Consider the following 121,069-nt stretch of genomic DNA (forward strand, 5'->3'; position numbering starts at 1 on the left):
TCATCTCAGAGGTCGACCGCGCGACCGTAATGAAAATCGACACGCCCGTTATCAGTGGCATAATGTACAAAAACTATAAGATCTAGTTCTTCGAACAATCTCATTATTAATAAAGTCTGCTAATGATAGGTAAAATCAAAAGCTTTTTTTATGAAAAACTAATGCTGCTTAAATGATATTTACTATTCACTCTGTGCATTATTCTAATGAGATATTTCAATATCGTTATTTTTGTTCATACATGTATGTATTTGTTATTACATTCCTGAGCATTTTTTTCTCAATGAACTATTTAGAATTGGCATCCTAATCAATGTCTGTCATGATAATATTCTGCATTTACAGACTGCTTCTTTATATATATATATATATATATATATATATATATATATATATATATATATATATATATATGGCGCTCTATATCTGTATCAATGTCAACATCTTTAAGAAGAGATGATGAGATGACAAGATCCCGGATCTCATCATGTCAACATCTTTTAGAAGAGATGATGAGATGACAAAATCCCGGATCTCATCATGTTGACATCTTTTAGAAGAGATGATGAGATGACAAGATCCAGGATCTCATCATGTCAACATCTTGTAGAAGAGATTATCAGATGACAATATCCAGGATCTCATCATGTCGACACATTTTAGAAGAGATGATCAGATGACAAGATCCCGGATCTCGTCATGTCGACATCTTTTAGAAGAAATGGTCAGATGACAAGATCTTCGATCCATGATCATGTCATCTAATCATCTCTTCTTAAAGATGTAGACATGACGAGTTACGAGACCATGACATCTGATCATCTCTTCCACTGGATGTAGACATGACGAGATCCAAGATCTTGTCATCTGATCATCTCTTCTACAAGATGTCAAAATGATGAGATCCGAGATCTTGTCATCTCATCATCTCTTCTAAAAGATGTTGACATGATGAGTTCCGGGATCTTGTCATCTCATCATCTCTTCTAAAAGATGTTGACATGATGAGTTCCGGGATCTTGTCATCTCATCATCTCTTCTACAAGATGTCAACATGATGAGATCCGGGATCTTGTCATCTCATCATCTCTTCTACAAGATGTCAACATGATGAGATCCGGGATCTTGTCATCTCATCATCTCTTCTAAAACATGTTGACATGATGAGATTCGGGATCTTGTCATCTCATTATCTCTTCTAAAAGATGTCGACATGATGAGATCTGGGATCTCGTCATCTTATCTTTTGCTATCAAGATGTCGACTTCCCGAGATAATTATCTCAACATCTCGGTGGCACTTTTAAGCTTCCATAGTCTCCCATACGTGTACTGTACCAAAGCAATGGCTTTGATCCAGCTGAAGCATGTTCAAAACTCAACTTCACCCGACAAAAGAAATTATAATTGGTGTGGTGTCGAAAATCTGTCTATCTGACGGTCAATCGGATCGGGGTCGCCCTAGCCACTAACCCGTCTCTGTGGTCTAGTGGTTAAAGCACCGGCGTTCAAAGCTGGGGGCCCGGGTTTGATTCCCGGCAGAGACATTTTTCGGCATCACCAATTTTTCCAAAAGGGTAGATAGCTCTGGGGAACCTTGATTTAAGCTACGCCTACCTTTGTTCTCTTCATCCATTTCTGTCACACAATATATATATGTATATATACCAATAAACAAAGACTAAATAGATAATAATGTACATCATGAACTGAAAGATTAGAAGAGGTGTAATTATTTGGTCTCAAGACTTCAAATTTGAATGGCATCGGAGAGCGAGATTGCACTTTTCGTTGAAATATATGAGGTCTACTTGGGCAATATTCACAAACACGTCTCACCTTCAGCATGAAATGCTAGCAGGAATACGACTAGGAAACCGAGAAGGGCAAACCATTTCGGTTGATTCGATTGTTCCCCAAAGATAAACATGGTGTACAGTCTTTGACCTAGACCGCGTGAAGTTGTGAGAGGTTTCCTGCAACCGAACTTCTCAGTCGGCTCTCTCTCCTGGAAGTATAGTAATCTAGCTAGAACATGTAGAAGAATCGAGGTTGATCAAATGTACTTCTGTCTATATTAGGGCTTAGATGGATTTTTGTGTCTGTACAATGTTTTCCTCGCATTCTAACCTTGCAGCAAATGCGCACGCATCCCATTACCCACGCACTACGTACACACACACGCGCGCACAACATCACCCTCTCCCGCTCACACAATTTTATCTACTAAACAGTCAATCCATTATGTTTCTTTTCCTTCTCTCCGTCTTTTTCTCTTTTTTTCCTTCTCTCTCATAAATAGGAAGAATAGGGTTGAAGGTCAAATGCAATGTTAATACAATAAGTGCAATGATTCCAGCAGATTTCGTTTTATTAAAAGCCAAGGAACTCGACAGGGCCGATAATTCTCGCTTGCTCCTGATTCTTCGTGTTCTGCAGTATCTTCACCCCGGCTCACACTATCCGATTCCTCGCGATCCGAATTTCAAAGAAATTGTAATAACAATTGATATGGACATTCCAACATATTAAATCTCTCCGACCAGATTTCAAAAAAGTGGTAAGACAACTGAAATCGAAACTCAGTTCTGAAATCGAAGTTCTAGTTATAGCCTCCCTTTAGGAAACTAATAAGCAAATTAAATCCATATCGTAATTAAGTCATCGTCGGCTGCGACTTGTCGCCGATTTGGACTTTACCCCGACCACAGCTAGGCGTTGGCGCAAAACTAAATTATGATTTTTAAATTCCTAATTTTATGCCGAACTTAAAGTATAATAATTTTCCTTTTTGGAACTTTCACATTTAAAGAAAAATGCGATTTATTAAGAAAAAATCGCGACTGATCTGATCGCAGAGAGTGCGCTGGGCTTTATCAATTGGCCGAAAAGTTAATAATATGGTGATAAAATTATTATACAGATATTGACTGATGGGCTGTGTACAATAAACATTCTTTGGACCGCCGGATTTACATTTTCACAAGGGGTTATATTTTGCCGCAGAGGAAAAATATAAATCCTTTAGGCGGTCCAAAGAATGTTATTCCACATACCCAATCAGTGAAATTTGTTATAGTAAATAGCCTTAAATGATACAAATTCTTTATCTCGACTCTAAGTTTTAGAAACAGTAGATCTAGGCCTAGATAAAACTAGAACTACATATAGGCCCTAGAACAATAAAAATATAGAAAATACTTACCAGATCAATTTCTTGCAAAAGATTCAACTCCCACAGAGATCAATCCAAAAGAAACAATAAGGAAAACAGTCTTAGGGGTAGTCTATATTCCAATAAAATTGCGACTTGTTCAACGTAAAATAATTAACAAACACGAATATAGAGTACGATCCAGTATTTTCTACTTGTTTACTGTTTTTACAGTACACTGATGGATGTGGTACTGTACGATCATTTTCTGGTTTTACATTCAATTTGTCTGACACAAAGTTCATTTGAGGTGAAGACTGTGAGTCCGGTCCAGGACACAGGGCAGACCTAGATCCATGTTGATTCTGAGCCGTAACATCAGACGCAATTTCGACACTGAATTGGGGATGAGATATAACAGGACTAGATGGCGGCCTTGTGATTGTAAAAAGTTTTCTTGAGGCTGATCTCTCTGTTGTCGAACCAGGACCTGGTCCAGGACCCAATGTGGATCGTTATAGATCCTGAGGCTGAACCATAACATCAGGTGCAGATTCTGGTGGACATGGTGGATGAGATGAAACAGGACTAAGTGGTTGCCTGCTGACTGTACGTGCTGGTCCTGATCTTTCTTTTGCCACAACAGATCCAGGACCAGGACCAAATCTAGCACTAACTTTAGACCTTGTACTACTGGACTAGAAAGCCTAACCTTCGACTGACATTTGCCTTCATATGCTCAGACAAGCATATAAAGCTCATTTGTCGTTTGTGTCCTTCGTCAACTCGAGAGTGGTGTTTAAGACTGCTCTTACTTTTATGTCCTGAAACCGTCATGATATGCCTGGCCTCAAATCCTTGCTCATATAACGTATAGATAGTTGTAGCTCTAATGCAATGGTTTTTGTAGGGCCTGCCTTTGACGTGTTAGCTTCAATGCTTATGCTTTTCATCTTGTTCCCTAATGCATTCTTATCAACAACCTGATGACACATACCATGGCACATTTTGTTAGTCTTGTTCTACCGTCCCTGGTCATGGACCGCTTCCAATTTTGACAATTTCTGGAGGCGCACTTGATTTTGGTCGTTACCCAAATACGGAAATTCACTATTCAGATGCGAAACATTTTCACAGAACGACTTGACGGAATAATTTTCATCCTCCGCCTCATACATCCGACCACATTGGCTCCTTGACTCATCACCTTTGTCTCTGTGATTTTTAGTCAGCTTATCCTTCGCTAGATGAACATAGCTCCTGTTGCTAGGATCTGTAGTAATAGTAAAGTCGTCTGTCCGTAAGTCCTCAAGATTCTTCTTGCCTCTGTTGTGATGTAACATTAGATGACAAATACAACATTTTGGAGACCTCTGGGAGACGAACGGTCAAACGCTCGCGAAGTCATTATTTTTTGGAAGTCGTCCTCCAAAAAAATCCTTGCGTGTTACTGAACCCTTCCCTGCAGCTTAAAATTTCACTACAGCGAATATATCGTTTGCATGTCTAAATTCAGCACTGTTCAAAACGTCCATTGCCTTTGTTTTCAGAAAGTGCTTCTGGAGACCATAGCGTATAGTGATGATAGAACTCTTTGTGTAACATTGGCCGTTTCCCCGGGTCACATCTGCGTAGAATGATCGAATGCAATCGCATAACTTGCTCCGAGTATTCTGTCTCCACATTTCCAAAGTCAAGAGACTTTGCCCTAAAAAAGCAACAAAATATATCTATCGCCTAGCTGTTTCACAACATTTTTAGTAGATTTAGAATCCTTATCCTCCAAAAGCTGATCTAATTCCTCATTGCTTATCAACACAGATCTAGGCTGAACTGGACCGGACTCACTACTGCACTACACCGCTTTTGAATTACGCGGTAGTCTGCCCGAAAATGTATTCTCATGTTTTTTTTTGTTTTTTTTTTTAAACAAGTGCACACCTAGTTACCAATAATGCATAGCATTTCCATTTATTTCAAAGCAAGATAAAAGAGCATTGCTTTGCTCACGGGCATACAGGTCCGCGGCCGGGATCAAACCCCGGATTTTCCATGTATAGCCAGGCGCCTTAGACCACTCGGCCACGGCCACTCGGCCACGGTATCTCTGTTTGTTGAGGGTTGATCGATTACAAACGATCGCTACTTCAGCCCCACATAATATTATGTTATTTCCGTGTAATTGATAAAATCTAATCCAAGAGAGGGCGCCATACACGTAGATCCATGGACATGATGGACTTGGAACGGATGGGAAAATACTCTGTGTATTTCGATCATATTAAGTGACGTGCTTAGGACCAATCGCTTTTGGCTATCTGCCTTGGCTACCTAATATTAAGTGTTGCGTAATGAGTCATGGACAAGGTTGATCACTGAAAAAAAATGCAAATAGATTGTAAAAATAAATGTTATGAATAACGAAACAAACAATAACAATATAATGATATTTATTCTAAATTACATTTTGGTTTTAGCATAATTATATTCAAAATTACAAATTCATATATGAATATAGGGCACAGTAAACATGGTAACTGGTGCGTTAAACTTAAATAATCTTATTTATTCCGTAAATTTGATGATCAAAGTTCTCACAAATTTCATCGCTAAAATATCCTAAAATTGGCAGTCAAATGATTTTACATACACTGTGCATATGTGAACTGGATTGTGCGTTATTTCATAAATGTCTTGATTAAACTATTAAAACTATTTTCATATAAGAATCGACTCATGTTACACTGCGGATTCAATAATATAACATTAGAGCAGAAAACTATTCTTCAGCCTGCACAAGTGGGGGTGGGTGGTAATTAAATCCACGATAAAGACTCCATTGCTGTATATTCATATCAGTTGTTCGTTTCTTAGCTTGGCCATTTGAAAATGAAATTTCCATTCTTTCTGTTTCTTGTAAAATTTAGGACGAAGAAGAAAAGCGAAAAAGAAAGAGAGAAGCGTGAAGTATGACATGGATAGTCAATCATAATTGTGACAAAAATCTCTGACATTAGAGGTTCATAGTATCAGCTCATTTGACTCTCAAATCATTCTTAAATGACTTGGAAAGATGAATGTAAGATCATGTCTTCACCAATTAAAAGTTAGGAAAGAGCACAGTAAACATAAGAGAATACCGTGTAAACAATTTTGACATGTTTTCCTTCCCATAATTTTAGCACAAAGTTAGATTACGGTCTGAATTGAAACATAGTTACAATGAATTACGATTGTCCAATCAACCCTATTGAAATCCATAATGTCAGATTTGATCTACAGGAAATTTGCACAATATAGAAGCGCACTGATTGTTAAAAAAAAACAATGAATGTATAAAATATACAGCATAGAAAATATTTTGACCAGTATGCACAAAGGATGTTGACGTTGCTGCACTCTAAGACATATCAGTCAAAAATAACAAATTAATGGGGTCAGCTGGGTGCAACTGTTATTCTAGTCATATTTGACTATTTTCTAGTCGTATCTTACTAGAAAATAGTAAATAGTAAAATCAGTGATTGCCATATCAGTTGCACCCAGCTGACTACTGGTCTAGTCAATTTGACTGATATGTTTTAAGAGTGTGGCTTCCCATAGTTAAGGTTGATTGTTTCACTCTTTCCAATAAGATTGCTCTTCTTATCATGCTTATTTGGTTTTAGATTCCTTTTATAAAAATCTTGAGAAAAACATAAATGCACCCCAGGTCCTCAAATCTTACTTTTTAACAGGTTAATTCCCTTCACTGTAAAAAAAAAATATTGGGTAAAATGAGGTTAATTATGTGTCCAACCAATTTGGGGCAGTATTTTACCCAATGCGGAAGCACATTGTCCAGTATGGTCAAAATATAAGCAGCAATTACTTTAGAATGGGCGAAATTTTCGTCACACTGGGTAAATAAAAATGCCCAAAAGAAATGCCAAATGTTGGTTGGACACATAATTATCCTCATGAATCATTTTTACCCGATATTTTTTAGAGTGTTCGAGTTCTCCACCCTTAATAAGTTAATGCTGTTTTTTTACATATACTCCAGCAATTTGCAAGAACTTTACATGGGAATCATCGTATGGACAAGTCCATTTTCTTGAAGGGGAGAACGGGGCGTGGGCAAACTCATCGGGAGCTCATTATTGCCCATTCAACCGGACGAACGGTAAGTTATGTTTGCGATCAAGCATTTCTTTTCTCATCCCTCACAACCTTTCTCAAGGTATAAAAAAATTAATTAGGATTACATTTAACTGTGTTTTGTTCCTAGTCTAAAAATATACGTTTTGGGATAACTTTTGATAATTGAGAGAACAAATATATTTTAAGGCTCCTTAAGACACAAATTGACGTATTTGACGTGGCTTCTGTATTTTCAATGATGACTCAGGGCTCAAACCATTCTCCAATATGCCTAGTACTCCAGATATTAACTTTATTCGGAAGGAATTTCATCCACATTGTGCTGCACTCAACCCAGGTTAGGTTGGTGGCGACCCGGCAGGAATTCGTTCCTTGAAACCGAAAAAGAAAATCAGCTGCCCTTTAAGAGCAAATGAGGATATGCTGTATTTTTGTAGAGATTTTTGCTTAAATAAATGGACTAAAAAAATGGGATATTAGAGGCGCTGTAATTACACCAAAGGATGTTAAACTAACACTACACCACTAAACACTGTATGTTTGGGGCTTGAGAAGCATAATCATTACTATTATTACGACTGATTTTAATTGATACACCAGCTGACGGACCGGTCGGGCTTGCCGAATGCGTCGGGGATCTGATTTCACAAAGTGAGTGGCTTCCCAGGGATAACTGCGGATCAATCAGGGACGTAAGCGATTTGCTCACGGATTTCGCTGAGGTAATTCAAAATGGAGATGAATATTTTATTTCAGAAGAATATTTATTCAGTGTTAGATGTATAATGCCCATGGTAATGATGATACTGATGAAGCTGTACATCTCAGTCCTCTTTCCCAAACATGATAAGTCTTTGTTTTCCTTAGATCCTATGCACGCCTTTTATACTCCTAAAGTATAGTTGGACAAAAAATGCCCATCTTTTAACCAACCCGGGCAACATATTGTCCACACAACTATTGGTTAAAATCTGCCCAAATTTGCTAATGGAAACTAATAATTGGGAAAAAATGTGCTAAATTTGATAATAATTGCCCAGAATATATACCAACATACATTGCCCAACACAGTGAACAGTATGTTGCCCTATATTTTAAGTGTGTATTTTAGTTATTGCCATTAATTTTATTTGTATTACTACTACTACTACTAAGACTACTGCTACTACATGTACTATTGTTATTATCATTATCAAATCGTCATCGTTGAATATTTTCATTAACTTATTATTGTCATATATTGAGTACCACTGAAGTTGATTTGAATGATATAACGCTTTATTAGATTTCTCCTTAAAATTTCAACATCCAAATCAGAAATAGAAAATGCAAAGCGGTAAAAACAACTAAAAAAATGAACAATGGTGAACTTACTGTTGTAAATGAATGAATATTGATACAAAGGAAATAATGTAAGCATTTCTCAAAATGACGAATTTGTCATTTTATATGTATGATAATTGTTATCTTTCCAATTTTACACCAGGCAAATGTTTCCGATGAGAATGTGATCGAGATTACCGAGGAAGTGGCAGTGGTGACGAGTAATACTGATGATATTGAGTCTGGTGATATATCCAAGATTGCCGAAATCATTACCATGATTACTAATATCAGTGGTGAAGCTCAAGAGAATTACAGTGAAAAGGTGTGTAATTTAATCCGTTATGCTGCATTCACATTTCCCCAACGGCAGCCGTATGGCAAGTCAAAAGCAGCCGTTTTATTCAGTTTTAAGCTAACCACCTATATGTAGCTTGTGCCAAAAATGTTATAACGGCTGTCTTCGTCTCGCAGCACAGCCGCCATGGCGGAAGTATGCCGGCGCCATTGATCGCAAGTTCGTCTACAAACGTTTTGCGCCATCTAACATGGTCTTGTACTAGTTCTTCCAAAACCAGTGTTTTACTAACGATTTGGTCTAATTGCCATTTTGCCCATATATCATTTCATCTATTTTTTACTTTCTACACTACAAAAACGTCGGTGTTTATTTAACATCATCCCGGTAACTGTATCGGTCCACACCAGGAGTTGTTGAAACAACACTGGTTCGGCGTTAGGCTAACTCCAATTTAGCATTTGAGCAACACCAATTACTGTTAAACCAATATTGGTTTGATTCTTAACTGGTGACGTTTCAATGCCTCCCTTGTGTGGTCCGATATAGATACCAGGGGCCTGTTGCATAAAACTTTTTACCTGAGAAAACTCTGGTAAAAACTGGAAACTAAGGTTAATCTTATTTCTGCCATTGACACAGGGCAAAAACTCCGGTAAAACAACCTGAGCTTTCTCAGGTAAAAAGTTTTATGCAACGGGCCCCAGGATGGTGTTAAATTAACACCGGCCTACTTGCAGTGTAAAATTTCAAGCTTCATACATACCTTATCACCACTTGGTCTAATCCCACTTAGTTAAATGTTCATTTGGCAAAATACAAAGTAAGAAGTACATGTAGTGGATCGCGATTTGACAGGCGTTTTTTACGACCGGGAACGGGGACATTTCTCACTGTATCCGCGTTTTATAATTGCGTTTTCAATCATGATTCAAATTGCGTTTTAAATTGAAAATAAACACTGAACACACCCTTTAAGTGAGTATTAGGTCAAGCTTTATTTGGACCAAACAGTAATTATACCAAATTAGCCACGATGGCGTTAGACGATCTACAGTGCATCCCCCAAAAAACTATACACTTTTGAAATGGCTGCCAAATAAAAAATGTAGCACTTTGGGGAAAAAGACTTACTTATATGGAAAGCCAATAAAGTCAACTTTTAAGAGACACCAAAAAGTTGGAAAACTATTCATTCTAGAGCGAGAACTGCCTACTGAAACAAAGGGTATGAAAATTAGGGTGGGCTGGAATTAGCCTTCCAACTTATGTCAGTTTTTGAGAGGCAAATCCTTTCGAACTCGCAAAGTTATGGGCGTTGTGATAAATTAATGATCAACCGTGACCAGTTTTGGTTGCTTAAGCAAACTTTTTAAATAATTAAATTTAACTTAATGCATAAGTGAACATAAATCACACTTTTGGGCAGCATTTCAACTATCATTTGGAGCTCTTTTTGGGGCATCATTTCAACTTTATCATGTGGATCTCAGCAATGAGTTCATGGGAGTCGGGAGAATAGGGGTGAGATCGGACTTCAGAAGGGAGAAGAAGGTTGATGGCATAAGGATCAACGGAACATTCACCCCCCCCCCCCCCTTTCCTGCCCTCCTCTCCTGTTGAGAGACTAATGACTATTGTCATGTACGCGTGAAGTCCAGAGCATAATGTTCATTTAATGATTATTAATGATTAATTCTGAATTGGGGCATCAATTTTTTCAAATTTTCAATCATCTAACAATATATCAGTAAATCAACTCTTTCAATGTGTAATGTGATCAATCAAACATTATTTTTTTTCAGTAAATTACTTCATTAATCATCATAATCATAAAATTTCTTGTTAATCATTCAATAAAAAAAACTGACCATCAGCCACCGGTCACTTGGCAGTTAAGTTTTGAATAGGCTACAATCCAGGAAGTGAGACAGAGAGAGAGGGGGCTGGGAAATGGAGGTGGAGAGGGGAGGTACATATGACTTTTAATTATTAAAAGGACAAAACAGAGAAGAGGAATGCCCAGTTTTAACCAAGTCTTAGCATATCTCGCCCTCTTGCTTGTAACGGGTACCATCACATTTAATACTCTGACTCTCACGAACACACTTCTGAGGTCCACAAGATGAATATGCTACACTAAAATTACAATTCCTGTTCACTCATGCGTTACATTTCAAATTATTAACTCAAGAAATTTGCCTAAGAAACCATAACTTATCTCACTTACAAATAGCTGACACCCTTAGCTTTGTAAGTTTCAAAGAACTAACCTCTCAAAAAAAACCGTAAGGCTAATTCCTGCCCAGCCTAGCCAAGCTTATTCTCTCAGGAGGAGAGAAGTGGGGGGGAGGGGATAGAGATGTAGGGATGGGTTGCAGGCGCGGATCCAGTAGGGGACCGAGCCGCCCCCCACCTATTTTTTGATAATCTGCAGAAAAAAGTGTACGCTTTATCTTGATAGAAACTACGAAAAATAAAAAGAAAAGTAAGAAAGAGGTATTATACCCATGATGTGTAATTTACAGCCTCGTAACGGCCGGTCCGACCCCGAAAGGAAACAAGAAAAGGTGAGGGGAAAAATTGCAAAATAGACTTTATATAAAAATTTTCGCTCGCATTGCCTGTGTAATGAATCCCATTCAAGACGATTAAATGACACTTCTGAAATCAAATTGCACGCAATATTTTAGCTCGCACATCAAGCTTTCATCATTTTGTTTGATTTACACAAATTGTTATATCAAAATTTTCAGCTCGCGCTCGCATTGTTTGAGATACCTGTCCTCTTTGGAAATTCTTTCCAAAATTTGTCAAAATGCTCCTTTATCATGTCATTATATCAAAAAATTAAGCCCGTGCTTCGCGTTCGCATTTCATTATTTGAGACACACAGCTTGTTCTTTATTTGAATAAACGCGCTTAGACTGTCCAGTTTTCAGGTCAGAATATCAAAAATTTTGAGCTCACGCTTTGCACTCTCATTATTTAATTGGTGATACTTGTATCCTCTTCATTAATCACAAAAAAAGTTCTAGTTGAGTCTCTTTTCACGTTACTATAATAAAATTTCGACTCGCGCTTCGCGCTTGCATTGTTTAGTTGGATACTTTTCTCTGTTCATGATTATAAAAACTGCTCAGAATCTTCAGCTCTAAGGACATAAAATATCAAAGAATTTTAGCTCGCGCTTAGCGCTCGCATTATAAGACCATTATGAGATACCTTATCTTGTTTATACATACATATACTTAAAACTTCAGTCTATAGCTAGGACTACCCCCTGAAAAACTAACAACAAAAAATCAGATTATAGCGGCCAATCGAGGAAAAATGGTGATGAAAATATTTTTCGCCCCCCCCCCCCCCTATTGGCGAAAGCTGGATCCGCCCCTGGGTTGGTAAATGTTCTGTTGACCTTTATCCCATCAACGTACTTCACCTACCTAAGTCATATTAACCCCTCTTCTCCTGAGTGTCATGAACACATTGTTGAGATCCACATGATAAAGACAAAATGCTGCACTAAAAATTACAATTCATGATCACTCACGCATTAACTTTTCACAAACAACAAACTGATCACAGCTGATCTTTAATTCACCAAATAACCCTCGGCTTTGCAAGTACCAAACATTAAAAACCTGAAAGATATTTGAAGGTTAATTCCAGCCCATCCTAATTTTCATACCCTTTGTTTCAGTGGGCAGTGCTTGCTCAAGCGTGAATAGTTTTCCAACTTGTTGGTGTCATTTGAAAGTTGACTTTATTGGCTTTCCATTTCTACAAGTCTTTCCCCCAAAGTGCTACCCATCTTTAATTTGGCAGCCATTTCAAACGTGTAAAGTTTTTTGGGAGGGACGCACTGTATATAGATACAGACTATTCGATCATCATTATGCGCTGTAAACAGCCTGTCGAGCCAAAGCCAGAGTTACAGTCACTTAGAGATGTTGATGGTTACAGCACTTGCATTTGCTAACTCTTTATAATGCCTTCCGTATTCATCTTCTGTTAGCAATAATATTTCGAGCAATGATAAGAGACACTAACAAATGAAAGAGGTTTGTACTACAAGAATATAACCACAGTTCCGATTATTAGACATGTTTTAGAGCTTCTAAATTGATCCATTTCAAAACATAAGGAAAAATAAACAATGATTTACAAAATTGGAAGATAGGATATTATATTCAGCAGGTTTGAAGAATACTTCAACACATTATAAAGATATCATTTTACAACCCCATAGATCATATGGACATTCAGTGGATATTTTTGAGATCACAGTGAGCATGGTGAGTGGAGAAAGTCAATTTTTAGGTCGGTTATGGTTGTCAAAAAAAAAGATGCGACAGTACGAAAATATTTAGGAGATAGCCTCTTTGTCAAGGAATTACAAGATTAATTGAGTGTCAGGATCAAAACGGAAAAGCACCAGATAATATCAAAGTAACATTCATTGTTGTCTTAAACAGTTGATTGCATTTGTTGTTGTTGTTGTTGTTGTAAAACTACCATTAATTCTACACTTGTCTTGCTTTGAACTGATGACGTGCAATCTATATTTTAAAGCAAAGATTTCAATTATTTCAACGTGTACTCATTTTGATTCCAACATCAGAAGAAATTATGCAGCTGCACAGACATTAATGTTCATGCTTTGTTTCAAATAATAGGTGACTGAGTCTGTGGTTGCCATTGTCAGCAATATTGTCGAGGTGGATAATGAAATATTGAGTTCATCCGAAGAGGGCACCCTTGATGACATTGTTGCAGCATTTGAGGAACAAATAAGCAATATACCGGTCCAAGCGGCCGGGGCCGATGAAAGTGTCAACATTCAACAACCGAAAGTTGCAGTCAAGGTATATACCTTGAGCATATTTACTCTAGCATGGTGGGTCAGTGGATTTAGTGTATGGAGTTTCAAACAGGGAGTTGTTGGTTCAAAACCCAGCGATATAATGTCGCGTAATTTCCTTTTGCAAGAAAATTATCTTATATCTCTTATCAAACACGCAGAATTATTTCCGCGAAATTGGGGATTTTGGTGACGTAACTGTCACTGTTTGGCCCGCCCGGTGTAGCTTTATTGTATAAGCTGCATGAGTTGGTAGCGAATCGGCATATGATCGTGTTGCAAGTTGAATTGTCCGACTCATCATCATCGGCGTAATTCCCCAAATTTACCTCCAACTACGTCACTTTGTTGTTCACTTCATCATCATTCTCTTCATCTTCAAAATCATCAATTTGAAAATCCAAATCTATATAAAATTCTGGGTTCTCTTTCATTTCTCGATCGAAGTATTCAGTGACAGTGTGGAGGAAACGTACCCACGCAACAGGTTTTACATGCAAGTGGAGCTTCACGTGGGAGAGCCAATCACGCCTCTCGTACAGACAGTGACGTCATCAAATTCGAGTCAATTCAGAGACCGATGCGAGGCATTTTTCGGAGAGGCATTTTAACGTTTTTTAATCGGAGATTTTCACCTAATATATTATATTCGTTACTTTTGCATGACCCTCTGAATCCCCACATCATTACCTTTCCATTGATATATAATAAGACCACAATCATAATATATTTCTCCTTTATCCATTGGATTAATGTCTTTAATGTACTGCGCTGATGATACTGCTCGAGCGAAAGCCAGGATAATGATGATTACCATTACGACTGTAAATGCCTATTATCAATTTTATATGGCGCTATAAAAATGCCTAGTAAAATGCGGGTTTTTCTGTTTTTCCTCTCGATGTAAAGTCAGCAATGATCTTCAAAGTAAAAAGGAAAAAGTTTTTTTTTGTGGAAAGTACCCAGACATTTTGTTAGCCACGGTAACCGTGCCATTGGTAAAACTTTCAGATTGTGCTTCCGTATAATATTGTTTCATGACTCTCCTTCCAATTAAATATCGAGCGCCATGTCAGGTTTACGGAAGGGGTTCCATTTTTTATGAATGAGCAGGAAATCGAATCAACGATATCCTATTCAGCTGTCTGGTGCTCTACCACACAGTCACCAGGCGTGCACCAACTGACAAAGCAGAACTTTCATTTCACTTCAAGTGCATTATTTGTTTTATGATATCATGACACAGAAACACAAGTCTTCAAACAAGTTTTTATGGTACAGTTTTCTGTGAGTTTCTTACTCCCTCCCGATAGCGTGCAGTATAAACTGCCTTACCACAGCGCTTTGCTTTACAGTACGACGCGCAAAAAGGTTTGAATATAGTGTTACGCGTTTTGACTAATCGCGATGCTTGAAAGATCACTCCTATTACTATCGCCTTCTTTTGTACTTTTCAGGTTCAAGGCGTACCGCGTAAAGAAATCCAACATGGCATTGTTCTGACGGTAAGGACTGACAGTGCGGATGATCTAAGCGAATCGGAAACAAAAATACAAACATCAAAAGATGACGATGATGATCAGGGTGATGATGACGATAAAGGTGATGGTGCTTCTCCTGATCGAGAGACTCTCGCTGTCGTTAACATACCGCCCGAGCTTTCCGAAAAAATCGCACCACAGCAGCTCAATGCTACCAATTATGTCAACGTGTTCTTTGTCGTATTCTCCGACCCATCCCTCTTCGTTTCAAAAACATTGAAGAATGAGAGTGTTGACAGTCCCCAGCCGAAGAGGGCAGCAAACACACCCGTGATATCGCTGAGCGTTGGGGAAGATAAAATTGATAATTTGACGAACCCTATCAATTTTACGTTTTCCCCGCTCGAGGTAGGATATGAAATAGTAATTGTTTTGATTAATAGCATGCAACTGCAATGACTATTGCTGTTATCAATAGTGTTATGACGAATATTGTGAGATTATTATTAACAGTTAATCTCCTATCATTCTATAAATTAGAAGTTGTGTAGTCTTAATCCAGCAAACATCTGATATAGCGTCTTTTCCTTTTGGTTACAAAGCAAATCACTCGACAAATTTAACAAGGATGCTAATTATAATAATAATAAGTAATCTTGATAACATTCGTTATAATAATTGTGATAATATGAATAATTATTTTATATTATTCAATCCATAATCAGTTATTGTTTTTTATCATTACTATTATTGTATCATTATGAGTATTAGTATTATCATCATCATTATCTCCATCATGATTGTCATCATCATAGTTATTAAGACTATCAATGTGTTGTTTGTTTCTAAAGCCAAAACAAACCAATCCTTCGTGCGTGTTCTGGAAGGTGAACGATGAGGGCGTCGGTGACTGGTCTAACGAGGGATGTCAGCTTCTTTCAGTCACTGGAATAAGAGATCCTGGTGTACATGCCAACTGTCATGACCCAACTAAGGAGAAGATCGTTTGCGGTTGTAACCATCTCACCAACTTTGCCGTCCTTATGGTAAATTATATCCGTCATAGTAATAATCTAACCAGGTAATTGGTCTAAATACCCATCGCGTGACCAAAAATATGAAAAATAGTTCCAACCAATGTAAAAAAAATACCAGCAAATGCCATGAATCCCGTCATCATGATCACCACAAGCCGGGTAGCCCCATCCGAGCCGCAAATAGTTTTAAAAGTATTTACGCCTTGAAGAGTGTCGCTTAAAGTCAATGGTATGGAGATATTCTAACAGACGTGCCCGAATACATGAGCAATCAACTTTATCACATTTCATTAATAATTTCAAACTCCAAGACCAAGATTCCTTATTATATTCAGGGGCCCGTTGCAGAAAGAGTTGCAATCGATTGCAACTCTAAAAATCACGCGCAACTTGATTTTCAACCAATCAACAGCGCGCATTTGGGACTTGCGTTTGATTTTTTGACTTGCGTTTAAACGCAACTCTTTCTGCAACAGGCCCCAGGTATATTTCCTATCTGTTATATTTAATGATAATACCTAGGACGGATATAAACCAAGCATATACGGCCTTCGATCAGAGGTCTAGTGAAACTTTGATTCTTACGACCATGTGATCACAGTCGCATTCCGGCGTCTCTTCGAAAACCAGATAGTTCAAACCCCCTCCTCTGGCGACCGTACATATTTGTTCATGAGGGACTTTACGATACTGTGTAGGGATGTTTTTTTAAACGCTTTAGCAAAGGTACAAAATGGGTTTTACAGCCAGAGTGATATTTCAATAAAGTTATTTTTTAAATCAAGCTTTCAACGTTTGCAATATATTCTCTGTAGATATCAGTGAAGTACGGAGGGCGCAATGCCATTACCACATCAAACATTTGTCAAATGGTCGCCAATCGTTTGAAAGGGCATACATTTCACAGAGCTCTAATACACAGTAAAATGCTATTTACATCATGGAATACTTTGTGAACTGATGAGGCATTGATCACAATTTAATCACAGTTTTATACAGCGTTGTTATTGTTTCATGATTATTAATTGCTTGAAATTGGAACACGGTTACTTAACCTATTTAAAACATTTGTTTGAACTCTCAAGAACAACTGTATTGTACTGATATAACCGAAAAGAAAAGGGGTCTTTGCAAAAGAATTGCAGGTCAACAAACGAAAATGTTATTGATTTGGCTTTATTTCTAGAATTCGTTTTACCTGATGACGTTTTACTTTTTGTATTTGTAGGATGTTTTTGCTTGTAACAGGTTTCATTTGTTTTTATTGGTAGGATGTTTACAGAGAGGATCGTTCGTCGGATCAAGCGTACAAAGTGTTAACCTTCGTAGGATGTGGCCTTTCCGTCATAAGTCTACTTATCACCCTGGCAACATATCTAACAAACAAGTGCGTATGACTGATTGCATTTCACCTATTGATATCAGTTGTATTAACCCTTAAAGGGGAAGTTCACCCAGACAAAAAGTTTACTGTAAAAATAGAAAAACAACTTCCTCTAAGCTAGATTATTTTAACTACTAGTACATAAGTGTTGTTTGTTCACAGTGTTGCACATTGTGTTCACAGTGTCACCAGTATGCTCAGTGTTGCAAATTGTGCTCAGTATCACAAAGTGTTTTTAGCGTGTTCAGTGTTGCGCATTGTGTTAAATGTCACAAAGTGTTTTCAACATGTCCACAGTGTTGCACATTGTGTTAAATTTCACAAAGTGTTTTCAGCGTGTTCACAGTGTTGCACATTGTGTTCAGTGTCACAAAGGTTTTCAGTGTGTCCACAGTGTTAAGTTGCACACTGTGTCAAACGTCACAAAGTGTTTTCAGCTTGTTCACAGTATTACATACTGTGTTCAGTGACGCAAAATGTGTTCACAGCATCACACAGTGTGTTCAGTGTGTCAAAAAGTGATGTCAGCATGTTCACTGTGTCGTACAGTGTATCCACAGATTGATCGCAGTTTCGCACAGTTTACATGATTATTTTAAATGTGAACACATTGTGGGAGAGTGAATTCAGATGGCAACACCGAACATTCTGTAGAGTCTGAACACACTGTGAATAAACACTGAACAAACTGCGAAAAAAAGTAAACTGTCAATACACTTTTCAACTGGGCTGTAAAATCATAACATTTGGCAAATTAAACGTATATTGGTGTAAACTACATATCATTTCATTCCTTTTTCCGAAAGGGTTCTGAGAGAGAAACAGACGAACAAGATCTTTATCTGTCTCTGTGCGACACTACTCTGTCTGTACATATCATTCATTGTTATGATGATGCTTGACACTGCAAGGCAGGAATGCCGCATTAAGGACATCGGATGCGGATTCATCGCCGGTCTCATCCACTACTTCGTACTGTCGTCAATGACCTGGATGGGAGTCGAAGGATACAACACGTACCTCATCATCGTCAAGATCTTCGATACTTACATCGAGAAATTCATGCTCAAGGCCTCTGTTGTCGCATGGGGTAAGCCTTCATGTCTTTTTTTTTATTAAAAGGTCAAGTCCACCCCAGAAAAATGTGGATTTGAATAAATAGAGAAAAATCAAACAAACATAACGCTGAAAATTTTATCAAAATCGGATTTAAAACGATAAGAGTTATGGCATTTTTAAGTTTCGCTCATTTTGCACAAAACAGTGATATGCAAATTGGCTAGTCGATGATGTCAATCACTCACTATTTCTTTTGTTTTTTTTTTATCGTTTGAATTATACAATATTTCATTTCACAATCAGGGCCATTTGACTGAAGCACATAGTATTAAATAATGTTAATTCCACATGTTCAGGGAGGCATTAATCGTTGTTTCCCTTGACAATGAGGAAAAAGCAGAATATTTCATATATCACATAATAAACTACAAAAGAAATGGTGAGTGGATGACGTCATCGGTCTCCTCATTTGCATACCGACCATGATGTGCATGTAACTGTTTTGTGAAATTAAGCGAAACTTTAAAACGTCATAACTTTTTTTTATTTTACATCCGATTTTGATTAAATTTTCAGTGTTATGCTTGTTGCATTTTTTTATCCAAATCAATTATTGTTGGGTGGACTTGTTCTTTGATGAACGTAGAGAGCGTCAACACTTATCCGTGACTCTGACCTTGACCATTCGACGTATTTATTTACTACAATAATTATTGAATTATCTTTATTTTGAATTCCGGATCACAGGCTTGCCTGCAGTTATCGTCATCGTGACTGGATTCAGTAGCCAAGAAAAATACATTCATAAGGATCTGTGAGTACCATACTTGATACCTTAAACCCATTATGCCATGGCGCCATCTCAATTCCCAAAAACCTCATGAAAACCCCTGATAACCAATCGGTATATCAAAGGAAAATATCGTACTTTCCTAACATAAGGTTTATTGTGAAAATAGCAAAAAAGTAATAAACAATATTTGTGAAGGTTTGAGGAAAATCCAATATTAAAAAAGTTAATAGATTTTTTAAAATTTTGACGTCATAGGCGACCAGCTTCCATATATATCGTCAATACTAAAAACCCATTGAAATCTATTTTTTAATTGGTTTTGTTCAATTTTCAATTTCAATTTGCAATTTTATTTATTTCACTTCCATCAAACAAAAACAAATTGTATACCATATATATAAAAAATAAGTATTTGTATCCATTGCAAAGAAACAAAAATAATAATACATATGTTGTGAAAAAAAAAACTTACACGATTTGGGCAACACATTGGAGGTTTTAAATAAGTATACTATTTTTCAATAGAAATTAAATTAAGATGGAAATGGAGGGACCCACTAAAAAGCAATGCTTGTACAATGTGGGCCCCTCAAAAATAGATAACAAAACCATTAACAGAGTACAAATACAGACATATGTAATCAAATGAGAAAAAAAAATAAATGAGAGAGAAATACTCACAAAATATAAAATACGAAGATATCAAAAAATATAGTTTGTATAGGACAAAACAAACCGTCCTAAAATAAATCCAAAAATATATCCACCCTTCCCACCCCCCCCCCAAAAAAAAGAGAAAGGGGAGAATGCCCTGAGAAGATGGATGGGTGCTGCTAAACGTAGGTAGAACACATGCCATCGTGGACTCAAGCAAACTGGATTCAATGTATATAAAAGGAGAAAAAAATAAATAAAATGACCTGGAAAGAATAAAATGCGCGAAAAATGTGATTGATGCCGTAAATAAATAAGCGGTAGGAAGGCGGATAAGCCTTCAGGAGTTTTACCTTCAGGAGTTCTACCTTCAGGAGTTCTATCTTCAGGAGTTCTACCTTCAGGAGTTCAACAGAAAAATTATTTTACACCCGTTCCTGAAAAAAACCCATTAAAATTGAAATTTATAAAAAAAAATTATGTTCCTAAACATAGGGCAGCTGTTTATATCAAAAATCAACAACTTGAAATTCTAAAAAAAAAATATTAATCTTTCGTGGATTTTCCTTAAACATTCACCGATAATCTTTATTATTTCATTTGGTATTTTTACGACAAACTTTTCCTCCAGCCAAACCTTCCCTTTAACGTGACGCTAGTAACCGTTATCATTCAATGTTTTGCTCATGCAGGCGTATGAAAATACTCATTACAAATGTTGAACCATCTCTTCTTTAACCTCATCAACTTTTAAAACTTAAAGCATGTCTCACATACTGTCCTATTAAAATGGAAACGTTCTGGAAAGAAGGAAACACACTTTCCAAAGTTTTTGATTATTATTGTTATTACTGCTTTTATTGTTGTTGTTATTATTATTTTTTGTTGCTGTTCATCACAATCGATATCATAATTATTATCGTCGTCGTCGTCATCATCATCAAGCACATACCAGTACATTTATCCTTTACAATTTAGTTTTATCATTCATTCATTCGATTTTTTATGTTATTGATCATCCATGAACCTACCTTGTAAACACATACGTTCAATTCTTCTCTCCCTGGCCGCTAGATGTTTCCTGGAAGTGACGTCTCAGATCGGAGGACTCCTCATACCCATCACCATCATCGTCCTCGTCAACGCCGTCATCTTTGCCCTGGTGGTGCGCCAGCTGATGAAATCCTCAAACGTTGCCGGTCGCGTTCGGGATGCTAAATCCGAACGGCGGGAAACCATTGAACGGGTTCAGAACGCCATCTGTATTCTTCTTCTGCTTGGCCTGACATGGATTAGTGGCTACTTTCTCTTGATCCCGCATTTCAGTCAGGTACAATTGAAAAATATGAAGAATATAACAAAAGATCAAGGGCGACAAATAGGGAAGGGGAAGGGTGTGACCTCCCCCCCCCAAAAAAAAAAAAAAACACTATGTAATAGAGCATATTCCACTAGAAATATTCCACTGTGATACACTGTGGACAAACTGTGAACACGTTGTGAACACACTGTGTGTCCACCGTATTACAAAGTGGGTAGACGCACAAAGAACACACTGTCAACACACTGGGTGATTTCAAGCATGGTGTTCGGTGTTGGTGTTGAGAGCGTAAAAAGTCCGCTGAACCGAGCTCCAACACCGAGCTGAGTTCAGAGGAACGATACCGGATGCGTTTATCGATAGCACATGACGTCACGCATCTGCGCTGCGCTGCTCAATCATTCAACTTCACGCGAGAAGTCTCGACGACTAAGAAATGCATCAAATTCTCATCGTACAGAGTACAAATGCTTTTATTAATTCAAGAATTCGAAAGAGTGAACATTATTCTTCATCAATATATATAAAGCTCAAATGATTTGAACTCATCTTAACGGTAAAAGCAAATTTTACAGGGATGTTTCATCGTGTTCGCCGCCTGTTCACGAGCTTGAGATTGCCAACACCAACACCGAACTTGAAATCATGATTTTCCCAATCCCTGGGGGTTGGTGTTGGTGAATTGGGAAATTGCACGTAGATCGTCAACACCAGCCGCAGTGCTGGGTTTAGCAGACGACATTCAACACCATTCTTCAACACGAACTGCCGGAAATACGTCATATTTTTCGAGGTCAATCCAAACACCAGCCTGATTTCAAGTACGGTGTTGTGGCTGATGTTGGTGTTGTCACAACACCAACACCAGCTTTCAACACCGTACTTGAAATCACCCATTGTGTAACCAAAGAGGTTCCACTGTGAACACACTTAGTGGTATACTTTCAAACACTGTGAACACATTGTGAACACACATTGTGTAATAGGGTTGACACACTTAAGAACACACTGCCAAAAACACTGTGTAACCAAAAACTTTCCACTATGAACACACTGCAGCACACTGCTAACACACTGTGATCACATTGTGAGCATACTAAGAACACACTGTGTAATAGCATCACCACACTAAGACCACATGGTCAACATAGTGTAACCAAAGACAAACTGTGAACACATTGTGAGCACTCAAAAACACAGTGTTTAATTGGGTGGACACACTATGAACACCCTGTCAACACACTGTGTAACCCAAAAGGATCAACTGTGAACACACCGAGAGACAGGCTGTGATCACATTGTGAACACAATGTGATCACCCAACGAACACGCTGTGTAATCGAGTAGACACACTAAGAACACACTGTAAACATAAACGTTCCACTGTGAACATACTGAGTGACACACTGTGATCACACTGCGAACACATTGTGAGCATACGTAGAACACGCTGTGTAATAGGATGACCACACTAAGAACACTCGGTCAACACACTAACAAAAAACATTCCACTATGAACACACTGTGAACACAATGTAACACGTACAGTGCAACCTAAGGGGTTCCACTGTGATCACACTGTGAACGTATAATGAGCACACTTAGAACAAACTGTGTCATAGCTAGGGTGGACAAACTAAGAAAACACTGACAATACACTGAGTAACCATGGCAAAAGGTTCCACCTTGAACACACTGTGAATACATTGTGAGAACACAAGGAAACACTGTGTAATCAAAGATGCTCCACGATGGATACACTGTGTAACACTGTGTTTGTTCCTGCAGGATGATAAGTGACTTACATGCAAGTCCAATTTCTAACTCCATTATCCATTTTTTTTTATTCACAGATAGCGGAACCCATCTTCATCATGCTGAACGCGTTCCAGGGCCTGTTCATCTTTCTTCTGTACTGTGTTCGTAAACCAATGGTTCGCAAGCAATGGGGACTGACCTGCCTTGGTCGCGGCCATAGGCAAGACACGACCCTATCCAGTAGTGGCATGCACAGCTCCAAGAACATTTCTGCAGCAAATACTTGTTCCAGCTCGATGATGAGCTCGATGTCGCACTCGATGCCGATGGAGAAGACCCCGATGCTGGAAGTCCTGGAGGAGAAGAACATTCAAATATCCAACTTCTAAGTAATCAGTGTCCTTACGTGACGTCAAATGGGTGGAGCCATGATCATCAAGTCATGGGCGAAGACATGTGGTTGGAGTCACAGGATAGCTTTTAGCCCAGCGCACACTATGCGATCCAATACAACGCAAATTTATAATAAAGTGCATTTTGCATTTAATATTAAAGTTCAAAGAAAAAAAATTACTTCATTTGAAGTTCGATATAAAGTTAGGAATAACAAAATCATAAATTTCCTTTGCCTATTGTGGAGTAAAATCAGCTTCAAGTCACGGCCAATGTTGACGTCATTGTGATTTTAAATTGCATCTGCTTTTACTCCTACAGGGAGGCTCGAATTAGACTGGATTTTGATTCCAGCTGTCGTACCATTATTTATATCTCTGATCGCTAAGATATCATTGGATGGAATGTTCATATCAAATGTTATTATAATTTCTTTGAAAATCAGATTGCAATGAGTCGCATAGTGTGCGACAGGCATAAAGGGATGTTCACCCTGACAAAAGAAAATTATTGTAAAAATAGCAGAAGACGGGATGAAGATATTGCCAAGGGTTTGAGAAAAATCCATCAAAGAATAAAACAGTTATTACAATTTAAATATTTGATTTGTGACGTCATATGCGAGCAGTATATCGTATAGAAAAAAAATCAATGAAATGTCATTTTCTCAGAAAATTGAAAATGGTACTGTACCTTCAGTATATCAATAGACAAATAATTTTATTTCTAAACAGAAAACACAAATAAGTCACCACGAGCCATGACAAATGAGAATGTAAGCACTTCATATTACATAACATATGGGGCAGCTGCTCGTTTATGACGTCAAAAATCAAACATTTTGAATTTTAATAATTTTCTCAATCTTTTATGGATTTTCCTCAAACCTTCACTAATATTTTTTCATTGTTTTTCTGCTGTTTGTGCGACAAATCTTTCTTCAGGGAAGTACTTCCCCTTCACGATTTGTGAAGCAACGTATATAACATTGGTATTTCACAAATTTGTTTTGTGCTTACGCAGAAGAAAGTACTCTATTTGGAACCCCCCCCCCACCACAAAAAAATAATAAATAATATATATATTTTTTTATTTATATATATATACATCATAAAATTCAATAAAAAAATGAATAAATAAAATAAATAATAAAATGAAAAAATAAGAAATAGATGATTAAGATAGTGAATAAATGAATAGATAAATAATAATTAAATGAATAACTAAATAATTAAGTAAATAAATAAAAGAAAATAAAATACAAAAAAGTGATTCTTTCAAAATTAACAAATAAACAAATCAATAATATTGACAAAGATGTTCGGAAAAATATATATCAAATTAATTTGATTAAGTGCTGTATTTTCCAGGTTGTGTTCATTGGCTTTGCCCTTTCAAAATACCCAAGGCTTCCCCAAAGTTTTAGGTCTTTTTTATAAACTTCTTCATTGCATTCAATTTCACTTTCCCCTCAAAAAACACATCACGTTTTCAGAAGTTAGAAAGAATTTGAGCTCGTTTTGAGTACCTTCTGAAAACATCTTTGCTGAAATGGTAACGAGTGAATGCAATAGAGAATCACATGGGAGCATTATGCCCACTGATATTGTATAGTCATGTACATAGTACAGAGTGAAATGTAATCAATTATTTCATTTATCTAGGATTGTTATAGCGCCATCTATAGGAACAAAAAATACCTTTGAACAAGAGAGCATGTATAACAACAGAAAAATCTTTAGTAAGATCGATAAAAGTTTGAATTATAACAATTGGACAAATAATCAGAAATTCATGAGCATTTGAATGCCGAAATCACTAATGCTTTGGAGATCCTCCTATTAACGTTGCGTCCAAGGTTTTTGATGTCGCACAAGTAAAAAAAAATGACATTGTTAAGACACACCTGGGCTCCGTAACACAAACGTTTGCAATCAATCGCTAAATACCAATGACCAATCAAGTTCGTTGTTGCACGCGCACTCTGTTTTAAATACTGACAAGGAACCAATCGGTGCGCTTCTTTCATACTTGCAACTCATCGCAAACCGTTTTAATTCCAAAAGAATGTATAGTACAATGTGGATGTGATATCGCGTCCAAACTTTCTTCTTTCTTTTTATTTCATTAAATGAAATTCTAATCATTAAAATATTTCTACAAATTTTCTCTTGTAAACAGAGATTGTATGCTTTTATTTGTTTCACCGATATTATGCAAAATTTGAACATTCCATTTTTAATATTTATGCGATTTTGGTGAAGTTTGATGCTATTTTATGTCAGTGATCAATTTATGTTAAACGCCACCCAGCTTGTCTAAGCATCCCTTCTCCTATATATTTATCCAAAACTGTTTTATTCCCGCTCTATGTTATGACATGTAGTTTGAAGTGTAATCCGGACTGAAAATTATATCCAAATAAAAAGAGTAAAACACATCAAGAAAAATACGGAAAATATCATTAAAAAATATGAAAAGAATTTGTCTTTTGAAATTAAGATATACAATTTGATATTAAGATATATAGGTTTATTGTGCTTTATTCACGTAGAGCAGTATTCAAATATTCCAATATATCTATGGTTATTTTGAAGAAAAAATATATATCCTCACCATGGTCATGATGGTGAAATAGCTAAAGGTAGGCTGATGATGTCCCAACTTTCCTTATTCTTATGTTACGACGTGATACGATTTTTCCAAGGGGGATCCACAATTTTACAAGCTTTGCTTTTAAGTGGATCCCCCTCATTTCCATATCCATTTATGCTCTATATTATACTGTTTTTTTTTACGAAGTAAGAATGCCCTTCTGTAAAATTGTATTTGATTTGTATTGTTTTATATTACTTTGTATTATGTTTTGAATGGAAATGAAATAAAAAAGAATTGAATTGAATTGAATTGAATTGATATCATAATTTAATACTTTCATACATATTATATATCGCCCTTGTAACAAAATAACCTGGAACAATAATTATCTTAAATATTAAATCAAAAGTAAATTCAATTTTTTCGAATCAATTTTACATTTAAGAAAATACAAAAGTATAAGCGGGACATATGATATGTTTAGTCTTTGCATGAGACACGCAGAGAACTGCTTCACAGAAATAATGCTGAACTTTGAATTGTCATAAATTTGTTTTTCTCTATCCTTCTCTTTTTGGGGCGGGTCTGATTTTGCTTTATCTGTTTAGATTATGTTATTTTCAGAGTCCCCCTCTAATACAGTTAGATTTCACAGATTTGCCAAGTTCGCTAATAGAGTTGATATAAAAATTTAATGTACCAGCATTATTGTGGAACTAGTTTAAGATGAAGGAATTGTTTAGCAGTGTTGCCATTTGCTGATCTCCGTCCCCAGATATCGGAATTTTGTTGATAAATTTCCAACAAGAGAGAAAAAAAATGATAGCTTGGTGATAAAATAAAATATTGAGATTTATTTAAAAAAAAATGATATTTGTTTCAATTATCAATGATAAAGGTTCTGTAAAAGCAATATGAAATTTTAAATTTTGATGATCTCTTGTGATTTCAAGGTTGGTTTAAATGATTTAATATTTTTAGGGTGGATCTGGCAACACCGGTGTGCAAGTGCGTATTGGCTTTATAACAAGTTATTACGCTTGCCTTTTATACTCGCTTCATTCTTATTACACAGTTTAACCTTTTTAGTCAGACCTTCACTCACCATGCTCACAATATCGTTGTACCGAGATTCGATATGATAACGCGATATGTAAGATTATATTGAAAGTTTGATAACTGCTTTTATAACGTTTCAGGTGACACAACACTTGCTCCGGCGACAACTGTTCTGGGCTTTAATAGTTTCGTCTGAGATGTCGGGTTAGAGTTGCAATAGGGTTTTAGGTTAGGTTTAGGGTTAGTTTTAGGGTATAGGGTATATAGTGTTGAAGTTGGTCATTCGATTGGTGTATGGAATTCAGAGCGGAGCAATTGTCGCCGGGGCAAATGTTATGGATCCGGATTTCGAAAATTCCGGTAATAATGATAGAAATTTTGTGATCTTTGTCTCTCCGAAATAATCTGGATATATTAAATCATGTACACAGTATTTTGAAGGAATTAATTTTTTTGTATATTATGGGATGGACATATTTCTGTGTTACTGTATTTCATCAAAATATCTATAGCAATTTACAATGTGATTTTGGTACAAATGCGTTGGAAATACCAAAGAATATCTATGTAAGGTAGGCTTATTGTAGTCCTGATTTAAAAAAAATCCAATATTTAACCATAGAGCTAATTAACTATCACTGGGCAACATACTGTCCACACAGCTATTGGTTAAAATCTCTCCAAATTGGGTAATAAAAACTAACAATTGGGCAGTATGTTGCCCAACAATATATGCGACCATTGCTGGTTAAAAATATATATTTATCAAATCAAAAGTAGTAGGACCCTATGTACATGTACATGTGTCATGTTATACCCAAACTCTGTGCGAAATGTTTATGTTCTATTCAAGAGAACTTTATCATGTTGTTGTAGATGTAGTAAATGGTAGTATATTCATCATCTATTCAACGCGATTCATTTGTTATTTTTATTTGTACAAAATATAAAAGTGGCTTCGAACATTTTTTTAATGAGGCGCTCTCTTGATAGAGAAAACAAACAAAGCTAATAGTATAACTCTAACAAGTTGATTTATACAAAGCACCTAACACACTGATAATCCTGATGAAAATAGTATCACAATATATAGCGGCCAATCAATAAAATGCATAAAACTAACTGTGTTTAATAGCGTTTAGGCGTATACGTTTCTATATGAAAATATAAAAAATCGGAATACATTTCTAAAGGTCGAGTCGACCCCAGAACATTTTTTATTTGAATCGATAGAGAAAAAGAAACAAGCATCACTGAAATAACAAAGTTAACACATTTTAAAGCTTCGCTTATTTTTCCACAAAACAGTTGTATGCACAACTCAGTGACATGCAAATGAGAGAGTCGATGATATCCCTCCCTCATCATCTCTTTTGTTTTTTATTGCTTGAATTATACAATATTTCAATTTTACAGATTTGACAATAAGGACTAACTTGACTTATCAGATACACTTTTCAAATAATGGTAATTCCACATGTTCAGGTAGGAATACAAATTTTGTTTCACATGACAATAAGGAGAAAATTTGAACTTTTCATCTTATATATATAATAAAATATTCTTTAAAAATAGTAAGCGATTTAGTTTGTGACATCAGTCTGCTCATTTGCATACCGACCAGGATGTTCATATAACTGTTTTGTAAAATTAAGCGAAACTTTATTTTGTCATAACTTTCCGATTTTGAAAGAACTTTCAGTGTTATAGTATGCTTGTTGAACTTTTCTCTTTTTATATATCTTTTTTGTTGGGGAGGACTTGTACTTTGAAAAATAACAACAGCAAGTCGTGCATGAGGAGAGATCGATGGAGGTAATTTTGTTACCACTGTTATTATAACTTTGCGATTACACTGATTTTTTTTGCCACTCTCTTTCGAGATTTTCAGAGATCATAAAATCCAATGTGGACGAGCTTATTCAGTTTGTCATGTTTATTCACAGTAAATCAGGTAATTGTTTTGATTGTGTTAAGAATTCTCTATAGGATCCAGTCCCACGACAGAATGCGATAGATTCGAATCACACTTAAATTGTGATTGATCTATATACATTTATCTAGTTAAAATATATGTCTTTGATTTGGGTTTGTTTTAAATTTATCGCTATATACTCTTCGGGTGTCAGTCGTGGCCTAGAAAGCATTGTTTTGCATTTTATGTATAAATTGTGAAAAGTTTTGTTTGCCTTTGAAATAAATATACCTTTATTCAGTAAGGTTGAATGTGTTCTGGATAAATACTCTGATCGTGTGATATCTATATCTGTCGGTTCTTTTGCTCTATCTAATGTTGAAGGGTGTATATTAGATCTTTGAAAATCGCATAGGTGCGATTCATGTATAGTATAAGAGTGCATTCAAACGATTTTTATCTATTTAATAAATCAACTTTATTTCATAATATCTTTCGACCATAGAAAAAAGATGACATACATGGGCCTAACCGACCGTATAATAAAGAACATAAACAATAACACATTAAATGTATAGTTTGAATCTAACATACACCTGCATGTGAATAAATCGACAGCAAAATCATATTTGTACATCTACTATCAAATGATACAAAATCGTTCTTCTTAACCCTAAAAGGACTGGGAGGACGCTTCGCGTGATATTTCCAAAGCGCGAAAAGATAGCGCCGCAAAATTTTATTATTTTTTTTTTTTAGGTCTTGAGCAACCTTTGACACCAAACTTTGGAAATACTGGTATAGCAATGCGACGCCATGTGACTTTTTATGAAACAATGTCATGCCGAAAATGACTCGTTTTTATACTTCGTGTACAAAGTCGATGGGAGATGAAATTCATAAAAGGGTGATTATTGTTTGTTCTAATGGTCTGCTTAATAAATTTAGGGCTTAATATAGTTTTCAAATGGTCTGTAATTATTTCAAATGAAAAAAACAATGAAAACAAAGAATAAAAAAATACATGAGAAATTCTAAAAACAAAGAAATAGATCAGGAAAAATTGCCTTTCGCAATTTTTCTTTGTGGAAACCTTTAAATTAGATTACAAAGATGACATCTGGGGAAAAATAATGAAGTGAAATTTGGTGTTAAATTTGCAAATAATGTTTTTCACGAATAAATTTGCATATTTATTCATGATAAATAAAAATACTTATTTTCAGATTTTAGTTATACTGGCTTGTACAGTTGCAGTTTATATGGTATAGAATCAGTGCGTGCCAAATTTCGACGCGAACGGCGGCCGAGATCAGAAGGGGATGGGGGGATCATGCCCCCCCCCGTCCTCAATTACATTTTAAATAGCCCATTCCTTTTAGGGGTAACATAAATGTGAGGTTTAACAGGGGATAAAAATTAAACATAGATTTGAAATGCGTTTAATGATTTTTTTTGAAGGGAAAAAAAATAACATAGAGAAAAAAAAAACAATCGTATTACCATAAAATGATTATATGCACCATCACCCGATTTGTTTGAAAATAAACCACGTTTACTACATGCATGACATGAACCGATTTTTTATTATCTTTTAAAGCAGATAGGATGAAACTCATGAATTAAACACTGTTAAATTCTAACTAGAATCTTTAAAAGAATGTATAAAATTCAATTCATTTATTTGACATCCTTTAAAAAAATCATACAAACATAGGCCTATACAGTGCGTATCAAAAAAAGTTTACACCTTGTAAAAGCCCTGGGAATTAAAAAATATACAACATGTGGGTATTTTTTTCACATATAATTATGGGTTTGGGTCTCATCTATCCAATGAAAGTAAAAGTTTTGACAGAATGTTACACTTGAGTGAGCACTGTCCATTTTTGTAAAGCTCGCAGAAATCTATTTGCGCAGAAATGCTTGTGTTTTCACGCTGTGTCAAGGGGAAAGGGCGAAATCAAACTTACCCTGCGAAGCATTTCTCATAAATTTTCCTAGCACTTTTAGCCAATTGAAATAAAACGGATACATTCAAGCATTTTGTAACAATTTTGCCGCCCAAATTTGAAATTTCAGCACTTAGTAAGCACAACCTTTACCCTTTTTGTGCCAGCTGGATCTGAGGACATAACTGAATCTGAACAAAAGTTTATTTCAGACATCTCCAGCATTTTTCACTAAGTTTTTATCATTTAAAGTTGGTTTACATTTCATTTTCATTTAATACTTGTTTCTCGACACTTTTTCCAAGCTTGGCAATGATTAACAAAATAAAAATCAAGCCTTAGCCTTTTGATGTAAATCACAGCTCAGTGTAAAGCAAATATCTTCATGTTGGACTCGGTGTGTGGGGGAGTGGGATGGGGCGCAATGCACTCTTCGAAGTGTTTTGGGCAAGGATACAAGTTTAAAAAGGTAAAAGATATCTTCATATCAATTTTACTTGCTAATTTCCACGTGTTCTTTATGATTAAGGTCTACTTTTATTCGCATAACTATTTGAAAGTTCTGCGCAAATCATTTTTCACCAACTTTTCAAAAGTAAGTGGTGCTCACTCAAGCGGAAACATTTTTCGACAGTTATATCGTCATTTGCTTAAATGGATCTGTACCAATGCTAAAATTTGGAAAAATTGTCAGGATATTACAAAATTATAATTTTACAGGATTTTTGCTAAGTGTAAACTTTTTTTTGATACACTCTGTATACAAGTATACAACAAAGGAGTAAAAGAATTTAAATTACAATATAAGCAATAATACGAAAATAAAAATGGTAGAAATATAAAAGAAATGGAAATAAAATGCAGCGGATGTAGGAAGTCAGAAAGGCCATTGACCTGTCAAGCCGACTCCCTTGATTACTACATTATACGAATAAAAACATAAATAGAATAGTGGCCAAAAACAAAACAAACAATACTCGAACATATTGACATCAACCCCCCCACACACACACACACACATTAGATAGGCAGTTGGAATTATTTACTATATGCAGACAGTTGGTTTTGTTTCAATCTACGTTTCAATGATGAGAATGTAACAGATGATTTTAAAGTATCGGGTAAATTATTCCACAAGTTTGGCCCTTTATAACGAATTGTAGATTTAGAAAGCGTATAACGAAAGAACGGTATATATAATTTGTTTGAATTTCTCGTTACATAATTATTTATACTGCTATTAAATATAAAATAACTATTAAAACAAGATGGAAAAGTAGAATTTAAATTAAAATATTGGTACATAAATAAAATAATTTGCGATTCATAAAGTTCATTTAGCTTTAAAATTTTTAGCTTTAAAAGTCCTTTTGTTTTGGGGGGAGGGTAAATATATTAATAGTAATGAAATGTAATTGTGAATACTTTAAATATTAATAAAATCTCTGAGAGTTTGTGAATTTGTGTAAAGGACCTTCTTTCTTTTCTAGATAATAATCATTTCAAATATTCATTAAAGGGGAATGAAACCTTTAGAACAAGTAGGCTTGTGTCGAAACATGAAAATTAAAGAATAAGAACAAAGAAAGTTTCAGATAAATCAGACAAATAATGAGAAAGTTATGAGCATTTGAATACTGCAATCACTAATGCTATGGAGATCCTCCCATTGGCAATGCGACAAGGATGTGTGATGTCACATGTCAACAACTTTCCCTTTGATGGACTATAAAATGCCATCAAAATGTCTCTTTTTGCTTTTTCTTATGGTGATACAAACTCTTTATCCATGATGTATTCTTTGAAAATCTGTATTACATGCCCTCCTATAGAAAGAACACATGATCTACGGAGAGAGGTGATCAAAGAGGCAATTTAAGTGAAATATATACTAAAGTAATGGGGATAGTTGTTCACAAACTGTGACATCACACATCTTTGTCGCATTGGCAATTTGAGGATCTCCAGAGCATTAGTGATCGCAATATTCAAATGCTCATAAGTTTCTCATAATTTTTCTGATTTTTCTCAAACTTTCATTGACCTTTTTCTTAGATTTTTCTGTTTTCACACAAACTATCTCGTTCCAAAGGTTTCATTCTTATTTAAAGGTAAATGCCAGTTTTGGTAACGATATCAAAACGAGCTCGTACGGAATCCAATGAAATGATCACCAAAGTGTCTGTTTGTATAAATAAAAGATATGTGCCAAAGGATTATGGAAGATATTGTGTAATTGCTGAGAAATCAGCAAATAAGCACAGGATTCGGGTCAATTACATTCAAAGCAAAAATTATACACTGTCCCACGTGCGCTTATCTGTGTTGGTGATCTCCAGTGTGAACATTTTTTCAGCGTACATTTCAAGATTTCACAAAGTTCAGTTTATGTAACTGTACCAGATCTATACCCTCGATGATATACTGACAATTAAGCCTAGTTTTACAGACTTTCTCATGAAATCAGTGTTTACTGCAACTACTGGCATTTCTCTTTAAGTTAACAATTTAAAGCATTTAGAAATCATGTATTAGACCTGTTATTACCATAATCATTATCATTTTTCATTAATAGTATTTTCAATTTGATCATATTCTGTATAATTATTGTTATCGTTATTATCATTATTATTAGATTTATTATTATTATTATTGTTATTATTAATTTCCTTATCATTGTCATCATCATATACTGAACTTATTATCTATTTTCTGTATACTTGATATAGGGCCTACTAGAGATGTTAGTAACCTTATATTTCTTAATATTCAGCAACCGCAGAAAAGTTACTGTACATATAATATATACAATCGTGTATTAAAAAGGAATGTAAACGAAAATGTAATTCGGCACACAATTTCTCTGAGGCGTGGGCGTGGCTAGGTTCGGGAGGATGAGCGAAGCCCAGAAGAGCGCAGTGATTGCAAACTAATTTGGCCAATGGCTCGCTGGTTCTTTGATCACATGATCAGCAAAGTTCTTGGTAGAGTTTGGTACTGGTAGTGCGATGCTGGTGTTTTACCTGCGCTCTGTGTGTGTGTCGCATACGTGCTTGCTTATCCCCTGCATGCGTGTAATAGAGGCAATCGGCGGGCGCTGAGTGTAATTCTCGCTCGGAGACAAGTACTGGAATTTAGTGCTGGAACTAAATTGAAGAGGTAACTTCTCTGCTTAATTCTTAGGTAAGTTATACTTTGGTTTTGCTTTTGAAAGTATTCGACATTAGTTCAAATGTATACATAGCATTTTCGAACCTCAGCTTTGCAATTTACGATACTGAAAGATGAAAAATGAAGAGATATGCAGATGGGATCGCATCCCGTGAGTTGTGTGTGGAGCGTCGCTCCTTTTATCTGGGGGAACCTCTCCGTGCATGCATGACTAGGAATGCGGTGCTCAATGTTATTGGTATGCTACGTATGTACACGGTACCAAATGTAACTTATTGAGACCCGAATAACTCCTTTTTTTGCAAGCGATAACCCGTTGAACGGGGAACAATAGTGTAACGGTGCTGCCTCGACAGCTCAAAGAATAAACCACAATGGAATACAATCAAATGCCGGCCGACAATTTGTGCCAAGCCAGTGAGCTGGAAAGTTTAGGACCAGTTATGAGTCAACACAAAGTATCCCACTATTTTGTTGTGGTACTGGTAATTTACATCTTTTTTAGAATCATAGCAGATTGGCTATCATGCATTTCTTCCTGATAATATTAACATGACCATTGCTCGTTGTGATGGAAGACTTTTAGCAAAGATTGAATATTGTAGGATATAAAATGGAGGAAAAATAGGAATTGATTTTTCCTCTCAGATATATGACAAATGAAAAAAAAAAGAAATGTTTGAATTACATTGCAATGTTTTAGATGTATCACTATCAGGTATTTCTTAGGCCAGGGTGTGTGCTTCTGGCCCTACTACTACTAGGGGCTGCTGAATGGTTTTCAAAGTGGGAGGGCTGAGCCAAAAGTGGGGGGCTGACCATGCAAAAATTCACAGTTTTATAGTAATTTTTATGTTTTTGTACATGGTTTTGGAAAAAAAGTGGGGGGCTGAAGCCCCCTTAGCCCCCTGCCCCCACATCCATGGCCCCTGATTACTAGTACTACTGCTGCTGCTTCTGCTACTTCCACTATTACTACTTCTATTACCATCATCACGATTACTACTACTTCCACCACCATATCAATTTGTTTGCGCTCCTTTTTTGCAGTGCGTAGCGTGTTAAATTATTTCCCTATGGAGAATAATAGAAAATACGCCGTTTTTGAGGGATTTGCTAAGATATCTCCCAAACGCGTCAACAAGGTGATCTATCAAAACAGAATAGAATAGAGCAGATTCTCACCTTTAACATGATATGATTTTCATTTAATTTTAGTCAAATTAAGTTCTGTCACTTTTGAGGTTTTTGGAACCTTTCTTGATGATTTTGGAAATCCATTTGTACATGAGCCAATGGGCAAGTGCGAGAAACGAAACGTTTGGTGCGACTTCACATTGTTGTAAAAAAATATATACGTCACAATAGACCCTATCAAAAAAAGACATTTTGCAGAAAATGCTGTAGATTGCGAATACCTAAGAATGATTTTGATTGGATAAAAAAACCTCTGTCACTTTTCACATTTGCAAAAGCTTTTGCAATAATTGGTCACTATAGTTTGGCGGGTTCAGCCGATGGCATTGTGTGTACACAGTATAGTACACAGTACACACGCATAGCTAGGCAACGCAGCGCGTGTATTCGTACAGCGACGACTTGAGTGTATGTTGGATAGGACCGTACTATTTTTGACCGGGGGGTGTGCCAATGAATGCAAGTGATCAAGAAGAGTTACAAAACTGAAGGGAGTGAGAAAACAAGGAAAGTGAGAGGGAAATTTATGAAAACAAGTAATGCGAGGAAAAATGACAAGAAAAGGAGAGAAAGGAGAAGAAGTGAAAACACGCAGCTGAGTGCGCTCGCGATATGTAAGTTGAACACCCCTGCACCGCAATGTAGCAGCCCGCCACTATACACGTAGACTGCCTGCACGATGCGAAGACAGCGGCGCGTATTTCTATGCCTTATAAGAGGAGCGTTTTTTGTACACAACAAATTGATATGCTCCGCCACTGCTACTACTGCTATTACTACTACTCCTACTACTCCTACTACTCCTCCTACTACTACTACTACTACTACTACTACTACTACTCCTACTACTACTACTACTACTACTACTACTACTACTACTACTACTACTACTACTACTACTACTACTACTACTACTACTACTACTACTACTACTTACTACTACTACTACTACTACTGCTACTACTATTACTACTACTACTACTACTACTACTACTACTACTACTACTACCACCGCCATTACTACTACTTCCACCACCTCCGCCACTACTAATACTGCTACTACTACTACTACTACTACTACTACTACTACTACTACTACTTCTACTACTACTACTACTACTACAAGTACTACTACTACTCCTACTACTATACTACTACTCCTACTGTATACTACTACTACTACTACTACTACTACCACCACCACCACTACTACTACTACTACTACTACTACTACTACTACTACTACTACTACTACTACTACTTTACTCAGTTGTTGTGTGTCCAGATGATCAATATTAGAAAGCCATTTGGAAAAATTTACAAGCAAAGTTTCATCATTTTTTAGTACAAAATGTTAGGAAATATAGAGTTAGAAGATTACAACTATTGAATGCATATTATAGTGGTATGTACTACCACTAGGAGTGTCTTCCTCCTACCTCCTTTACCTAATTGTTCCCTCAGCTCATGTACTATACTATTACAATTAAGCCTACATTCCCAGCATTATGTTATGAATTCTATTACTGGTAATAAAAATTATATTTCCAGTGTTACAAATTCTTAGTACTCAAACCATACCGTTTCCTATTACAAGTTATAAGATTTCAAGATTGATTCACCTTATTCACTTGCTGTTAATCTTTGTAGTGATATTGCATTTATGGTCAATTTAGGCCTATGTGTAAGATTATTGGAAAAATTACATATCATAGAGACATAGACATAAGAGGAAGTAAAAAGTTGTATTCTTGGTACAGGGAGGGCATAGTTTTTGTTGATCAACAATGAGACCTGTTACCCAATGACTATATAATTTACTAATTGTACTAAACTGATACAGATTGATACCCATGACTTGACAAGCGTTGCACAGGTCTTCATTCACTCATTGATGATTCAAACTCTACACGCTCTGTCACATCCACAAAGATAACACAGTAAACAAATGAACCTCACACCAAAAAAGGGAGATTTGAATTTGCACGATTGTTTGGGTATAGACTAAACACTTATCACGGCTTAAGATAATGCTTGCTTATAGTACACTTGTTACCTCGTTGATGTTTGAAACCTTTTATGGTTGTGTTGCTTTCCTGGTTTTGAGGTGCATTTACACAGTGAGCAAAAACATATATAATTTAGTTTATTTCAGTTTAAATCTAATCTGAAGCTTTGGTATATATTGACTATGGATGTGAATTTGATTGGGCTTTTATAATATCTAACCTCTGAATTTTCCAGGAGTTATTGTCATTATTTGTTTGGCGTCCCTGTCTGGGAGGTGAAAAGCATCACTATGAGCCGCATGTCTTTCTCCTGATTACAACCGATTGGGGGATTGCAGGTGGACCACTACACCGGGTTTCCCCCACTCTTCTACCAAAAGTGCATCTGTGTTTTTAACGTGCGAAGGTTGTGACTCTCCGCTATACAAGGCTCCATTTAAAGTCTTCTCCGAGGACAGGTTTTTTCCCCACTTTAACATAGCTTACATCTATGGAACAGGGAAAAGACATTCACACAAAATGCAGGCTTCAATCATCCGCCTAGGGCTAGAATCAAACTCACAACCTTTGGTTCAACAGTTAGAGGCTTTACCGACTGAGCCAACTTCGCTCTCTTGTAGTTATTATATTGATAATTTTTTTCGTTTGCAGATCTACTGCCAAATGCCAGTTTCCAGGCTTATGTATTGGTTTAAAGGTCCTTACAATTTCTCATTTCAGATTATTCCAAACATATTTTGTAGAGCAAATATATAGGAGGTGGTCCTTATTATTTTGTAACCAGCCAGTTTGACTTTTTTCACCATCAATGAGATCTGTTTTATATATACATTTATATATATTAGTTTTTCTTTAGAAAAAATATATAGGCCTATATAAAAAATTAAATAGGGTTATAGGGGCTAGTCATTTTTTGTTATTCCCTTCTTTTTTATTTTTTCTCTTCTTTTTCTTTGTATTTCTCTTTTTTCTTCGTTTTAAAATAAGGTACTTGGATGTAAACTTGAGTAGGTATGTCTCAAAATTAAAACCAGGGCTTTTACTGAAAAAATATACATAGGCTTGTAAACTTGGGAGGGAACCAACAGAATAAAGGAATGGAGAACAGGGATATGTCTTTAACTTGTTCTGGCCTCTTTTCAGGCCAAGTGAGTAAAACTGTTAGGCAACTGTGTTCTGCAATGTAAATGGAGCCAAATTGGCCTTATGTTGCTATCATGACGTAATATGTAAAACCAAGGTATTTGTAGAATAATAGCAGGCTATCCCTTGTTTGTTCATTGGTGTTTTTGCTATTTACTTGGCTGTTTGTGAATGGGTTGAAGATTTGATTGTGCAATTGCTACAAAATGCAGTTTTGATGGTTAGGCCTATAAAATCAAATGCAAGATCTGATTTTTGTTAATGTTTTTAGCTCAATCTTCTTATGAAAATTAGTGGACCCATTCACCATCACTCTACACCCAAGAAAACGAAATTGAAATTTAGTTGCCAGAATTTTGTGTACAATGTTCCAATGAATACAGGGAAAATTAATTTCATGTTGAGAAATATTAACATGGTCTTGTCTTTTGCAAGACTTTACCAGTATATATTTTGAGCCCTTAGTGGGATAGTGAGACGTCCTTTTGCAATTTCAATTTGACATCCTTTAAAAACCATACAAACATATTAATATGATGCAACAACAAAGGAATAAAAACTGAGTAATTTCTATTTATGAAGTCAAGGAATAATATAAAGAGAAACTGTACTGAAAAAATACACCTTTCCATGTACATGATGCGGTGCCTGTCATTGCTGACTAAAAGTTGTTTAATTTAAGCAAATCATTACTAACTCTAAATTGGCAATGCAATTAAAACAACAAAATCACTGCATATAAATGCAAATTGGCAATTTTTTGTTGAAACTTTTTGACTATACTATACTTTTTCAAAATGCTTGAGTGAATCTATTGTTGATCTTTGTATTTGGCATTGTTGTGAGAAACCCTTGAATTGTGTTTACACTCTCCCATTAAAGTCCAATTAATGGGCCGTGATTCACCCCCAATATCAATTGAACAGGTCCCAGTTGAAAATGGTTCAGGCCATTAGGCGTGTTTTCATTAGCCCGAGTTAACTTTTCCTTAAGACTTCATCAGTGTCAGGGATAAGAAATAAAGAAAAGAGGTTATTATTTCATTATTTGGAGAAGAAAAATATGGATGTTACATTCTTACAGGTTCAACTTTTCTCACGGAAGATCTGAAGAACATTGTCACAAGAGACTGGAATGGAACAATTTTTTATTCATTTGGAAGCAATCATAGCAGAGGAGTTTCAATTTTAGTGAAAAGGAATACCCAAATACCTGTTAATTTGATTTACTGATCAGACGACGGAAGGATTTTGATTACAGATACTAAAATAAATGACAAAAATGTATTTTTGGTTAATATTTATGCTCAGACAGATAAGAAGAATAAAGAATATTTTTTCTTAAGGTTGGAAAAGATTATGAGTAATTATGATTGTAAGACTACTGATTCACATGTTTTAATCATAGGTGGTTTTTAATTGTGTTAACGATCCAAGTATTGACGCGATAGGTAATAAAACAATATACAAGAAACTAAATGGATATATGCAATTTGTTAAAAAATTTAAGATGGTTGATGTAATGTATGGAGAAAAAAAAAGACTTCATCAGTGTCAAAGCTCCTGCCTGATCAGGGCGACGCTGTACAACATGAAGCTAAAATTAAATGATGATGGTGCTGCTGCTGATGATGATGGTTACTGTAATAATGATGATGAAGATAATAATATTGATAAAAAATGAAAATAATGAATATTATAACAATATATTAATGTTAATAGGAGCTTAGTAAGTGCAGGATAGATGATGATGATATCAAGAGCAACAATTGAAAAAATAGGAATGAAGATAATGTCAATAATGCAATGATGGTAAAGGCTGAACGTCACTATTGTGCTTCCCAAGGAATTGGTCTTACTCTGGCTTTATTTAGCCTGGTGGCCTTTTTACCGCCCATTCCATGATCTATGCAGACCCTAATTTCTTACTTCAGTCGTTTTCTTATTTATATTGATGATTGTTCAATAGGTTTTCTTCCAAAATGTCTGCCCCCGAATGACAGTTGATAAAAAAATACAACGATTAATTCAAGGCAGGCAGATTGTTGCTATGCACCCGCTGTTTTGTAGTAAAAAACTTGCCCAATCAGACACATCACTTACATACTCATACAGGTTCAGTATAACAGCGAAGATATAGCTGCAGCCTGAGCCGTTTTATGGGGAGATGGCCTACATTGTAAATGCTCTGAAAGGTGATTCCAGTTGGCAATAGGTCGATTGTTTGGACTAATGAAAACTGATCTGATGGCCCTCTGTATATTGATGAAGAGCTAAATACTGTAATGTAATCACATTCTTACACTGCAGGTGAAATATATGCACAAAGAGTGGAATGTTTGATTGATGAGTTGTTGCTTAACCCAGACAAATGTTTTTAATGATTACTGTTAAAAAGGATGGACAGTTATGGGACAATGAATTAGGATCAGTTACTCTGCCCCACCTAAAAATAACCACGATAATGGTATTTACAAGCGGTCCACCCTGTGCATAAAAGTTAGATCCCCAGAGCAACATATAGACCTATGCTGTTCAACACTATTTAACATGGAACTATGATATTATTAGAACATATTAATTCAGGTACAAAAGATCAGCATAAACTGTTTTTCATCAATGACCTGATGAATACAACATAAATTATCATGTCATACCTGAAAATAAAGTCAAAATCTAAGTCAAAGATAACAATGCTTCGTAACAGAAATAGATATTTTTACTGAAATGATAATGAATCAAAACTGAAATGCTTAAGTTATCAGATGGGAACAATCATTTTGTATAATTAATTCACTGATAAAAAACACTGAAATGATAGCAATGAATTATGAGTTTATTTGCAAGTGTCTCCCACATAGACATGTAATAGGACCTACATATATAATTCAATATGATGAATAAAAATACTTTTCCTATATAAAGGAAGTATGAAATTATTTGCCTGATGATACATCCACCACTCAAATGCAACCACTATTAAAAAATTCTTGAGAAAATTGCATTTAAAAAAAAAATCTCACACTGATTCGCTGATTTCCCGTAGGCTTTAGTACAGGGACCAGCCCTTTCCAAAACCTATTTCATAAGACGATTGTCCTCGCCATGACATGACAAAGTAACACAAATATCTTTTTAAAAATATCATGAAAATAGCTTAAATATTCCAACCCGTAAAGAGGTTGGGATATGGTTACACTGGCTGACATGTGAAACTGCTTAAGAAATCTCATTATAAGGCTCATGTCAAGCTGTCAGTGCTGATTACACTTGCACTCATCCACTCACAATTCGGCTCAAAATGATGTTGGCACATGTTGCCCGAAAATGGCAAATATTTCCCCTCGGTCTCCCTCAAATATGCTTCTCACTTTCCAAATATGTTTATATGCGAGCTATCTATAGGTATGTGAGAGGCATGTATTTAGACCTCCCTGTCACTATAAAGTTGGAAGAAAAAATCATAATTTTCATTTTCATTGACCTAATTCTGGGCTGAATTTATGAGAGGCGAAAAATGCTAAAAAATTGTTTAAATGGTATTTTTTCCTGCCTTCTTGGATAGTAATACTTTTCATTCCAGACAGTTTTCAACAGTTTGAATATCTATTTTGCTGAAGAATTCGAAATCTGTATGTTATTACTTTAGGATCTTGTCTTGTCTTTTCCGTTCATGCCTACAAGGCACAATCATTTTATTGATTATTATGACATATGAACTTCCAGCTTGACTCGACCTGAATTTTGTTGGGACTGGCAGGTGCAATTCACCGGCTGAACACCCTACTCTTTGATAAATAGTGTATTGTTTTTAACGTGCATCTATCGGTTGTGACTCTCCCATACACGGAACCAGCATTTGCGTCCTTTCCAATGGACGTCATGTTTTCCATCTGCACTCACACCTGCACTGAATACAGTGGAGAGGCACGCTAACACCCAATGCTAAAGCTCATCAGATTTTTTCTTAGATGCGTTTCGTCATGAGCGGGACTCGAACCCCTCACGTTGAGATCTACGATCTTATCTGAAACATGCGATCTAAACCGACTGAGCTATACTGCCTCCCTAGTGGGATCTATCCCGCTCTCTCAGGCCTTCCTCGCCTTATATTTACATGGTGTTCCAATGTGCTTTTCATGTTTTTTGTTGATAATTCTACCCCCAAACTCCTTATGAAAATGCTCTCTCTTTTTCATTATTACTGAGCACTTCAGATATCTCCTTGGTAGAAACATGTGGAAATTCTGCACATATGTTACACCAAGGAGATGTCACTATCTCCTTGGTTACACATTGTATTTCAAGTTCATACCACACAGCAGGACCCTGCACTTGTTGTATTTCTGCTAAGCTGCTTTTAATTATGGTCCTGAATTCGGGTCTGTGCGTTCTTAAAATTCTCAATTTGTGCTAAATGTTCAGTAATGATAAGTGGGTTCCATGACATTTGCTCCACTCTAATTTCCACACACTAATTGAATGACGAACTTTGACCCTGGGTTTAACATTAGGCCTACCCTACCTTAAACCTATCCCTAAACCTAACTTAAGGTCATTGGTTAACATTGGTTTGACTTTTAAAAAATGCGGGCTAGAAGGTCACACTTTTCACCTGTGTCTGTGATATGTTACAAAAATGAAGCCCAGAAAAAATTGCGTTCTAAAATAATTATTTAGTGCTTCAAAAATTGAAGTATAAAGTGACCGGAAACACCATCTTAATTTTATCCCATACACTTATGTGTACTATGTAGGTGTCGATAAGACACCTATTTACAAAATCGGGGTTTGCCTTGTAGTTTTCGCTTTTCATTCTCAATAATGGTTGTTTTCAGCCAGGGTTTATCTGTTTTAATACATAAACTTGTACACACGTTTCATCTTGGTTTGAGAATTTTTAAATCGACTGCTCGCAAAGTTAAACAATACCTTTAAAACCCAGGAGCAAATGTTGTGTCAACGATAAAGGAAAAGCTCTATATTAGATTCTCATTAAGCCATAGCCTTTAATACCAATGAGTTGAAACTTGTCATATCTCAATCATAAAGTGTGTCTCTAGGGGCAGTGGCAAGTTATTTTGATGGGTGATTTTTTTGGGGGGGGAGGGGGAGACAAGATGACCTTAAAAATCTTATTTTTTTCATCAATTACATTTTGTTTACATCATCGGGTATTCATTTAGGCTTGTTCTATGAAATGCAGTAGGCTGAATGTGCAGTGACAATATGGGATTGTGCCATCACATCGGGCTATCATTCCCAATCTGGCAATCCGATTATTCAAGAAAAGGGCCCCCTTTAATTCCCGAAAGGTCGAATACAGTTTACCTGACGCTTTGTGAAAATTATCAATCAATTATATACAAATTTTCGTATCATGAGCTAAATTGATGTGATGATACAAGCTGAAAATATCTGCTTCTTTGATCGTTCCCTGTTTTTCTATCCAGTTTTTGCCCTTGTTCTTATTATGTCATCTTCAGACAAAACTCTGAGAAAGCCATCTGCACATGTTATATGTGCCACTGGCAACTATTGGATTGTATAACACATGCAGAGCTCCAGAGGTCACTCACCTTTGACTTTGAAAATATGCTGATCCCCTTGTGGGACGGAGCTGTCATATGCTTGATGTATTGAGATGAAAGGGATGAGGGATCAGCGTTTCATTTCAAGTTTGTTTTCAAGGGGAAGTGATAACATTTTTGGTAGGCTTGTTTACTTTTAATGGGAACGAGAATGAGGATTTTTGTGGAGTCTGGTGCATGGCCACAGGTTCTGGATGTGACAAAGTTTTGTTTTTCTTGTCAAAAGGGAATTTTTAAAACTAGACACTCTGCTGTTGTTTTTGGCTGGTGGTTGGGGGATAATAACTTTTTCCCTTCTTACAGTTCATGTTCTTTCTTGTTTCTTCATTTTCCTGCCAATAAAACCCATGATAGCGATATCCTGGAGGGGGGGGCACTTACATTGACAAGTAGATACATGTACCATGCGCGACCAAAAAACACGTAAAAAGGATGTCTTTTTCAAGACATGGCATGTTACGTAAGTAACGTAATAAGGTTGTCAAAAACACTAAAATAATGAAAAAAGTTATCTATTTCGATAGGAAAGCTATGTGTTTAGGGTCAAATTTGCGAGGGTATAAAAATTAAGACTAAAATGTTTTATAAAGGATGTACTTTTTGCCCCAAGAGTCAACGCTACGTGTTTAGGGTACGATTTGCGCAAGTTGTATACTACATTGTAGTATATTTCCTTAATGACTTTAATAATTCTTGGTAACATGAGTGCTTGAGTAAATACAACTCCTTTAAAAAAAAATGAAACTCCATTTTACACCTGAAAGTGTGGCACTCTTGGAACATCAGCTGGTGCTTTCATTTTTAACACAATATTTTCCTGCACAGTAGGTGTACATATACATACGAGTATCCAATTCTCTGATGAGTAGTCCTGAACAGATTTGAGATTACAATTTTATAGAAGCTCAAAAAATGGATGCAATAATAATGATTAACATTATTTGTATAGCGTTTAACACAAAACATGTCTCTGAGCACTTAGGGAAAATAGAAAGAGAGAAGGAATTTTCCCCAAAAAAATTAAAGTAGTTGTATACTTCACAGTAGACTGTAGACAGTTGAGGGGATTCACATGCGAAGGGAAAGGCTATTTAACAAAAAAGTAAGTTTTTAACATGGATTTGAATTTCCCTGTTGAATCTGCTTGTTTTATACTTTGTGGTAGATTTTTCCAGAGATGAGGGGATGTGGAATAAAAAGATCGTGAACCATAAGACTGGGTATTGGTGGCAGGAACTATGAAGAGGGATTTGTTTCTTGTGCGCAAGTTGCGGGAGGGTGAATATTCTGATATCAACTCTTGAAGACTGGAGTTGATTTCTTTTAAACATTGGAATGTCAGCAAGAGGATCTTAAAATCAATTTGTTCCTGGACCTTTATTAGCAATAGTCTAGTGGCTAAACTTTGTACTCTCTGCAGTTTGTTAATTTGTGCATCAGGAAGACCATATATGTAGCCTTGCATGTTTTTATTTCCACACAGTATCACATCTAATGTAAGATCATGAAGACTCGTCATGAAAGCCCAGCACTGGTATTTAATCCCCATCACCACAAAGGTCAATAGGGGTCACCACAGAGGTCAAGTGGGGTCAAATCTAAGCATCCTAGCTGATTTCAATCTGCAGCAATGAGGGGTGATTGAATAGTAATGTGACATTCCTACATGTACATGTAGGCCTAGATCTGTCTTTGCCCAGACATGGCTGCTGGTGCTTGGGGATGGTGAAGTGCTATCTTCTCTAGTTTGTATCCACTTTGTGCAGTGGTCTGAATGTGAAGTCTAAGTCCCTTGGTATGACTCGTGTGTGTGTGTGTGAAAGGTCCCTTGCATTTGTGATAGTCTTGTATGAAGACCCAATTTATAATCAAAGTTTCAGTCAAGATCTTTGCCTGCTTGAAGACTGAAGCAGTTCGTCGAAGACCCCCCCCCCCCTTAGCCCCACCAATTTCCCAGGGTTAAGGAAAAAAGTGCAGTGTGAAAAGCATAAGTGTATCATGGTCAATATTCTAGAAATAACTTATGAAACTAATTTTTCCCTGATTCCCAGTTTGTTGTTAAATCTAACAAAGTTTGTAGGTCTACCTGAGGGACCCAGTATGCACTGCCTACATGTAGGTACATTGTACATTCCTGTAAAATGAGTTGATGACAATTGATGTTTTGGTTTCTGCCTTGGTTGAATGGTAGAATATGGTCTTCACATGCATTTGAAAAGCATGGCCCTGGCGAACTGTTTACTTCTTGCGATCAGCCTATTGTTGGCAGCCAATGAGGTGTGGTATTCTGCTTGTATTCTGCAAGTCTTGTCTGTGTCAGAATAAAGAGAACCCCTGGTATAAAATTGAGTTTTGATTCTTAAATTTATGTGCTGCAAAGGTCGCGCTGACAGGGAGAACATACAGGAAATTGGTTTTGGGGATGGCTTGTAATAGCCACTTGACTTTTATACTACACTTGTAAAGTGTGATATTTATGGTAATGAAGTTGATGTAAAGGTATTTTTGTAAGAGAGTTGAGTGACTGAAAAGAAAGAGAATTTAGTGGAAAGAAGAAGCTTAGCACACAACTCAATAATTAAATTAGTATTTTTCAGTCATTTTATGAAATTGTCTTTTCTTTGGTATTTCAAATTGATAATAACCCTATGTTCTTTTATGCCATGAATCAAAAGATCAAATTTCAGTTGGCTTTAATATGGTGGAGGTGAGTGACCTATTATGTTCAGATAATATGTAATATCATCTTGTGTCCTGAGGCCCAGAGAAAACATGTTAATTGTGACCACCCACCCCCTCACACACACACACGCACACGCAATCTGTGTTCCAGGGGAAATTAGAGACAGCCTGCTGTGTGCATATATGTTTCTTAGGTCTTTTCAAAAGCTTAGCAATAATTTTTTAGTACAAAATCCAATGGGATATGAGCACCACATAACAAAACATTACAGAGTCAAGCAACTATAATGTTTGTCTGCAAGGTATCAGAAACTGCAGACCAGCAAGAGTTACATTAGTTTTAGTCCAACTCTGCCACATATTCAAGGTGCATCTAAACTGGGGGTGTTGAAAGTGGTATCAGATGTGCATCAGCGATTTTACCAAGTCATTGCTACCGTAGTATACTTTCAATAAAGCAGAGTGATCTTGATGTCTAGAGTCTGTCATAATAGGTTTGTTTTGCATCTGTAATGGGGACGGATTCAACAACATAGGAAAATGTATGGAAAATGCCTGTAAAATAAAAAAAACAGCTGGGAAGTCTTAGTCAAAAATTGGTGAACTGAAATAGAAATTTCGGAGCTGACAAAAATTGCAGTTACATATATGTTGTTTGTCCAGAGTCCAGGACGACACTCAGCTGTTTAGATTCCCTAATATTTGACAAAGACTTCTTGGCTTTGTCATGAAGGGCATTTAACAATACAGTTTCGAAGTTCTGGAATCTTTTTTGCATCGAGGTAGTGAAAACTCTCTACATATATTGAATAGGTCTTGTGGCTCAGTGGATTAGTCTCCAAACTTTGAAACACAAGGTCTGGGTCGAATCCAGCCAGGAAACTCGCCACCTTTGGCAGGGCATTTATCTACATTTGCCAATCTCCACCCAGGTGTAGTAAATGGGTACCTGGTACAAAGGAAGTCCTTGGATGTCTGAGCACCCAGTCAGGGTAGCTATGCTAAAGTCGGGGTAATGCACCTAGAATCATTGTTGCATATTATTGGTGAAAAAAAGTTGCAGAAGTTTCTCCTTAAAAAGCAACTTAGGAGACATTGTACCTCTCTGGGAATGGTTTAAGCAACCTCTATTACCAAAGTCCGATAAATCCAGCGGATGTAAGAAGATGGTCAGTGCATGGGAGACCTCTTTTCTTGACATGACATTGTCAATATTGACCAAACCTCTTAGCACCAAGGAAAGAAAGCAGATTAATGCTTGGTTTGCAAAGATAACACTTACCCTCCCAAGTAGACCATACCACACCTCTATAGACACCAGTCTTCAGTTTTCTGTGATGCAGGAAAAAGGATACAGAATTAAAGATAAATTCCAGTTCTGGTAATGATCTCAAAATAACTTTATACCCTTTTCATAAACCCATCCTCTAATTAGCCGCCTAAGAGTAATGCGGATAATTCAATAAAAATTGCGTTCACAAACTCCGAAAATAATCCGCACTATTTTTACGAGCGCCTGGATACTCATCATGACAACTGGACACGCCCCCTCCGATGCAGTGGTGTTGGAAAAGGGTGACTTTGTGACCGCACCATGGCAATTATCCGCATTATTTGGAAATGCGTTGTTAAAGTCAAAATCTGGTCCCAATGCTGCTTTTATGCGGATAATAGCAGCATCAAAATAATGCGGATAACTCTGGTCCTCCTCCGATTTTACGACCAAATTATGCTGCTATTAGCCGCATAATTGGGTTTATGAAAGGGGTATAATATAATGACCACCGAAGTGTCTGTTTGTATGAATAAAAAATATGTGCGAAAGGATTCTGGAAGAAATTGTGTAATTGCTGATCCTCAAATTGGCAATGCGACAAAGATGTGTGATGTCACATTCATGACGATCAACACAAAACTGTAGATAACCGTAAATTAAGGTCTCTGTTACACATAATGTTATTATACACGAGAATGTCAGTCTTTCAGCTTAAACCCTCATTTTTGGCACAGGTGAATTTACCAGAATTGCCTCTCCCTAAAGAGCATGTACGTATCAGAACTCATAGAACCGTAGAATTCAAGACGTAACCTTAAATCATTCTCACAACTTCTCATGGTTCCCTCCATAAATACAAATACATTTGGTCAAAGAGACCTTTCTTTTTCTGCCCGTGTACTCTGGAATTCGCTACCTTTAAATAGTACACCTGCATCATCCTTTTCCGTATTCAAATCTTCTCAAGACCCATTTATTTTCCAAATATTTATAATGCTCACTATAGTATGTTCTTAAATATAACATGTTTTCATTAATTTTGTAACTTTCATGTGTTTTCTTTTCTTTTAAATTAGAACTTGTTTGCTTGCTGTGAGATACCATGGGTGATGATTATGAAGCAGAGGAGCGGGCCAGGAGGAGGGAAGAGAGAAGAAAAAAGAGGGAGGCTGAACGGTAAGCCCAAACTCCCAAAGCTTATCTTGACACAGCTCTGCAAAAAAAATTTTGATCTTATCTTAACACCAGGTCAGGATCTGGAAAGCAAAACTGTCTTGAGAACAGCACCAATTGATTGTTTTGGGCTACATTTCACACCAGATAACACCATTAGTAAAGCAGCATGAGTGTGATTCTAATCTGGTGTTTCAACCATTCTCTGGTGTTTCAGATATAAATAAATGTAATAAATATCTGGTGTTAGAGTAACACTGCCAGTGCTGTAGTGTCCCATGACATGCACGTAGTTTGGTAATTTTAGAATATTCTCCTTTTTCAACCTGTAGGGAAAATGGTCTGATTAAGTATTGTTTTGTTTCATTCATTCATATACTGTCAGTTTGGAGTTTGACTAGTCTTTAATAATTGTCTGTAACATGAATAATCCTTGAGACTAAACTGCTGAATGTTTATTATTTACATGGAATGCATTTCAAGTTTTTTTTCTATTTAGAAATGATTATTAACTTTTTGATTATTTTACCACATGAATTTACATGTATGAAAGCGAATCCAATCTTTGTACTCATTTGTAGTGTAGAAGGTTGTCAATGTCATAGCATGTTGAGTGATTTAATTTGATTACAACTTTAACCCTTAGGCCCGAATTCACAAAGGTGGTTTTGAAAACCCACGGTTGAATCCATGGCTATGCAGATGTCTGTATAAATAACGCTTAATTTACCGCCTATCGGGCGCTTGTAAAAAAAAATGTCCAATGCTGATGTGCGCTTTTGCCACAGTGCGCCAAATTGACGCCTGTTGCCATGGTTACGCTATTTTATTAATGAGTCCCCTGTTTGAAGACTACGTGGACTCATTAATTCAAAACAGTGGACTCATGAATAAAATAGCATGGATAACCACGGCTGCAGGGGTCAATTTGGTGCACTGTGACAAAAGTGTGCATCAGCATTGGACATTTTTAATATTCGGTGTAAAATAATTTATACAGGAATCAGCAAAAAAAACATGGACTCAACCGTGGGTTTTTAAAACCACCATTGTGAATTCGGGCCTTAGGGTGAAGAATTGGATTTCCTTGTTCCAATATGTATGATCTTCTTAATTTGTTCATTCCAGAATCATGTTTTTTTTGTTGGTACATTTATGTAGCAAGAGAGAACTCTGATAGTATTTACATGGAAGTTATCTGTCCATCTCATGTAAATCATACTTAAAAATCACTGCATACAGGGAGCCAATGGGTCTTGAAATATCCTTTTTTTCTTTCAATAATTATTTCTTTACTAATAATATATTTTCCCATCACAAAATCATATCAGATTTCCCAATTATTCAAGTGTTACTATAGAATATTTTATTAATGGAGAAAATGAAAAAAAATCTAAAAAGATAAATCCCTTTCATTTTGTGTTTTCATTTTTCCATTTTTGTATCCTGATGGAATAGGGAATTTGTTTGCAGTAAATGTTTTACCAGATCAAAACAGAATGGCACCTCTTGACAAAACTTTTAAAAGATTAGATAATGCATGTGCACGGTGTGATATTAACAATTTATGTTGTTTGCTCGTTGTTTTGTGTCTTATTTCCTCTTTGCATTACAATTGTCTGTCTGGAATGTGTCATCGGTCATGCATGGTGTGGATTTCATCATTAACAGTGCTGCGGCGGCTTCGACCAATGGGTTTGATAGTACATCTAGCAGAGACCTGGATGAAATCAGAAGAAGACGGGAGGAACGTCGGGCAAAGCTCAGGCAATCGTGGGTTTCATTCTTTAATCTTTTCTGTCTTCCTCTTACTGATATGTATTTACTATGGCCGTGTTTATGCTTCCACTTTTCAGGCCAGAATCAGCGTTTCCAAATGTGATTAGTCCAAAACACGGTTGCGTCCATGCTTACTTTCATTTAAACGCTGTTTCAAAACGCCGATCGTAAACTCACAAAAAGGTGCATTTGTAAACGTCGTTTGACCAGAATCAGGCTTTCTGGGGAAGTATAAACAGAATCACGATCTTAAACGTGTTTTAATGACATTATTTGGTAAATGCTTCCGGTGAGATGAAAATCTGCGGGCAAATACAGTCGTATTGCTCCATGTTATCTCCACGTTATAACAATAATAAAAAAAAATTTTCGAAAAAAGGCGCGCCCAATTTGACCTCGCTTTACGATGTGGCTTCAGCTGGAGATCATGATTTGCTCAGAAAAGTTAAGCATAAACAGCACTCCCAGAACCACGTTTACGATCGGCGTTTTGAATCGACGTGTGAAATCGCTGATTCTGTCCTCGCAATGGAAGCATAAACACACCTATGTAACTTTAAATCTCAGGAGGAGTGTTTGGGTTCAGTGGGGGGGGGATATGACTGGATGGATGGAGATAGGAGTGAGTATGTGGGTAAACTGTCAACTCGTCCACCCACCACATGGTCTACCTTCATTTGATCTTATGCCAATCCGTCCATCAGAATTTCGTCTAACAGCCATTTGATCCAGTGACCATTTGGTCCTATAATCAGTTTGTCTAATCACCAGTTTGTCCATGACCATTCCGTCTCTTAATCAGTTGGTCCAATACCCATTTTCTTTTCATTCATTTCGCCCAATTAACACTTGGTCCAATTAGACCAAGTGGCATATGGACTGAATAACTATTTGACCAATTGGTTATTATATGAAATGGTGAGTGGAAAGAAATGGCAATTAGACGGTTTTTCAAATTAGCGCGCTATTTCATATCCAGATCTGAACAATCTCGAGATAATTTGTAATGGAAACGCAATGATCTCACTAATTTGTAGGAATTATCTCAAGATTGCGATCCCAAGTCAACTTTAGATTATTTGCAAAATAGCACACTATTTTACAAATTATCCCGTTAATTTGCAGGTGCATACGCACTCAGGATTATTTATTCACGGCGTCAGACCATAATGCATCAATGCCTCGCTCGAGCAGGAATCGCTCTTGGGTTGCGATGGTGTAGACAGGGATTCTTGAATCTCTGGATTAATCGCGAAGAGGGCCGATCGGGCTAAAATCTCGAGATTGAGCAAACTCATGCTGGTGCAACACTGCCTAGTGTGAAGGGAGATGAGTGGATGGAGGGTACGAGTTGATAATGGGAGAATGAAGGATCCAGTGATGGGAATAAAAATCAATTATGAGTGGATGATTCAGAAGTGGGAGGGTGATCAGAAAAAAGAAGCTATATATCAGCCAATTTCCATTGTCCTTTGTTGCCATTTGTCAAACTATTCTAGTATGTATTAAGTCAGATTATCTGCCTTAATGAATTATTGTAATCAGAACAGTTAAATGTTCAGGGGCCCGTTGCAGAAAGTGTTGCAATCAATCGCAACTCTAAAACTTTAGGCGCAACTTGATTTTCAACCAATCAACAGGGCGCATTTTTGACTTGCGATTGATTTTTTTGGCTTGCGTTTAAATGCAACTCTTTCTGCAACGGGCCCCAGTTATTGAATACACAATTCACAGTCAACTTCTTTGAAATCATCTCAAGATTATAATTATTACCCCTCCCCCACACACAGAAAACCCCAGTGACTCCACCCACCACCAGTGCTACTCTTCTTCCCTTTAGGGTTACTGACGGCTTTGGTTGATAAAAGGTTATTGACTGTAGAGAAGCTAAGATAATGATCTAGGAGAACATTCCACTTGGACAGATATCCTTAGTACAAATATACAGTCCATGGAATGTCTTTACATGACTGAACAGGGAATTCTTATCACGTTCCTACAAGATTAACATCTACACTTCTTCAGTAGAGACACCAAAGGATTTTCTATACACTGTAAACCTCATCTCCAAATATGATGATAGATCACACAAAATTTTGATCGTGTATTGATAATTCATCGGTGGTCATCTGAACTGTGGTATCACACATACGGTGCAAACCCATTTCTGAGAAAATCAACTTTTCAATCAAGTTTACTGTACTTTTTCACACTTAGTTCCCCAGCCTTACAACATATTCAATGCTAGAAGAGTATGTGGCTGGAAAGCCCAAGACAATTGCTTGACATTGGTATCTTGATTTTTACACAAAACGAAGGATCAGAGAAAACATCGCAAAACGTTTCCATGCTTGTAATATAAGTTCGGTTTGAGCGGTTTAGATTTTCCATGTACAAAAACGCCATAGGGAATACAACAACCCTGACCATGATTTCATTCAGTGCGCGCAGTCAGTCAAAATGTCATATCGCTTTTTCACTTGCAACGTCAATGCACTGCCGTTACGACTGTGACTGACTGTGCATTTGCATGTTAAGTGCGCACAGCTATTGTTTGCTTTGCTATAGTACAGGTTTCCTATTGGTTTTGCGCATTTTATCAACAATTTGCATGGCATCGCCTTGAAAATCCCCACATATCTCAGAAACTAAAATAAATTGCTGCCTAGTTATGAATAGAATAGGACTTGTACTTTCATTTCCTGCAAAAGGTTTGGAGACTTATCCACTGAGCCACAACACCTCTTCAAAACAACCAAACATTCTTTCAAAATCTGATGAAAATATGTTTTTTAAGTTTTGTGAGAGATAACATCAAACTCGTACCAAAGTGGCTTACAGTATATTTTGATGTGAAGAATGATGGAAGCTTAAATGCTTAATTTGGGCTTTCCATTCATTTTGTTAACAGAGAATAAGCCTGTCCCTAGTGGGTAACCTTGGGAGACAATGAATGTTGCATTTAAACATGAGATTTTGTGTATACTACCATCAGATATGGTTGTAGAGGATACTAAAGGGTTGTTAACTGCTAAAACAAAGTGCTTACTGCCCCTGTTACAACTGGAAATCGGTGGCCTGGGACCTGCCCGAGACTAACTCTTGAAGTGGTCTCAGGATAGGTTTGCTAAAAGGTGACCCAAGGTTTGTTTTGGATGTTTACCTCTGATTTCTGTCCTACCCGAGTAACCCGAGGCAGATTCAGGACCAGGGCCACTGATTTTCTAGATGTTACTGTGGTCTAAGCCAGGTTTGACTGTATAAGTTCCTAAATGCTCTCTAAACTACATGCATATAACTGTATGTAGCCCAGAATACATTTTGGTATGTGAAGGATTGTGATGGTGGTGTTCGATTTCAAATAGTCTGAACACCCCATTAGAGCACATTCCTTCATGCATGTTGTTATTTTTATCTCTCTTCACATTGATCCTAGACTCTGATTGAACTGCTAGTCACTGTATAGCCTTGCTACAAGCCTGAATGATTAGTTATGTTTGGTTTTTATATTGTTCAGTTCTTTACCGGCTTTGCCTTGATTTGGAGGTTCCTAGTTTGTCTTTTTGAATGTGGGGAGAGAAAATGAAATGGAATGGCATGCATGAATTTTATACTATCTTGTTTAAGGCTACGACACACCTTATGATATGTGACCCTTATTTCGGAACATATACATGTAAGATTTAATGCAAATTTGGAGACATTCAAAACCATTTATTTCACATATCTAAAAAACATGATACAGTACATTGAGATCAAATGATTTCATGATAATAGAGTGAAATAACAAAAATAACGAAAATTGGACAAATTGGACAAAATATCAAAATACCTAGGGTAATGAATGTGATGTGAGGAAGTAGAAAAAGCCAATAGGCCTTTATACGCTATTCCCTGGTTTAACACTCATAACTGAAACACTTGCAATCAACTTTTTTTTAGATTGCAAGAAACAAGGATTTGGAACATTGTATCTTTTGATTCCATAGTCAAGTTGCCTTGAATATAGTCTATAGTTTGAATGCCACCAATGTAGATAAAATTTTTTCAATAGTCAATGCATGAGCGATACTTGCATACCCAAGCATTGAACTTAAGGGTATAATTCAGCTTATTTATAAAGATAAATTTGATTTAATTGCAATTATTTTAAAGGGAAATTCCATCCTGACATCACATTGATTGAATAAAGCCAGAAAAAGGAAAGAAATGTGAATGGACATATGACAACAAAGTCTTTGAAAAATAGTGGAGTAATTATCTTGTAGAAATTGATATATTATTATATTTTGTTCATTTTAATGAATTTGGAAATAAATGCCGAATTGAATTAAAATAAAGTTCCCAGAGGCCAATGTGCCAATTTTATGAAAATTGAATGAGGTTTACCTGTAAGCATGCATTTCATACTCCCTTAGAACTATCAAATTTCTTCATTTTTCAAAAATCCTCAAAACCTGCTGTTCACACCATTTTTTGGTGCACAACATTCTTCTAGAGGGCAGCTACGATGTCCCAACAACATTATAACAATAATGCACACTTGATGGATTATCGTAAAATTCTGTCATATTTTCTTGGTGGTTCCCGTATAAAAAGTTGATTACTTGCAAATATAACTAGTTAAGAATGCTATATAGTGAAGAACACACGTTCTTAGATATCCCTCAATGTAATATGATTTTTTTCATTGTTTTGTGTTTGATAGGCCTATTTTGAAGCGTTCAAAGCAAGACATGAAATTCATGTACTAGAATATGTATTCCTTCTTTCTTGTTCTCTGGATTATCATCAAATAATTTTGTGAATTTGTTATCAAGATAATGGCAATCTAATGACGATTGATATTTACTTTGAGTATCGTGCCACACTTGACATGTTCGAAGTCAACTATAGGAATCAATATTGAATAGCATCATGTCTCATTATTCTGCAGATTTTATCTTAGGTTACACAGATTATTTTATTGACTTTTTACTTTTCATATTATTTGCTAAAGCTTGTCAAAGCAAATATAGGCTCCATTCAGAATATCATGTATCATAGAATCATGTTTTCGCAATAATTGGTTTGCAAGTACGAATGTTTACCTATCAGGTATATATGTCAGAGTTCAATAAGCCAGTTCGTAGTTCCTTTCTGCGCATGATCAAAAGATTGTACGCATGGTCAGTGGAAGGTCATTTGTACTAAAGTGACATGGTGGTTTAAAATCTAATGAGATAAGCACTAACTTTGATGTCTTGATTATTCATATATTCTGTTGAATTGTTGTTTTCATTTACATCCACAAAAAAACAGCGATGCATCCACGAACGACTGGTATTTCACAGTTTGCCAAGTACATTGTGCTACATGCTATGATATGCATTCAAAGTAGGAATGCAACAAATACCTTCATAAAGTGTTCATTGATGTGCTATTCTAGTACCCCTGGTCTATTCAATTTCTTCATCCTGCTATGTAAGGCAAGCTTATGTAACATCTTGCTTTGATATCTGCCGATCATAATGAAAGAAATGAAAGGTCATTTGAACAAAATTGTCCATGAAGTAACTACTGGTCTATTGACATTGGTGGTGCTTTCAGAGAAGACTAACAACTAAAAGGGGAAATATATGTATCTGTTTTCTGATTTGGGTAGATTTCTTGATCAGAATTTAGCATATTTTTGCTTATGTGAAAGCAAGTCATCGATAATATCCCGACAGTAAATATTGGGTTATTATTTAGTAGCCTCTTTTAAAAATGACAATGATTGTGGGTTTTTTAAGTCACGGGTACCCTGGTAGAATAAGCAGAACGTTCATTGGGCGAGGTTGGTATACAAGTATGGCATTCAGGTCGCTAGCTTGCAAAGTTAGTGATTTTGAATCCCCTGCTACTCCGGCCAAATTGCACTCTGCTCATAACATGAAGTTCAAGAACTTACCGTGAAAGCATGTGGACATGAATTAATGTGGAAAATAACTATCACATATATTCTTATGCCAGAACTAGTTCTCCTAAATCTTCTGGTATTTGGGTGACGAAAGTCGGCACCTTAAGATAGGTTTACCAATAAATACTACGGTTTAAGTAGTTTAACATCAAGCTCGGATTGAACGAAGCCGAAGAGATAACATTGCATTTGATTTGATATCCACAGTGAAATACCTTGTGTCTCGTTGAGTCCCTTGTGTTTTAGCATTCAGCCTGCTCTTACTTGTTAGGAACCTTGTTAAAAGTCTGTGCACTATCCATTAACAGGAGTGCTGGTAGGTGTTTCATAAAGCTGCGGGATACAAATGATTTCGCATACATTCGTAATTCCGAAGCTTCATTATTCCGAAGGTTCGTTATTCCAAAGGTTCAGATATTCCGAAGGTTCTTAACCTTCGAAACAACAAACCCTATTTCGTTTTCGGATTAACGAACCTTCGGAACACCGAACCTTATTTCGTTTTCGGATTAACGAACCTTCGGAACATCGAGACTTATTTTGTTTTTGGATTATCGAACCTTCGAATAACGCCACAAATGATCGGATTAACAAACCCTTTCACGTTTTCGGATTAACAAACATCGAGGTTTAGGCAATTTACGTTTTATGGAATTATGAAGTGTAACCGAATGACTCTACGCATGACTGGTGATCCTTGTGCTATGTGATATTGCCATGTAATTGAGTTATGACCTAAGACATGTTCCAGTCGTGCAGAAAGTAGTTTGTAACTTTGCGAACAGCTTTAAGAAACACCCACCAGCTTTATGCTACACATAATTTGATTTCCACTTTCCCTCACATTGCCCAATGTCTTGCCTTTTATGAAATGTGATAATTAGTAATTGAAAGTGGCTTTATGACAAGGTAGTTCATTGTATCTTTACTGGACAATTTTTCCCTTCTCGGTGATTTTGATAATGGAATAAATGTAATTTTCTTTGTAATGTAAAGTCAATAAAAAAAAAAATATTCCTTAAACTACAATGTTAAGATTTCAACATTGAGAGTAGAAATTATGTCTCTAAACCTACATTTAATTCATTAATAAAAACTTTCAAAATGTAATATGAATTTGAATGGTCACAGTGTTGCATTGTATAGTTCCAATTATTTTACCTTGTTTTTGCTTCAAGTGTCACACACACTGATACAGAACATTACCTAAACATGATAATGATTGATACATAGCGCATAGAGGAGGACAAAGTTCCATGAGTTCTGAAGATGACATTATCTCTTTACTCGTCCTTCTTTCCCCTTTCCAGTGATTTTGATAATGGAATATTGCTGGCTGTCAAACAAGGAAGAATTTGTCTGGTTAATTTTTAATTAGTGATTTCATACTCTAGATTTTCTGTCAATTTTTTATGGGTACTTTATGGAGTTTATGAAAATATAAGGTCTGTTCTCCTCCATTTCTTTTTCTCTGCTGCGTACACTGGGATCAAGTGCATTCATATTTGACCATGCCTTGCATTCCCCTGAAATTGCACTGTCCTTGTCCCTCACTTCCCCGTGTATTCATACCATGAGGTCAGAGATAGAATGTTGTGATTATTTAGACAACTGGGATGGTATCTTTGTGGGTGGAAAGCTTGAAGATGGAGGTTAGGCACCTCGCGAAAAGTCTGCAACGTGTCTTTTAAAGTGGAAGTTCATCGTGGTTAGCATTTTTTGTGAAGCTTCAAGAGTGATTGTAAAAAATGATGAGGTTTGAAGAAAAAAAAAGGTTAAGAAAGTTATTAGAATTGGATGTACTGATTTATGAAATTGTATATGAGAAGCTGTCAGATAAATCGATTCCTTGCATGTTCAGAAATGAGTGTAGAATATTTATTTTATGATTTGTCTTTTATGTTCATCTTCTGTTTGCCAATTACCTTTAAATATCCGAAATATTTGAATACATTTAATCACACTTTTGAATATCAAGTAATTGTGGTATTTATCAATAGGTCTAGATACCAGCATGTTGTCTATACTGTTCTGTAGCTTCACACTGATATTGGGAGCATCATCTCATGTTGACTCTCTGTTGGATACTTTAGTCTGTCACTTTGGTATGCTTACATGAAAACACCGTTCTCACTACCTTCCAGAACTAGTTTAGTGGAAACTAGTTTAACGTGTAGTGAGCGCTCTTCCAAACCGGTTCAGAAATAAGCATAAGTTATTATTCAGCATGAGGACACAACCGTTCTTCTGGAAGCGATCTTTGCACATTTTGAGTGCACTTCTCCATGCACTGTGTAGAATGCCTTCGCTGCTGTTTCAAATTTAGCACGAAACATGTCACCCCACTAAGAGCGTTCCCATAACAACAAGATCGCTTTACGTGAAGTGATTTTTAAAACTCCTTTCAGGTGATCAAATGGGAAGATAGCAAAGCAATATTCCAAACTGATTTCCTGAACCGGTATCCAGTAAACTAGTTTTAGAAAGCGTAATGAGAGCGGTGTGTAAGATATGATTGTGATGCACCTACAAACTTTAAGCAGTATTCCAGGCTGGTAATATGATTTGAACAGATGAAGCAAAATCAGACAATAATACACTGAAATTTCAAGAAAATCGGACAAGGAATAATCAAGTTATAAGTTTATAACATTTGAAAGTTTCAGTTATTTTGGTGAAACTGTTCTTTGCATGTCGTCATTATTATGCAGTGAGCAAGCTGATGATGTTGTATCCCGAGTTATCCTAATTATTACATTATATTTTGTTTAATTTTGACCCCCAAATGAAGAGAAATGGATTTACTACTGATTTAATGTATAAGATTATCTCTACTTTGTTACAAGGGCAACATACTGTACACACATGCATGAAAATATCAAATGATTATGATCTCATATAAATGATTTCTATAAGAAAAAGAAAAGTGTGGGTACATGACATCATCAGAATTCAGCCTGCATATTTCATGTGCACGATGGGTTGTATATAAACCCTTAACTGTTTTCTCAAACTTTTGTTTAATAAAAAATCCAACAACATTATTTGTTCTTGATTTTTGATGCCACATGTATCATCTAGGGGTCAAAAGATCATATTGCATCTTTTATTGGTCGCAAAATCAGATGAGACTTGTGGTTTGTGAACCACCTTGTTTTTTTCTTAAACAGGTGTACCTAATTACCAATAATGCATATAGCATTTCCATTTATTTGCAAGCAAGATAAAAGAGCATTGTGATTAAATGCCTTGCTCACAGGCATAGGTGCCATGGCTGGGGATCGAACTCCGGACTTTCCATTTATAGCCAGGCTCCTTAGACCATTCAGCCACGGTACCTCCATTTTTTGGTGTGTTAAAATGATGTTTTCTCCATATTGCTTTTATGAAGTTAACTGTCTATATTGATTTTATTTTCAGGCTTGAGTACCATGTTAAGGCATTTTCTGTTTACACCCCCATCTATTCCATTGGTACAACCCCTAAGATATCTTAAACTTTATCCAAAGTAGGGAATTATCAAGTTATCTCAGGTAGATGTGTACATAGCTAGCTTTATCATCAAGTTTGTTATACAGGTATGCTTGTGGATCAAATAGAGAATTTCTTACTTTCTTTTTTGCTTAAACATAAATTCAAGTTTTGGTAATTATCTAAGAATGAGTTCCAATGTTCAGTAATCAACTTCTCTCATTAAGAGACAATTTTTTCCAAAATGGAAATTTCTCACCTGACCTAAACTGAATACCATCAAATTTTCTACAGAAATTTATTTTGCTTCTCATATTTGATCAGAAATTTATCCATATTGTGCTGCACTCGACCCAGGTGAGGTAAATGGGTACCTGCAGGAAGTGATTCCTCAAAAAGCTGTGCACACCAGAATCGTTAGACTAGGTTAGCCGGGGTAATAGAGGAACGCCTGGAACACCTAGCAAGGTGGATACGTGCGCTATACAAATCCTATATTATTAATATTTATTCATTATCAGCTGTTTTAGTTGATGGGGGAAAAATAACCATTTTGTAACAGTCTTTTGTAAGAAAACTATTGCTGAGCAAATTGATGTGACACCAATGTGATACCAGTCATTACTCCCTGTGTTAGCTTATTGAGCCTTGTAGTCCTTGTTCAAAGTTCAATGAATGATAGAATTCAGCAGTCCTTGAGCTCTGGGCATAGGGTGTGAAGCAAAAGAGGAAAATAGTTGTGGTTGGTATTGGAATGCAGTTACTACTCTTCCACACGCTGACTCCAGTTTGCAGTGATCATCACACTGTCTATTGGAGTACCCATGTCAGAATACAGGAACTCTGAGGCAATGTGTGATATTCCGGTAGCCATGGTTTAGTTAAACTTGGGTCCCGTAATACAAAGGTTAGCAATTGATTGTATGCTCGATTTTTAGGAATGTAGTCACTTTAAGGCAATGGATCTATGGTAGTATCCATGTCCAAATGTAGTCACTTTCAGCAATGGGTCAAATTGGTAGTATCCCTGTCCGAATGTAGTCACTTTCAGCAATGGGTCAAATTGGTAGTATCCCTGTCCGAATGTAGTCACTTTCAGCAATGGGTCAAATTGGTAGTATCCCTGTCCGAATGTAGTCACTTTGATGCAATGGGTTTATTGTAGTATCCATGTCCAATGCAGTCACTTCAAGACAATGGGTCTATGGTAGTATCCCTGTGTGAAATCAGTCACTTTAAGACAATGGGTCTATGGTATTATCCCTGTCTGAATGAAGTCACTTTTAGGCAATTGGTCTATGATATTATCCCTGTCTGAATGAAGTCAGTTTTAGGCAATTGGTCTATGGGAGCATCCCTGACTGAATGCAGTCACTTCAAGACAATTGGTCTATGGGAGCATCCCTGTGTGAATGCAGTCACTTTATGACAATGGGTCTATGGTATTATCCCTGTCTGAATGAAGTCATGGGTCTATGATATTATCCCTGTCTGAATGCAGTCACTTCAAGACAATGGGTCTATGGTAGTATCCCTGACTGAATGCAGTCGCTTTAAAGAAATAGGTTTGTGGTATAACCCCTGTCTGAAAAATAATAATAATATATATATTTACCCATGGAAGCCACTTCAGTTTCGAAAACTGTTCTACCAGCGGGCCCTGCTATTATTATTACCCCGGCGTTGGCTGAGCTGCTTAGGCGCTTAATCATTCAGGGAATTTCTTCCTACTAGGTACACCCATTCACCTCACCTGGGTTGAGTGCAGCACAATGAAGTCCCTTTGATGCAATGGGTCTAGGTAGTATCCCTGTCTGAATGCAGTCACTTTAAAGAAATAGTTTTGTGGTATTACCCCTGCCTGAATGAAGTCCCTTTGCAAAGGGTGTATGGTATTATTATCCCTGTCTTAATGGAGTCACTTTAAAGCAATGGGTCTATGGTATCATCCCTGTCTGAATGAAGTCACTTTAAAGCAATGGGTCTACGGTATTATCCCTGTCTGAATGCAGTCACTTTAAGACAATGGGTCTATGGTGGTATCCCTGTCTGAATGGAGTCACTTTAAAGCAATGGGTCTATGGTATCATCCCTGTCTGAATGAAGTCACTTTGAGGCAATGTGTGGTGGTATCCCGGCCTGCCTGCATAGAGGTAACCAGGAATCTTGTAGGAACAAAGTCTTGAATGCTTGGCCATTTCGTTGTCATCCGGATTTAATCTGGTGATGGGGGGGGGGGGTAAAGGGGACTCTGATTCAACTATATTGTTCTTTTTAATTTTATCGTTGATTCACTTAAACTATGGATTCTATTATTGAAACTCTGAAAAATTGTAATCTTAAATATTTTTATCGGTATGATATATTTGACTATTTATTTGTATTGATTGATTTATCTATGTGTGTTTCTACGTTTTTAGCATTCCTAGGGCCCCCTTAAATCAGTTTAGTAACTGAAGGGTTACCCTGGTAAAAGAAAACAAATAAATGAATAGCTAAGCTAAATGCCAGTGATAGTATGCAAGCATTGTATTTATGACTTGAATAAGGTATTATTTTGAGAAAAATATGCATCGGGGTGCTTGAAAAAAACTCTGGTGTTGCGCGTTTGCATTGATATTTATGTTCTTCTGTTCAACACGAATTAGAAAGAAAATTGGTTACTTGTCCTAGCAATTTGCAAAAGCGAAAACAATTACCAGTAGGTTCAATGTGAATTGTTTGTGGAGAGTTGGAATGAAGCAAGTCGCAGATTATTTCTTATTCTCCTCTCCCTCTTTTTCCTCTGTCTCTTTCTCTCTCATCTTCACTGCATTCTTTGCATGTCAGACTAGGGTCATATCACCCTACCTTGATATGTGATAGGTTCTGTAAACACAATTACTATCAATGGACCCTTTCACCTTGTGACAAGAATATAAAAGTGCTGGTCATGTTTTTAAGTTTGCATTGGCCTATATACAGAATATGGAATGTATACGTGTAGCTACAATATTATAGGTAGGTAGGTATTCTTGAATATTCTTTATTTTCATTTGCCAGCTAGGGAGAAAATGCCTACAGATTTATTTTAATAGTTGTTATGTTTTCAATTGTATAATTGTAATTGTGGATAAAATAAACAAACATCAAACATGTTTTTTAAAATCACAATGCATATTTTAAACATCACAGCAAATGAGTTCATGCCACCAAAAATGTATAGCTTCACAATTATAATGATGATGATTATCAATGAAAATGATAGTTGTACTGATGATTAACTGTAAAGATACTGAAAATTATTATCCCAATCATTCAAACACATTAAACGAGAACCTCTGTCTGTTTTTAGCCCTTTTCACCTTAATTAAGTCAGCAGAGGCCAAATGATCCATGATAATACTTCATGAGGATGATGGAGTCATAGGTCATCTAGGGGTCAAAATGTCAAATGATATGAGGTCATGTCCATCCTTTTTACAAAATTTGGCTAACTTGCTCTCATTTTTTTATATCTGCATTAGTTGTGTGTAAACTTGGTACAAATAATCACTGGGTAATGCCACACATGTGTTCTTGAGGATGATAATGTCGATGGTCATCAGGGGTCAAAATATCATATTGCTTATTTTGACCGCAAAATCAAGCAAGTTTCGTGAATCGTGAATCACCTTGTAGTTTACTTTGATCTGAAAAAACACAAATGTTCCAAACCAAATATTTGCTCAATACATTGACATCTCAATATTTATCAGTAAAATAATGACGGTGTTCTTGTGGATTCTTTAATCAAATCAAGTTAAAATCTCATCAAGTATAGCAAATCTAAATGCAAACACAGGCATAGTTGGTATAGGAGTGTTTGATTGCTTGGATGTACCACTTCTTTTGAGACCACAGATCAGTGGGTTTTACCCAGGACATAAAGGTCACCACTATCTCGGAGTGTAGGAAATAAAGATATCTGAGAAGGGTCATTATTAGATGATAATTGAGAGCTTAACTCTTTGTGCGCTGATGTTGGAATCATGCACATTCATACAATTAATTCAGCAATCGTAATAATCAGTTTTCTTCCCTACCTTCAAATTTTATAGGCTCATAAAAGGCAACAGTTCTTGGATAACATCTATATAATGATAATAAGTATCAATGGTGCAATAAGAATCTCTTGAATTATAGAAAATAACATGGAAAACAATTGTCATTATTATCCCCAAAAATTTATTCAGCATGCAAAAAGTTAATTGTGTAAACCACCTTTTCAATGGTGTCTTGTTTTGGTGAAGAGCCGAGTTCACTTCCTCTAAAAGTTGCGACCATTAGTTCTTCTAAAAATTGTTATCCACAAGAAATCATAAAAGATTGTAAGTTGTGTGTTTTTGTATACGTTATCGGAAAAAAAGTGGGGGCAGGGCTGAAGCCCACGCAGCTTCAAGTTAGTCCCTGTGGTTCCACTGCCCCTGCGTTTGAAACCTTTTGGTTAAAAAGTTATTAAAAGCTTCTCAATCTCAAGTACATTGATATGTTGCCAAAGTGCAGATCTGGTCCATCACTGATCATGGAACAAGCGACAATCCCTATCACTCATTGCTTCATACAGCAGGTCTAGAATAAAGTCTGTAGAGTATTGATGGGCAAACCTTATATGGCTATTGGAATTCTAATTGGGAAGTGTAGTATACATAGGGAGATGTACTGGCTGAGTGTGGCAGCCTGTGCTACTGTGTGTGCATGAACTCACTGGCTCATGTGGCGGTAGTCTGTGGGTGCATAAACCGGGAGATGGCTATCATTACAGTATGAATGTTAGGATGTTATATTGTAGGATTAGCCCTTAAAGGTCAAGTCCACCCCAGTAAAATGTTTTGAAACTTTTGTTTAGAAAATGTCTTGCTTCATTTCACATAAGATTTATATATGCAGACCTGTCTGGGTCGGCATGTGAACCAAGGAAGTGATGATGTCATCCACTCACATTTTCTTTTCCATTTATGACATGAAATTTTAAATATTTTAAATTTTCCTTTCTTACAGTGGGAAAGAACTCTTTATTCTTCTCTGAACGAGTTGAATTGCCATAACTGTATTCTATAGTGTGAAATGAAGAAGTATTAAATAAATATTGAGTGTGTGACATCATCATCTCTCTGATTTGCATATTACTTTGGCATTTTTTATGGGTTTTGATTGCACAGAACAGTCTACTGTTAGGCTAGTTTTACTTTCAGAGTTGCCGAGTTCAAAGATAGGTTGTGATACGTGAATGACAGAGATTTGAGGGGATTGAGCAAGAGTCTCGAATGTTGGAGTCTCACGAATAATGCTTGAGAATTGTCATGCCTGCATATGATAGACAAATGAAAGCAGACATGACCTTTAAAAATATATCAAACTGATAAATGATAATTTCTCTTTTTTGCATATTATAAAAATGGCTCTGGCATTTTAAAATGGTGTAGAAGGTTTCACGGTACACCATGGTAAAATGGTGTAGAAGGTTTCACGGTACACCATGGTAAAATGGTGTAGAAGGTTTCACGGTACACCATGGTAAAATGGTGTAGAAGGTTTCACGGTACACCATGGTAAAATGGTGTAGAAGGTTTCACGGTACACCATGGTAAAATGGTGTAGAAGGTTTCACGGTACACCATGGTAAAATGGTGTAGAAGGTTTCACGGTACACCATGGTAAAATGGTGTAGAAGGTTTCACGGTACACCATGGTGAAATGGTGTAGGTTTTACGGTACATCATGTATCTTTCTTGGACAAGTGTTGGTCCTGAAAAGGACTACCCAAACTCGATGTTTCAATAAGTGTGTTCTTGTCGTCTTCAGGAGAATGTTGCAAACTTTGCTCATTCTCCTGAAGACGACGAGAACACAGTTGTCGAAACGTTGAGTTTGGGTGGTCCTTTTCAGGACCAACACTTGCCCAAGATAGATACATGGTGTACTGTAAAACCTACATATTATTCTTCTTCGCCATGGAAACCTTCAGAAGTTACATCTTAGAAATGGCTCTTGTGAATTATCTTATGTGTGCACTGTTTGTATGTTGTCGTTTTTTGGGGGAGGAATAAAGTCTTTTTCGTGTATTTCTTTATTTGGGGAGACCAGTAAGTTTTAGGTTCAGACCAGTAAAAAATGAAAAGCAGGGTGCCTACACTGGTCCAACAAGAACAGGCTAGACCATTAGTAAAAAGTGTTAGTGTGGAGCCCTAAGGTATGATGTGAAGTTTGTTTTCATTATTTCCAACTGGTTTTTATTCTGTTTAATAAGACCCATTCTTACTATTTTGAATGCTCACTGTGTAAGAATTATATAAAAATTACAGAATTAAATAGTCATCATATTTATGTAGAGGTATATTCATGTAGAGTTTTAGTAGGATCAGATTTAATCTGCTTTTCTTTAACTTCTTGTAGAGCGGCAGAGGAGGCGGAGACTAATGGGCCAACAGAAGAAACAGACGAAGAGAGAGCGCGGCGAGAGAGGAGAGAAAAGAGGGCCAGGGAGCGAGCAGAGAGAGAAGCAGCCGATGCAGCAGAAGAGGTAAGCTAGCGAATTGTTTTAACCCTTAAACTTCCCGAGTTTGAATAATCCTGAGTTTGAATAATCCCGGAGATAAAGCCCGGCCCACACTAGATGATTCTTGCAATATTCAGAGAATCAGAGTCTTCATTGGCTGTGACTTGAAGCTGATTTGGACTTTACTCCAACCACAAATCTTGTAGCAAAACAGAATTCCAATTTAAGTATTCCTAGCATTATTGAACTTCAATTTCGCTTCTTGGAACTTTCACAGTTCACACAAAATGTGATTTGTTCAAACTGCATCGTATCGGATTGTGTAGTGTGCGCTGGGCTTAACAATTAATATCCTGGTTAGTGGAATGTATCTATTTTGTGCCATATGTGTATTTCTGTGCATGTGATCAAGGGATATTGTTTTAACAAAGTTTGAAGTGGGTGTGGGTGTAAAAGAATCAGAGTACGGTTGAGGGGCAGGACTGTTGTTTGGTTGTAAGTATTGCTGATTGAACTGCTTCCTCAGATTTCACCCAGTGCTCATTATACTACATTTAGGCACATGCATTGGTCTTGAAGTAAAGACGTGTAAGAGACATGGGTATTGTCTTGCCATAGTCAATTTGGAATCTTGCAGAGCAAACTTCTTTTCTAAATTTTGTTCCCAACTCTCTTGAAACTACTTTTTTTTTTAGTAATAAATGGCAAGGCACAAATATTTTTTAATATACCAGATACTTTGTTTACAAAGCCTGTTGTGGCAATAATTCTTGTAGAGCAATCTAGTTCCCCAATGGTCATTTCATAGGCTGGAACCCATCTTACTCTCTCCAAAGGGTCTCTGCCAATCATTGGAAGGTGTTTAGGAAGAAACAAAATATGAAAGATATCCTTTAATAAAAAAAAAATTACAAAAGACATTCAAAAAATATAACTTAAAACAGAAAAACATAAACAAAAATGGTTCAGTTTTGGTATTCATAGCTGAATGTGTAGTATTTCCAGCTTGGTTTTTATTACTCTTGGGACAGTAATTATCAGATCTGGGCCCCGTTGCATAAAAGTTAATATTATGGTAACTCTGCCATCGATGATAACTAACTACCACGGTAACATGACCCAACAGTCAATCAAAATCAAGTATTTTATGAAAGATACCATTGGATGGCAAAGTTACTATAATAGTAACTTTTATGCAATGGGAACAAGGAGTCAAATGCATAAGACATCAACTTCAAATGAGTATATTTTATGCACATAAGGGAAATGAAATTCCTGGGGAGCATTACAAAAAAAAAATTTCAGTGATTTTCACCTAATTTGCTCACAGTCAATCGGATGTAAGCTCTTTCAGTAGCTTATAACATTCGTTCAGTGATTTAGTTGACAAAACTCCTTGTGAAACACTCCCTTGAAGCAAAGTATTGTTCCTGTCTCTCATCTGTTGTTCATTAGTAACCTCATCGCTTAGATACCAATCGCTGACTTTCATCACAGCAATTGAACATGATCTTTGATCTAGGTTGGTTATACAGACTAGATAGCAATTGCATCAGGATTTGTTTCCATATGGTAAATTGCCACTTGGTCTACCCCCATTTTGTCCATTTTCCGTTTAAATCTAAGTTGGTTTTATAGAATGTATTGCATCAGGAACAAGCCCAGACATAGACACTACAAGGAAAAGACAACACTTTGGTGATATTTTGAAATGCTCAATTTCGTTCATGGGGAAGGACATCCAATAGCATTGAGTAAGCAAATTGTTGCACATCGGCACATGGTTCTGTGTAAACCGTAAAGGGAAAATGCGAGAGGGGGCTTGGGGAAAGGGCACAAGGACAGCACATGGTGGTCATTCCACCTCTCCTTTCCCAGAAACTTCTCGGCTATATACATCTCTAATTTGATTAAGAGATTTTGAAGAAAAAGACAATCTTTAAAAGTCCAAATCGCCTCCTCTTCCACCTCTCTACCATTTCCCTTGTATGTTTTGTTCACAACCAAAATGGCAATAGGCGAATGTGGACCTACCCAACACTGTTGGGTGCACTTCCCAAGAGTTTCATTTCAGGCGAGCTATTGAGTATCGAGTCTTCCACTTGCAGAATCTTTGGTCCAGATGGTCTACCCCTATTTTGTTTACTTTCTGATTGGTCTCACCCCACTTGGTATAATATACAACCCATTCATGTAGTAACCATGGTATTTAGTCAATCACCACTGAGCCAAGTTGTTGTTTTGTCTAATATCCAGTTAGGCTGTACCCAAAAACATTAATAAAATTGAAAATCTGCGCAAGTACAATTCTTGGAATGTTAAGACTTGGCGGGGAAGTTTGATATTGAAAATTCATATTTCTGGCTTCCACCCAATGAATAAGAATTTGTATGTATGCTTGTACTCTTCCATTGTACAATTCATCTCTGCAAGGAGTTGTATTTACATGTATATACTATTTGAAAGTAGTGTTCCTTGGAAGCAGCATTTTTACTGATGAGTGGTGGTCACTCAGAAGTCATCCGTGCTAGTTGGGCCAACCACTATGACAGCTATAGCACTGTACATCACTAACAGAAATTATATCGCAGCATTCCCCAGCAAAATGAAGGGGAAAATTGTGTTGAGGGGACTGGGAGTTGGAAACTTATGGAAGTGAGATTGTACAATTTTAGTGCCCCTATAAGCTCACATGAGTTTATTGTTATTTATTTGGCATTTCAAACAACAAATACCTTAGAATGATGACATTACAAAGGACTCCCCCTCTGCAGTCCTGGAGTTGCCTGGAAAAAAAAATTCCTGTAACCCTCAATTCATTCCTTCCTCTTAACTTATGAAGTTACATTCTGATAGGGATGAAATAAAAAAAATTATCATCAAGTTACAATCAATGTAATTGTTAGTATGTCACAGAATTTTGCAGCAATTTGTTTTTAATTGTTATTTTAGTACATTGATTTGCTATATTTTTCATAGATTAGAAAGTACATATTGATTACAATGTGAGAAGACCCGCTGCCATATACCCCCCCCCCCCCATGTTAGTTGCAATGTTGACTTAGTCCCTGATTGACTCCATCAACATGGTCAGTTGTAATGTAATTTAGGTATGGTGATAGGAAGCTGGACACCAGTTAACCCCTAGATCTCCCCAGGACAGCTGCTCTTCCATTTGAGTGAGACATTGAAAGTTCACTGGAATAGGTTCCGCAGGGATGTGCAGGGATAGAGAATCGGGAAGATTAATGAGCGATAGTTACAGCAAGGGGCAGAGATAATTAGACACGCTGCATCCAAGTTAGCCCACTAGCGCTGGGTGAATTAATTGCTGCGCTACACATATACGATCTTTCAATCAGCGACGTGTTGGAGATAGCATACACAGGCCTGGGCCGCGTTTTACAAAGAGTTACAATCGATCCGATCAATTGCAACTATGGACGGCCAGCAACGTTAACATAATATGCATGTTTGTTCAAAATATTTTCTAGCTTTGATGTATATTCATGCATTCATTGTTTTATTGAAAATTCACTGCGTTTCTGCATACAAAGGACATTGTGTACATTTTTCGTAGAAAAAATTATGACACTGATGGATTTCCATAGAGTGACAATTGATTGATCATATCAATCATAACTCTTTGTATGACGGCTCTGTGAACTTCATACACTACTGTACCTTACAGTGATCAGGGCCCTGTTTTTGTCTCACCTGCATAGCAGAGTGAGACTATAGCCGCCGCTTTTCCGACGGCGGCAGCGTCAACGTCAAATCTTAACCTGAGGTTAAGTTTTTGAAATGAAACTTAGAAAGTATATGGACCTAGTTCATGAAACTTGGCCATAAGGTTTATCAAGTATTACTGAACATCCTATCAGTCATGTCACATCATGTCACATGACCAAGGTCAAAGGTCATTAAGGGTCAATGAACTTAGACCATGTTTGGGGAATCAACATCAAAATCTTAACCTGAGGTTAAGTTTTGGAAATGTCATCATAACTTAGGAAATATATGGACCGAGTTCATTAAACTTGTTCATAAGGTTATTCAAGTATCACCAAACATCCTGCATGAGTCTCATGTCACATGACCAAGGTCAAAGGTCATTTGGGGTCAATGAACTTTGGCCGATTTGGGGGTATCTATTGAATTACAATCAAAACTTTAAAAGTATGTTGGTCTAGTTCATAAAACTTGGACATAAGAGTAATCAAGTATCACTGAACATCCTGTGCGCATTTTAGGTCACATGACCAAGGTCAAAGGTCAATGAACTTTGGCCATAATGGGGGGATCTGTTGAATTACCATCATAACTTTGCAAGTTTATTGATCTGACTTTTGAAGCTTGGACATAAGAGTAATCAAGTATCACTGAATATTCTGTGCAAGTTTCAGGTCACATTATCAAGGTCAAAGGTCATCTAGGGTCAATAAACTTTGGCCGAATTGGGGGCATTTGTTAAATTACCATCATAACTCTGAAAGTATGTTGGTCTAGTTCATAAAACGTGGAAATAAGAGTAACCAAGTATCACTGAACATCTTGTACAAGTTACAGTAGTTTTCAAAATCGGCACTGCTGCTATGTTGAATCGCGTGATGCAGGTGAGACGGCCAGAGGCATTCCACTTGTATGAAACTAAGCGATCGATTGTAGGCCTGATTTTTATGATCTGTTTCTGTTGATTATTGGGTATGATCAATCATAAAAATCAACCCACTGTCAATAATTAAGCTTCATATTACAGGGCCAAGGGGACTCTTCCATAGGCCTACTGTTACTAAAGTTACATGCATGATGTAACTCTTGTAATAGTACATCAATGTAACTTTTGCCTAGAAGTAAACAATGTACGCCTGAGTTTCATAATCATCTTGTTGATTATTGTGTATGATCAATCATGAAAATTGGCCCACTATCAATAATTAAGCTTCATGTTACTGGGCGAAGGGGACCGTTTCATACTTATACTAAAATTACATCCGTGATGTAACTTTTGTTAACCATGCATAAACACTAGAAACTATTTTGTGCAATGATAATAATGAAAATTCTAAATAATTCTGATTTACCCAGGGTAGCCAACTCAGCTCTTGGTAGCTTCTCCCAGTATTTCCCCTCTACATTATATATGATACATTGAGTATCTGACAAGTAGGAATAACTTGGTGGGGCATCGAACTCATGACCTCCCCATTCACAAGTTGGCCACTCTACCACTAGGCCAACTTGTCTGGCAGAATAATTACATGGCTTGCTTTCCATAGTTATAACTGACTGGATAAATCACAACTATTTGTGAAACTATACAGACAGAGTTACAGAGTGCACATTCTCCACAGAGAACATTTAAGTCTCATAATCATAAATAAATTTCTGTTGATATGATTATGAGTGACAACCTTTCATGCAATGAATGAACTAGGATTATATTTCTAGAAATAGCTTTAGCTCTGCAATATTAAGAAATTACTGAATGAATATTTGAAATAATCTATGAAATAGTCATTGAACATCTGGAAGTTTGATTTCCTACAACTGATGCAGAGGAGTTGATAATCCATGTAACGGTTCGCCACATCTCAAACATTTCACACCTCGTCGAAAGCACTCAAGACTGAAACATTTGTCAGTCAACTGCTGATGTGCTAGCTCACAGTAAATTGATGGTTAAAACCGATGACCTTTAAACATTGGACGTTAACTCTCTTACTGCCGGCAGTATTTTTAGCCATCAGCAGAGCATTGTCTTACCAATAGAGGCTTATGAAATCTTTTAAACACACATTAAATATATATTGGTTAATATTTTTGAATGGCCGAATATTGAACAGGTATAAAAATACTGCCCTGAAATGATGCAGTATCCAATTGAGGTGGATCTGCCACAGTTCTAGAATGAATTTGGTAGAGATACATGAAATAATTACTAAAGAACTGATCGGCTGAAGACCCATCGATTCCCGGGCAGTCTCCCACAGGCCACTAGCCCATTTTTAAGTAATCGCCCGGCCGATCTTGAATTCACCGCAAGATCATCGGCTAGTGTATGCACGGCCAGTGGCCGATGACCACTCGACAGCCTTTTATCCAACGGGTTCAATTTCTGACCTAAATCATTGGGCAGTGACTGCTCAATCATGTCAGGGACCACCAGGGTACCAGGCATGTTTAGGGTTGCGAGTGAAAAGTGAGCAGGCATCGCCAGAATTTAAACTTTGCACTTAATCTCGAGCGGCAACCGAGCAATGCCCCAAAAACCAGTGGTTTTGCAAAATAGGCTCAAAACCTGCTGCCTGGTCGCAGAGCAAGCTAATTCGGGAAGTTGTTGCTTCAGCCTTTGCTCAACACCAAGTGGAGCTTGATGACCATTGGTGTTCTGTTTGATATTCACCATTTAATGTTATAATAAAACCTGGGATGTTTTTTCAACAGCGCTTGAGGCGTTTTGAGCATTTTAGCCAATTATAAGCTATTTTGTATTTATTATTTTCAGCTCAATTTCAGCTTGCTTGAGCTTTCTGTGATGAAAGTGTTGGAGGACTTGCGATTCCATTACTGCTCTTCATCTTTTGGCTCTTTACTTTGCGATCATAATTCACACCCCTGTTTACATTATACTACATATAGCTTCCTGTTTGTTGAAGAGAGACTGTTCATGATATAGAGGCAAATACAGGGTAGACCTATCATAAGGGGATAGGATGAGGGTGGGGTGGGGCAAAACATGTTTCTTTTAAAATCCTCAAAATGTATCCTGCCCCATTGGGAGAGGGGTAGAGAGGAACTCCCACCAGGAAATGGTGGGTCACTTTTTGTTTTAAGGATCCTCAGTATACATGTTAAGCTAGAAAATGGAGGAGGGGGGGGTTACATGCCCCTGCCAAGCTCTCCTCTCCCCGGAGTCGCGCCTGCTTGACATATAACTAAATGATACATGATCGGTGTACCTCGGGTCAGACAAATACATCTGACATGTCGAGGAATGGCTGGCCCATTGATGAGAGCATATTATGTTGGCAATCGCAAGCCTTGAGTATTTTCCTCAGGGATGCAATGTACTGCAGGGATTGAGATTTAACCACATAGGCTAACATTGCAATGACCTTTTTTTTTAATTCCTGAACTTTTGATTATTTTTTAATTCATTTATGGGGACTTTTTCACAATATGTAACTGAAAATTTCTTTAGATTATTGGCAATGCAGTTTCAAATTGCAAGACGAGTAGTTTTGGCGTAATATTTGGAAGGTACGTGTCCCTGATCAAGTCTGACCCTTCAATGTTTTACTAATTCGTTCATGAACAAAATGATTCAGGGCTTCAATCATTAACAGTATGAACACACGTGTGTAAAAAATCTTTTTCTTGTTTCTTTGTCATTAAAACTAAATCGGAGAAGATTTTACAAAGGCCTACCTAAAACACAATTTAGCAAATTTTGTGTACTTGCACATATATGTACATGTATTTTTAAGATAATAATAGTAATATAAGTTATATGAAGCACATGATTAATCCAAAACTGAGTGTGTATTGTATTGTACAAGAGCTCCTGATAATGAATGGAATATATTAGCTTCAAGACATGATTAAACCTAGGTTCTCTTTCATAAATAATTCTATAACAGGTTTACTATCAGCCAATCAAATCAAATGATTTCATCAGCTTTTAAAGTGATTGGTTAACATTGGTTTGACTTTTAAAAAATATGAGCTAGAAGGTCACACTTGTCACCTGTGTCTGTGATATGTGTTACAAAAATGAAGCCCAGAAAAAATTGTGTTCGAAAATAATTATTTAGTGCTTCAAAAATTGAAATATAAAGTGACCGGAAACACCATCTTAATTTCATCCCATACACTTTTGTGTACTATTTAGGTGTTTATAAGACGCCTATTTACAAAATCGGGGTTTGCCTTGTAGTTTTAGCTTTTCATCCTCAATAATGGTTGTTTTCAGGGTTTATTAGTTCTAATACATGCACTTGTACACAGTTTCATCTTGGTTTGAGAATTTTTTAAATCGGCTGCTCACAAAGTTAAACAATACCTTTAACTGTTATTACAAATTTGTTATTTTAATAAGTTTCATGAAACGGACCCCTGGACTTGAAGTTCCCCGAATTCAGAGTGTGAACACACACGTGTCAATTTTTTTTCCTTTGCTATCAAAACTCAAGCTATAATTTGTCCAAGATGTGGGGCTTGCTATCACTATCCATCAGTTTCCTCAGCCCTTGTACTTGAAGAATGTCAGCTATGTCTGTCATTCAGTCTTGGACAGTGCGTATCTATTTGTGGTTTCTCGTGCTCTCTGCTATCCTCAGCATTTGTTTATATTCTTTCTCTCCGGACTATGGCTGAGAGTACATGTGCTCAGGGTGGAGTCGGGATTTCGGGGGGGGGGGGCATTTTAAGTTCAGAAACGTTTGATTAACCGATATAAAGGGGGAGGGAAGGGTCTTCACTTGCATATGCCAACTTTTCCATAGAAATATCTTTTAGGCTCAAGGGAGAGAGGGAGAATTGTGCCTATCCCTGTTATCCACCACTGAAGGTAGTTAAAAAGGAAGATGGCTGTCCATATAGAGATACAGTCTTGTTTTCTTTGGGGGTTATCTGAAATTCAGTCCTTTGCTAAAAACAGTAAAAAAATGCCAGGCTTAATTTATGGTACCGGTACCTCATTTATCCACCAATAGGCATACGGAACTATATCTTGGATTGAGATTAATCAGTTTTAATTCCTTGAAGGTGAAGTTCCCCCAGACGATTATTATTTTAATAATAAAATATAGAAAATTATTTGTGAAGGCCTGTAAAATAATAATAGATTATCAATCCTTAAATTCCAGTTTTTTGGTTATTTTTGTATTTTTACACAGACGAGCAGCTCCTCTTTATGTTGTGATATAAATACCCCAAAATGCCATCATCCTAGCCCACCCCCCCCCCAAAAAAAAAAAATAGTACAGGTGGTTTCAACTATGAGGGGAATATATCATCAAACCTCATTGCATCCCCCCCATGATCCTAACGGGTGTTCCTCAAAAATTTCATTCTCCTTTTAGCTTTTGCATCAATACTTGTCTTTTAAAGCTTTGTTGAATGTTGAATGATTTATGAATGCTAATGGAGTATCTACAATTCCAATCTCGAGTGTAATCACTGTTGAATATATTTTCAGCCATTCATTTTCTATTAAGATTTGATATTGATAGTTGATCTCTCAACATTCAAAAAGATGGTCTTGTTCACAGCTTTGGTAAACAATAGACCATATGAATTTTTAGAGTATTATATAATTTCCCACAAATTTTCTTGCAAAAGTGCAGTGACTGTTACATACTTTTTTCCCAATGATTCTTTGTGAAGGTTTGACATTTTATTTTTGGTCATTCATTGCCCTCCCTTCGAAATGTTTATCCCTTTGGGTGCTTTTCTTACAAAGTGTTTGCATGTATGCCCCACAAGTATTTATTAGAAAACTTAAAAGAAGGCTAATATCCTAAACTCGTCAGTGCATTCAATTTTCATGTAAATTGGTGACATACTAAAATATAAACATATATTTTGGACACCATATGTGTTTGAGGACATACTCATTCATGTATGTAGGCCCAACAATTAAGTTTAAGTGGGGGGGGGGGTAGGGATTTACAACACTAAAATACATGGGACAGATACATGTAATACGTTCATATCTACCCGAGAGATAAGGCAGAGTGCAGGAAACCAAACTTTATGTTTGCATGGCCATGGCTAGCAATGATAATACACAGTGACATGGGCAGATGGAATAGACATATAGTACTTTACTATCACATGCTCCCCCAGTCTATATCCACCTAGCCAATGACCAGTAAAACATTTACATGCTGGACTACTATTCATGAGTACATAGTACTTTACTATTAAATGCTCAACTCCAGTCTATATCCACCTAGCAAATGACCAGTAAAACATTTACATGCTGGACTATTTATGAGTACACTGTATGTAGTACTTATCTAATGCTCACCCCAGCCTATATCCACCTAGCCAAGTCAAGTCTTGTGTCATCACCATATGCAATTCAAATTTATATGCTCTGATTTGGGACTTATTCCATTAAGAAATTATTATTACTGCCTTGATTTTGATATGCTCATTTGCCAAATAATGTGATTTGTTTTATGACTGTTATGTAAGCCCACAGATCCTATCAGGACTTGGTCATGATAGGGCCGTCTGCGCCAGCCCGAGTTTTCAAATCAGCGCGCTATTTCTGATCTGGCAAATTATCCCAATCTGAACAATCTTGAGATTATTTGTAGTGGAGATGCAATCATCTCTCTAGTTCACAGGATTAATCTAGAGATTGTAATCCTAAGTCAACTTAGGGTTATTTTCAAAATAGCGAGATATTGTAGGAGTTATCCCGTTAATTCGCAGGGGTGCAGACACCCTAAGAATTATTTTTTCACGGTGTCAGACCACAATGCATCGATGCCTCGCTCGAGCAGGAATCGCTCTTCCTGCGATGATGGAGACAGGGCTTCTTGAATCTCGAGATTAATCGCGAAGAGGACCGATCGGGCTAAAATCTCGAGATTGAGCAAACTCGGGCTGGTGCAGCACCGCTTATTGTGGTGGAACAATCTGACAGTTTCAGGGGTTTTTAGCTAATGTGATATCCACTTGTCTTTTTGAGCAGATCAGTGGGATAACATACTTACGAGTGGAATGCGTTGAGTGTGGGAGTGTCACATAAGTAAAAAAAAAACCAACACTGCTTCAATTGGTTATATTTAATCTACCAAACATTTGGTTTACATTCCTCTCTGTCACACTATAGTATAATTACTGCAACCATTTTGATCGAAAGTGGTTGCTTTCTTGTACATGAACAAGTAAGTGCAAAAATATTTCCAAAGGGGCATTCCTGTGAAAGGGAAAGATGTCATGAAAAACGTCTAAGTTTACAATAGAAATGATTTCTCCTATGAAAAGATCTAGTTTGGTCCGATATGAAGTTAGGGTATGTTTAAGTTTAATTGTGTAATGCCCAAGTAATTGTTTTGAAACATTAATTAATAATTGTTAGGTTCAAGGTTATATCCTAATAACACTGATCTAGAATATTTATTATAAAAATAGCAAAAAAAGTCAAGACATTGTTTATAGGAAGTGTACATGGAAATTTGGTGTAAACGTTTTCATATAATACCATATACTTGATATTGGTTGTATATGTCACCCAGGATGTTTGTGGTTACAAGTCTTTACCTGGTCAACCAACACTACCTTTAACTACATTTGATCAGCGTTGATCATGTTCGTGTCATTACACTCTTCCTTACTTATCAATCAAACAATGGTTGAATGAAGTTTTACAAGATTTAAAAAATTGTGATCAATGAGTTAGTACTCTGCAAATTCTCGTTTCACTTGGTACATTCCATTTACAGGGGTGTGTAAGATTTAAAGCGATTTTTATACGTGTTCTGTGGGGTTTTTTTTTGGTGGGCCTGAATTCAAACTGTACAAACATATAGGTTTACAATTCAAGTATTTGTAACTCTTTTGTTATTTATGTTCAGTCCCAGTCCTGTGTTTATGATAAATTTGATCTACAAAATATTTTTTGTTTCAGTTTTTTTGGGGGGTATTTTTTGTTGTACTGTGAAGTAACATGACATTCTGAATTGATTTTCAGGGATTAATTCCTCACGAATGGTTAAACTAACGCATGGTTTTCACCATTTTTAACATATTTCATGGAATGATTTGTGTCTTCACCATTGATGTGCCGTTGTTTTTATTTTCTTTTTCTCATGTGATTTTCTTTCCCTGCATGTGTGTTTGTAGTCATCATACATATCCCGTCGCCGTCGACAACGGGAGGAGAACAACAATGAATCGTTGACGCCAAAAAAGATTGAGGTATTTGTATTAACAAGCAGACCCAAAGTCGAATCTCAATTTTCAAATCATTATAATTCAATATCAGGCAAATAGATCAATACAATACTAATCAAGTCTTTATGTGCGATGATTCACGTATCATCTGTAGACTAATATCGTCTTTCGTACATGCGCATGTTCAAATGTGTTCATTTTCTGATATTTCCATAATAAGTATAATTTCTTAATTTGTAATTATATCTGTTTAATTCCTATATTTTTATCTCCATTCTTAAACTACTCTTTTGAGTTTTGACACTTAAATTTTATTCGTTGATTTCTGTTTCTGCATGAAAGAGTTGTAACACTGATGTTTTCAAAGTAATAAAAGTAAAACTTTGTATAGCATTCAAGGAATTGGGGATGATAGATGTATCATTTAGAAAAGGGATCATCTTTTGTTAGAGTTAACCTTTTTCGCTTGCAAGTCCATATTGTTTTTTTGTTGGTGGTAACCAGTGTGTAATCTTACCTTTCAAGCAAAATAATGTGTAATATAAGATAGTGATGTGGATCATTGTTACTTGATCAACCATCCTCATCTCAAAAACATGTCAAACACTAGAACTAGTCATAAATACCAGTCATTATCAATTTTTCAAATGAAATTAATACATATAAATAAAAAAAAATAATGAAATTAAACCATCCTTATCTCTCAAAAACACAAAAAAAAATAGAACTAATCATGAATACCAGTCATTAGCAATTTTTTTAATGAAATTAATACATACTTAAAAAAAATTATGAAATTAAGCCATCCTTAAAACAATAGAATTAGTCATAAGTTCCAGTTATAAGCATTTTTCTTTTGGTCAGGAAGCTTTAAAATAAATGACTGGTCATGTGATAGGTTTCAAACAATCAGTCGATTAGGATCAAAATCACCATTGCATAAAACATACTATTCCCTATTTGTTTAATGTTTTAGAGTGATAGAGTGGAAATGACTGGTCACATGATATATTTCTGCTAATCATTTGATAGGGATCCACATCACCATTGTGTAAAACATATTATGGTCAGTTCCCCCATGTCTGCGCGGTCTCCCAAGTCTGCGCACCCGCGTATCTGCGCGATTCTAGTAAAAGAAGATACGCAACGAGCACAAACTTTACACATGCAATACATAAACAGGTATTCATAAAAAAATCCGAATCAAAATGGTGGAAAAATAATGAATTCTGGGCACTTAATGTGACGGCCTCAAAATGCAGCCTTTCTCATCAAAATCCCCGAATCGTGTGCAAAGTGAATGAGTGCGCAGACATGGGGTACCGGTACCATTTTTTTTTTCAATCTGAAAATGACTGCCCGAAAGTTTTTACAAGAAAATCTTATATTTTCTTTCATTTTTTAATGAAAAATTTGGTACACTTACTCTTAATGATATAAGGAACACTATTAACCAAAAAAAATTGTGAAATAAGAAGAAATTCATGTTAAATCTTAACTCAAATTGTTAGGTGCGCTGCGCAGACTTGGGGCCACCATCATACTTATTTGTAATGCTGTAACCGATTTTTATTCCAATTCCCGATCCGATCCGATTTTCCCCTTTTTTCTACATTTTTCCGAACTCCGATTTTTGACCAGTGGGGAAAAAATCGGATCGGAAAAACCAAAACATAACAAGACAAAAAAAAACATGTGGCGACATGTTTGCCGTCAAAATGCGCTGGTGATTTGTTTTGATCTCAGACAAAAGCGGTGGAAGGAAAAGAAGATAAAGGGGAAGAAAATTATGATTTGTTTTTATCTCCGATATTAGCGGAAAGGCAGGTGGAGAAGAAGATTATGATTTGTTTTGATCTCCGACATAATCGGGGAAGAACAAAACGATGATGATGATAATTGGTGATAATTTGTTTTGATCTCCGACAAAAATGGAGGAAGAAAAACAACGAAAAGACGATATGTTTTGATCTTAAGCGGAGGCAAATAAGATTTAGTTGAACACGCTGACATGCGCGGTAATATTTACGACTATCTGACTATACGTCCTCTAAGAGTTTACGATTACCTCCGCTATCACTACGATGTTGTAGAGAAGGTGAATATCATGGTAAACAACTCTGGATAATAATGCGTCTTTTTCGGGAGGTCATGTGACCTTTAAGAGTTCACGATTACCTCCGCCATCACTACGATGTTGTAGAGAAGGTGAATATCACGGTAAACAACTCTTGATAATAATGCGTCTTTTTCGGGAGGTCATGTGACCTTTAAGAGTTTACGATTACCTCCGCCATCACTACGATGTTGTAGAGAAGGTGAATATCACGGTAAACAACTGGATAATAATGCGTCTTTTTCGGGAGGTCATGCGACCTTTAAGAGTTTACGATTACCTCCGCCATCACTACGATGTTGTAGAGAAGGTGAATATCATGGTAAACAACTCTGGATAATAATGCGTCTTTTTCGGGAGGTCATGTGACCTTTAAGAGTTCACGATTACCTCCGCCATCACTACGATGTTGTAGAGAAGGTGAATATCACGGTAAACAACTCTTGATAATAATGCGTCTTTTTCGGGAGGTCATGCGACCTTTAAGAGTTTACCATTACCTCCGCTATCACTCCAGTGTTGTAGAGAAGGTGAATATCATGGTAAACAACTCTGGATAATAATGCGTCTTTTTCGGGAGGTCATGTGACCTTTAAGAGTTCACGATTACCTCCGCCATCACTACGATGTTGTAGAGAAGGTGAATATCACGGTAAACAACTCTTGATAATAATGCGTCTTTTTCGGGAGGTCATGCGACCTTTAAGAGTTTACATTACCTCCGCTATCACTACGATGTTGTAGAGAAGGTGAATATCACGGTAAACAACTCTTGATAATAATGCGTCTTTTTAGGGAGGTCATGCGAGCTTTATGAGATTACGATTACCTCCGCCATCACTACGATGTTGGAGAGAAGGTGAATATCATGGTCAACAACTCTGGATAATGCGTCTTTTTCGGGAGGTCATGCGACCTTTAAGAGTTTACGATTACCTCCGCCATCACTACGATGTTGTAGAGAAGGTGAATATCATGGTAAACCACTCTGGATAATAATGCGTCTTTTTCGGGAGGTCATGCGACCTTTAAGAGTTTACGATTACCTCCGCCATCACTACGATGTTGTAGAGAAGGTGAATATCATGGTAAACCACTCTGGATAATAATGCGTCTTTTTCGGGAGGTCATGCGACCTTTAAGAGTTTATGATGTTGTAGAGAAGGTGAATATCACGGTAAACCACTCTGGATAATAATGCGTCTTTTTCGGGAGGTCATGCGAGCTTTATGAGATTACGATTACCTCCGCCATCACTACGATGTTGGAGAGAAGGTGAATATCATGGTCAACAACTCTGGATAATAATGCGTCTTTTTCGGGAGGTCATGCGACCTTTAAGAGTTTACGATTACCTCCGCCATCACTACGATGTTGTAGAGAAGGTGAATATCACGGTAAACCACTCTGGATAATAATGCGTCTTTTTAGGGAGGTCATGCGAGCTTTATGAGATTACGATTACCTCCGCCATCACTACGATGTTGTAGAGAAGGTGAATATCATGGTCAACAACTCTGGATAATAATGCGTCTTTTTCGGGAGGTCATGCGACCTTTAAGAGTTTACGATTACCTCCGCCATCACTACGATGTTGTAGAGAAGGTGAATATCATGGTAAACCACTCTGGATAATAATGCGTCTTTTTCGGTAAGTAATGCGGCCTCTAAAAGTTCACGACGGACTCCGCCATCACCACGATGTTGTAGAGAAGAGGCCTATCGTTGATCGGCGGTAGTGTCGCGCGCTGGAACGTCATTATCTTATTTTCCTTCCTCCGATTATGTCGGAGATCAAAACAACTCATCATCTTCTTCCTCCGCTTTTGTCGGAGATCAAAACAAATTCTACCATCAGTGTAGCGTGCCGCATTTGTCCACGCGCCGGCCACATACAAATTTTAATGTATTTTTTTGTTTTTGAATATCTTCCGATCCGATATCCGAACCGATTCCGATTTTAGGAGCAAAACTTCCGAACCGAACTCCGATCCCGTAATTGCTCTAACTTACAACATTACTTATTTGTTTGATGTTTTAGAGTGAAACGGTAGAAGACACATCGAGTCAACAGCAGGAGGAGGATGATACACAGAATCAGAGAGAGGAGGAGGAGAGGAGACAGAGAGAAGAAGAAGAGGAAAGACAGAGACAAGAGGTAAGTTGTTAGTGATTGGTCTTAACCCTAGGCACTCTTTAAAGCAGCTATGAACCATTAGTGCCATCTCAAGTCCTCAACTACTCATACCTGGCCAGTTTCCTGACCCATAATGCTAGTGTAGTCTAGTAATATATACCCACTCGAATGATAACATTCTAATTTCAACTAGTCAATACATTTATACTGCAATAATTATGTTACCAAGTAGCAAAACAATTGTTTTTCCTCTCAAAACATTCCTCTATACATATAGAATTCTCTGTAGTATTAGTAGATATATCAGAAAAAAGTATATTTTAAGACTATGTATTTATAACACACTGTTCACTCCCCCTTTGGGATCTCGATAACAAGCACAACAAAAATTTGCAGATGGGAAGATATAGAATGACCTACATTAGTGCTCTGATGTTCATGATTAATTTTAAAGGAGAGAGAACGAAGACGCCGTGAGAGAGAGGAGGAAGAAGAACGTCAAAGGCAGGAGGAGGCAGCAGCAGCTGCAGCCAGGGAAGAAGAGGAGAGAAGACAAGAGGTACTGTATCCGCCATATATTTCGCTTACAGACATCTTAAGGGTTGTTTACTATTTTGGGAAATCAACAAGGTGTAAATTTCACAACTTTTGTGATGTTTCAATTTGACCAAATGGCCTTGTATTGAAGCAGAGGTTTGCAAAAGTTAAGCCACCTTGGAAATAAGTGTGTACACAGTAGGCTCCCATTCTGGTCGCTTAAACAGAGAACAAAATCCGAAAAAGCCAGCTGGAAACGGACAGTGATGCAAGATGATTTTTTAACCACTGAAGGAGTGTGGGCAGTTGGATTGGAGATGGGGAGGGGATTCTGTGTCATGCAAGATAACGAGCATGTTCAGTGGAACCATTAAGACCCTGGCCAGACAATGCTGACGATAGGGTTAACCAGTGTGCGTATTAAAGCAGTGGCTTGATCCCCACCCAACTCTTTGATCAGAGGCCTGTTCCAAAAAGAGTTGCATTTAAACAAGTGTATATCCCGCATACACACATCAGTGGTTAAAAATCAAGTTGTATTTGACTTCTGGGGAGGGTGTGATCATTACTATTCTTGGGGCCAGTACGTTTTGGCGCCATTGGACATTCTTGAAGATGAGAGTAGCATTGGTAAGTACTTGTATGTATCTGCAAGCTCTCACCGTTTTAAAAAAAGCAAAATAAAATGTTTTTTTCTAATTCTGTGAGACTTTCAGACTCTTGAACAATCACTTTCAATCCAAGTTTCACATTATCTGCAAATAATGACATCCTTGCTTTGCCTTAAAGATCAGTCCTGCTGTACCAAAGAAATCAAAGTGTTTGATGCTCAAGGGATACTCCAATATCTCCCCCCACTGTATACTCTAGCTCCCCATCCATCCTTGCTATAACTGTTTTTGACTTGCTTTTACTACGTTATTATTTTATCATCAGTGAAATTGCATCATCTGAAAAACTCCATCATCTGAAAAACTCCCTCATTTATATTCTCGTTATGTGACTTTTTTTACACAATAACTTCTATAGATTTAATTGAAGGTGACTCAGTGATTTTTTATGATTGACAAAATTTATGTCATTACAGTATTATATCATTAGAGTATATATTTATCTAAATATATTGTTGTATTACTTCAATAACCCTCTATTCATAATTTGTGGAAATGCTTTTCCATATGGTAGCATTTTACCTCACTGTTCAATTAATAAACTAATGAACTCCTAACTCAGTATAAGATGGATTAACCAATTAACCAACAACCCTATAAGATGTTTCCCCTTGAAAACGGTGTACCTCAGGGATCTCTCCTTGGTCCCTTATTATTTAAAATTATATACTTGCAAAGCCTGAGTGGATTTATAGTGTAACTGAATCAGTAATAGTGCCCAGAACTCTATGGATGTACAGTGTTGTATCAGTTGATTTATTGATCCTTTGCTCTGTCTTAACACCTTTGAGTTGGTTGGAGCTCTTGAAATCTGGTTCAAAATATTGTCGTTTTTTTTTTATTGAAAAGTGTATAGTATATTGTGGATGATATTGTTTCTTTATCCCATCTTGTGTGCCTGATTTCCCACAACTTGTCTTTATGTGTACAGTATATTGAAAGTTTTTTGTGTGGAATAAACTAGTGCTATGTTTGTGATAAAAAGTTTTTTTAAATGTTTTAGGACTTTTGTCCCGACATTCCTAACAATCTCAAGTTAAACCTATTTCCTTAGCCAGAGGAGGAGAAAGAAGAGCCAGAAGAAGATGGTGATGGAGAGGAAGAACGAAAAAGAGAGGAGGAGGTAAAGAAGGAGTGACCCTTCCATCACCTAAGTCTGTTTGATAATCCTTCTTTCACTCCTTCCCTCTTTCCAATTTAGCACAAGTATATGCCTGTTTATAAATTTCAGTGTCATGTCAGGGGGGGGTAGGTGTTTGGTGTTGAGGGGTGATTACTTTGTCATCATATTTAATGTGTATTAGGGTATTGATTTGAAGCATTTTCCAACAGAAGCTTTTTTCTGTGATTTCTGCTTTGCTTAGTACCTTCGAAACAGCCGAATCAAACTACACAACCTCCCTATTTGTTTGTTAACCTTTCCAAATTTACATTCTGAATCTGAATGGTTGGGTTAACAAAATGTTGTTTATGGATGCATCCATGCTATAAACTTGTTGAGAGAGGCGCACTGATTTTTATACACCCATCTCGACAGGATATATTATTGTGGATAGTTCTATTCATAGGTCCTACTATTGACCTCACTGATGTGTAATAGTTCTATTTATTCACCCGGAAGGTCACCTCTTACCAGATTTGACGGAATCTCCTTCTGCCTCACAAAATTCTTGGGGTCATTTTCACAAAGATTTTAGTCTGAACGAAAGTCATATAAATATGGGTGTGGTATTGTATGCATTTTTCTCTTTGATTATGGGTAGAAGGTCTTCCTAGAGCATGATGTGAACAATGTGGTGATGTGGTATAAACCCCACACAAGTGCAAATGGATATTTTTAAGTACAATTTTAGTCATACTTTGATATTTGTGAACCCAACCCCTCCAGATCATTTCCGACTTTCATTTCCCCCATGGTAATCATCTTACAGTGTATAAGAGTAGACAAGTTTGATCCTTGAAGAGAATGTACCCCATTCCTTCCATTATGACATCCTTAAAGGGGGAATGAATCCTTTGAAACAATAGGCTTGTGTCGAAAAAAAAAATAATAGAATAATAACAAAGAAAGTTTGAGAGAAATTGGACAAATAATGAGAAAGTTAGCATTTGAATATTGCAATCACTATACTATGGAGATCCTCCCAGTTATGCGACAAGGATGTGTGATGTCACATGTGAACAACTTTCCCATTGATGGACTACAAAATACCCTCAAAATGTCTCTTTTTGCTTTTTCTATTGGTGACACAAACTCTTTATCCATGATGTATTTTTTTAATCTATATTACATGCCCGCCTGTAGAGAGAACACATGATCTACTGATAGTTGTGATAAAAGATGCAGTTTAATTGAAATGTATACTAAAATAATGGGGAGAGTTGTTCACAAGTGACATCATACATCTTTATCGCATTGCCAATTTGAGGATCTCCATAGCATTAGGGATCGCTTTATTCAAATGCTCATGACTTTCTCATTATTTGTCTGATTGTTCTCAAACTTTCGTTGATTTTTCTGTTTTTGCACACGCTATCTTTCTCCAATGGTTTCATTCTCCTTTAACAGACATTTACACGTATATCTTTGCATGCTGGAGATTGAATTTTAATGTTCATATCCATATTGAATATTGTGATTAATTTTCAATTGTATATTTTAATGATCAAATGTGTGGAATACCAATATGTAATAGAAGATCATAGTTATTCAAGTTAGTATTCAGTGATGATGAAATGAGAGGATTACCCGTCGATTAGATCATGCATATTAATATGTGTATTAAATGGTGGTGAATATTCATAATGAATATTGATTGATGAATATTCATATATGTTGTCCTAGATCTTCATCTTGAATGATGAATAAATTATCTGTACGTCTACAATTGGATATGACTAGCATTCACTGTGTTCAGAGATGCCTTAGACAAAGTTCTGTGTGATTTATGAAAAGTATATTCATTTTTACACGGATGGTTTGTCGAAAATATGAAGAACATTTCCATTGACTAACATCCTTCAACATCCGTAAACTTTTTACCCAAGGAACGTCAGAGGCTAGAAGAGGAAGAGGAGAGGCAACGAGAAGAAGAGAGAGAAGAACGTAGGAGGAGAAGAGAAGCAGAAAGGGAAGAGGAGGAGGTAAACTGTGTGGGCCACACCCCATCTCAGACCATCCACTTGATGCTCCATTTGATATTCATTCATTTATTTTCTCTTCACTCCATTTCTTTCATCAGGTTTTGCCGTTCCCTTCATCCAAGTGCTCCAGTTGGATTGATGCAATTAATCAGAGCTGTAGAACGTTCTGATTATTACTTGTTATATCACTGAACAATAAATCAATATCTATTCAAATGTCTTTTTTATAAGGTACAGACTCCCAAGTGTCAAAATTAGAACTTTTTACAATTATGTGATCATATACATTGTATATGTTCCTCAATTTTAATACAAAAAAATATTGATCACACTTGAAGGCAAAAGAAAATCTAATGAAAAGGTGTCTCATTGAAGATGTCTGGTTTACCAAAGAAAGTCAGGAAAGTGTACTGTGCAGGTAAACTAGTTTACCTAAGATTCAAAGATATCTAATTAATATTGATGAGTGGGAAATGCAGCCTCAACTCAGTTCAATTCATTATGTTGTAATTAGACTCCAAACAATATGTTCCAAACACACCTTGAAAATGCAAACATTATTTGAATGTAACAAATAAGGCGTAAAACATGTTGATATTTTAAGGCCATGGGCCACTTTGTTATGCCCTATTTCTATGCATCTATTCCAGCAAACATGGAAAATAAGAAAAGGGGCACCAAACATTCAGTAGGACATTCAAAGGCATCGCCTTCGATGGCGTTGGATTAATATAAACCTTTAACACAGGTCTAGCAACTGATCTTACAATTAATCATTGCAATTGATCATACATTGTACTGGATGCAGTTAATCATTAGTGTTTGTTCTACAATCAATTTTTAAGCTTTGTCTAACCAGTCATTCGTGAATACCACATTTCCATTTTCTTGAGTCAAGTACCCCTTTCACCTTCAGTTTTGCTGTGGGTTCCTTGAAAGATCTCAGAAGTTTCATCTGGCAAAGTATTTTTCATCCAACCATTATCCAAGAATTTCAACAGGGACATCATGAATGCCTCATCTCCATCTTCTTACAGGGAACCAAAACCGAAAAGAGAAGCAATCTTATTGGACAGAGTAAAACAAGAGGAACAATTTAAAACAAGTTTCATCAAAATCGGTTTTGAACAGGCAAGGTGTGGACGTTTAAAAAGTCTTGTACTTTCTATTGGGATCCTCAAATCGGCAAACATGCTTCAAAATGGCTGATGTTGAGGACAACCTTCCATTCTTTTCGCACACAAATTTTTAGATTTTCCTCTTTATTTTGCATATTTCTTATCCCCCCCCTGACCTTGACGAATGTGGTGTGAATTATTTTTTCCCACGACATATTTTATGCTCAGAATGAGGCAATATGCAATTTTAAAGATAAGGAAAATCTGAAAAATAGTGAATAAAACAAATGGAGAGTTGTCCACAAAATTAGCCATTGCGAGCATGTTTGCCAATTTGAAGATCCCCATAGAAAGATATAACAAGACTTTTTAAACGTCAATAACTTACTTATTCCACAACTGATTTTGATGAAACTTGTTTTAAATTGTTCCTCTCATTTTACTCTTTCCAATAAGATTGCTTCTCTTCTTGGGTTTTGGTTTCCTTTAAGTCAAGTGCTCCTTTCATTTGTTCTTTGCTGTTGGTTTTGTAAAAGGTCTTCTCAGATATTTCATCCAACAGTCTCTTTTATCGAATAATTTCAGTAGTTAACAGATTGAATACGACTCGATCCTTTGAATTTCGACAGGAATGTCACATCCAAATCTTCTTTGATCAAGCATTTCTTTCATCTGCACTTTTGCTGTTGGTTTTTATTTGTGGACGTGTCAGATATTTCATCCGACTAAGTATTTTTAACCAAAACTTTCAGTAGGTGAAAGGTTAAACATGACCTGATCCTTTGAATTTCGACAGGAACGCCAGAGACAGCAGGAAGAGGAGGACGAGAGACGGAGACAAGAAGAAGAGAGAGAAGAGGAGGTAATGTTACCATGGCAACAGTGCATCCATCTCATTCATCATCAGTCCTCTTTCATCTCATCATCATCGTTGTTCTCCTTGTCTTGGAATGTTATGGTCCCTTTTACATGTCACTCTATTAAGGATAAACTTCAGTGCTCGGGACATTTTCAATGAAAATTCCTGTTCTTTTTTACTTATGACATCCATACAGAAATTCCTTTTCTCTATCAATTACCATGTTCTCATAGATTTGAGGCACCATGTCAGAAAATAAACTTTAATCCAAGGATTTGAGTAATAAATCCAGATAGGCTTTGTTTATTGACCAGTCACCTTTTTTATTCATTTTTCAAATGATTTAGAACTATATCTCATTCTGGAATTTATGTCCTGTATTAACTATTTCTTTTGAATATTAGCACTAAAATTTGCTGGAAACCATATATTAAATATCACAGATTTGTGATATTTTATCTTTGCATGTTCGACAAATTTAGGCTTAAGGAACCTGAATTGTATTTTTGGGCCCAAACTCCCAGTACTCCGGTATATCTTTGATCAGGAAAGAGATATGTTAAAAAAAAAGAATGTTATGCATTACTTTATTGATCTCAGAGTTCCAAATTTGACCCCATAGATCAACGTTTCTCCCTCTCTCTTTATTACCCCACTACAAAGTAGCATAGTATAATTCACCCTCCATCTTAGTTTTTAACTTTCGTTTGGTTTCTTAGATAATTTCCAGTTTCCTAACAAGTCATCATTGCTGTCCAGTTGTACAAGTGAACCATCTTTTAGGGTGTGTTTATGCTTCCATTGCGAGGACAGAATCAGCGATTTCATGAACGTCGATTCAAAACGCCGATCGTAAACGTGGTTCTGGGAGTGCTGTTTATGCTTAACTTTTCAGAGCAAATCATGAGCTGGCTTCGCATCGTAAAGCGAGGTCAAATTGGGAACGCCTCTTTTCGAAAGTTTTTTATTCCGAGCAATATGACTGTATTTGCCCGCGGATTTTCATCTCGCCGATCTTTACGATCATGGTTCTGTTTATACTTTCCCAGAAAGCCTGATTCTGGTCAAATGACGTTTACAAACGCACCTTTTTGGGAGTTTACAATCGGCGTTTTGAAACAGCGTTTAAATGAAAGTAAGCATGGACGCAACCATGTTTTGGACTAATCACGTTTGGAAACGCTGATTCTGGCCTGAAAAGTGGAAGCATAAACACGGCCTTAGTCTATTCTCTCTTTGCCAAAGATATGCACTGCAAGAGGTCTAGGGAGCTTTTCATGGAATAAATAGTCGGTCATTTTCACTCACTACAATTCGCTCTGAGCCAATCAGATGCAAGGATTTTGATATTTTTTAACAATAGTCAACTGAAAATCACTGGACTATTTGTTTCATGAAATGTGTTCCCAGGGAGGTTTTATCACTGAAAATCCGTTTCTGTACTGGACAGGAATTCTGTGTCTCTTGTGGGGAAGAACAGATTGGAAAACACATTTCTTTTGTATGTCAAATGAATTTTGTTAGTATGATTAAGACTATTGAGGCAATTCCTATATGTTTTCAGAAAATGTACTGATTTGTTCATGAACAAGCCATTGTAGTGGAGATCATCAAACAATTGTATCTGTGTTTATCATTTTTCATTTATGTATTAAATGTTCATGAATCTGATTCATTGTGGGTTTTTTTCATCAGCATATTTATTATCCATGTACATTAGATTCATATATAAGTACTTGTCATTACCATGTAATGTGTCATTGTGAGCCCAATATTATATATATCTAACCATTGTTCTCTTCTTGGTTCCTATAGTTTTGTGAAAATATAGTATTTCACCTTCCTTTCCCTGTCATTTTTCATGTCATTGTCGTTGCTAGGAGAATCGCAAAAAGGCTGAAGCCGAAAGAAAAGCCGCGGAGGAAAAGAAAAAGGCTGAAGAGGTATAAGGCATGAGGTTTACTCAGTCCCTAATAGATAATTTGGTTAGATTTCACTTTTTTTCATTTGGATAACCCTGCACTGCATAAGAATCAGGGGGGGCAATCATGTCTCAAGGACTACTGATAACCAGCTAGTAATGATTACATCTTAGATTAGGACTCCTTATTGAAATAGTAATTAAAAGTTTTGTTTAGTTCTGAAAAGGGGAATGGGCAAGGAGATTGCCCAAAAGCTGTGGTTTTTAAATTGAATTGTCCTCTTTATTTTGGCTTTCTTTCCTTTTTATGTTCTCCTTTTTTCTTATTCATTGATTTTATTTGATTTCTTCATTTTATCCTTTTTTGAGGGGAGAGAGACGTTGCAAAAAAATGATAGGGGATAGGATGTCACTTTCCCTTCTCATTATACCTTTGCTTTTATGGGTGATATTAATTAGTTCTTAATTAGTATTACTTCAACCAAATAGTTAATTTAAAATTAATTTGCAACAATAAAGGAAGGTTACTAAGTTTGTGTCTCATTAAATATTTGTGGACTGTGGTTTGCATGTAATCCCTATTTACCGATTTGCATTTCCCTCATTCTTTCAATCATCCATGAATTCATTAGATTAGATCATTTGTCCTCATGTGTTTTAGCTATTCATTCATTCATTTAGTTGCACATTCTGCCTCTCATTCGTTAATCTATTCCTTCAAACATTCTTTCATTCATTGTTCTCATGCGTTTGTTCACTCACTCATTCATCCGTTTGTTCATTTTCCCATTCATTCATCTTAACCCTTTGTTTCTCATCTTACTAATACATCCCTTATACTAGGAACGCAGTAAGAAAGCCGAGGCTGAAAAGAAAAAAGCTGAGCAGGTAAAAATTTACAAATATTAAAACGCGCAAGCTTTGAGAAATCTGTTGTCTTTAAGCAAAGCACATTCCTCAATATGTGCCAGATTAATTATTTTGGGTTATGTCCAAATGTAGGGAACTCATATTTCATACTATCTGGAATCATAAATTGGCCCAGTTTCCAAAAGTATGTGTCTACCCACTCACTTAATAAGTGAAACCCACTCTGATTTTTAAATTCCTTTCTCACCTGCACTCATTGTCTTAAAAAAAATTGCTCTGCTTCAAAACTAGACTTGTGGCAATTAATTCTAATTTATGAAATGTCTGAATCGGTGTTATATCGCCATTATAGAAGAAAGTTCAAAATGTTTGAATTATTGAGCCTGGAAAAGCTTAGTTTAGTTTAAAACAAAGCACATTCCACAAGATGCATCAAGAGTAAATTATTTTTGGAATTCTTATGATATTATTACACATTGACCCAGTTTCTTAAAGAATGTGTCTCACCCTAATATTTTAGAACCTTCTCTATGTTATTGAATTCCTTCACCAACATTCTTTGTATAAAAAAACCTACTTCTCAAGTAGACTAACAGAAATTTATGATTTTTTATGTCTGTTGACATTAAAAAAATGCACATGACTATAAATTAATTCATAAACATCTTCCAAACATTGGAATTACTGTCTATTCCATTTTGTCTTTTAGAAAAGGAGAAATAAGGATGGAAGAAATTAAAACAAACTAAAAATCCTTCACTAAATTTGAATTCTATTGTCATGTTGTGATTTAAGGGATAATTTTCATGCCATGTTTTTATAATGATGATAATTGTTACATCTTGCAAAAAAGAGTGATTTTGTTGTCCTGCTGTCAACAAACCGATCCTAACTGCAATGAGGGGAAGGGGCTTGTGCCCCCTTTTTGAGAATTCTTTTTCTATTCTAAAATATTGGAAAATGATCCCAGGTAGAAGTGACAACCTTTTATTTATTTGTTTATTCATTTGTTATTGTTTATTTTTTAGTGGGGGGGGGCTTGTCAATGTCTTTCCCTTTTTGTTAGTGGACCACCCCCATTCCAGCATCCCAACCCTCTGTTTGGTAAATCCTGAGTCAACCCCCTGACTGCAAGCCTGGGTCATTAATCACATCATACCTCTCTAATAGTATCACACCACATCCTATTCATACTGTTTCCCCTGTTTGTGTAAAGGATAGTTTGTAAATTAGTTTGTTTATCAAAGACCTGATCCCTTCTCCATTCATAGTGTGTGGTTTTGTCCATCTGTTATCATACTAGTTGAGCCTATTGTACAAATATGGTCATCAGTTTCTTGTTTGATAGCGTAGATTGAGAGTGCTGATTCATTACAATGGTATACCGTTAAAATATTTTGTATTTTAGTTTGATTGAGCATTTTACTACAATTTGATTATAATTGCTTTTTCTATCATTTCCACAATGATGTAAAAAAAAATGAGATTCCAGAGTCAAATATATATATTCTATTAGGTTTTCATATTTGTTATTATTTTCTTTCCATCCAATTTAATGTATTACGTTTTGTGATTCTGATGAGTTTGAATTATTTTAGTTGTCAGTCAGGTTTGAAGACCACCACTTTTCCTGATATTAGCTACCCTTAATATCTTTCAGAAATGAATAATATATAATTACTGTTCTTATTATTTAAGGTGAGTGAAATCACATGTAATTATGGTACAAGTATAATTGAATTATAGTTATATGCCTATATTTTGTCTATATCATTAATTTTCTGAAATTTTGTATGATTTTAGGTGGAACTACAAACCAATTTATACATTGCAAAGCAATATCATGTGATATGTTTATATAGAAAATGAATTCCATTTTCTCATATTGTGTATTAAAACTTTTTTTATCTTCGAACAATACTGGTATAATCATCATGAGAGATGGGATATCATTATACCTAACCTTTGACTTTCCACCCTCTTGATAGGAACGAAAGAGGAAAGAAGAAGAAGCGAAGAAGAAGGAAGAGGAGAAGAAAAGAAAAGCAGCCGAGGAGGTAAACCACGCCCTCTATAGTTCGCATTGCATCATGCTGCATAACATTAGCCTCATTACAGCCTGCATCATTTGTTTTATTTCACCGTATTTTCGATAGAATTGCATCCAGACTCATTTTTATGATTTTCTTAAATTTTTGCTTATATTACAGGTGCATGGTGTTCATACGTTAGCATTGACCGTTCATACCAGGTAGCATGTAGTACCGCACATAGTCTTGGACACTAATTATTTCATTCTCTTTGGATATTTTTTGCACCTTTAACAACTTTTTTAAGAATCAAAAGCAATTAGGTAGATGTAAGGACCATCCAGGTCCATCGAAGTTCAAATCAAAGCACAATTTCAGCCATTGCATTCATGGTGAATACATGATTGATCAGTAACCATCAACGCCGAAACATTGTTAGCGCTAACAGAGCACTGACAGTAGGTCAGACACATCTTTCAGATTATGATGCCAAGCGTTCAGCCAAGATGTAAAGAACACATTGTGACATCGCTTGTTGTTACAGTGCCTCTGCTGGCGCTTATAATGTTTCCTTGCGGCCGGTACAGATGTTCTCCAATAAAATAATTGTGTTTTATCTGTTGTGTTTGTTGCTATTGTGCACTTTGATACAAGCTTTAACTTGCATTTGCATTTTTTTTTGTAGTATCACTGGCTTCTAGATTAAAATATCCAGTAACTGCAAAAGAGCTTATCTGGTCTCCAATCACACACCTTGCACATCTCCCTTGGGAGTGAACTGTTCATCCTTACAGAGTGGATTATAGTTCTTTCTGGTGTGAATTGTGCATGTTTTAGACATTTTCACTCCAAAAAGTGTTTAAGATTACTCTCAAAAGATGCAAAACTTACTCTAAAAGGAGTGAAATCATCTCACGCTGAGTAGAGTGTGACTGGGGACCAGGTGAGCTTTTCATGAAAGGATTTGTCCGACGTTGTATCGGACAAATCCCATTTTTTCTGACAGTTACCATAGTAACTATGTTCTCAGCCAATCAAAATCAAGGAAAGTGGTGAGAATTTTGATGTAACTCTCCCCAGATGAGCTCCCGAGCATTTTGAGAGTAGATTTGTATGATCCTGTAAGTCTAAAGGCATTGATTCTTAGTATACCTTTATTCATTAAACAATATACATTTAGTAAATCAATAAAGGGATGCTCGTTTCGCATAAACCTATGCTATTAAAGGTACTTCAAAAAGTTGAAACCATATTTGTTGGGCTTTTACCTTTTAGTGTGGTCTATTTTTCTGACAAGTTTCCGCATTCTGATCATATTTTTAGAAATGGATAGCTGCCACGATATACCGCGCACTGTTTATGAAACTTGTTAGCACTAATGAGTTGTCAATATTTAAATGTTACCATAGTAACAGTCAGACTCCTCCCTGTGATTCTAGCCAATCAAAACCAAGGAAAGTTGTGGGATCTGACTACTTGTCAGTCAACAGATTTTGATAAAATGCCTCCCTGCATGCTTCAGAGACATGGGCGTGGTATAGAGTACCGCAATGTAACGTCAGTTGGTGTCATGGCGGGCTGGTTCTAAACAGAGTCGCAGCTGACGATCATCTCTGTATTTGCAAATGACTTTGGCTCTTCTGAAAAATAGGTTGTAAGCGATCAAATTCCAATAGCAGCCATTTTCTCTTATGAGAAACACACGCTTTCATTTGGCGGATTCATTTGTTTAGAGCAAGGTCGCCATGATACCATGGCAACTGATGTCATCGCTTCGCTGCTATATTTATTGCGGTATACAGTGCGTCCCAGAAAAAACGAAACCGAGATTTAGCGATGATTTATCATGACTAAATCATGAATAAAATAGACAAATGACCTATCAATGTAAAGCTTAGAATCTCCTCTTTCATCTGGTATTACTTAAATTATTTCTCATTCACGCATGAGTGAGCAAAAACAATTTGAAAAGGGGGTACCAAAAAGTCACTTGGCGGGCCGTATCTGTGTTTTAAAAAGAAAATCTCATTTTGAAAAAGTTCAATATCTGCTCTTTAATTTGATACCTCAATTACAGAAAATGGTCAAGAAATGACAAAGTTCTGGTTATTTGAAATAAGGCTTGAATTTCAATAATTTCAGAAAATTAAGAGGTTTTACAGGCTAGCGTTCAAACTAACTCGACACTCCGTTTTGTTGACGATCAGCCATGCATGAAGTCTTTTGTTACCGTGCGATAGCTTCTGTGGGAAACCGGTGAAAACAAGTTTATTTAATGAAATTAGGGAAATACAACCATTATTTCGAGGGATCATAACTTTTTTAATTCTTGTCCATTTTCTGTGATTGAGGTATCAAAGAAAAGAGCAGATATTGAACTTTTTAGTCATGTGATTTTCTTTTTGAAATTCAGATACCCCCCGCCAAGTGAGTTTTTGGCATCCTCTCTTCGAATTGTCTTTACTCACTCATGCGTGAATGAGGAATAATCTAAGTAATACCAGATGAAAGAGGAGACTCTAAGCTTTAAATTGATAGGTCACTTGTCTATTTTATTTATGATTAAGTTATGATAAATCATCGCTAAATCTCGGTTTCGTTTTTTCTGGGACGCACTGTATTTAAGCTTTGAGAATAAGAATAGTTCATACAATGTCACTGCAGGGATATCATTGTGCTCATAGAGGGTCAACTATTAAATACCAGGTAGTTACAGATTAAAACCCTGAACTTGCAAATTGGAATATATGCTGTTGTAGGTAAATGTTCTCATTTGTAATTATTCTTGTTTGCTTCTAGCTGGAAATATTCAATTTCAGAGATTTTATGAAAATTTCAAGAACATTATTTTCTGTTTATTCGTTTCAGCATCCTGTTTATAGTTGCAAAGCACTTTTCTTGCACCTTATTTATTGTTGCATTTTCATTTAAATTTCTTTGCATTCCATACTTTAGTTTCCATGTTTAGTACACTCTTTGAATGTATGCACTTGATGAATAATTGTTTATGTTGATATTCATTTTGTGTTACTGTATGTTCATATCATTTTCTATTTGGACCTGGCAAAATTTTTTATGTTTATAAGTATGTTAATTTTTGTGGGTTATATTTCTTTTTCAAGCGAGTTATATGAAATATAGGTTTGATAGTAATGGTCATTGATTGTCATCATATATTGTGAATCTCCACATTCAGTTACAGATCTCTAATGTAAGTGTTATATTTGGCGACGACCTTGTTATTTTTTTTCTGTGAAGATCAATATTAAATCTGTTATAATGAATGATATTTCCAATATAACCTGAAATTCATCAAAAGGAAATAATATATCCCAAGATTCCTTTCTCCAATAAATCTTCTTTCCCATAATGAATCCATTGTTTTCATTGTTTAATCGTCTAACCTGTGTTTACTAACGTTTTGTTTTAGGAACGTCGGAAAAAAGAAGAAGCCGAGAAGGCGAAACCAGCCGAGGTACCTATTCCTCACACCTTCTCTGCAATGCCTTTCCTCTTAAACATTCTTTCATTTTGTTAATCACCAAATCATTCTTTTGGGGTTTTTTTTCAACTGGCCATGCCACTTTTCTAGAGTTAAATTGAAAAAAAAACTCTATTTAGGAGTAATTGGCATTCAAAGTTATTTGTATTATATCACTCTATTGCTAGTATTCATAGACTAGTAGTAAAATCAATTTATTTCAACTTTATACCTAACATATCTACAGCGAGATCATTGCAATACTAAATACTAACATCTAATGAGTATTTGAACTTATGGACCTAATAATATATGGCATTCAAAATCAGAATCTTTTCCTAATTACTGTATTGATTAAATTATGGTATATTTTGTTGTAAACTAATTTAGACATAGAATATAAACATAATGCCCAATTTATTAGATGTAATGGGCTTTTTAATATCATGATACTGTTCAAACTCTTTATTGTGCAAACTTGGGCAAGGAAGGAAAATCTATTGTAATATAGTAATAAAGACTGATTAAGTCTGGATAATGTGTGATTAACAATATGTCCCGACATATTTTATCCTATTTAACTCTCTTTTATAAGAAAATTCTATGCAATGCTACATGACTTTACCCCCCCCCAAAAAAAAAAAAGTGCTGTGTAATTGTAAAATATCTATTTAGCAATCATTTCGCAAATTTAATGAAAAAAAAATGCACCTGACTTGATTGCCATGCATAACATTTGAAAAATAACAAATTTCTTATGATACTGCATACACCCTAAAATTTCTTGGATATGTCAACAATACAAAAGGATTATACTTTGGGATGAATCAAAGATTTCATTTACTTAATAACAATGGTAATAATAATGATAATTAGTATTTCTTATGCTCACTTTCTAATGAATCATTACTCAAGGCACTACATAATTATAAAATGGACAAAAAACATTAGAAATGTTCACAAGTATAATCATTTAATCAACCTAAATTGAATTAAGGTTGATATTTTATAGAGTTATATTTTAAGGTCTGACATTGATTCATCCCTTACTGTATAATCCTAAAAATCTATAGTTTATATTTCCTTTTCTAAAGCTAATGTGAAATGATATTCTAATATAAAACTAATCCTCTTGATGACCTCACTATACCAACTGATGACCTTTAACCATGCTCTCTTTGCATATTAACGCTTTGCTTCTCCTATCTTAGCAAGCAAAGACAGATGCCGCTCCTGCAGCCGACGCTGCTCCCGCCGCCGCTCCCGCCAAACCTAAACCCAAACTTGGCGGCAAGCTTGGTAGTAAACTCACTGCCGGAAGAAAAAAGAATATTATGGTAAGAATAGTTGCCATGGTTACTCATGATTTAAACCACGGCATATTCATGCATGGAAATACTTGTAAATCTGTATTTTCGAGTCAACCAAAGCAAATACAATCTGATGACATGATAGTCAATTTCAAATGCCAACAATTGTTTTCATGATTTCTTTTTTTTTATCCATTTGATTTTAATCTTGCTCCTATGGTTAAATTTTGCTCCAATTTTCTTATCTTGTTATCAACAGGGATGCTAGTTATTAGGCAATAGCCTGAATTCAAGCTCTGGCATTTTATTTTCAGGCCATAGTTTAATCATTTTTATGTACAAAATATTGTATTCTAGGTGATTTTCAGGCCCTCTGATCAATTCCAACTGGCATCCCTATATCAATACCCTGGTGTTAGAAGTTCCAACTATACTATTTAATAGGGAAGTCTTTTTTACACTTAACAATAACAACATTTGTATGAATACAAAAAACACACAATGTGAAAAGGTAATGGGGCACATTATGAATATATCCTTGGGTCAATAAACTAGTAGTTATTGACCCTACGAGAATAAACTAATTTCTTGTATCCTAATGATATATTTACACAAATATATCCTTATCAAATATCCTGACTTCATGTGTGCGAGGAATGTATATAATGGACGTGGAGCTATAAAGTCTGGTTTTCTTACAAACAAATATGTATACAACAAAACAAAATTATTTGGTATGGGGGAATATTATTTTGGCAATTTTAACATTACTTATCCCTCTTCTATGATACATTATCTGCCATTTTTTATATAATCCTGAATTTTACAGTCATTAAGAGGAATATGCAGTCTACTCTTATTACATCGGTTTAAACCTGAAGACTTTGGTATAAAACTAAACATGAGACGATAAATTAGGAGGAGTTGATGAGAAATTTAGTGGACTGATTTGAATTTGATTTCACTGTTATGAAGAAAAAAATCCTGATTTCTTTTTCTCATGATTAAATTTTCAACTTTTTAGGAAATCTTCAAATTTATTTCAAATCTTGATTACATTGAACTTGTTCAAACTGGATTGCATCTTTTGAACAAACCTGATTTCATCATTTGAAAATGATATCATCTTCAGCAAAGATTACATTATTCCAAACTTGCTTCCATATTTTTTTACACGATACCATCAACAGCAAATGATGATGAAGAAAGCCCAAACCGACCTGAAGGTTGAAGCGGAACAGAAAGCCGAGATGAGGAATAAGTACGTCGAAGAAAACGTCAAACCACTCAGCATCGATTCCCTGTCACGCGATCGTCTCCGTGAGCTCTGTGAAGAGCTGAGCGAGCAGCTGAGGGATGCGGAGGGTAACAAATTTGACCTGGAAGTTATTATACGCAAGCAAGATCTAGAGGTCAGTAGGGTCATGTTTATTTCAATAATGATGATGATTTTCGTTTGTATCATGCTTTTTCAGTAGATTGAAGGTGTGCATTTTATGAATAAAACTGTATGATTACGAAATTGTGTTTATGTGTTTATCATGTTTGTTTTTAGAGTAGATAATGAGGAAGACTGGATGAGCCAAAGATTACATAAATTAGTATTGTTGGTTTCATCTTCTTGCATGCTTGAAAGAATCTGAACTATCGTAAAGCACAGTTGCTTTTGATGAAGTTAGATTCAAGCAATATATTCATATAAGCAAATATAAATGTACTTATTATTATAACAATGCCATTTTTTCCTCTCCCCTCACAGATTGAAGACATGAAAGTTCGAGCTAATGAAGCAAGGGGCAAATTGTAAGTTTTGATTGTCTTAAAATCTACCTTAAAATATTTTTTTTTTAGATAGGAATATGATGACTTTCAAGTACAACATTCCTTGATATGCAAGTGAAAGAGCCGTTGATTTCAAACGCTATATGTGCATGTAAAGTACATGGCCCTGAAAAGTGGGGGTGTTGCGTGTATTATTCTCCATAGGCAGCACCCCTTAGAATTCTTGTAGGTGGTAAAAAATGGAGAAATGTAACAAAAATGACCTACATTTTATAGTAAATTTTTTTTTTGCTTGTCAAATTTATGGGGACCAAATTAACCTTCATTTTATAATGAAAGTTTGAGGGGGGGGGCTTGTCAAAATTTCTTCTTGGGACCAAAATAACCTTCATCTTGCAGTGAAACCTTTATTTTTTTGGGGGGGGAGTTGTCGAATTTACATCAGCACCCCAAGTCCAAAATTGTTCCTAGGGCCCTGGTGAAGCATCAAATATAGTAGCAGTAGTAGTAGTAGTAGTAGTAGTAGTAGTAGTAGTAGTAGTAGTAGTAGAAGTAGTAGTAGTAGTAGTAGTAGTAGTAGTAGTAGTAGCAGTAGCAGTAGTAGTAGTAGCAGTAGCAGTAGTAGTAGCAGTAGCAGTAGCAGTAGTAGTAGTAGTAGTAGTAGTAGTAGTAGTAGTAGTAGTAGTAGTAGTAGTAGTAGTAGTAGTAGTAGTAGTAGTAGTAATAGTAATACTAGTAGTAGCAGCAGCAGCAGTGGTAATTTATTATTATTCTTTCTTGTAATAGTCATGTTATTTCACTATCAATATTATCATTTGTCTTTGATTAACAGTGAAAGACCAGAGCTCAAGAAAGTACAGAGGAATACAGACAAACCGTCTGACACGGTAAGATTAGGATCAAGATGATATTAATTAAGAGATTGACTGCTATAATCTGTGATTATCATCAGGGCTTACACCAGCTTATTAAATTGATGAAGTTAAATCAGTATGTTAGAAATCGAGTATCACAGTACTCGCATTACAAGCACCAATGAGTAATTAAGCATTGAGTTTGGATCGTTGAGTAATATATTTTTGAACAAGTTTTTTTGTATGATATTATGACTGCAAAAAATAATCAATGTTGTATTGCATTATTCAGGCATGATCATGTAGATTATTTGTTTGCATGAATCATAGAAATTACTGGCAGATTAGAGCCATTTTTACTGCTTTACAATCTCAAATTGATTAGTTATAGAATTTGTGATTTGGCTTCTGGTTTGATAGAAAAGGAGAGGAAACAAATATTAATTTATTTTGTATTATAGCAAAGAGATTTCTGAAAGATATTAGAGTTTCATAGGAATGCGATTACTCCATTTATTCAACTTGATTGTTGTAATTTATTCATTGATTTACCATATGTTTAAAGCTAACAAGGAAACTATCATTCCTTGATGATTATTTCCTTTGAATGTAATGTCTAAATTTGAGTTTCTTGCATTTTAAAGTATGTCGTTTTCCTGGCTCACAAACGTAATATTCATTAAAATCGTATATTCTGATAGGGATCAACCGTATTCTAGTTTTCTTGTTAGCTTTACTCATACTCATATGCATGAACTATATTACATTTTGCATTTTGGTGCTATGAGCCATAGATTGCTTTGGATGTTGATTCATTTAAGGGCACCTTACCAAAAGTCTGAGCCACATCTGCTTATGCAGGAAACATGTAGCACCTCTTATTCTTCACAGTTTGTCGAAGAAAGACTGGAGAGGGTGCTGTTAGAAGAGGCATTTTGACTTTAATGAGATTCCTGATATAAGACATGGTGTATACTTTTGACAAGGTGCCTTATCTTCATTTTATGATTATAAAAGCGCCTAAAAAGCGCCTTGAGCACTCTACAGAGTGGATTTGGCGCAATATAAGTCTAATTATAATCATTATAAAAAAATCTAATTACCACCATTAGGTTTTCGGACTTTTGGACAAAAAAAAACCCACAGGACTCTATGCATCAGAATATTATAATATAGAATATTATAATTGAAATTATTAGGATGAAAAGAAAGTAATGTAATGTTTAGCCCATTGCCTTGTTTCATACAAGCAGAAGATTTCAGCTGGAAATAAATCTACATTTGGAAGACATATTTGATGCTGTGTCATTGCAAGAATGACCCTTACACAATGCAATTGCACATGCTGCTAAGGGCATTTTTAAGTGCATACGTTGCGCAAAAGTGAGGTGTTAAGGGCGTTCTTGCACTGGCACGATGATATTTGTTTTCACCAATCAAGTCTTACCTATTCATTGATTAATTTAGTAAATCCTATTGGATCAACTTGTGGCTGATATAGATCTTGTTGTCCAAAAAAAACAGCAAGTGGGATTCTTATTATCTATTTCATTTATAAAATATTTTCAGTACTGTAAAAATAAGAAACATACTAGGGTTAAACCCAGACGTGTGCGGTATTTCTTTGATCGGTTTTCGATTTCTTACCTTGATTTGTAATCACTGCTTATTTTTTTACCTTCCCACAATGCACTTCCTGACTGCTCTGCCACACACTCACACAAACACACGAACACTGTTTTTTGTCCTTGGCAGGAGGCTAAGTTTGATTTTCGCAGCTTGATCACAGCCCTAAAGAGTGTCTGAATTATGCATTGTGTTTAGTGCACGACATGCATTACATTGGCAACGTGAGTTCCTAGTTGTTTGGTCTTTTTGTTCATCTCAGAGCCATGTCAGCTGAATTTGTCAAGGAAATGGTGTTATTTGACAAATCAATTAATGTTTTAATTATTCAAAATATGCGAAACATGAATTTGTATTATTCATTGATTCATTGTGGAATATTCACAGCTCCTGTATTTTCAGTTTTTCGCATTGAACATCAAATTAAACCACAAATTATATCAAAATAATTTGTCATGTAATTTGAGTTGGAGTCAAAATGTCAAATTAGCAACACATTTCTTATTAATTTGTGGTTCAGTTTATAAGAGTGAAAGTTCAGGATTCATTAAAAAGTTTGTGATGATGAAAATTATAAGGGAATGTTAAAGGAATCTTCAGTGAGCAACACAAATGTGTGTTTTGCTTTTTTTCTTTGCATATGCGGCATGTGCATGACTAATTGTTATTTGGCAAATAAGACCATTATTTTGACAAATTAATTTTCATGATGAAAGGTTAAAATAGAGCTCTGATCACTTAATATTTTAACCTTTGGAGAGAAAAGAATGGCCATTGTTTTTTTTCTTTTCTGGCGGGTGATTAGTAGTTTGCTCAAAAAGAGTTAGATTTGTGACACTTTGAAAACTTGATGAATCATTAGCAAAAATCGTAAGTATGGGCCATAAGGTTTATTTTTTGACAATCACAATGAACAACTTAGTGGCCTGTCCCAGTAACTAATAAAAATGATGGTACACAAATGTTTATGGTGAAATGCATGAATCAAATATATTTATAGACAAAACAGGTTAAATTGCCAATTTTAGAGTCAATACTTTCTTAGTGAGTTGTCCTTTATGAACAGAGCTCTATTCTACCTGCTCAACAAGTTGATAGCTTCTTGTTTTGTTTGTTTGTTTAATTCTGCTTCTTTTTGTTCACTGCATGTTTATACTAACTTTCATTATGTGCCATCTTGTGGCAGTTCACACAAACTAATACCCCTTTCATTAACCCAATTAAATATCCGCATCATTTGGTCGTAAAATCGGAGCAGGACCAGAGTTATCCGCATTATTTTGATGCTGCAATTATCCGCATAATAGCAGCATCGGGACCGGATGTTGACTTTATGAACGAATTTCCAAAGTAATGCGGATAATTGCCATGGTGCGGTCACAAGGTCACCCTTTTCCAGCGCAACCCCATCGGAAGGGGGTGTGTGCAGTTGCCATGACAATTATCCGCCTTTTTCAGGTCGGGCGCTCGTAAGAACAAGTGCAGATTATTATTTTCGGAGTTTGTGAATGCAATTTTTATTGAATTAGCCGCATTATTCTTAGGCAGATAATTGGAGGATGGGTTTATGAAAGGGGTATTCGATTGATTTAGAGATATTTTATCTCTGGCAACTTTACACCTTGCTATCATAAGGAAGTCAATCTTTTGTGTTGTATATTTTTAATGTTAGTTTTCTGTGATAAAAAGTTAAATGAAAAGTTGAGAATTCAAAGTCATTTATTTATGCTGACATGTGTGCAAAGATCTTGCTCATAATAGAACCTTCATTTATCTGTATTGCTTTTAGTAAAATTCAAATACCAATTCCACATTTGCTTGAGTTTATATTATTGAAAATTAAAACATGAAAGAAAATGTTGTATTTCAAATGATGGCGACCTTTAATATGCAAAAGTGAAATTTCAGACAAATGTTCCCAACATATTTGGTATGGCTTTGTGTCCACGATTCTATCATGTGACAGTATGAAATATGCCATTGCATTGCTAATTTAATGAAAAAAAATATTGCTTTCCATTGATAGGGTACTTTGATAAAAGTCTATGTTACATATTTAAGCAGGGAATGTCTTCAGGGTCTCTGCATTGTATTGCTGCATTCTATATTTTTCTGTGTGGAAATAACACTGAGTTGGATTCCAGCAAAATATGTGACTTTGACTACTGTCTTATTTTTGGTTTTTGTCTCACCTGCGAAGCAGAGTGAGACTATAGGCGCCGCTTTTCCGACGGCGGCGGCGGCGGCGACGTCAACATCAAATCTTAACCTGAGGTTAAGTTTTTGAAATGACGTCATAACTTAGAAAGTATATGGACCTAGTTAATAAAACTTGGCCATAAGGTTATTCAAGTATTACTGAACATCCTATTCGAGTTTCATGTCACATGACCAAGGTCAAAGGTCATTTAGGGTCAATGAACTTAGACCATGTTGGAGGGATCAACATCGAAATCTTAACCTGAGGTTAAGTTTTTGAAATGTCATCATAACTTAGCAAATATATGGACCTAGTTCATGAAACTTGGACATAAGGTTAATCAAGTATCGCTGAACATCCTGCATGAGTTTCACGTCACATGTCCAAGGTCAAAGGTCATTTAGGGTCAATGAACTTTGGCCGAATTGTGGATATCTGTTGAATTCCCATCATAACTTTGAAAGTTTATGGATCTGATTCATGAAACTTGGACATAATAGTAATCAAGCATCACTGAACATTTTGTGCAAGTTTCAGGTCTCATGATTAAGGTCAAAGGTCATTTAGGGTCAATGAACTTTGGCCGAATTGGGGTATCTGTTGAATTACAATCATAACTTTGAAAGATTATTGGTCTAGTTCATTAAACTTGGATATTATAGTAATCAAGTATCTCTGAACATCCTGTGCGCATTTCAGGTCACATGACCAAGGTCAAAGGTCAATGAACTTTGGCCGAACTGGGTGTATCTGTTGAATTACCATCATAACTTTGAAAGTTTATGGATCTGATTCATGAAACTTGTACATAAGAGTAATCAAGTATCACTGAACATCCTGTGCAAGTTTCAGGTCACATGATCAAGGTCACAGGTCATGTAAGGTCAATGAACTTTGGCCATGTTGGGGTTTTTTGTTGAATAACCATCATATCTCTGTCAGTTTATTGGTCTAGTTCATAAAAAGTGGACATAAGAGTAACCATGTATCACTGAACATCTTGTGCGAGTTAGAGTAGTATTCAAAGTCAGCACTGCTGCTATATTGAACCGCGTGGTGCAGGTGAGATGGCCAGAGGCATTCCACTTGTTAATAAAATCAGTTATGCTCCCTAAGCTTTAGTAGAATTGTTTTGTGTGTCTCTATTTATATTCATATATTTCATCCCCTGTTATTTATTTTCATTGTGGCTAACCTTGATTTGTGAGGAAAATTTGTTTTCTGCATGGAGCTTAAAAGAATCAACAGAACACGAAAAAACACTAAAAATCTGTATTATAATGATTTATGGTTTGAATGCTTGTATCATGTTCAGTAGCCTTTCGAGAATCTCTTCTTTTATAAACCATTTCTTTCTGCATAATTTCTCACTCGTGTTGTGCATGTGTTGTGTATGTATGATTTGTTTGTTTTCACTTAGTGTTTAATCATGTATTTTTCTCTCATTTTTATTTCATTATTTATGACTTTAAATAGTAATGTAGAGTACAGAGATGAATGCAATCATACCCCAAGTGTATTTTACAAATTATCCTCGTTATGAAAATAGCAAGCTTGTACTTAAGTTTGTGGGGCCTTCATGGTATAGTGGTTCTGGTAATAATCTTTCGATCAGAAGATCATAGGTGTGGATCTTAACCATGTGCATCCCGAAATAGATTATATCTATCTAATTGTTATGACTATCAATATCATTATTTTGAAAAAGGTGTAATGCTCTCAAATTTCTTGGATAAAGCAATCCATGAAAAAGTGAGAATTGAGAAAATTGGAGGTCAAATGTACAAAAGGTTGATTGATTATTTTATGCAATTTTCTCCACGTTACTACAAAATATTATCATTTCAGATTTTTAAGCACCGTCATTTGAGCTGAAATTTACCCAGAATGCGCCTGTGACTAATTTTGCTTTTGATTTGTTTCTTTCCTTTTAATCCTAACAGTAAACTAGGTTCTTTAATTCATCTCGTTCGCATCGTCATCTTCTTTATTCATGTGCTATTGTCTCCGAGACTTGATTGCCAGACCAATACAGTTCAACCAATCGGATCGCCCATCTCATCTTGTAGAGGCCTCCTTCTTCCAATTGCATTTCATGTCTTATAAAAAGATATTGACAACTATAACAACTCCCTATGTTTCCTCGTAAGGTTACATATTCAGTGAAGATATATGGCATCTTAGAATGTTCCCCTCTGATGAAGATAAATATGGTGATTTCCACAGTACTTTGACAAAAGGAAGCGGGTGACATTTTAACAAAACTTGAGTTTTTATTTGGCAAAGATCTTGATTAATTATTGATTTCCTCTTCTGGGTGAACTTTTGTCGAAAATAAAAGGCATTTGGATTTATTTAAATTACAGAATTACTTGCTCTTTTACAGAAAATTGTAGTTTAATAACTTATAACTAATAGGGCAGCATCGTTGGCTTTGTTCAACTCGGCTCTACAGGAATCATAAATGAACTTTGGGAAGAAATCCATTTTTTCGTGGGTTCAGAGTTCATAGTAGATAGTTGTTTATAGCTACATACATATATATGTATGCAATTACCAGAGATGCCAACTATTTTTAATTGCTGCGTTTATGGGGGGGGGGTTAATGAAAGGTATTGCATGTTTTATGAAAAAATGTATTTTTCCCAAAATCACATTATCAACATACATGTATCTATTACAGAACAGTTGAAAATCCTGTTTTTCCAATCCAAACATCACTATTTCATCCCTCCAAATACTGCAAGTATTCCTCCAATGTTGGCATTTTTCTAATAGTTATATTACAAAGTGCCTTATATAGAACACTACACCCTAAACTATGCAAGGTATTTATTTCTTAATGACATATAGTCTGGTTAATAAGGGCTCTTTGAAAGTGTTTGTACGGTCTAGTCCATGTACCTATTTCCTGCTTGTATTATAATCTACTTTGATGTGTGATGAGATTGTCTTTGTTACCAAACTTCAAACCAAGTTACTAGGCCATGTAACACAAAGGTTCGTGATCAATTGTAATTATTAAAAATGATTCTGATTGGCTCCTGGGCAGTGGTATGAACAAAATCTTCATGTAACCATGATCGTGACTGGCCACTGTCATTTAGCATTGATAACAAATCTTTGTGTTACAGAGCCCAGGGAAATTACAATAGGATATCGATGCAACATAATGTATGCACAATATCATATGTATGTGCCAAAATCATAGCCAGATGGATGTAATTCAGTACAGAAGTTGTATTCTAAAAAATTAGGGTTGCTTCGGGTTTGAGTTTTTTTTTCTCATGGTACCCGCTTGGTCAGACATGGCACAACAAATGACTCCACTTATCATTGGGTGTTGGCCACAGAAACATGTAATTTCTATATACTTTATATTTGGACTACACTGCACCAGTAGGCAATAGGTTCGTAAATGGTTATGCTGAGTGTGAGGTCTGAAATGAGCAAAAAAAAATCTGGCGTAAAAACTGCAAAAAAATTGGGTCTTTTTTTTTTTGTATTCTGAAATTTTGTTCTATCGGTCTACAGATTTTAAAGTTACAAACCAAACAATTTATCCTGTCTGTTATGTTTGTTGGTTAAATTATTGACTTTGTATTTAGGGGAAAAGGGCTTTGCTCTTTGTGGCCCTTAGTCTGAACACACCTTAATTTTGTCATTCCCTTGACTAGGAGTATCCCTGGTTCATTCAGACTGGGAAAAATAATCCTGAGATTAGCAATATCTCACATACAATGCAGCTCAGTGTTATTGCAAAGCCAGGCCTACATACATGTATGAATAGCTCTTGTATGTAATTTTGGAGACTCTCTTTGTACTTGTATATATTTGTTTAATTTTGATTGGCTTCAGTATAAATACTTTGCCTATTACTGCCTTCTGTAGAAACTTTAAGCCATATTATTCACTGTAGTCCCATGTACTAACTTTGGATAAATGTTCAGTACTAGAATAGTACTGGAAGGAACAAGTGATCATTAGTGTACTGTATGAAATGTCACTACTGCCTTTGAACATTCATAACATTTACAAATCCTCTTGAAGATGACTGAGAAAATTTTCTTGTTGATATATCATTATCAGGGTATCTGCATAAAAGGTATTAAAGGGGAAGTTCACCCTGACAAAAAGTTTATTGTAAAAATAGCAGAAAAGATAATAAAAACTATTGCCGAAGGTTTGAGAAAAATTCATCCAATAATTAAAAGGTGATTGGAATTTCAATTTGATTTGTGACATGATATGTGAGCAGCTTTCCTACATAGCGAATGGTAAAAAATCAATGAAATTTCATTTTCTCAGAAAATTCAAAATGGTTTTCACTCTAACTTTTGTATATTTATAGACAAATCATTTCATACCAGATTATGAAAAGAAAACAAAATTAAGGCATCAGGAACCATACAAAATTTGAAATTCATGCATTTTATATTACATAACACATGGGGCAGCTGCTCGTTTATGACATCACAAATCCAAAATTTTGAACTCTAATAACTTACTCTTTAACGGATTTTCCTCAAACCTTCACCAATATTTTTTCTGCTAATTTCACGACAAAGTTTTCTTAAGGGTGGACTTCCCCTTTAAGTTCATTGACTCTCGTTAATTATGGATGAGCAAATTCAGGGATATGGTCACATCCCATGTGCTAGTGATCAGCTTATAACAACCTCCATGCTACTCATTTTAAAAGCATTTGCCTACAATAAACTTTCAGTAAGACAGGATTACCTTCAAACTTGAAACTGGTATTTCTTATTAAAATGTGTATGTAATATTATTTCAAAGGAACAGGTTTCCAGTTTAAGATATATCTCCAAACCAATCTCGGACTGAGAATGAAATCTCTATCACTCTCATGCGGTATTTTACATAAATCAGTTAGTTGATAGTGACCTTAACGTATCCTGTTCATGTTACCAGTCTATATATGTTGTATATAATTCTATAATAGAATGTGTGGTGATATGAAATGAAGCAGTATTGTACGTTCCTTTTTTATGATGTCACATATTGACCATAGATGGTTTTGACAACATGCACTCTGGTGGATCAAACAATCCAACCCCCCCCCCCCTCCTTAGTCACCTAGTCATGTCACTGATAGAACCCAATCTTCTTGACCTTGACACCAAGTCGTATAGGTCAAAGGTCAATAGATTGTGCACAGGAAAGATCACAACATGCTTGAGAGATAGGTAGATTAGGCAGATATACAAAAAAAGATATCCAGCTCCAGAAGAAAAAGAAACAAATGAAGATTGCATGCATTATCTAGTTTCTCAATAGAAGGCTATGTAGCATACGGTCACCTGATTTTGGTCACCTGACATAGGTCACCTGATGTTGATCACCTGACATAGGTCACCTGATGTTGGTCACCTGATATTAGAACCCTGATATTAGTCACCTGATATTGGTCATCAGACAATAAGAATTTGTTTGCGAGGGCACAAACATTCTCCTTGCTAGTTCTAGCATTCAGTGCTTTATGATGTCTTTAGGGTATACCAGCTAATGTAGATGTCCCCCTACATGATTGCTGGGTGACCTTTGACTCATCAATCTTGATCTTCTCATGACCATTACATGCAAATGACTTACCAAGAACAATTTACTACATGTATCAAAAGTGGGTAGAACAAGAATTGTTCAGGGCAAGTTAAAATCAATCACATCCTCTGTATGTGTGATTTCACAGTGACTTTCCTTAGGCGTGTGTCACAAACCCTAGTGATCAATCATACACTGATGTGAATGATTGTTTACACTTGCAACCAAATATATTTTTTGTGTTATGGGCCCTGATCGCACAGTGTATGAAGAAATAGAATGAGAAAGGGAAGGGAGGAATATCAAGAAGGATTTCTATTTTATGGTGAGGTGAAACAGTGCTCAGAGCTTTAATATAAGCCTTTGCTGGAGATACTTTGCACACATATAGAAATTAATCAGTTGTATATGAACATGGATAGTCTATTCAAGTTTTAAGGGGAATATATCCAGGGTAATTTGTTTCATACACTTAATGAAATTTGTTATAATTTAGGATGAAACCAGATTTTATTTCACATGTAATCTGATTAAGATATTTGAATGGTGCTTTACTTAGTCAGTCTTTTCAACTCTTAGAAATCTTAACTTATTGTTTTTTTTTGTCCTTTGCACAGCGGGCTTTCGTAGGGAGATTTTCTTTTTCATTTAGTTCGTGAACTCTAGGTGGAAGCATTTGTGTGCATAGAAGATTAATGAAAAAGGGAAAAAAAGACTTAACTTTAGAAGAAGAAAAAACATTTTGTTGCTTTGTATTGTAGAAATCTATTTATTGATTAATTTCTTGTTTTTAACTATCCAGTATTTATTGTACATGTAGAGTTTTGTTATAAACAACTTATTATGCCAAGTGTATTAATGAGAAAGTTGATAATGTGTTTTCCATCGTAATGCAATATGATATTTGTTGTAGAACTAGTCTTGTTATATTTGTATGTAATGGGTATTGCGTACCACATGTCCTGTCTATTGTGTTTCATTTCATATATTTTCAGTTTGATATTTTAGCTCAATTTAGGATTATGTACGTAGAAAACCAAATGTTTCAGAATCGATGAGAGATTTGAGTGATTTTTTTTTCTTGACGTGAGCTGTAATTTTAATTGCATTGGACAGATTAATAATTTGTGACGAATATTTTCTCTTCCACTCTTTCTAATTACTTCTTTCTGATTTTATATATTGTATTTTATTATCCTTGTAAAGGTGATTTCAAACATTTTCTCTTCATTATTTAATCATTTTGAGATGCATTTATGTTTTGAACACTAAAAGAAGAGTGGATAGTGAGGCTAGTGATGTGAAATCAGTCTAATATCTTTGGAAAGAAAGATGAGTTGTATAATGACATCTGTTAACGTGACTGGTCAAAGTTTTCTGTATCTTTCATGTGCTGTTTGTGATTGGTCAATCATGCTACATGTTTGACCAATCAGAAATTGTCTTTTAAAAAGTTGAAGAAACTAATATAAAGCAGAATAGAAAATATGTAATAGATGATGAGAATTATAGCTTGAAATATTTGGTGACTCAGTAAAATCCATGAACAAGTGATTAGAATATTAACGTATATATGAAGAATTCTCGGCTCAAAATAAGTATTACACTATTTGTTTAATGTGTGTTGATGATACAACTGTTAAATATGAGGAAAAGTTGATGACATCTTATGGGGATATCTTTCCAAGAGATAAACATTTTTTGCCACGGGTTAGTTTACCCAATGCTGATTATTTCATTTGCCATATTGTAAATTAGAATTGTGGAGGTTCTATTTGTACTCCTGCAATGGGAACTAGCTTTTTTTGATAAATAAAATGGATGTCACCAAACTTTTCTAATATGAAGAAATTTTATTTTCCGATTTCTTTCATATTAACCACACTGAGCTAACGAAAATTAATCGATCAGATGTTTGTTTTAATCAGAATACTCAAAATGGAATGTTGAAGATGAAAGCAAACAATTGCTTGGAAAGTCGAATGATATGTATACACAACGGCATAATCAATAAATGACCCAATAATACAAATCCATAATCACATATTGTTCGGTCTGTAATTTTTGTCCAATTTGTGATACCATCCACCACCCACATTACTCTCAGATATATTGATTTATACAGTAGCGGACCGTGACCCGGAGGAGACAAAGCATTGGGGGGGCACTGCATTGTTTGTGAACAATGCCGTGCCCCCCCAATGCTTTGTCTCCGCGGGGTCACGGTCCGCCACTGGATTTATACATGCATCTACTTGGTCCATACAAGCAGTTGGTCTGATACCCACCAGGGGCCGTGTCATAAAGCTGTTCATTAGTTAAGAGCGACTTTAAGAACGACTGATGAACCTTTCTTATGCGCTTAAACCATCGCCAATGAATCTACCACTTTCCACAAGAAAGGATCACCAGTCGTTCTCAACGTCGCTCTTAACTTGCGAACAGCTTTATAAATCACCCACCGGGTCTAATTCTAAATTAGTATAATGTCGAGTTGGTCGAATTTCAAGTTCACCTACTTTGTGAAATGTTGGGTATAGAGAGGATACTCTAATCCGAGAGGGAGTTTGGATAAGAGAGTCACTGGAGAAATGAAGGTGGAGGGATGCAAGGGGGTGTTTGTATTTTTATGTAGGGTAAAAGAGGATGTGGAGTAATGGGGGGGGGGGGTAAGAGAGTGTTTATATAAGTGAGGGTCTGGGGTAAGAGATGGTAATCTTAGAAGTGGGGATAATGGAGGGAATAAGAGAGGGTGTCTGGGCAGGCAACGGTTTGGGGTAATTGGGAACAGGGATAAGAAAGGGTATTTAAAAGAATGAGGGTGTGGGGCAATGGAGGTGGGATAAGAGAGGGTATTAAAGGTTAAGTCCACCTCAGAAAAATGTTGATTTGAATCAATAGAGAAAATTCAGGCAAGCACAATGCTGAAGATTTCATCAAAATCGGATGTAAAATATTAAAGTTATGACATTTTTAAGTTTCGCTTATTTTTAACAAAATAGTTATATGAACGAGCCAGTTACATCCAAATGAGAGAGTTGATGATGTCACTCACTATTTCTTTTGTTTTTTATTGTTTGAATTATACAATATTTCAATTTATACGAATTTGAAGATTAGGTCCTTCTTGTCTGAAGCACAAAATGTTAAAATAATGGAATTCCACGTGTTCAGGGAGGAATGAAACTTCATTTCACATGACAATGACGAGAAAATCAAAATATTTCATATTTCAAACAATAAAAAAAAATAGTGAATGACGTCATCGACTCTCATTTTGGATGTAGCTGGCTCGTTCCTATAACTGTTTTTGTGAAATTAAGCGAAATTTTGAAATGTCATAACTTTCTTATTTTACATCCGATTTTGATGAAATTTTCATTGTTATGCTTGTTGAATTTTTCTCTTTTTATTTAAATCAAGTTTTTGTTGGGGTGGACTTGTCCTTTAAAGATGAGTGAGATTGTGGGGGTAGAGGGTGGGGATAGGAGAGGTTATTAAGATGAGAGAGGATAAGGGGTAATAGTGGGGCGAGACCATAGAGAGGTGTTTGGATAAGTGTGGGTGTGGAGTATTAGAGGGTTAGGATAAGAGAGGGTAGTTGGATGAGGGCGTAGGTAATAAAGATTATTTTGATGAGTGAGGGTGTTGGATGGGGAAAAGAGAGGGTGTGGGGTAATAGAGGGTTAGGATAAGAGAGGGTGGGTAATAAAGGTTATTTGGATGAGCGAGGATGTGGGGTAAAATAGGATGGGGAAATGAGAGGGAGTGGGGTAATATAGGGTTGGGATAAGAGAGGGTATTTGGATAGGTGAAAGGTGTGGGGTAATAGAGGATGGGGAAAGAGAGGGTGTGGGGTAATAGAGGATGGGGAAAAGAGAGGGTGTGTGGTAATAGCGGATGGGGAAAGAGAGTGTGTGGGGTAATAGAGGATGGGGAAAAGAGAGGGTGTGTGGTAATAGAGGATGGGGAAAGAGAGTGTGTGGGGTAATAGAGGATGGGGAAAAGAGAGGGTGTGTGGTAATAGCAGATGGGGAAAGAGAGGGTGTGGGGTAATAGAGGATGGGGAAAAGAGAGGGTGTGTGGTAATAGCAGATGGGGAAAGAGAGGGTGTGGGGTAATAGAGGATGGGGAAAAGAGAGGGTGTGTGGTAATAGCAGATGGGGAAAGAGAGGGTGTGTGGTAATAGAGGATGGGGAAAAGAGAGGGTGTGGGGTAATATAGGGTTTGGATAAGAGAGGGTATTTGGATAAATGAGGGTGTGGGGTATTAGGAGGGTGTTTGGATAAGTGAGGGTGTGGGGTAATAGAGGGTTGGGATAAGAGAGGGTACTGAGATGAGGGTGTGGGGTAATAGAGGGTGAGGATAAGAGAGAGTATCTGGATAAGTGAGGGTGTAGGTTAATAGAGGGTTAGGATAAGAGAGGGTGGGTAATAAAGGTTATTTGAATGAGCGAGGATGTGGGGTAAAATAGGATGGGGAAATGAGAGGGAGTGTGGTAATAAAGGGTTGGGATAAAAGAAGGTATTTGGATAGGTGAAAGGTGTGGGGTAATAGAGGATGGGGAAAAGAGAAAGGTGTGTGGTCATAGCAGATGGGGAAAGAGAGGGTGTGGGGTAATAGAGGATGGGGAAAAGAGAGGGTGTGTGGTAATTGCAGATGGGGAAAGACAGTGTGTGGGGTAATAGAGGATGGGGAAAAGAGAGAGTGTGGGGTAATATAGGGTTTGGATAAGAGAGGGTATTTGGATAAATGAGGGTGTGGGGTATTAGAAGGGTGTGAGGATGTGGGGTAATAGAGGGTTGGGATAAGAGAGGGTACTGAGATGAGGGTGTGGGGTAATAGAGGGTGGGGATAAGAGAGAGTATCTGGATAAGTGAGGGTGTAGGTTAATAGAGGGTTAGGATAAGAGAGGGCATTGAGATGAGGGTGTGGAGTAATAGAGGGTGTTTAGATGAGTGAGGGTGTGGGACAAGAGAGGTTACTGAGATGAGGGTGCAAGTTACAGGGGGTGTTTGAATGAGTGAGGGTGGGGATAAGAGAAAGTATCTGGATGAGTGAGGGTGTGGGTTAATAGCGGGTGAGGATAAGAGAGAGTATCTGGATGAGTGAAGGTGTGGGTTAGTAGAGGGTAAGGATAAGAGAGGGTATTGAGATGAGGGAGTGGGGTAATAGAGGGTGGGGATAAGATAGAGTATCTGGATGAGTGAGGGTGTAGATTTATAGAGGGTAAGGATAAGAGAGGGTACTGAGATGAGAGTGTGGGGTGATAGAGGGTACTTGGATGAGTGAGGGAGTGGGGTAATAGAGGGTGAGGGATAAGAGAGAGTATCTGGATGAGTGAGGGTGTAGATTAATAGAGGGTAAGGATAAGAGAGGGTACTGAGATGAAAGTGTGGGGTGATAGAGGGTACTTGGATGAGTGAGGGAGTGGGGTAATAGAGGGTGAGGGATAAGAGAGAGTATCTGGATGAGTGAGGGTGTAGATTAATAGAGGGTAAGGATAAGAGAGGGTACTGAGATGAGGGTCAGGGCTAATAGAGGGTGTTTGGATGAGTGAGGAAGTGGGGTAATAGAGGGTGAGGGATAAGAGAGAGTATCTGGATGAGTGAGGGTGTAGATTAATAGAGGGTAAGGATAAGAGAGGGTACTGAGATGAGAGTGTGGGGTAATAGAGGGTACTTGGATGAGTGAGGGAGTGGGGTAATAGAGGGTGAGGGATAAGAGAGAGTATCTGGATGAGTGAGGGTGTAGATTAATAGAGGGTAAGGATAAGAGAGGGTACTGAGATGAGAGTGTGGGGTAATAGAGGGTACTTGGATGAGTGAGGGAGTGGGGTAATAGAGGGTGGGATAAGAGAAGGTATTTGAATGAGGGTGCCGGGTAATAGAGGGTTAGGTTTTTGGATAAAGGAGGGTATGTGGTAATCAATACTACAGTCACTACAAGACTAAATGCAGATACTATCAAACTTTCGTCATTATATCCAGTTGGTCAGTTTTTAGTTGATTACGTCAGTGTGACTCTACATGCAGCATGAAAAAATGTGGGATGGTAAACAATGATGTATTCTATGAGTGCAATAGACAGACTACTTCATGAGGTGAAAGATGAAATGATCATTCACTTTATCTTTCACTGAATGAAGTAGTCTGTCCATTGCACAAAAGAAAAAAAGGCATTCATTTGTTTTTAAGACACCTAAAAATAGATCCTCGTCCTCATGGACAAACTCGTATGGATCCGAAATCGCACAATGAATGGATCTAAACTTGCACAAATGATGACGTCATTGTAAAACGGGTGCATGATCGATATCAAACAATCAATCAAATGACAAGGATCTATCTAGGTGTCATATGATTAAAACTCCTTACTCTAAAGAGTAAAATGTGATTTATCCAGACTTTATTTTATCTCATTGCCCTCTTTCTCACACTGTCGATATATGTCCGACATTATGTTCTTCTTGATATTGTGGAAGCTTGTAAGCACTGGCAAGATGTCATTCTCTAACCATGCCTCAGTAACAGTCAGAAACTAGTGTTTCTCAGCCAAAGCTAATGAATCTGTCAGTACTGACTTTCCTAAAACTTTCCTAAAACAAAACTTGTGACTTCTAGAAAAATAAACGCACAGAACAACAGTGGTCTATATAAAGACTTTTCATCTATATTTTGAATACATTTAAAGCAAATAGAATATAAAAGAAATGCAGTTAACATGCAATTTAAATCAAAACAAATCATTTCTTCACATTCAGCAATGAGTACTTTTCAAGACGTGAATGAGGAACATAAAATTAAAGATTTACAATGAAATATACAGCAGCACATAAAGAATAATTCCGAAATAAAATGGTGGGATTCGATCATAATTTTTCATTGTGTGGGTCTCTGTTCAGGTGACTTGAAACTTAGGCAAGATGGTTTAAATTGATATTTTACACTTACCTATAACATGAATTTATATCTATTATACTTGTACACACATGAAATTCTTTTTTTCCACTCATTAACTGTCATGCAGATTACAGAAGTGTGTGGGTACTTGTTTGAAAAAAAAAATACATAATATAGCCTCAAAGCTAGGGTAATAACATACAGCACTTAAAAAGATCTGTATCAAATGCTACATAAGTGTTGCATACTACTATTATCAGAGTCGGAGCCAGAATGATTTAGAATCTAAAGCCAAACAAGCTTTGGGCGTCCACTCTCTATTTCTAGTTTCACATTTTTCATACAGCAGTATCAAAATTATTCTTAATTCTATTTCACTGTACAAGCCTAACACATCCCCTAAATGTATGACAGGTACATGACAATCTTTCATTCAGCCTTCATAGTTATAATAATAATAGTGTATATTTGTAGAGCGCAAACACTTTACTTTCCACTTTAACAACACGGAGATACCTTTTAAGATGGTTTTACAGCGAGGAAGATGGGCCAATGGTGGTCACAAATCCGCTGTATAGTACATATAGTAACCTACTAATAAATAGATTCAACTACATATTAATAACAGTATTAATAACGATACTATAAGTACAACGTACAAAGCACTTATATATCTACTACGCAAAGGGCTTGATGAGAGGATTGTCATTCAAAAACTGGCTTAGCCTTGATATCGTTTTAGGGTGACACAACGTTCGCTCCTGCGACAATTGCTCCGATTTTAATATCCCAGAAAGCATGCGGTTTGAGTTAGGATTGTAAGAGTTCTTGGTTCAGAATAATAATAAAATTAGGAATAGGGATTATTTAGTTTTTGAGGTAAGGTTTTATGTTTGGCTTAATGTGCATATTTTCCATCGGAGCAATTGTTGCCGGATCAAATGTCATGGACCCCATCCTAGCGGTGGTGTAGGTAATAGCCATATGTAGTCACAAAATATGAAATTGAATAGCTATCTTAATTTACACAGATAAGTTATAGGTCAAATTATCAACAAATGATGACACATGTTTCAGAGTGAAGTAAAACAGTTTATAGTGCTATAAGCTTGAAGGAGTCTTCTTAATTAAACTCTTAATTAGGCTTTACTTCCTTCAGTTGTGTATTATATCTTTATGGTAATTACTAAATCTGCATTCTGAGCTCAAGAAAACACACTCTAAATTCACATCTCTATTTCATGAACCACATATTTGTAAATGTTTATGGAAAGGTTATTGTCTCTACACTGAAATTACACAGAGCGTCCTACTACACTCTACGCAGTCCCACCTATCTAAAAATATGTGATAAAATGATCATCTATAATTCAGTGCACAGGTATCAATAAATATAAAAAATAATGAATACACTAAAACCAATACATTCTATTCACAAGCAATAGATTAACAAGGACGCGTATGTACTGTACAATTAATTACAAAGTATTAAAACAGTTGTATACAAAGTGGTACATAGGTATTATTATTCTATAGTACTATACAAATATACTGGACAGCTATCATTAGTACTTTTCACATGAATCATCAAAATATGTGTCTCCTTCAGAGTTATAATTAACAATAAATAAATTAAATAGGGATTAAAAAAGGGTGTTTAACACTACAACTTAAAGGAGAATGAAACCATTGGAAGATAGCTTGTGTGAAAACAGAAAAATCAAAGAAACAGATCAATGAAAGTTTGAGAAAAATCGGACAAATAATGAGAAAGTTATGAGCATTTGAATATTGCGATCACTAATGCTATGGAGATAGCAAATTGGCAATGCGACAAAGATGTGTGATGTCACTTGTGAACAACTCTCCCCATTACTTTAGTATATATTTCACTAGAATTGCCTCTTTTATCACATCTATCCATAAATCATGTGTTCTGTCTACATGAGGGCATGTAATACATATTTTTTAAGAATACATCATGGATAAAGAGTTTGTATCATCATAAGAAAAAGCAAAAAGAGACATTTTGAGGGTATTTTATAGTCCACCAAAGGGAAAGTTGTTCATCAGTGACATCACACATCCTTGTCACATTGCCAGTGTGAGGATCTCCATAGCATTAGTGATTGCAATATTCAAATGCTCATAACTTTCTCACTATCCGATTTTTCTCAAACTTTCTTTATTCTTATTCTTTGATTTTTCTGTTTCTACACAAGCCTATTTCTTCCAAAGGTTTCATTCCCCTTTAATGAATAATGCTGTGAATCAATATGTTTGAATTTCATTAGACTTGCCTTTTCTCAAGGACAAGCACAAGGATGATGAGAAGATGAAATCAAATTAATTATAAAACACAGGACATCTGTTTCCAGCCACCTCAAACCAACAGGTCACCAGGGAAGGTGCTCTGTAAAGAGCCAAAATAGTAATCTGATCTTTTAGTTTTAAGCAAAAATTATAAAATCATAACTTATGTGAAAGAGTAAATTTACCACTTTATATAGTCAAAATTTCAAGTTGTAAGATTGAATGGAAGACAGGATACCAGTCTGTACGAACTGCTTGGAAGTTTCATGAAGTGTGCAAATCTCATGCTTGAGCAGCCCCAAACTTTCAAACCTTGTTTTCTCCTTATTTTTGTAAGCTCACACTGAATTTCTCCTGCATTCAACCAAGTATTTGAGTGGGTTATTGCCAATCAAATTTGACAAGTTATATATCATTTGAAAGCTTAGGATGTGCTTTTCAAGTTCAATAAAATTCTAAAAATTAATTTTAGGTGATTTTAAGTTGGTTTGGGGGAGGCTTGTCATAATATGTTAATCTTTTTTATTACATTTTTGTGTTTGCTTTTGATAGCCAAAACTCTAGGGCATGTCGTCTTTATTAAGTG

General features: G+C 36.2%; 2 protein-coding genes across 10 annotated transcripts; both read left to right on the forward strand.

Annotated features, from left to right (window-relative positions):
• Positions 1-6,213: 6,213 nt before the first annotated feature.
• On the forward strand, positions 6,214-24,286 carry LOC121421829 (adhesion G-protein coupled receptor G6-like). The gene is made up of 12 exons (XM_041616630.1): positions 6,214-6,232; positions 7,199-7,318; positions 7,897-8,018; positions 8,783-8,944; positions 13,597-13,785; positions 15,239-15,670; positions 16,114-16,308; positions 17,571-17,686; positions 18,490-18,773; positions 19,490-19,556; positions 21,264-21,519; positions 23,364-24,286. The coding sequence occupies exons 1-12, from the start codon at positions 6,214-6,216 to the stop codon at positions 23,655-23,657; spliced, it is 2,256 nt and encodes a 751-aa protein (XP_041472564.1). The 3' UTR covers positions 23,658-24,286.
• A 9,897-nt stretch (positions 24,287-34,183) lies between these two features.
• Positions 34,184-109,830, forward strand: LOC121421054 (troponin I-like). Of its 9 annotated transcripts, none has more exons than XM_041615656.1 (15): positions 34,187-34,368; positions 49,330-49,429; positions 51,098-51,199; positions 67,032-67,158; positions 79,000-79,074; positions 83,208-83,324; positions 83,758-83,862; positions 94,412-94,480; positions 97,884-97,928; positions 99,146-99,271; positions 100,435-100,656; positions 101,004-101,047; positions 101,859-101,913; positions 103,636-103,730; positions 107,650-109,830. In XM_041615656.1, the coding sequence occupies exons 2-14, from the start codon at positions 49,356-49,358 to the stop codon at positions 103,684-103,686; spliced, it is 1,212 nt and encodes a 403-aa protein (XP_041471590.1). In that variant the 5' UTR covers positions 34,187-34,368; positions 49,330-49,355; the 3' UTR covers positions 103,687-103,730; positions 107,650-109,830. The 9 variants fall into 9 exon arrangements, with proteins under 9 accessions (XP_041471597.1, XP_041471596.1, XP_041471590.1 ...); XM_041615657.1 differs by lacking the exon at positions 94,412-94,480 and adding an exon at positions 89,570-89,635 and having other exon boundaries at positions 34,188-34,368; XM_041615663.1 differs by lacking the exon at positions 51,098-51,199 and having other exon boundaries at positions 34,184-34,368.
• The last annotated feature ends 11,239 nt before the right edge of the window (positions 109,831-121,069 follow it).

The sequence above is a fragment of the Lytechinus variegatus genome, chromosome 9 (assembly GCF_018143015.1).
Source record: "Lytechinus variegatus isolate NC3 chromosome 9, Lvar_3.0, whole genome shotgun sequence".
NCBI classification, from domain to species: domain Eukaryota; kingdom Metazoa; phylum Echinodermata; class Echinoidea; order Temnopleuroida; family Toxopneustidae; genus Lytechinus; species Lytechinus variegatus.

Bases quoted from the DNA above. Each gene is read 5' to 3' on its own strand.
- LOC121421829 (XM_041616630.1), top strand. The intron at 8,945-13,596 runs GTGTGTAATTTA...TTCAAATAATAG, and splicing joins AAGAGAATTACAGTGAAAAG to GTGACTGAGTCTGTGGTTGC. The intron at 16,309-17,570 runs GTAAATTATATC...TTTTATTGGTAG, and splicing joins CCAACTTTGCCGTCCTTATG to GATGTTTACAGAGAGGATCG.
- LOC121421054 (XM_041615656.1), top strand. From the start codon at position 49,356: ATGGGTGATGATTATGAAGCAGAGGAGCGGGCCAGGAGGAGGGAAGAG. The intron at 67,159-78,999 runs GTAAGCTAGCGA...GTGTGTTTGTAG, and splicing joins CAGCCGATGCAGCAGAAGAG to TCATCATACATATCCCGTCG. The intron at 99,272-100,434 runs GTAAGAATAGTT...TACCATCAACAG, and splicing joins GAAGAAAAAAGAATATTATG to CAAATGATGATGAAGAAAGC.